Source organism: Schistocerca americana, chromosome X (assembly GCF_021461395.2).
Source record: "Schistocerca americana isolate TAMUIC-IGC-003095 chromosome X, iqSchAmer2.1, whole genome shotgun sequence".
NCBI lineage: Eukaryota > Metazoa > Arthropoda > Insecta > Orthoptera > Acrididae > Schistocerca > Schistocerca americana.
In genome coordinates, this window is record NC_060130.1 from 316,564,647 (window position 1) to 316,708,825 (window position 144,179).

At 41.0% G+C, this 144,179-nt stretch overlaps 1 long non-coding RNA gene and 1 other non-coding gene across 2 annotated transcripts; both read left to right on the top strand.

Moving 5' to 3' along the window:
* The first annotated feature begins 17,936 nt into the window (after window positions 1-17,936).
* Window positions 17,937-102,037, top strand: LOC124555458. The gene is made up of 5 exons (XR_006968556.1): window positions 17,937-18,003; window positions 21,438-21,535; window positions 23,194-23,281; window positions 85,056-85,129; window positions 101,733-102,037. It is a non-coding gene; the product is annotated as an uncharacterized LOC124555458 (long non-coding RNA).
* Window positions 78,495-78,569, top strand: Trnat-ugu. The gene has a single exon. It is a non-coding gene; the product is annotated as a tRNA-Thr (tRNA).
* Window positions 102,038-144,179: the final 42,142 nt, after the last annotated feature.

The following is a 144,179-nucleotide window of genomic DNA, read 5'->3' on the forward strand; positions in this document are numbered from 1 at the left end:
CCGGCACAACTTGACTAGAAGAAGGGATCGGTTGGTAGGACATGTTCTGAGACATCGAGGGATCACCAGTTTAGAATTGGAGGGCAGCGTGGAGGGTAAAAATCGTAGAGGGAGACCAAGAGATGAATACTCTAAGCAGATTCAGATGGATGTAGGCTGCAGTAGGTACTGGGAGATGAAGAAGCTTGCACAGGATAGAGTGGCACGGAGAGCTGCATCAAACCAGTCCCAGGACTGAAGACCACAACAACAACAACACATTAGGTATGTTTGCCGGGAGGTGTCATCCGTTGTGTGGAGGAGGCCCTGCCGGCGGCTATCGAGCGCACTGGGCACAACCGGCTGCATGTAGTGGCACATGTCGGCACTAGTGACGACTGCCGCTTGGGTTCTGAGGCCATCCTCGGCTCCTTTCGGCCGCTGGCTGATTTGGTGAAGGCAACTAGCAACGCACGCGGGGTGCAGGCTAAGCTGTCTATTTGCAGTGTCGCACTCAGGGTTGATCGCGGTCCTCTGGTTTGGAGCAGAGCTGAAAGTCTAAACCAGAGGCTCAGACGACTTTGCGACTGAATCGGATGCGAATTTCTCGGCCTCCGCCATAGGGTGCAGAACTGCAGGGTTCCCCTTAGTAGGTCAGGCGTGCACGACACGCAGGAAGCGGCTACTAGGGTTGCAGAGTACGTGTGGCGTGCACGTGGGGCTTTTTTAGGTTACAGAACCCCTCCCTTGGGATCAAAGACGATTTGCCTCTTAAATCAGCCGCAATGACCTCAGAGAATCTTGGTCCTCGCAGATCAGAGATAGAAAAGATTAATATGATTTTAGTAAACTGCAGGAGCATCCAAGGAAAGGTCCCAGAACTAGTATCACTTACTGAAGGTTATAATGCACATATAGTATTGGGAATAGAGAGCTGGTTGAAACCAGACGTCACTGACAACGAAATCCTAAGGTCAGAGTGGAATGTTTATCGTAAGAATAGGTTAGTCGCCAATGGTGGCGGCGTGTTTATTGCAGTAAAAAATTCGATAAAATCTAGCGAGGTTATCACGGATTCCGAGTTTGAATTAATCTGTGTGAAGCTGAGTATCAAAGAACGCTCACAAGTGGTGATCGGATGCTTTTATAGACCACCTGGGTCAGGATCTGTAGTTGTAGAGCGCTTCAAACAGAACTTGGAGAATATGATTCGTAATTTTCTTGATATGCCGTTGTAGTAGTGGATGACTTAAATTTACCAGGTATAGATTGGGAGTGTTACACCATCAAAACTGGTGCCAGAGACAGGTATTCGTGTGACATTGTTCTGGATGTCTTGTCCGAAAATTACTTTGCGCAAATAGTTAGAGAACCAACTCGTGAGGGTAACGTCCTAGACCTCCTGGCAACAAACAGACCTGAACTTATCGAATCAGTTAAGGTAGAGGAATCTATCAGTGATCATAAGGTTGTGACAGCATCTATGATGACGGGCCCTACAAGGAATGTTAAGAAAGGTAGGGAGATATATTTGCTCAGCGAGGGAGACAGGATACAAATTTCAGAATATTTCAGCAATCAGCATCAAAAATTCGGTGATGAGGACGAAAATGTGGAGAAAAAGTAGCAAAAATTCAAAGGCATCGTTCAATATTCCCTAGACAAGTATGTTCCGAGTAATGTCTTAAGGTATGGGAAATATCCACCATGGTTTAATAGCCGTGTTAGAAAATCGCTAAGAAAAGAAAGAGCACTTCATCTCAGATTCAAGAGAAGCAAAAACTAGCTGACGAACAAAAGCTGAACGAAGGGAAAATGAGCGTAAGGAGAGCAATGAGAGAAGCGTTCAATGATTTTGAAAGTAAGACGCTGTCAGCCGACTTGAGAAGAAACCGTAAGTGATTTTGGTCGTATGTAAAATCAGTAAGCAGGTCAAAATCATCTATTCATTTTCTCAGCGACCACGCCGGCACTGAAACGGAAGATAACAGAGAGAAGGCCGAAATACTGAATTCTGTCTTCCGAAGTTGTTTCGATGCGGAAGATCGTAATACTGTCCCTCCTTTCAATCGTCGTACGAACGTCGAAATGGCAGATATTGAGATAACCGATCGCGGAATTCAGAAGCAGCTACTATCATTAGTAGTGGAAAGGCGTCAGGAACAGACGAGATACTTATAATAGTTTATAAAGATTATGCGAAAGAGCTTGCTCCCCTTCTAGCAGTAATTTATCGTAGATCACTTGAGCAACTAAAGGTACTTAATGACTGGAAAAAAGCGCAGGTCATTCCTGTTTTTAAGAAAGATCGTAAGACAGATACACACAATGATAGATCTACATTGTTGACGTCAATCTGTTATAGAATTGTGGAACATGTTTTATGCTCAAGAATTATGACGTTTTTGGAAAGTCAACATCTCCTCTATAAAAATCAACATGAATTCCGTAAACAGAGATTCTGCGAAACTCAGCTCACTCTGTTCCTCCATGAGATCCACAGCGCAGTGGACAACGGTGCTCAGGCTGATGCCATGTTCCTTGATTTCAGTAAGGCATTTGACACCGTCCCGCAACGCCGTTTAATGAAAAAACATACGAGCTTACGGAGTATCGGAGCAGACTTGCGATTGGATTCAAGACTTTATAGCAGACAGAACTCAACACGTCGCTCTTAAAGGAACAAAATCGACAGATGTAAAGGTAATATCCGGAGTACAACAGGGAAGTGTGATAGGACCGTTGCTGTTTACAGTATATACAGGTTGTTACAAAAAGGTACGGCCAAACTTTCAGGAAACATTCCTCACACACAAATAAAGAAAAGATGTTATGTGGACATGTGTCCGGAAACGCTTAATTTCCATGTTAGAGCTCATTTTAGTTTCGTCAGTATGTACTGTACTTCCTCGATTCACCGCCAGTTGGCCCAGTTGAAGGAAGGTAATGTTTACTTCGGTGCTTGTGTTGACATGCGACTCATTGCTCTACAGTACTAGCAACAAGCACATCAGTACGTAGCATCAACAGGTTAGTGTTCATCACGAACGTGGTTTTGCAGTCAGTGCAATGTTTACAAATGCGGAGTTGGCAGATGCCCATTTGATGTATGGATTAGCACGGCGCAATAGCCGTGGCGCGGTAAGTTTGTATTGAGACAGATTTCCAGAACGAAGGTGTCCCGACAGGAAGACGTTCGAAGCAATTGATCGGCGTCTTAGGGAGCACGGAACATTCCAGCCTATGACTCGCGACTGGGGAATACCTAGAACGACGAGGACACCTGCAATGGACGAGGCAATTCTTCGTGCAGTTGACGATAACCCTATTGTCAGCGTCAGAGAAGTTGCTGCTGTACAAGGTAACGTTGACCACGTCACTGTATGGAGAGTGCTACGGGAGAACCAGTTGTTTCCGTACCACGTACAGCGTGTGCAGGCACTATCAGCAGCTGATTGGCCTCCACGGGTACACTTCTGCGAATGGTTCATCCAACAATATGTCAATCCTCATTTCAGTGAAAATGTTCTCTTTACGGATGAGGCTTCATTCCAATGTGATCAAATTGTAAATTTTTACAATCAACATGTGTGGGCTGACGAGAATCTGTACGCAATCGTGCAATCACGTCATCAACACAGATTTTCTGTTAACGTTTGGGCAGGCATTGTTGATGATGTCTTGATTGGGCCCCATGTTCTTCCACCTACGCTCAATGGAGCACGTTATTATGATTTCATACGGGATACTCTACCTGTGCTGCTAGAACATGTGCCTTTACAAGTACGACACAACATGTGGTTCATGCAGGATGGAGCTCCTGCACATTTCAGTCGAAGTGTTCGTACGCTTCTCAACAACAGATTCGGTGACTCATGGATTGGTAGAGGCGGACCAATTCCATGGCCTCCACGCTCTCCTCACCTCAACGCTCTTGACTTTCATTTATGGGGGCATTTGAAAGCTCTTGTCTACGCAACCCCGGTACCAAATGTAGAGACTCTTCGTGCTCGTATTGTGGACGGCTGTGATACAATACGCCATTCTCCAGGGCTGCATCAGCACATCAGGGATTCCATGCGACGGAGGGTGGATGCATGTATCCTCGCTAACGGAGGACATTTTGAACATTTCCTGTAACAAAGTGTTTGAAGTCACGCTGGTACGTTCTGTTGCTGTGTGTTTCCATTCCATGATTAATGTGATTTGAAGAGAAGTAATAAAATGAGCTCTAACATGGAAAGTAAGCGTTTCCGGACACATGTCCACATAACATATTTTCTTTCTTTGTGTGTGAGGAATGTTTCCTGAAAGTTTGGCCGTACCTTTTTGTAACACCCTGTATAAATGATCTAGTAGAAAGCGTCGGATGCTCTTTAAGGCTATTCGCACTTGATGCTGTTGTCTATACCAAAGTAGCAACCTCAGAAGATAGTAAGAATTTGCAGAACGACCTGCAGAGAATTGATGACTGGTGCAGGCTTTGGCAGTTGACCCTTACAAGTAAATAAATGTAACATACTGCACATACATAGGAAAAGAAATCCACTACTATACAGCTAAAATACTGATGAAAAACAACTGGAGACAGCGTATGCCCTAAAATATCTAGGCGTAAATATCCAGAGCGACCTTAAGTGGATCAACCACATAAAACAGATAGAGGGAAAAGCAGACACCAGACTCAGAGTCATCGGAAGAATCTTAACAAAATGTAACTCATCCACGAAAGAAATGGCTTATAAGGCACTTTTTCGCCGGATTCTTGAGTATTGTTCATTTATGTGGGAACCCTATCAGGCAGGACTGATAGAGGAGATAGAGAAGATCCAACGAAGAGCGGCGTGTTTCGTCACGGGATCGTTTAGCTGGCGAGAGAGCGTTACGGAGACGTTAAACAAACTTCACTTGCAGACGTTACAAGAGAGGCGTTGTGCATCACAGAGAGACTTACTACTGAAATTTCGGGACAGCACTTTTCAGGAGGAGTCGGACAACATATTACTTCCCCCCAAATACATCTCGCGTATTGACCACGAGGAGAAAATTCGAGAAATTAGAGCCAGTACAGAGGCTTGTTGACAATCATTCTTCCCTCGCACTATTCGCGAGTGGATCAGGGCTGGAGGGACCAGATAGTGGTACCGAAAGTAGCCTCCGCCATACACCATTAGTTGGTTTGAGAAGTATGATGTAGATGTAGATGTAAACTGAGATCGCACGGTTTGGGACATCGGCAGTTTAAACGCTGACTGGCAGAGCAAGGATGTGATTATGTCGATGTGCCGTATTTTTACGAAGCACGCTGGTTGTGTCGAGGTACTGTTTTAGAACTTTTTTTTTCAACTTCCGTGAAGACATAGTACCATTCATGCACATGAAAAGAATGCCAGTAAAAGAGTGTAATTGCCAGCAGTATATATTACATCTTGCATTTCTAACTGACCTTACAAAACACAAAAATGTTGTGAGTACAGCTTTGCAAAGTAGACGCAAACTAATTACCGAAGTACATGACACCGGTTTGGGTTTAGAAGGAAATTGCTGTTGTTTATAAAACAACTTTCAGAAAGGTCGTTTGTGCAGTTTTCGAATGTTGCGTCAGTTATAAATGAAATAATTAATGAAAAAGGCACTGAGTGGACATTTAGATGAATTTGTCATAGTCCTACAGGCTTTGTTAAAAAAATTAGTAGTAGATTTAGTGATTAAAATCGATTTGACACTTTTAGTGTTGTTGTAATTCCTTCAACAATGGACGTTGAAAGTGCACCTCCTGAAATTCGGTTGGAGCTCACTGACTTTCAGTCCAGTCGTGTGCTTACGTAGAGGTTTCGAATTGCAGAAAATATTGAAATGTTTTACAAGAACTTCCGGCAAGAACAGTTTCTGCAGTTGTTTCGAACGCTGCTCGAATCTGCAGTTTCTTCAAATCATATGTTTGTGTGGAAGTGTTTTTTCAACAATGAAATTAACAAAATCGAATCTCAGGAGTACTTACTAACTTTCATGTGACTGGAGCAACGCGTCTGATAACCAGTCATCTTTCGTCAAACATTTAGATGCTAGTGAAAAACATTTAAGGACAATAGTAAAGTGATGGAAATAAATGATTCTTTGTTTTTCATAAGTAACAGATCAGCTCAGAACTCCACACTTCTCAGTAAGGTTACATGTTGCGTTCTTCAGTCATTATTTTAGGTCTGTGTTATATTTCTGACGAAGAACTTAAGTCAGAGTGATTGTTTACTCTCTTTTTGTTGATCCCTGTATGCCCTCCTCTTTTCCTGTCCTAAACTGACACGTCAGGATTTGCAACGTTTTGTACCGCTTGTCAGTGCTGTCAGCATATGCAGTTTATTGCTTTGCCACATTTAAGTTCTCAATATGGCATTAAGCAGTGAAAAGTTTATTCTTTCTTTATTTCTTTGTCACTTTGTTGTGCCTCTATCAAGCAGCAGACGTTGAACCACTTTTCTGTCGTCTGAACTTATGAGTCGGCCGGAGTGGCCGAGCGGTTCTAGCCGCTACAGTCTGGAACCGCGCTACCGCTGCGGTCGCAGGTTCGAATCCTGCCTCGGGCATGGATGTGTGTGATGTCCTTAGGTTAGTTAGGTTTAAGTAGTTCTAAGTTCTAGGGGACTGATGACCTCAGAAGTTAAGTCCCATAGTGCTCAGCGCCATTTTTTTGAACTTATGAACGTGCTCTTAGTTTTTCGAACGTAGCTAGAGCGATACATTCACTTACGGAAAAAAAGTGGCACATTAAGTATGAGGTGGTCACAGAGGGGAAAGACCAGAAATAACATGTCATTCTCTGACAAACGAGAGAAAATAACACGGCTGTTTGACAACCTTATAACTGACATGCATAGTCTTATGTGACGAGATGGTAGGTAGAATCATGCACACCAGGGTAAACTCATTTGCTTTTCTTCGCAACAGAATTGTTATAAGATAACTACTATTACTTATTCATTCGATGGCACTTTTGTGTAAGGTTGGCCTTCAAGGCCGCAGATACTATGCACATATTACGTTGTGTCATAATTATTCTTTGCATTGTCGTACCGTAATAATTACGACAATTCAAAGAAAACTATTGTGACTACAACTTGAGCGTCACCTGTCGATCATCCTTTAACAGTAGTCTTCGGCCCTATTAGCGAATAAGAGAATGCGAGCTGCATGCGCATCATGCCTGCACAGCGATACATATGCCCATGGTGCCCGCAGGCAGCTACGGAGGCAGCTCACGCATCCAGTCTTGTTCTAAACGAATCAGCAATGCATTACACATCAGTCTGTAGACAGCGTACAAAAAATGAAAAATGTGCAAAGGTTTTCGTTTCAATTTGGCATTGATCCATTGATTTAAGACAAACCCAACTGATGATGGGTTGAAAGTAGTGAGCAGATCCTAATAAATTTTCATCCAGTGAAAATATTAACGTATTAGAGATACTTTAGAATTATTTTCAAGGACGTCTGAAGCTAGATAACAAACTGGTAAAGTTCGTATTATACGCAATGCAGAAAGCTGGCTATATCCAGTAACCAACATACTTGTTCTGAAGCTTGCATTACTAAGTGATCACCAAGAAGAGAAGCTACTACACTAGAGGAGCGGCAAGGTATCAGGAATTATTCCATTATAGTTGGATGAGAATTTACACACACCAAAACAGTTTGAGAAAACAAATTCGTAAGTAGTGAATACAATATAATTGCTCTTCAAACCGTTCAAAACTCTTCCTCTGAAAATTGTATGGAATAGATAGTCATGTAGTGCCACCATGATGGAATTATATTAGACTTATCGGTCACTTACAGATCCAATCTCTTGGGAAACATTTGAATAGAGATGGTAATTGAAACCAGAAGAGTAACATGCGACTCTTCAATAACTACAGTAGTAGAATGTAGTCATAGCCATATCCTCAGTGCAATAAAAATTTCCTATGGTCTTTTGAGGGATTCTAACACTGCCCAAAAAGTACTTTCCATGTGCTTCTTAATAAGATAAACAGCAAAATGAATGCTGAAATGTTACATCTTATACTCTAATAGTTCAAATGGCTCTGAGCACTACGAAACTCAACATCTGAGATCATCAGTCCCCTAGACTTAGAACTACTTAAACCTAACTAACCTAAGGACATCACACACATCTATGCCAGAGGCAGGATTCGAACCTGAAGCGCCTATAACCGCTCGGCCACAATGGCCGGCTATACTCTGACGTTCATTCACAAAAGGAAATAACGGAACATTGTAATCATTTATCATTCACAGTGAGTCTTAAAAATTCAGTGAATTGTCTCAGAAAATAACTGAAACAAAGGTTACAAACAAAATTTCACTAGCCTTAAAAATAATTACAGTTAGCTGCAACACACTTCTGACAGTGGTTATAAAACCTTAGGAAACTGTCGGCAAATGCTTCTTGTGGGAGCTCACTAGCCTTTCAGGGCTAATTACAGCTGGGACACAAAAAGAAATCTGCTGGAGCCATATCTGGAAAATGAGTGTTGAAGAACAGTCACCTTGCACTCAGAGAGAAAGCTGAGCATGCAGACACTGCGTGTATCCATCAATGGGTGACCACAGTGCTTCCATCTATTCTACAAGAAGCATTTGCCAACAGTTTCCAACACTTCTACAATTGATGTCAAAAGTTTGTTGTAGCTAATGATGATTCTTCCCAGACACACCTTGTAATTAACATTGGAAATGTGAACATCAGTACTTACTAATGGTGTTGAAAAGCAAGTAGAATCTCCACAACTAAACAGGATGCCAATGCCTGACACCGTCTTTTGAAAACAATGTATAGAATTTACAAATGTATTTGTTCCATTCTTTACCATAATTTATTATAGAACTCTTGAGCAATGAATTACTCCCAGCAGTTGGAAAATTTACAGGTCACTTACATCAACAAAAGGTAACAACTGAGTCACAGAAATATCGACTTCACATTTACCCATAACATAATTCTAAAGCACAAAGTACAACCTGGAACATAATAACTTTTTCCAAGAGAGCCAATATGGATCCCAAAAACATAATGTCAAGCTTATTTGCTACGTACATGCCATCCTAGCAATCATGAATGGAGGCAGTTACAGACATTTGATGTTTCAGGAATTACGAAAAGCTTTGGATTCAAAGCCACAGTGACACACAGAAAGGAAAACATGGTTTTTAGAGGTATCTAGTTATGTTTGAAACTGAGCAAAAATCTTCGTGAGAGGCAGAATAAAACACGTTATTCTAGCTAATCATCGACATTAAGATTTTTTTTAAAGTCCGTTTAGATGTTGACAACATATTAAGCTTGTGACAATATTGATAATTACTGTACCAGTTAATGTAGAAATTGTAAAGTTTTGCTTCTTGTGAAATGTAAGAATGTACTGTATTTCGGCTATACGATGAATTAGTTACTGTTATACACACTGTGCTAAATCCCAAACCCAGACATTGGGCACTGTTGACAACGATCTGACCTTCAGATGTTGTTGAACACCCTGGCTGTAAACCATGCAGTTTCACTCTTTCGTTTGCTGTCAATTACTGCGATAAGCCATAGCATAATAATTTATAAAATTCGCGATAGAGATTCCCTGTCCATGTGAAACAACAGCTGTATTACGAAAATTAAAGATTCCAATGAAGTCTGCAGTGTTTTTAATAAATACTTTATATCAGCAGCTGGCAGTCCAATTTATCCCACAAACGTAAGTGATAAGGTAAAGCTCTGCTTCACTGAAAAGCCACCTTTTGAATTTAAAGGAGTGAGTGAACAGGAAATAGGTACGATAATAGCGGAAAAGTACTCATCAGGTTGGGATGGTTTCTGTAGTGTTGTGGTTAAATAAATGTAATTAAAAAATAGTTAAAGTAATAACTGTTAATTACCCAGTTAACTGTAGTACCAGAGAACACAACTTTCCAAACGTATTGAAATGGAAAACAGTTAAACCACTGCATAAAAAACAGTGCAAGGAAGAGGATTCAAACTTTAGGCTGATATTATTAATGCACATCTTCAGCAGAGTGTTTGAAGCTGTATTGCTGACACAATTTCTCGAAAGGTAAATTGCTGACTGACACAGCATAACCTCAAAAACGATGACAGCACTGCCACAGCAACTACAGAACTTCTTTATAAAGTGTCTGATGTCTTTGATCAAGATATGGAAACAGTATGCATATTTCTAGACCTCACTAGAGCCCCGGACTCGGTAAACCAAGAGTTACTCTTCAGTAATCTTGAGGTTCACGACATAAATGCCACGTCTATGCAAATGCTGACAGTGTATCTAGTTAACTCCAAGCAGTGTACAAACCTAACTTACAAAATCAATGAACAGGTCATAAATTTCCAGTGCAGATATGAAACAGTCAACATCGACATCTACATCTGCATTACTATTCTGAAGTTTACACTCGAGTGCCTGGCAGAGGGTTCATCGAACCACCTTAAGACCATTTTTCTACCATTCCATTCTCTAACAGCACATGAAGGAAAACGAACACTTAAATCTTTTTGTATAAGCACTGTTTTGTCTTGTTTTATTGCGATGATCATTTCTCCCTATGTATATTGGCGGCAAAGAAAGTTGGTGGTTAAAATTTCGTGATAAAATCTCGCCACAATGAGAAATGTATAATGATCGCCATCCCAACTCGCTTATCATATCCATGAAACTCTCTTCCCTATTTTGCGGTAATACTAAACGAGCTGCACTTCTTTGAACTTTTTCAGTGTCCTCCATCAATCCTATCTGGCAAGGATCCCATACAGCACAGCAATACTCTAGCAGAGGTCGAAAAAGTGTAGTGCAGGCAGTCTCTTTAGTAGACGTGTTCTGTCATCTAATTGTTTTGCCAATAGATTAGATTAGATTAGATTCAGTTTTCGTTCCATAGACCCAAAAAATGAGATGATTCTCGTGAGTGTGGAACATGTCAGAAAGTATGGCATAAAACATAAAACATATGAATATAATACTTACTACCCTGATCATTTATCAGGAGATAGTCGAAAACAAGTTAATACAATGCAGTAAACTGGGACAGCTAATGTGTACAGAATTAACAACTTTCAGAATGAAACACTGTTATGCACTATTAATAAATTTATCATATGCAAAATACCTAAACTTGACTGTTGTGACCAAGTGTTGCCAAAACTGAAATCTAACAGATATTTTTATTTAAGCTGACTTAATAGTCTCTGTTAAGATATTGATTCACACGAGTCTTTGTTTTCCTTCTCCACAACATTATCTACGTGATAATTCCGATTTAAGTTGTTCGTAATTGTAATCTGTAAGTACTCATCTGAATTCACAGCCTTTAGATTTGTGTTCTTTGTTGTACAACCGAAATTTAGGGGATTCCTTTTAGTATTCATGTGGATTTATGAACATTTTTCGTTATTTAGAGTCAATTGCCGCTTTTCGCGCCATACAGATATCTTGTCTATCACTCTGCAGTTGATTTTGATCATCTGATTACTTTACAAGATGATAAATAATAGCATCATCTGCAAATAATCCTAGAGGACTACTCGGATTGCCTCCTAAATCATTTATCCAGATTAGAAACACCAGAGGGCCTTTAGGACTTCCTTTGGGAACGGTAGAAATCATTCCTGTTTTACTCAATGATATTCTGTATACTCTGACCTCTCTGAGAGGAAATTAGAGGTCTCTTGTGAGGAATGAAGACAAAAGCCTTCGGGAAATCTAGAAATGTGGGATCAGTTTGAAATCCCCTGTCGATAGCACTCATTACTTCATGTGAATAAAGAGCTACTTGTTTTCGAGAAGAAAAATATTTTCTGAATCTGTGCTGACCGTGTGTGAACAGATCGGTTTCCTTGAGGTAATTCATAATGTTCCAGCACAGTACATGCTCCAAAATCGTAGTGCAAAACGACGTTAGTGATAAGGGTGTGTGATTCATCGAATTATTGTTATTTCCTTCCTTGAGATGTGGTGTGATATATGCAACTTTCCAATCCTTTGCCGCCGCTGTATACGATTGCTAAGTATGGGGCTATTGTATCAGCATACTCTGAAAGTAACCTATGTTGTATGCTATGTGGATCAGAAGACTTGGCTTTGTTAAGTGCATCAAGCTGCTTTGCTACAACGAGAATATCAAGTTATAAGTTACTTGTGTTGGCAGTTGTTCATTACTCGAATTCTGGAATATTTACTTCATCTCCTTTGATGAAGGAATTCGAGAAAACTGTGTTTGATAACTCACACAAGGTGTACCCCAGGGCTCAGTTTTGGGCCCTTCCCTCTTTTGTGTCTACACAAATGATATAAAGCAACCTCTCATCTCTCAGTTAGTAACCTATGAAAATAGCTCACTGTCATTTTTTGCATACAAAACGATGAGTTAACACTGGTTGACACAGAGGGAATAGATGAAATAACTACTTTTTTCCAGGATCATCAGCTGGAGGTTAATATCAACAAATCACAGTTATTGCCATTTAAACTTGCAAATCCACACCAAACCTTTGTCAGTAATAAAGATGGAATTGAAACAGTAAATGCAGAAGACTGTAGATTTCGAGGTATTTACCTAAAAATGGCTCTGAGCACTATGGGACTTAACTGCTACGGTCATCAGTCCCCTTATTTACCTAAACGAAAGTCTAAGATGGTTAATCATTCCAATTTTATATGTAATAAAATCAGGAATTTCCCTACCGCTAACCAGTCAGCTATCAAAAGTAGTTTCTAATCAGCCATTATCTACAATCTGTTATGGGACAATTTTTGCACAGATTATTACAATTATGGGCTAGGTAAGGGGCTGTGCTCCTGAAACGTATCTGAACAGAAAATTAGCCTGTAGAAAAGACAATCAGTATTACCCCTGGAATAGGGTGCAGAGACTCTTTCTGAGAAATCTTTGTACTTCATAAATACCTCAGTCTACTTAGTGTATCTTTACAAAAAATAATTTTTGTGGCACATCAAAACAAAGCAACCTAGTTCTCTGATATGTGTGTGTATAATACAAGAAAGAAAGGCTTCTGCCATAGACAAAGAACCAAACTAAAATCAACAGACCATATATCATGCCTTAATAGCCTGACACAGTATACTGGACCACAAGCTCTGAAGGGCCACAAAGGGAATTTATTCAAAGTGAAACTGAAGTCAGTCTTGATTACTAACCGGTTATCCTCTTAGAGCACGGCTTAACAACTGGTCGGTTTTGGGCGCGAGTACTCGCGTCTGCTCAGGCACGTGCTCGCGAGCAGGTGAAAGGTCGCGGAGTAGGGAAGGAGGGGAGGGAGGGGAGGGAGGGGAAATGTGCGCGCACATTTGAATAGGGCCGCAGCATGCCTATTGAATTCGCACCGACTGTGTAACGTTTAAAGTACTACGATCAGCTCTAACAGTCACTTCGCTGGTTAAGAATCATGTCAACTCGCCGTTGTGTAACCCCAACCATGCTGTCGCAGTTCAACCCCCATTGGGAGGAATTGTATCTGTTTACAGAAAAAGATGGAGTTGCAAAATGTTTAGTATGTCACAAAACGCTGAATTCTTTTAGGAAATTTAATTTGCAGCGACATTATATGTCGTACCACGCGAAAGACTATGGAAGTGGAAAATGTGATGGACCAGATCGTGCACAGGAAGTTATTAAACTTAAAAGGAAGCTATCCAAAGAAGATCTGGACGACGAAGAAAAATCAACTGAGGCAGCTCTCAGAGTGAGTTACAAAATTGCTTTGCTTTTAGCAAAATCCCTGCGCCCCTTCACTGATGGTGATTTAATGAAAGAATGTTTGGTAGCTGCAGCGGAACATTTGTGTCCATCTCAAGTTGAACAGTTTCTGATTGTGCCATTATCTAACATGACCATTATGCGTCGCATACAGGACATGGCAGACGACGTCCAGAGCCAGCTTGCAAATATCTGTAAAGATTTTATGGCGTATTCTCTAGCTCTGGACGAAAGTGTTGATATCACTGGAACAGACAGCTTGCCATATTTATTAGAGGTGTTAATAGAGATCTTCAGGTGAGGGAGGAGCTCCTCGATGTAGTAGTCATGAAGAACACTGCAACTGGAGGTGATATTTTAAGTAGTGTTGAAGAAAGTGTTGAAAATATAGGATTGTCGTGGAATTCTTTAGTTTCAGTGTCTACAGACGGTGCACCAGCGATGACAGGGAAAACATCAGGTTTCGTTGCGCTGTTGAAGGAGAAAATGCAAAAACTGACCGTGCCGAATGAAATAAGCGGCGTTCACTGTGTGATCCACCAGGAAAACTTATGTGCAAAGAGTATTACTCTAAATAATGTGATGAGTGTTGTTCGTACAACCAATTATATAAGGAAGCATGGGCTACAACCCAGACAATTTAAAAGCTTTCTTGAGGATGTAGAAAACCAGTATGGTAGCCTGCCTTATTACAGCGAGGTCCGCTGGCTTAGTCGTGGCGAATTATTAAATCGATTTTTTTGCCTATTAGATGAGATAAATATGTTCATGGAAATAAATAACATGTGTGTTACTGAATTGAAAGAGCCTTCATGGAAATGTGATCTCGCGTTCTTAACAGATTTAACTAACCATCTGTATGCTTTGAACATTTCACTGCAAGGTAAAGATCTGCTAATTACTCAATTCATAGATCGAATACGAGCTTTTAAAATGAAATTGACACTTTGGGTGAGTCAGCTGGAAACAAGAAATCTAGCTCATTTTCCTAAATTACCATCCATGCAAGATGTTCACAAAAACTGTGAACGTTATTCACATAGTTTAGTTGCCTTTAAGGAAGAATTTAATCAACGCTTTCAAGATCTGACAGCACTAGACAGTGATTTTGATCTGTTCTCCTCTCCATATTCAGCGAATATTGAAGAGATTCGTCCTGAGCTGCAACTAGACATTATTGACCTGCAGTGTGACAGAGAATACGGAGACAAATTTCAGAACAAGAAAAACATTTTTTTTCTACAGACACTTCCCTCAGCATAGATTTCCTCGTTTGCACAAACTGGCAGCTACAATAATATCAATGTTCGGTTCCACGTATGTTTGTGAACAACTGTTCTCTGCAATGAAATGTAACAAGACGCACCTGAGAAACGCATTTTCTGATCGAAATTTAAACTGCACGCTGCGCCTACAATGCACAAGAACAATTACTCCGAACATAAACGCAATTGTAAAGGGCAAAAAGTACAAGACAACCGAGAATCCCACACTTCAGTGACACCTTTTATTGTGTAACAGTTCACAAATTAATACGAGTGTAGAGGCATACACTAAGCTAATAAAATTATCTGGCACGTGTACATTCTACTTTATTTGTTTCACTTGTCGCAGTATAATTCGTCAGTGATATCCCTGCAGGTGGCCGCAGATTTACATTGACTGGCGGCAGCTGTTGTGTGCCTCACATGACTCTCACCACTCTCCGCCCTGGTCCGGTAGTGGAGGTAGCGTGCTCACGCTGCTCCGTGCTCACTCCTTGCTGCTCACAGCGTGCTCCACGAGCACGTATGTTGTGAAGCCCTGTCTTAGAGTGAACATTAATATAAATCTAAATTGAAATCTCTGTATATTTTAGTGTATAAAATCTCAATATTTGTAATAATTATGACAAGACACGCAGTTCTGTTGTCTTACTAAGGACATGCAGACCAGTAAATAAAATGCATCTAGGGAAGAGTGGATACAGCATAATTTTGATGAAATAATCTTTGAAATATGTGTCTGTTCATGCTGTTAGTTCCTCAGGGTGTAGTAAACAGTTATACAAAATTTGGTACCAGTCCACCTATTTTTGCAAGCAAGAGAAATTAAAATACGATTTCAGTCCTTCCGTTATCAATTTTTGTGGTAAACAAATTCCAAGATTAGTCCAAAAGGCTAGTGCTGAAAATAATATAAGTTCTGGTTTATGAATGTACAAACTGTGGCCTATCTTTTCTTTGTGTAACTTCTCATCTAGATAAAATACACTCACTAAAATTTGGTTTCATATTCAAAATGACCCTCTGAGGCAAGTGTTGACAGTGTCCAGTGTTATCCCAGTCTCGATTTAGAACAGAGGCCAACTTTAATAATTTTACATTTCTAAATTATTTTAAGTAAAATATCTATATTGTTTAAGGTAAAGACAAATGTCCTCAAACCTGACAGGGCTAATAGTGACAGAGAAAAAGTTCAGAGGAGAAAAAGAAGTTTTGTTCAGAAAGAGGCGTAGGGCCCAGCTAAGCAGATGTGTTGTTCAAAAGATAATCGCCTACCAAGCTCATACTTCTGGACGCCCATGAAACTCACATTACCAATTATGTTACCAATATTGTCAGGGATACTAGAATCACTCTTCTGACATTCTCACAGCATTACTTTCACAGAATGCAGTCACTAAATGTTATAACGTTTCGGTTGTATACCTAAGAATAGTAATGTTCAACTGGGTGACACTGCAGTCAAGTCACCCAGTCACTATTTCAGAGATTAGTATGTTTTGTGGGGTAGCATTTATATATTCCTTTCACCAAAAAATATCACATCAGGCTTCAAGATGCCTGGATTGAGGCCATTTAATAGGCTGGCATACACTGAAGAAAGTCGTAGGCCATTAGAAGTAAATGAGCAGCCAGCAGCATCTATGTCAAGCTGTGCTACGCCGTTTCCTGTGGAATCTGCAGTTTTGCATGGTGCTTCACCTCCCACTGCAGGTGCAAACTTGACAGAAATGTCAACTCCTGCAGACTGTAGTCAAAATCTATGACACGATATGCAAGATCAAAGCAATACAAATCTGCAGTTTACACTAGCAATCTAGTCAAAGACGAATTGTAAGCAGCAATGGTGGGTAAAATGGGACCAACAATCTTGACCCAGAGCATGAAGGAATTGAAGATTTCTGCAAAAAACAAAATCGGTGATGATACCAACAGTGAATCAGAAACCCTTTCGCCAACTGCAGTGGAACCTGAGGATGATGGATGCTCTGAAAATGATAATGATGATGATAAACCTTCCAAACGTTGACAGTTGATGAAGTGAGACCTGACGATTTTTTGTGGTTTATTTTGCCGCCAAGAAGACTTCAAAATATTATGTTGGCCAAGTCAGGTTTGCAGTTGCGAAAGGGGAAGTATACGTTACATATCTGCAGAAAAATGGCTTAGGATTTGTGTTCCCAATTTCCCCAGATGAGTCAGTAGTGAAGATGTCGGTCTGATATTATTTGCCTCCTTGCCACTGCAAAAACGCAAAATTCCAAAAGTCTGCCTCAGATAGTTTGAATGTAAAGGAGGAAAGTAGCAGTGACCGCACTACCTCCCCCCCCCCCCTCCCCCCCACCACCGTCTACCTAAACCAACTCTGTACGAAACTTGTAAAAAATTACTATGATGTTTGTAAAAGTCGTCTGTTGAGGTGGTACCATAAAAAAATGCCACGAATAAAGTGCAGCCCATCTCTAACCTATGAGGAGGGTAATTTGTGATTCTCGAGTGTGCAAACTGAAAACCAGCTCAAAACTGTTTCCATTGACAGAAAAAATTGCATGACGAAGAAAAGTAGATGTTTAGGATGACGTACTGATTGTTAGAAATTAGAAGGGAATGAGTCAACGAATATAAGCGGATGGACTTACGAGGGAGGAGAAAAGTCATTTCTTTTGAGGAACGACCTAAGCAACGACGTAAGACGAATACAAAGATAACGGAAGTGGAAGACGGCAGAGCATACGTGCATACATAAAGCTGACAATATTAGTGACTTTTATTTATTAATTACGGAGAGGACTGATAATTACTGCCTATCTCATAAACGGGTAATTCTACGAAACTAACGGTAACTGCATTTCAGTCCGTTGGCTACACTGCCTCCTGTTCTAAATGTAATCTCTGCCATATTTGTTTACCTTTCCGTTTAAACAAAAAAAAAAAAAAGTTCTGAATGATTTAACGACGCTGAAGGTTGCCAAAAATATGAACCTTTGTAAGTACAGTCCTCTAGTCTTCGTATTTTTATTGATTAGTGTGCCGTGAATTGACGGGGTGTACGTGTGGACAAGTTTTACTATTAGAAAGGAGCAGTGTTTCAGAAATATTTCTGTGAAGAAGGAAATATTCAAACGGATATAATTTCATTTGTGTTGTGAGGAAACATTGTTTTTAGAATTTGCCTTTGCAAGTACATTGGCGAAGAAATGTTAGATAACGTATACAGGCCTTCGGTAATAAACAGGAAGTAGATGATCATCAGGTTTTCTAATTGTTTGAAAAGGAGAACATAAGGAGCCCTCGTTACGTTCCTGTTAATTTCGAAATTCATCCATTCTTTGCTCAGTATGCTGAAAGGTTCGCGGTCGAAGAGCACGTTTTCATACAAATGTAACTGCGTAATTCGTTTTTCCCATAAGAACTAAATTAGTTGTAGGAATTTAAAAGATCTTATGAGGTCCAAACTTTGTTCTTCAAAGCGATTTTATACGTTCCCCTAATTATGAGCATATATCCAGGTAGTATTGTATGTGAAGTTTATCTTGCATGAGCTCGCATTAGCCGTGTCTAATTACATAGTCAAATTTAAAAGTGGTTATTGGAACCAGGAAACGAAGTCGAGTTTTCAGAATAAGAATTTCGTGGCGGGATGAAGACGTTACCATAAATATGGTTGTCACCATGGCACTAAAGTCAGAACATATTGCGTTTGTGCAGCCTATAATAATAATAATGGGAACAATGCTAGAGTGAAATGGAGGTTTCTCGTGTAACCTACAAAGTACCGTTTATTATGGCTGATAGGAAGTGCATTCATGTTGTTCAAGCACAAGAAAAAATATTTAGAGTAGTATTCTTTTAGTGACTTTGAGAGTATTTTCAGTTTTCATAACAAAACAATTTTCCAGTCTTTCAGAAATTGCTATGTACAAGGTGTAACATTCCATGCAAATAGAAGCACTGTAAATTGGTAGCTTTCTTAAAATTACTGTTTGTGATTTGTGCATTGCTGAGGTATGTACAATACAGGATGTATATAAATATTGATTGATGGATATTTTTGAAATTTGCTCTGCGTGTTCAGTAGAGGGAAACAGTAATGTTTACAAGAAATAAATTTGTTTTTAATTTTATAGATGTGGGGCAAATATCTGCCAATGTCTATCCCATTCATATGTTGTCTGGTTCCTTTGAAGCAGTTGTAATGTTGGCTACATTTAATTTCCTTGTAATGCATTTCACATATGGGATTTCAGCCACAAGGCAGTGGTGTGTATAAATCAGCTTGCCAACATGACAGATTCATCTAAGAAAGAAGCAGTGTGTGTTACACTATGCTGGTGATGTGGTCTGCATTTCCAGAACAACACTGTGTTGATTTAAGGATGTTGTTTCAATGTAAACTTTCTTGAGGTGGTTACCAAGAGTATCCTGGAGTTGCAGTGGGAGTCAGTGATACCAATTACCTGATATGGTGACACGATACAAATGCTGGAGCTTACTGCTACACATTGGACATCAAAAAATTTAAGAAAATTGGCAGCAAGTCTGTTTTTGTATGAAATTAAGGTTAACTTATAAAGGGCACCAACTGCAGTACACGTATTCTATAGTACTTTGTTGAAGTTCTTGCTTCAGTCTGTGTGCTGAAGTGGTGCATTTTGTGAAATGTAGGCACTGAAAAGCAAGGGTAACATTTTTATCAGCAGCTGCTAGATATTCTTGTCTTAAGTAGTACTGGTGACTGACTGGGAAACCCTGTGAAATGGAAAGTGATGTTACTCCTTCATCTCACTGTGGACTCTTTCCTTCCAGCAATACACCATTCAGTCAACAGTATAACAGCTGTTCCTTAGCCAACATACGGCACCTCTTGCATAGCCTCCCTACTCACCAAATAGGCCAATAACAGAGCATGGTTATGAAATGGTGTCTCACAAAATGCTCACGATATTGTGGCTGTGTTTTATTTGATTCCACAATATACTTTTCTGTTTAAATTAGATCTGTGGAAATATGTTCAGTTTTAATTCGGTTATCACTTACATAACATTAAATAATGCTTAACAGCTCAGTTTCCAGTTGGCACCTACTTTTTAGCCAGAGGTAAATTTGATAGCTGAACTATCTCATGCATTCCATATCATCTCTGCAGCAATGTTGCAATCTACATCAATCTGGACCTGCTGACAGCAGTCAAATCTCACTCCCCCTCAACAATTTTTATACCTTGCACTTTCATTCATTACCAGATTGACAATTCCTTTATGTGCAAGGATGTTTCTACTCGGAGCCTCTCTTTAACTCAAGTTGTACCGTAAATTACTTTTCTCCCAAATTCAATTTACTACTGTCTCATTAATTGTTCAGTCTGCCCACCTAATCAGCAGCATTCTTCTGTAGAACTACATTTCATATACTTCTCTCTGAAAAAAATGATACACTGTCATGGAGATCAACTGACTTGGATTGACAATCGACATAATCAGTGTCGATCAGCCAGTGGTCATCTTAAGACTAAAGGCACACTCTGTAATCAGTTTTTGTTGCATTGAATGCAGCGTTTCTTAGAAAAGGCGTTTCATACACCTTTATATTTCATTGACATGGGGAATTTAATAAAAACGTTTGAATTTTGTGTATAACATGCTACAGAAAGAAGCTGATGGTGACAACCTTGGTGCAGGTATACTGGAATGATGTGACACGTAATAAATTTGGTTGGACAACTCTATGGAGAACTGTTGAGTAAAGGCTACTGGCAGTAAAACAAATGGGTGTTGTGTGATGTCCTTAGGTTAGTTAGGTTTAAGTAGTTCTAAGTTCTAGGGGACTGATGACCATAGATGTTGAGTCCCATAGTGCTCAGAGCCATTTGAACCAGTAAAACAAATGATTGGGTTGAGAGACAAGGAGAGAGGAAAGAAGATGGAATAATAGAAACTAAGTGGTACGGTTGAATGATTACAAGACTAAGAAATCAGAAAGGGAATATTTAAAAAAAAAAAAAAAAACCCTTGCCCAGTTGATCTACCTATACACTTAAGTTGCTCTGTGTTGTTTTTCACTTTTCTTCCTTTTTATTTTCTGTGTCCACTTTTAATCTGTGGATTCAAATCAGTTTATTAAAAAAAGTGTGTAATCACTATTGTTATAGGCCTAACTGTTATCAGGTACTGTATTTGTTTCTGTATGCTGTAATTTCCTTTTTCTATCTTTGCCCATCCTTTACTTTTCATTGCTGTCTCTCTTCACTTTAGTATTAAACTCTCTACAGTTTCACTGGTATCGTATTTCACTTTTATTAGTTAGACCATAATTTTTGCAGTGTTTATTGAGTGTGGCTATGTCATCTGTCATACAGTTGATATTAATCACCTTTGTCTTTCTGTGATGAAATCAATTGAATGAGGAGAAACTCGTTTCCAGGTCCACACAAGACAGCAGTGATGCTCAAGGTGCTGGAGAAAGCAGAAACCTTTGTTTCTGTAGTTCCAAGAATGTACTATGAAGAGGCAGATTCAACAGTAAGTGCAATAATTTTTTTTTACTCTTTTTGACACAATTATCAGCCATTTCTAGCCAAGCTATTATAAAAGAAGGTAAAGATCAAAATACTTATCCTTGTTATCTCATAATGATAGGCTACAATCTAGGTTCATTAAATTGCGCACAGTTGGTAGAAGTTTCAAAATATATAGGAGGGTTGTACAATAAGCAAGGACCCACATTTTTTCTCTCAGATCATATTTATTGTTAAATCCGAATTTGGTGACAATATACATCATGTCTTGTCCATGTCTTATGTTTCTACGTAGTTTCCATCACGTTTTATGGCCGTTCACCAATGTTGTGGAAGAGCACGTATTCCCTTCTGGTAAAAATCTTGTCATGTAGGTGTAGCCATGTTTTCACTGAATGACTGTCATTTTCAAAGTGTTTTCCCCATAGAGAAACTTAAAGTGGCTCAAAGAAATTGAAGTCCAAGGGTGCCATGTCTGGACTGTGGGGTGGATGAGACAATGATGTCCAATCCAATTTGGCGATGTGCTCCCAGGTTCTCAGACTTGAGTGTGGGTGTGCATTATCATGTTGGAGCAAGATTAATGCTGGATTCTTGTGCGATGGAACACATTGGAAATGGTTCTTGAGTGCATTCAGAGTCTTCATGTATGCCTCTGAATTGATGGTTGACCCTCTTGGCATCACATCCATGAGAATGATGTCATCACAATCCCAGAAGACTGTCACCATGACTTTTCTGGCAGAGGGGGTTGTCTTGAATCTCTTCTTTTGTAGTGAATGAGGATGTCACTCCACGCACTGCCATTTTGTTTCCAGCACAAAGTGGTGCACTTAGCTTCCTTCCCCGATAATGATCGGTGACAGAAAGGCCTCTCCTTCAGTCACAAAACACTCCAACAATTCAGATGAGATGGCCTTTCTTTGAATCTGCGGTCTGCTGTGAGCATTTGTGGAACCCATCGTGAGCACCTCTTTGATTATCAGAGTCTCGATCATTGCAGATGCGCTTCCAATGTTGACTGACAACTGTAGAGCCAGTTGTTGAGTTGTGATGCACCAGTTGGCATGAATAATGGCATCTGCATGATTCAGCATGTCTGCAGCAGTGACTGTGACAGAATGTCCCGAGCATGGCTGATGATGGAGCTCTGTTTCTGCGTTTCCAGAGGCTGTAATTTTATTCACCCATCGCTCAACTGTACTACTACTATCAACTGCAGCATCGCCATACACTGCACAAAAACATTTATGGATGTTCGCCACAGTTTCTTTTTCGGCACAAAAGAATTCAATAACAGCACGCTGCTTGTAATGTGAGTCTTATGTAGACGCCATTTTGATGCTGTACCACGGCTCTGCGATCTGCCAGAACGGTTTGAAACTTCACTGGCATGTGGAAAAAACATGAAATCTGAAGCATCAACAAGGATGTTTGTCTATGTGTATTAATGACATTTTAAAAAAAATGTGGGGCTTTAGTTACTGAATGACCCTCGTACATTATGTACAGTACTTCATTTGTGAACTTTTTCTTAACCACCTAAGGAGGCGTTCACTATTTATCACAAGGGTCTATCAGTGCATTGTGGGAACACACAGCTTATGTCTTTAATAAGTTTCCTTTTCTATACAACTTTTAATGTAATTTTTTGGTTTACAGGAGGCCAAAGGAATGACTAGAAAACTGAACTGTTCGTTGTGTCTTCAGGCAGCAAGTGAACTAGCGAATATGATCCAGTGAACTCAAAGTAAGTGTAACTCTGAAGAACATTTATTGTGTCATTGCTTCAGAAAAGGAAAAAGTTAATAATGAACATGAAAAATGATAGAAAAATAAAAAATGTTAATAGAGACTTAATTTGTGCTCCCCCATTTAAATTACAAAGGAAGACTTATCATTTAAAAAAAAGTCGTCAGTCTCCTGACTGGTTGACTGCAGCATACCACAAATTCATCTCGTGTGCCAACTCTTCATCTCACAGTAACACGTGAAACCTTCATCCTCAATTATTTGTTGAATGTATTACAATCTCTGTCTTCCTCTCCAGTTTTTACCCTCTACAGCTACCTCTAGTACCAGGCAAGTTATTCCTTGATACCTTCAAACATGCCCTATCGTCCTGTCCCTTCATCGTGTCAGTGTTTATCATATGTTACTTTCTTCGCTGATTCTGTGGAGAACGTTGTCATTACCTTACCTATCACTTGGCATTTGAAATGTAATGTATTGTGAAATATGTGTTTTCCCACCAAAAAATCCACAGCCTTAATAATGTATAATATATATAAAGCGCAGTAAAATTTGTACAGCAGTAGTTGTTTCTATGGGCAAGACTAACATAACAAAGGATCAGACTGTCAGTATGACACAAGCAGTATTTAGTACTTGAGCCTCATGAAGGCTTTAATGTCAGTACATATGACATGTGGAGTATAATAAAGACATTTGGTATTCCACTGCAACATACTGTGTCAAGAAAACGTGATAGTCATACTTGTTTGTTAGAATATGGTGGAATTTCAGTGTCATTATCGATCAGGAACACAGTGTTACAGAATCTGCGTTAGTGAAGATATAAATTGGAATAGTACACCTTCGCTGGTGTTCTCATTATTGAAAACACATTGAGCAGTCAATAAATGAAATTATATTATAATCCTGCAACATCAACTCAAGGAAAAGTTCTATATTGTGGTATGAGGAATGAATATTTAGCATTTTGTGCATTACTAAGGAAGTAAATATGTATTTTCTACTTTCATCCTTAATGACCTGGCTCTTAATAGGAAATTTAACTGTCATAAAAGCATTTTTTTAATTTTGTGTAGATGAATAGGTTTCTAAATATACTTTTCCAAGGAACTATGAATGTGGGAGAAAGAGCACAATGAGTATGGAGTTCTTTTTCTCATAAAACTTTTCCCCATTGTGACTGATTTTGTAGTCTTCAGTGTGTGGATGACCTAGAACATTTCATTTTGAAATGCATCTTTCAGTTTTCATCATTAATTGCGTGAAACTAGTAACTTTAAGGAGAAAGTTATAATTTGAAATTTTATTTGATACTGTTGCACATTTTTGTTGTTGAATATGATAAAAGTATGTGTATACTGTAGAGCTTAAAATGTTAGAAGAATAGGACAATTGTCATGGACCTGTTCTTCTTTGCAAGCTTTTTGGATCTAAGGTGATTGTGAGCTATTAACTGTCTCTTGGGAACTCACAGCTTTCAATTTTTTCGACACTACATTTCGTTTTGTGATAACTTACAGATTTGTAACAAACATACTACTTCCTTCATCCTTGGGTCTTTGATCCTCTAACGTAGGACAACACTTGGCTGCATTCCCGTAAGTCGTTTTAACATAAGATACACTGGGTAAAACTGTTTCACATGTGATAAATATTGATTTTTGTCTGTTGCATTCCCTTGTTTTCTCTTTGATTTGTACCATGTGTTTGCCTTTTCGTACTTTTCACTCAAAATTTTCTATGCATTCATTTAATCAGTAGATATCTCTTTAAAAAGTAATATCTACATCTGATGAAATCGTGTTTGTTTTTTTGTACAAAGCTTGAGCTTAAAATTATTTCTCTTATTTCTGATTTTTTACGCTCTGATAAGGAAAGGGTTATTCAGAAAGTAAGGTCTGTTCTATTATAAAACATTAAGCATCACAGATTTTTTTCAAAAAAACTTTTTTAATTGATCATGTTTTTGTATTTTCTGACAGTATGCATGTGAAATCAAACATTTGTCATAATATTCTAGAAGCTTTTGTATCCCTAAGTCAGACATCAGAAGCATGTGAGGATAACCAGTCTTTAACTGCTTCCTTCACCTCATTATCTGTTGTGAAGCACTTGCCACTGCGAAACTCATTTAGATAGTGGAACAAATGAAAATCGCTCAGCCCAGTTGTGGACTGTACGGTTGGTGGACAGTCTGTTTCAATCCAAAAGATCTGACTAGATCTTGGATGTGAATGGCAGAATGGAGTCTGGCATTGCCTTGCAGCAACAAAACTAGATAAGTCAGAAGACCAAGTCACTTATACTGTATTGCGTGTTGAAGTTTAGTCTGTAAGCAGCAGCATTTATTGTTGTCCCTTGCTGCATAAACTCGGCCAACAAGGCTCAATGTGTATCTCAAAACACGATTGCCATAACCTTGCATGTTGAGGTTATCTGCTTGACATTGACGATATTGACTTTCCCGTTTACACTCTCAGATCGTATGAGAAACCCATGTCTTCTCCTATGTGACAGTGTTCCCTAAAACTTGATTATCTTCCTTTTGATATTGCTCCAAAACCTCAAGAGCACAGTTCACTCTTCGCATTTCATGTTTCACAGTAAGCAGCCTGGGAACCCAACATGCGCACAATTTGCTAAATTGAAAGTTATCAGCGACAGTTTGGTGCTAAGAAGTTGTTCTACCCGCATAAGGAAATTCCAGTGCTAATGTTGAAATTGTGAATCACCAGTCTTCATGCGTCTCTTCATCCACGGCTTTGATCAAGTTTTGTATAATCACTGATGGTCGATCACACTGGGGCTATGCATCTCACTTACCTGTTGATGAATTTTCACCGCTGCAACGTTACTTCTGTCAAAAAACTGAATCGCTGACTGTGTTTCAGTTCGTGGGCTGATCATTTGTCTTAAACATTCTGAAGTGACAATACAAACAGCACACCATGATGATACTAATTCAAATAATGTTGTTTAATAAACAAAGGTGTCAGGAATCAGTGTGCATGTGTGTTTCTATGTTGGCTCAGCATTGAATTAGTTATGATGGTTCAGTCCTTACTTTCCGAATGACCCTAGATTTGAGAAATTTTAATATTGATGGAAAAATTTTTAATGGGACTAAATTAAATTATTCCTTTGTTGCGGTTTATGTTAATTTGTTTTGGAATTCAGAGATACACCTTTTGTTGTAAGATTTAGTACGTCAAGGTACTATCCTCAGGAGATGGTCGCAAAAACCATCTTGCCATCCAGATTCATTTTTCCCTGACTTAAAAGTGTCATGTAAGGGAAATGCCAAAATACTTATTTTAGAAAGGAAGCTGTTAATATCCTTACTTAGTCTGAGTTTGTGCTGTGCACCTGATGACCTCATTATGAAACACACATTTAATTCAGATCTTCATAGCTGTATAACGTAGTAACAATAGTTATTTCATAATGTTTTTCCATTAATGTGTAATAAAGAATTAGACATTCATCTCTTTCAAATTTACATGAAAAATCTTCTATTAAGGTCTATGTGATGGATTTTCAAAATCCCCGTATACACCTAGTTTCAAACCAGTAGGCTTCTCCCTTACCCAACTGGATCACAGCAAGTCCCATCTATCTGCTTTAACCATACTCTATTTCCCCACACTCCTTCTTTATTACTGTGAATTAATAGTACATCTCCACAGAGCATAATACAAAATAGTCATCACCTTTTCAGAGAGTAATAAAGTGAAATAAAAGCTTCCTTCTACCTGAGGGTTGATTTGGACACTACACTGCTTTTCTAGGCATGGTATTATGGGAAGTTCTATGCCATTGCCGTAACTGTAACTGGGAACTGGCTCACCCATCTAATTACAGTGGCGTCTAAGGTTCAACAGAAAAGTTGAAGCGTACTGACTCACGAGAATATGGGTAAGACAGTGTTCTTAAATGAGAAAGTGTTAATGTTCAACAAACTTGTGCTCCCGTTCACTATATTTTTCATGACACATTAAAATCTTTGGTACTACATCTTAGTAGTCAACTCATTGTCGAACAAGCACTGGAAGCAGGAAGCTAACCGATAATATATATTCGTTGAGATGTTAGTCGGAGCAGTTTTGCTGTGCTTACAGAGAAGAATGTGTGCCTCAAACATAAATGAGTTTCATGTGGGAGATAGGTGCTGCTGTAGCTCAGTTCTAGTCTTATTTAGGGACTGTTTAACAAATGTGATGATGGTTTAATGCATACTACGAAAATTTTAATGAATATTAGGGTCAGTGGTAAAATGTAGTCTCACAGTAAAAGCAGATTTCACTTTTTCCATCACAACTGGAGACAACTTGCTTACCACATTTCTTCTAAAGATGTCCCATAGCCGTTGTCCTGCTTGATTTCTTCTCCGTTGGTCATGAGCTCTAATACTTGTGCCATAAACAGTGCATAATAATGTGACAATTGGGCAGGTTTAAATGCTAAGTACAATAAGAATTGTAAAATAATTTTAGGGTGCCAACAAAGTTTGCTTTTATTTCTTTAACCATAAAATTAGTAAAATGATTTGTAGAGCCAGTCTCTCGTTAATGTTCATAACAAGATTCCTGCTCATTAATCACTAGTTCCTGAGTACCGCAAGTCACAAAAATGCTTCGCATGATCTTAGAATCAACATGAGATCACACAAATATGTTTTCCAAGGCAACTTTAACCATTAATTCAGTCTTTATGCAGAGTTGCACTTCACGCACTAGTTCGTGTGTTGCCACTTCAAAAACTGATTGTAGACTGCCTTGGATTAACACAACATTGCTCAAGTAGATCATCCAAGGAAATTTTTCTAAAAACTGTTCCAGCTGTTCATTAGATCAGATTTTATACCCGATTGATGTATTACCTCGTTAGAAATCGATCGTAGACTGGTAGTGAGTTGTCTTAGCAGTTTGGCACCTGCCATCTCAGGATGCACCTGAGATTGGTCCATCCTTTCCATCAATAAGCACAGACAGTAAGTGAAATTTGTAATTAGCATTTCCTGAAGAAATTAGTGATACTGGAATTATTATTACTAAGTTCACATTTCACGCAGCATTATCACCGTGGAACAGTAAATATAAATGATAAATTATTTGATTCTTGCTTCCCAGTGTGGTAGGTGAATACCTACAGTCCCTGTGCTTCAGTATGATACGGTTCTTGTTCGTTCGGTCATTCTCGTGCTAAGTCACCATCAGACATGTCGCTGGATGAGTCTACTTTGTGATCCTACCTACTCGCTAGCCTACTGTAGCAAAATCTTCCTGTACTGTGGATTAAAACATAGTAACAAAATGTAATAAATGTAAGCAGGAATGTGGCATAAATGCCACAACTGTTCGGTTCTTTCTCATCCCAAGCTCTGTCTAGTGTGGAGGGTGATGCAAACCCGAGGTTAAAGTGGAAACTGCACGAGAAAAGAACTCAAAACCAGACTTGTTTATTGTTGGTTAGCTTCTGAAGAGCAGTAAAGAAGTGTTAAAAACAGATACAGTTTTAAGAATAAGAAAGAACAATCTCTCTCTCTCTCTCTCTCTCTCTCTCTCTCTCTCTCTCTCTCTCTCTGCAGTGCTAAAATATAGGGTTTTCAATTACTCAGCTGTTAATACATGAAAAATATTCATTAAATATAATTGAAAAATGGAGTATGACAATGGAAATTTCAGCAGTGTGTGTGGGTGTGAACCGTGATATTCTTGTCACTCGATGAATCTTGGTTCGTTTCAAATCTTAACTAAGTACAGGTTAGTGATGGGGCTTTGGAGGCAATGTAATAGTGCCTGTATGTAAACATGGAATTATTGTTGCATGCAGATAGACTGATTTTATGCCAGATTGCCTGTAAATTTATTGTTATAGAAGACATTGGTCTCACGACTGTGTCAAAATGGTCATTCAATGCATGCACATTGGCTTCCTTAGCCATGGTTTTGCAGTGACATATAATTTTCTGTAATTGTAAATCCAGCACACAAGCTCTAATGTGATTTGTACAATGACTGTCCAAAAATGCCAGTTGGGAGATAAGCAAACGGCCATATTTTTTTTATTAAAAATTCGTTGTAAAATGCATCATATTTTGTACACTGAAAACTAAACTGATGCACCAATGACCACCATTAGGTTCCTTTCAGAGTATGCCGATGCAATAGGTCCATACTTAACTATCATATACAACCACTTGCTTGACGAAGGTGTACCCAAAGCCTGGAAAGTTGCACAGGTTACACCAGTATTCAAGAAAGGTAGTTAGAGTATCCACTAAATTACAGGCCTATATCATTGTCTTTATGTAGCAGTATTTTGGAACATATATTGCGTTCGAACATTATGAATTACCTAGAAGAGAATGGTCTATTGACACACAGTCAACACTATTTTAGAAAACATTATTCTCATGGAACACAAATAGCTCTTTACACTCACAGTGTTGAGTGCTATTGACAAGGATTTCAAATTGATTCTGTAATTCTAGATTTCCAGAAGACTTTTGATACTGTATCACACAACTGACTTGGAGTAAAATTGAATGTGTATGGAATATCAGATCGGTCATGTGACTGGATTTCTGTTTTTCTGTCAGAGGTCACAGTTTGTAGTAATTGACAGAAAGTCATAGAGTAAAGCAAAAGTCATTTCTGGTAGTGTTATAGGCCGTCTGCTGTTCCTTATATATGCAAACGATTTAGGAGGCAATCAGGGCAGCTGTCTTAGGTTGTTTGCAGGTGATGCTGTCGTTTGTCTAGTAAAGTCATCAGAAGATCAAAACAATTTACAGAAGATATCTGTAAGTGCATAAATTGGCAATTGACCCTAAATAATGAAAAGTGTGAGGTCATCCACATGAGTGCTAAAAAGAATCCGTTAAACTTCAGTTACACGATAAATCAGTCAAATCTAAAGGCCATAAATTCAACTGAATACCTGGGAATTACAATTGTGAACACTGTAAATTGGAAAGAACACGCAAAAAATGTTGTGGGGAAGGCATACCAAAGATGTATTATTGACAGGACTCTTAGAAAATGTAACAGATCTACTAAAGAGACTGCCTACACTACGCTTCTCCAACCTGTGTTGGAGTACTGCTGCACTGTCTGAAATCCATAGCAGGTACGATTAATGGAGTAAGTTCAAAGGAGGACAGCACATTTTGTATTACCACAAAATAGGGGAGAGAGGGTCAGTGACATGATAGAGGATTTGGAGTGGATACCATTAAAACAAAGGCGTTTTTCCCTGTGGCAGAATCTTCTCATGAAATTTAAGTCACCAACTTTCTCTTCCGAATGCGAAAATATTTTGTTGATGCTGACATACATAGGGAGAAACGGTCATCGCAGTGAAATTAGGGAAACCAGAGCTCGCGCGAAAAGATGTAGGTGTTCATTTCTTATTTTTCTGCGCGCTTTGAGAGTGGAATAATAGAGAATTATTGTGAAGGTGGTTCAATGAACTCTGTGCCAGGGACTAAGTGTGATTTGCAGAGTATCAATGTAAATTTAGATGTTAAAAAGAGCCAGAGATAATGATGGAAAAATTTCCTGCAGTCTGTCAATTGCTCTGCTCATTTTGCTAGTATACTGGAACTCATCCATAGGCCTGAGAGGTGAGAGTGCATTCTCCACAAGTGATATTTGGAATTGGTGTCATAGTAATCTATGACATAAACCGCCTGACATTGACTATGTTAGAGATTCACTTTTTGGCAATTTAGGGCTCTGCCTGAGGGAGGTAGATTGGATTTCAGTTACAAAAATACTGTCCTTTCCCTATGTGGTGATGGACCATATCCAGGCAGAAGGTGGAGAGACAGCACCAGTCTGATAACATCCACTGTTGTGTGTAGTAACAACTACATCTGAAGGGGAAATAGGTCTGCAGACTGCTCATCCTCTACACTTACTCATAAACTACAAATGACAGTACCAGTTATATGGAAGAAAGTACTCATTGTCCTTTTCTGAATCATGAAAATGGATATATACAACTCTGTGTCTCCCATGATATTGAGCCACACAAGAGGCATTCTTGCACAAGCAACATCAGATAGCAGTATTATGGCATTTTAGAGGATGACAACTCATTGTGTTCTGATCCATTTTTGAAGACTGCTTTTTTACAGTAAAGAATAAGAATCTTTCTGGCAATTTTCTACAGTAAAATTGTGTCCTAGAAGGGAATGCTTTTAGTGTCACTTCCTTTGCAACTGCTATTAACAGTAAGACATCCAATGTGAGAACCCCCAATAGAATGAATCTTGCTTTGGACAATTTATTTGCAGACTGCTCATTTTTGACACTCACTCATCAACTACAAATGAGAGTTAAATGGATGGATTAAGTGAAGTGGGAAACAGACCTTTAATTTTTTCAAGATAAGTCAGTTTTAATTATTCAACATTGTATTTTGTCTTCAACAAAAAATAAGATGAAATGCTTCATTTTTTTAAACACATCTAGGAGCTGAGCACAGTCAACACCACCTTTTGTCTATGCCTGTTAAATACTCAGGGAAATTAATTTTATTGACAGATTCTTAGAAATGAATGTGTTTCCTGTTCTCTTTTGTAATGTAATTGTGCATCCGCATCTACGTGACTAACCTGTAATTCACAGTTAAGTGCCAGGCAGTATATTCATCAGACCACCTACACGCTTAATCTCTACCATTCCACTCTCGAACAGCACCCAGTAAAAACAAATGCAAACTCTGACTTATGATGATGATGATTTGGGTGTCAACAAAATATTTTCTACGTTTGGAGTAGAAAGTTGGTGATAGAAATTTCACAAGGAGATCCTACCACAATGAAAAATGTGCCTCCCTTTTTTTTCCACCCAAATTTCATAATACAATATGAGCTGCCCTTCTTTAAACTTTTTCAATCCCCTAGTTTAGTCCTATATGATGAGTCCTACATGGCGGAGCAGTAATCCAGAAGAGGATGGACAAGCATAGTATTGGCAATCTTTTTAGTAGACCTGTTGCATCTAAATGTTCTACCAATAATAATAATGTATGGAAAGTTCTGGTTGAAAATTACAAATTATTTAGGAATGAAGGAGACAACTCACCATACGGCAGAAGCGCTGCGTCGTTGATAGGTACAAGAACGAAAGGTACAAATCTTGCCTAGCTTTCGGAATGCACTTAGTTTTCTAACTGCAGGACACACACACACACACACACACACACACACACACACACACACACACACACACACACGGCTCCCAACATTGTGGTGTCAACTGCCAGCTCTTTACTGCCCACAGTGAGAGAGTGAGGGAGGGGGGGAGGGGGGGGTTGAGGTGATGTTTTGCATGGAGGCTGGAGGCAGGGAGGGCATCGAGGAAGTGGCTCGTGGGAGAGTGGGGAGCAATGTGTGGGCTAGCTAGGGGTGCATTTAGTGGGGGCAGCCACCTGCACCCCCTAGCTAGCACACAGACTGATCCACATTCTCCCATGAGCCACTAGACGCTTTGTGTGTGTGTGTGTGTGTGTGTGTGTGTGTGTGTGTGTCTCTCTCTCTCTCTCTCTCTCTCTCTCTCTCTCTCTCTCTGAGTCAACTTGTTTGTTGTGCCAGTAAATAACCGTTTGGTTCGCTTTCGCCACAATGTTATCTGTGTGATCTTTCCAATTTAAGTTGCTCGTAATTGTAATCCCTGAGTACTTAGTTGAATTCACAGACTTTAGATTTGTGTTATTCATTCTGTAACTGAAATTCAGCTGATTCCCTTTAGTACTCATTTGGATGACTTCAAACTTCTCATTGCCTGTTTTAAGAGTCAACTGCCACTTTTCGCACCACACGGGTGCCTTTTCTACACCATTTTGCATTTGGTTTCGATCATCCAATGCCTTTACAAGATGATAAATGACAGCATCATCTGCAAGCAGTCTAAAGTGGCCGCTCAGATTTGCCTACTAAGTCATTTGCATTTCGTTCATTAATAGCAGGAGGTTATAAATAACACTTCCTTGGGAGCATCAGATATTACTTAAGTGTTACTGAATGACTTTCTGCCAGTTACTACTAACTGAGACCTTTCTGAGGAAGTGGTGAATCCAGTTGCACAAATGATTTGATCTGCTGTTGGCATGCAATTTGATTAGGAGTAGCTTGTGAGGAACAGTGTCAAAAGCTTTCTGGAACTCAAAAAAATTTGTATCAATTTTATGTCCCCAGTCGTTAGCACTCATTACTTTGTAAGAATAAAGAGCTAGCTGTGTTTGACAAAAATGACATTTTCTGAATTTATGTTGGCCATTTGTCAATAAATACTTTTCCTCATGGTGATTCATAATGTTCAAACACAGTAGCTGTTCCAGAATCCTATTGCAAATAGACATTAGTGATATGGGTCTGTAATTAGCCAGTTACTCCTATTTCCTTTCTTGAGTATTGGTGTGAACTGTACAACTTTGCAGTCTTTATGTACGGATCTTTCAACTAACAAGTGGTTCTGTATGATTGCTAAGTTTGGTGCTAATGTATCAACATACTCTGAAAGGAATGTAATTGGTATACATTCTGGACCGGAGACCTTGCCTTTATTATGCAGTTCAAGCTGCTTCACTACATTGAGGATATCTACGTGCAAGTTGCTCATACTGGCAGTTGCTCTTAACCTGAATTCTAGAGTATTTACTTCATCTTCTTTGGTGAAGAAATTTTGGAAGGCAGTGTTTAGTAATTCTGCTTTAGTGGCACTGTTATCCATAAAATTACCATTGCTATTGCATAGAGAAGGTATTGAGTGCGGCTTTCCGCTAGTATACTTCACATATGACCAGAAACTCTTTGGGTTTTCTGCCAGATTTTGAGACAGTTTTAGTGGAAACTGTTAAAAGCATCTCAAATTGAAGATCATGCTAAATTTTGAGCTTCTGTAAAATCTCGCAAATCTTGGGGATTTTGCATTCTTTTAAATTTGGCATGCTTCTTTCATTGCTTCTGCAACGGTGTTCTGACCTGTTCTCTGTACCATGGGAGATCAGTATCATTTCTTATTAATTTATTTGGTGTTGATACTGTATTTGACTACGTACTACATCTGTTCTGCACTTGCATAGGCAAATTGGAAGGCACTGAGACTGTCTCTTAGGAAGGTGCCAAGCTCATGTTTGCTTTTTTAACTTTATAGATTTTGTATTTATTTCAAAATGCTTTTGTAGAAAGCATTCGGTATGATACCGGATGACTTTTTATGCGTACCACATATATTTTGGCCATCATATCAAGGGTAGATTGAAGTCGCCAGCAACTCTTATTGTATGAGTGGGGTACCTATTTGAAATGATACTCAAGTTTATTTTGAACAGTTGAACAAGTGTATTATCTCAGTTGGGTTTGGGGGGGGGGGGGGGGGGTCGGTGAGGAGTCAGTAAAATGAACCAAACATGTACTTCATGATAAATTTGTAATACGCCAGATGATGACTGAAACTTTATTTCAGTTAAACAGCTGTTGCTTAAAGCTGTAATGTTTGTTATTTATATTTTAAATGTTCGTAATTTTTTGGTACTTAAATCTCACTTAACAATGCTAGGAATGAAATTCGTCTCTTAAAATTAATTAAATGAAATGTGACTCTTAAACAGTACTTCAACTGTGTGAAAGGTTCACATACATTGCATCAGATGGTATTGTCAAAACACCAATAATTCCAGAACATAGCAGCTCACCATTTTTTATGTCCAACCTGAAGGTGATGAGCGGGTGCCTCTTGGAAATATGCAATGTAGAGAATGCCAAGTGATGTATTGCCATGAACCTTTCAAGCAGTTACTATGTTGGAAAAGCTTCAAGCAATGTAGTAATTACTTATATTCTGTCCAAACAATGTTAATTTGTTGCACCATTGTGCAATATTCCAAGATAAATGATTAAATCCATATTGTTCTTTCGTTTCCACTTCTGATGCTTTTTGTTAGATTTTTAAATCTTGGCTGTGATTCTGTAGGTTTGTGCTTGCTTTGCACATAGTGTGATATTGAATGAAATAAGTGACACGATTGATCGTTATTTCTCCCTGATCAAAATGTTTCCCAAGCCTCTGCAATTGAATAATTACATCAGTAGTCCATGAATTTACTCCTTAGTGTCTAACTTCTTGTATGAATGACACTGAAGATCATCACAGCTAATTGGTGTTGACTGGATTAATTGTACAGTACAACTCCAACTATCTGTGTCACAAATTATCGTGATCATCTTGAGGGAAAAGAAATTTGTACTGTATGACTAAAGTTACTGGTTTTTGCAATAGTTATTCCAGTGTACAGTATAATGTACACTTAATTATCATTCTAAAAGCAATGTGCAGCAAGTGTTAAAAGTAGAAAAGGTAGAAAATACTTCTCATGCTGCTAAGACACAATAAAAGTTAACATTCATCTTTAGAGTAGCAGCTCTTCTATTTTTTCCTTATTTACAGTTACAATTATTGGATACAGGCCTTCTATGCAAAAACACTTTCTTCTCTTGTTACCCAAACATGCTTCGGCACTCCTGTGCCATCATCAGTGGCTTTTGTTTATTGAAAACTTTAGAAAGTGAACATATTTCAGGTTGTAACTAATCTAACAAAGTGAGGCCTAAAGACAGTTTTGTTAGTTTTTATTCTTATTTTGAGTTTCACATTATATGGTTTTGCAGGATCATCTGTATGCTGTCCTGCACTGATAGCTTGTTATCTGCAAACCAAATGATGTGAGTGTGAACTTTATCAGCGAGTTAACGCATCCTTTGTTTTTTAAAAAACTTGATTTTGGTGTACCAAAATGTTTTGCATATATATATGTTGTTAATCACATTTTGCCCGTCGACGTTCATTTGCTCCCGAGAGAGTTTGTCACCCGAATCAATCCTTTTCTGTTTACAAATTTGTTGGTTTAATTTATCTATCATGTGTGGCTGGTAACCATTTTTCTCTGCTATATGTTTTACTATGTATAGCTCCTGTGTGTAATTCTGTTTGCGTATGGATGCTCTGTTCAGCCTATGGAGCATGAATCTGAAACTTGCTTGCTTATGTGCCACCGGTGGTTTACCAGATTATAAAACCAAAAAACTACAAAGTTCCAGAATGAGATTTTCACTCTGCAGTGGAGTAAGTGCTGATATGTAACTTCCTGGCAGATTAAAACTGTGTGCCTGACTGAGACTCGAACTCGGGACATTTGCCTTTCACAGGCAAGTGCTCTACAAACTGAGCTACCCAAGTATGACTCGTGCCCTGTCCTCACAGCTTTACTTCTGTCAGTGCCTCGTCTCCTACTTTCCAAACTTTACAGAAGCTCTCCTGCAAACCTTGCGGAACTAGCACTCCTGAAAGAAAGGATATTGCGGAGACATGGCTTAGCCACAGCGTACGCTCTGCTGCAAAGTGAAAATCTCATTCTGGAAACATCCCCTAGGCTGTGGCTAAGCCATGTCTCCGCAATATCCTTTCTTTCAGGAGTGCTAGTTCTGCAAGGTTCGCAGGAGAGCTGCTGTAAAGTTTGGAAGGTAAGAGACGAGGTACTGGCAGAAGTAAAGCTGTGAGGACGGGACGTGAGTTGTGCTTGGGTCGCTCAGTTGGCAGAGCACTTGCCCGCAAAAGGCGAAGGTCCTGAGTTCAAGTCTCGGTCCGGCACACAGTTTTCATCTGCCAGGAAGTGTCAACTACAAAGTTATATACTGGTGTCGTTACATCAATGACATAATATGCCTGATTGGTGAACCATACTCAAATGTAGAACAACTATACAGTGAAATAAATAACTTATACCACGAAATTCCCTTCACATTAGAAACAGACAGCACACTAAATTTTGTGGATCTCACCATACGAAAAACGAACACCACCCATTACATCACAATATTCAGGAAACTGACAACCTTGAGCATCACCATTCACAATCTGTCAAACCACCTGGTGGCACACAAGCAAGCAAACAGACAGAGAAGTAAACAAAATTTAAATTCGGCGCCAAACATTCTCAGGAGCAAATTAATGCTGACAGGGTTAGGACACACAACATACTGCTCACCACGTTTTGTGAAGTGAAAAGGCATTTGTGAACCAAAATTACACTAAGTACATTAATTAAAATATATATATATATATATGTGTGTGTGTGTGTTTTTTTTAAAAATTCAAAAGCTGTGTTAACTCACTAATAAAATTCACATTTCCATCATTTGGTTTGAAGGTGCCAAGCTACCAGTGTAGAACACGATACAGATGGTCCTGCAAAGCTGTATAATGTAAAATCATGGTAAGAACAAAAACTGTCTTTAGGCCTTACTTTGTTAGTTCAGTTACAACCTACAATATGTTTGCTTTTTCAGTTTTTAATAAACAAAACCTACTGATGATGGCACAGAGGTGCCAAAACATGTTTGAGTAACAAGAGAAAAGTGGTTTTGCCTAAAAGGGAGAACCTATATCCAATAATTGTAAAATTTCATTCACACACTTGTAGCCAGAAGACCTGAAAGGATTAATATGGTAATAGACTCTAACTTTAACTCCCTTCTCTGCAACTACTTCCCTTTCATGTCCTTAAGCTCTCATAACCACTGTTTGTTTTTTATGTAAGTTGTGAATAACCTTTCAGTATTTGTATTTCATCCCTGCTACCTTTAGAATTTGTGAGAGTAACCCAGTGAGCAGCTTTCTTCAAATCTACAAATGCTATAAACATAGGTTGGCCTTTCTTCAGACTATCTTAGTCTCTAGATGGTTATGACCTCTTGTGTTTCTGTATTTCTGCAGAAGCCAAAGTAATCTTCCCTGAGGTAGGCTTCTGCTAGTTTTTCCATCTTTCTGTATAAAATTCATCAGTATTTTGCAACTATGACTAATTAAACTGGTGGTTTGGTAATATTCACATCTGTCTTCTTTGGAATAGGAATTATTGCATTAATTTTGAAGTAAGAGGTGTTTTGTGTGTGTGATAAATTATGTGTACAAGGTGGAATTTATTTATTTTTATTATTATTTTTTATTTTTTTTTATTTTTTTCTCTCCTCAGGATCTCAGTAATTGAGGGAGTATTGACTACTCCAGAGGACTTGTTTCGCCTTATGTCTTTCAAAGCTCTGTCAAATTCTTCTTGCATTATCATATCCTCCATATCATTTTCATTTACGTCCTCTTCTGTTTCTATAGTATTAATTTCCGTAGTATAGATCTTGTTCATATTCTTTCCACCTTCCAGCATTCCCCTCTTTGCTTTGTACTTTGCCATCTGCACTCTTGATATTCAAACAGCTGCTTTTCATTTCTCCAAAGGTCTCTTTAATTTTACTAAAGAATGAATGTATTTTTCTGCTAGTCATCAATGCCTCTACAGCCCTGCATTTGTCCTCATAGCCATAGGCAGTTGATGCCATCATCCTGGTTGAGATCATATTCATTGACTTCTGGAATGCATGAGAGACAGTTCCACACTGACACCTAAAACTGAAAAAAAACGAGCATACGTAATATCTGATCAGATTTGTGGCTGGATTGAAGAGTTCCTAACAAATTACATACAGAATATCATCCATAATGAAGAGAAGTCTTAAGACATAAAAGTAGGTTTTGGTGTACTTCAAGTGTTTGTTTGTGGACTATCATATAATTGGGTGTCTGTTTAACTTAGTACACATTCACGCCATTGGCTGGTATTTAAATGATTGTGATTGGAGTTCTCTGCAGCAGGTAGAATGGCCACCAGAGTGCAGTAGTGTCTGCTTTTAGTGCTGTTACCAGGGCTGGCAGGGTATATGAGTCATGAACAACACTGGATATTGAATGATCACTGTGAAGGACATGGAGATGCCCCACTCTCGCATGAGACAGTGTCATCAGCATGTTAGAGTGTTTGAAGGGGCCTCATTGTGGGAGGTCATTTGGCCGGTTGATAGAAGTGTGCAATACCAAGATTGGTGGAGCATTGAGATATGACAGTGGCCCAGTGCTGTAGTGCACGAGAACGTGAGGACAGTCATACTTGTCATCAAGGTTCTGTTCAACTAAATCTCTAAGCACATCGTAACACCTTCACATCTGGTTTGGGGAGACATGGGTACAATTTCAGGTCATGGTTGATAGTGAATGAGGTAGTTCTGATGGTACTTAAGATATGTAACAGACATCCTGTGTCCCAAGTGTTCTCTTGTGGGAGAGTATTGGGTTGCCATATTTCAACAGGACAATGAGGTTGCCATATTTCAACAGGACAATCCTCAGCCACACACGGCACTTGCCTCTATGAACTGTCTGTTGACGTAGTCCTGTGACTAGTACAAGTCCTAGATATGTCCATGTGGAACTTAATCTCCATCCTAGTGTCAGTATCCAGTATACAAAGGATCAGTTAGAACAGTTTTGAGCCAGCTTGCCACAATAGAGGATGTAATGTTTTTATGACACCCATCAATTGAATCAGTGCAAGCATTCGGGGTGTGGGGTGCAACATCATATTGTTAAATAGGCTCATACTACCAAGTGCTCTGGAACTCTGTAAAAGAACATCACATATCCTCTCAACCACTGACATCTCCTTTCATTTGCCCCTCTTCTTCTGGTTGCTTCTCTCTCTCTCTCTCTCTCTCTCTCTCTCTCTCTCTCTCTCTCTCTCTCTCTCTCTCTCTCCATCCCCTCCCCTCCCTCCCCCCCCCCCCCCCTTTTGAGAAAAGGTACACTCTGTAGGAAGGAAATCAGCAGATGTGATGTACCTGTACAGACAAACAAATGACAGCAATTTCATAAAAATTCGATGACTTATTCAAGAGAGAGCTTGACAAATTGGGCAAGTAAATAATGTGTTGGTCTACCTCTGGCCCTTGTGCAAGCCGTTATTTGGCTTGACATTGATTGACAGAGTTGTTGGATGACCTCCTGAAGGGTATCGTGCCAAATTTGGACCGATTTGTGCATTAGATTGTCAAAATTATGTCCAGACATTCTGTTGGAGGAGATTCAGTGACCTTGGTGGCCAAGGTAGGGTTTGGCAAACTGGAAGACAGTCGGTAGAAACTCCCGTTGTGTGCAGGTGGACATTATCTTGCTGAAATGTAAGCTCAGGATGGCTTGCCGTGGAGGGCAACAAAATAGGGTGTATAATATCAATGTACTGCTGTGCTGTAAGGGTGATGCAGATGACAACCAAAGAGGTCTTGCTATGAAAAGAAATGGCACCCCAGGCCATCACCCCTAATTTTTGGGTTGTATGGCAGGTGACAGTTGGGTTTGTCTCCCACTGCTGTAAAGGGGCATCTCAAGACATGTCTTTGCTTTGGAATCAGATTGACTGCCTCAAGACATGTCTTTGCTTTGGAATCAGATTGACTGCAGTAAAATTGTCTTCAGTGATGAGCCCTGTTTCAAACTGAGCCCTGATGAGCAATGAATACATGTCTGGAGACACGCCTGATAGTGCTGAGATACTAGTGTGACTATCGCCCATTGTACAGTCTGACAACCAGGAGTGATAGCCTGTGATGCGCCCCCCCCCCCCCCCCCATCCCACACACACACACACACACACACACACACACACGAGTTTCGACTGCCTGTCATCGTGCTTGCCAATTCGTGCCAGTCCTGCATTCGCCAGATCTCTCGCCAGTTGAGAACATCTGGAGTATCATGGGCAGCAGGGCCCCTTCAACCAGCTCGGGATTTTGAGGATCTAACATACCACTTAGACAGAATTTGACATGATATAACTGAGGAGTACATCAACATCTCTATCAATCAGGCCAAACCAAATAGCTGATTGCATAAGGGCCAAAGGCAGACAACATGTTATTGACTAGCTCAATTTGTGAAGCTCTTCCTCTTGAATAAATTGTCCAATATTTCTAAAATTGTACTCATTTGTTTGTCTGTACATGTACGTCACATCAAAGTATTTCCATCCCATTTGGATAGTTCCCTCCTTTTTTCCCCTTGGAGTTTATATGACAGTAAATCAAATATAAAGAACTGGTGGCATTTCTAATATGCTTCAGAATGGCATGTAGGAATGGGGTGAGCTGGCCTTTCTACACTTCTAACCAGTTTGTAAATAGCTCCGGTAATTTTGAAGCAACAAATGTACCCCCTCCATTGCACAACATATAATTGCAAAATTTCTTGCTCATGAAACAGTTCAAGCAACAGAAATTTTTTGGAGATGACTGCAAACTTTGGGAACCAAACTTTGTCAAATAGCTTCGTCTTTGCCTCACATAGAGAGTTCAGTGAAGGACAAGAATGAGTGGAAAATCCGGAACATTGTTGTCATTCTTGGACCACCATTACAGAGGAAAAATTTTGCGCAGATCAGTCGACGGGTGTGTGTGTCCAAAATTGCAGAACAGGTTGGAATAAGTTACTGGAGCTGTCACAAATGATCTGAAGATCTGTAAAGTGTGTGTTAGATGAGTCCCTCGCCTTCTGACTGCATGTCTGAAGTGGAGATGTTTGTAGGTCTGTCAGAGGCTTACAACAATGTTTGTGAAAGAAGGTGATGACTGTTTTGAGTGAAGAGACATCACCTGAAATGAAATGAGGATCCACCACTACCCTTTGGAGTTGAAACAAGCCAGTATAGAACGGTGGACGGAAGGGGAGACAGCCCCAGGTAAAGCCAAGGCTCGACTGTCGGCTGGTAAGGTGGTCTCAACCACTTTCTTCGACCAATGTAAATGATGTACAAGTATGCTGGTTACTACTGTGAGCTATTGAACAAGATGTGGGCTGCATTTTGCTTCAAAAGATGAGACAAAGCAATTTGAACAGCCATCCTCCTCCACAATACATTGGGCCCTTATTGATCATCCTACCTACAGCCTGGCCCTATCATTCTGTGGTTTTCATTTGTTTGGGCTATTTAAAGAAACTCTAGGAGGGGAATTATTAATTGAGCTGACAAGGATGTGGAGATTCTTGTGTGCACTTGGTGCCTGATGCAAGCAGCTTCATTCTGTAATGTTGGGATAAAAATCATTTCTTCTTGCTGGGTAAGGTAGATTTTTAAAGCGGGAAACTATGTAGAAAACAAATTAAGTTTACCTTTTATTTTTCATTTTTTTAGAGAATGGTAAAATACCATTTGTATTTGATTTACCCTCATATAAGACGTAGTTAATGACATTGGAGTCCCCATGTGATTGTTCGATGATTATTATTATTATTATTATTATTATTATTATTTCTTTCTTTTCTCAGACATTATGTCTGGTCAAAAATGGAAAGTGACGCGGACCTTGATCAAGCGTGACTTCCTTTTAACTACACGGTATATGTTATATTGCATTTAGGAACGTTCGGGTAATTGAACATGTATCAATAATTATGGATTTCTGTAGTTGTATATATAAGTTTGGATGTAGCTGTATTGCGTTGATGTGCTGGTGGATATTGTGTGGTATGACTCCTGTAGTTGATAGTATAATTGGTATAATGTCAACTTTATCCTGATGCCACATGTCCTTGACTTCATCAGCCAGTTGGATGTATTTTTCAATTTTGTCTCCTGTTTTCTTTTGTATATTTGTTGTATTGGGTATGGATATTTCGATTAGTTGTGTTAATTTCTTCTTTTTATTGGCGAGTATGATGTCAGGTTTGTTATGTGGTGTTGTTTTATCTGTTATAATGGTTCTGTTCCAGTATAATTTGTATTCATCATTCTCCAGTACATTTTGTGGTGCATACTTGTATGTGGGAACATGTTTTTTTATAAGTTTATGTTGTAAGGCAAGCTGTTGATGTATTATTTTTGCTACATTGTCATGTCTTCTGGGGTATTCTGTATTTGCTAGTATTGTACATGCGCTTGTGATGTGATCTACTGTTTCTATTTGTTGTTTGCAAAGTCTGCATTTATCTGTTGTGGTATTGGGATCTTTAATAATATGCTTGCTGTAATATCTGGTGTTTATTGTTTGATCCTGTATTGCAATCATGAAGCCTTTCGTCTCACTGTATATATTGGCTTTTCTTAGCCATGTGTTGGATGCGTCTTGATCGATGTGTGGCTGTGTTAGATGATATGGGTGCTTGCCATGTAGTGTTTTCTTTTTCCAATTTACTTTCTTTGTGTATGTTGATGTTATGTGATCTAAAGGGTTGTAGAAGTGGTTATGAAATTGCACTGGTGTAGCCGATGTATTTATATGAGTGATTGCTTTGTGTATTTTGCTAGTTTCTGCTCGTTCTAGAAAGAATTTTCTTAAATTGTCTACCTGTCCATAATGTAGGTTTTTTATGTCGATAAATCCCCTTCCTCCTTCCTTTCTGCTTAATGTGTATCTTTCTGTTGCTGAATGTATGTGATGTATTCTATATTTGTGACATTGTGATCGTGTAAGTGTATTGAGTGCTTCTAGGCCTGTGTTACTCCATTTCACTACTCCAAATGAGTAGGTCAATATTGGTATAGCATAAGTATTTATAGCTTTTGTCTTGTTTCTTGCTGTCAATTCTGTTTTCAGTATTTTTGTTAGTCTTTGTCTATATTTTTCTTTTAGTTCTTCTTTAAAATTTGTATTATCTATTCCTATTTTTTGTCTGTATCCTAGATATTTACAGGCATCCGGTTTTTCCATCGCTTCTATGCAGTCGCTGTGGTTATCCAATATGTAATCTTCTTGTTTAGTGTGTTTTCCCTTGACTATGCTATTTTTCTTAAATTTGTCTGTTCCAAAAGCCATATTTATATCATTCCTGAATACTTCTGTTATCTTTAGTAATTGGTTGAGTTGTTGATTGGTTGCTGCCAGTAGTTTTAGATCATCCATGTATAGCAAATGTGTGATTTTGTGTGGGTATGTTCCAGTGATATTGTATCCATAATTTGTATTATTTAGCATGTTGGATAGTGGGTTCAGAGCAAGGCAGAACCAGAAAGGACTTAATGAGTCTCCTTGGTATATTCCACGCTTCATCTGTATTGGCTGTGATGTGATATTATTTGAATTTGTTTGGATATTAAGTGTGGTTTTCCAATTTTTCATTACTATGTTTAGGAACTGTATCAATTTAGGATCTACTTTGTATATTTCCAATATTTGTAGTAACCATGAGTGGGGTACACTATCAAAAGCTTTTTGGTAATCAATGTATGCATAGTGTAGCGACCTTTGTTTAGTTTTAGCTTGATATGTCACCTCTGCATCTATTATCAGTTGCTCTTTACATCCTCGTGCTCCTTTGCAACAGCCTTTTTGTTCTTCATTTATAATTTTGTTCTGTGTTGTATGTGTCATTAATTTCTGTGTAATGGCTGAAGTTAATATTTTGTATATTGTTGGTAGGCATGTTGTTGTTGTTGTTGTTGTCTTCAGTCCTGAGACTGGTTTGATGCAGCTCTCCATGCTACTCTATTCTGTGCAAGCTTCTTCATCTCTCAGTACCTACTGCAGCCTACATCCTTCTGAATCTGCTTAGTGTATTCATCTCTTGGTCTCCCTCTACGATTTTTACCCTCCACAGTGCCCTCCAATGCTAAATTTGTGATCCCTTGATGCCTCAAAACATGTCCTACCAACCGATCCCTTCTTCTAGTAAAGTTGTGCCGGAAACTTCTCTTCTCCCCAATCCTATTCAGTACCTCCTCATTAGTTATGTGATCTACCCACCTTATCTTCTGCATTCTTCTGTAGCAGATTTCGAAAGCTTCTATTCTCTTCTTGTCCAAACTAGTTATCGTCCATGTTTCACTTCCATACATGGCTACACTCCATACAAATACTTTCAGAAAAGACTTCCTGACACTTAAATCTATACTCGATGTTAACAAATTTCTCTTCTTGAGAAACGCTTTCCTTGCCATTGCCAGTCTACATTTTATATCCTCTCTACTTCGACCATCATCAGTTATTTTACTCCCTAAATAGCAAAACTCCTTTACTGCTTTAAGTGTCTCGTTTCCTAATCTAATCCCCTCAGCATCACCCGATTTAATTTGACTACATTCCATTATACTCGTTTTGCTTTTGTTGATGTTCATCTTATATCCTCCTTTCAAGACACTGTCCATTCCGTTCAACTGCTCTTCCAAGTCCTTTGCTGTCTCTGACAGAATACAATGTCATCGGCGAACCTCAAAGTTTTTACTTCTTCTCCATGAATTTTAATACCTACTCCGAATTTTTCTTTTGTTTCCTCTACTGCTTGCTCAATATACAGATTGAATAACATCGGGGAGAGGCTAAAACCCTGTCTCACTCCTTTCCCAACCACTGCTTCCCTTTCATGGCCCTCGACTCTTATAATTGCCATCTGGTTTCTGTACAAATTGTAAATAGCCTTTCGCTCTGTGTATTTTACCCCTGCCACCTTCAGAATTTGAAACAGAGTATTCCAGTTAACATTGTCAAAAGCTTTCTCTAAGTCAACAAATGCTAGAAACGTAGGTTTGCCCTTTCTTAATCTTTCTTCTAAGATAAGTCGTAAGGTCAGTATTGCCTCACGTGTTCCAACATTTCTACGGAATCCAAACTGATCTTCCCCGAGGTCGGCTTCTACCAGTTTTTCCATTTGTCTGTAAACAATTCGCATTAGTATTTTGCAGCTGTGACTTATTAAACTGATAGTTCGGTAATTTTCACATCTGTCAACACCTGCTTTCTTTGGGATTGGAATTATTATATTCTTCTTGAAGTCTGAGGGTATTTCGCCTGTCTCATACATCGTGCTCACCAGATGGTAGAGTTTTGTCATGACTGGCTCTCCTGAGGCCATCAGTAGTTCTAATGGAATGTTGTCTACTCCCGGGGCCTTGTTTCGACTCAGGTCTTTCAGTGCTCTGTCAAACTCTTCACGCAGTATCTTATCTCCCATTTCGTCTTCATCTACATCCTCTTCCATTTCCATAATATTGTCCTCAAGTACATCGCCCTTGTATAGACCCTCTATATACTCCTTCCACCTTTCTGCCTTCCCTTCTTTGCTTAGAACTGTGTTGCCATCTGAGCTCTTGATATTCATACAAGTGGTTCTCTTCTCTCCAAAGGTCTCTTTAATTTTCCTGTAGGCAGTATCTATCTTACCCCTGGTGAGACAAGCCTCTACATCCTTACATTTGTCCTCTAGCCATCCCTGCTTAGCCATTTTGCACTTCCTGTCGATCTCATTTTTGAGACGTTTGTATTCCTTTTTGCCTGCTTCATTTACTGCATTTTTATATTTTCTCCTTTCGTCAATTAAATTCAATATTTCTTCTGTTACCCAAGGATTTCTATTAGCCCTTGTCTTTTTACCTACTTGATCGTCTGCTGCCTTCACTACTTCATCCCTCAGAGCTACCCATTCTTCTTCTACTGTATTTCTTTCCCCCATTCCTGCCAATTGTTCCCTTATGCTCTCCCTGAAACTCTCTACAACCTCTGGTTCTTTCAGTTTATCCAGGTCCCATCTCCTTAAATTCCCACCTTTTTGCAGTTTCTTCAGTTTCGATCTGCGGTTCATAACCAATAGATTGTGGTCAGAATCCACATCTGCCCCAGGAAATGTCTTGCAATTTAGAACCTGGTTCCTAAATCTCTGTCTTACCATTATATAATCTATCTGATACCTTTAAGTATCTCCAGGATTCTTCCAGGTATACAACCTTCTTTTATGATTCTTGAACCAAGTGTTAGCTATGATTAAGTTACGCTCTGTGCAAAATTCTACAAGGCGGCTTCCTCTTTCATTCCTTCCCCCCAATCCATATTCACCTACTATGTTTCCTTCTCTCCCTTTTCCTACCGACGAATTCCAGTCACCCATGACTATTAAATTTTCGTCTCCCTTCACTACCTGAATAATTTCTTTTATCTCGTCATACATTTCATCTATTTCTTCATCATCTGCAGAGCTAGTTGGCATATAAACTTGTACTACTGTAGTAGGCATGGGCTTTGTGTCTATCTTGGCCACAATAATGCGTTCACTATGCTGTTTGTAGTAGCTAACCTGCACTCCTATTTTTTTATTCATTATTAAACCTACTCCTGCATTACCCCTATTTGATTTTGTATTTATAACCCTGTAATCACCTGACCAAAAGTCTTGTTCCTCCTGCCACCGAACTTCACTAATTCCCACTATATCTAACTCTAACCTATCCGTTTCCCTTTTTAAATTTTTTAACCTACCTGCCCGATTAAGGGATCTGAGATTCCACGCTCCGATCTGTAGAATGCCAGTTTTCTTTCTCCTGATAACGACGGAGATCCGAATGGGGGACTATTTTACCTCCGGAATATTTTACCCAAGAGGACACCATCATCATTTAATCATACAGTAAAGCTGCATGTCCTCGGGAAAAATTACGGCTGTAGTTTCCCCTTGCTTTCAGCCGTTCGCAGTACCAGCACAGCAAGGCCGTTTTGGTTAATGTTACAAGGCCAGATCAGTCAATCATCCAGACTGTTGCCCCTGCAACTACTGAAAAGGCTGCTGCCCCTCTTCAGGAGCCACATGTTTGTCTGGCCTCTCAACAGATACCCCTCCGTTCTGGTTGCACCTACGGTACGGCCATCTGTATCGCTGAGGCACGCAAGCCTCCCCACCATGGTTTGTGGGGGGGGGGGGGGGGGTAGGCATGTTATGGGGCGATATTTAGCTGGGTTTGCTGTGTCTGCTCGATCTTTAGGTTTCAGATAAGTTATTCCATGTGTAAGTGTATCAGGGAATGTGTATGGGTCTGCAATGTAACTGTTAAATAATTTAGTTAGATGTGAATGTGTTGAGGTGAATTTCTTTAGCCAGAAATTTGCTATTTTATCTTTTCCATGGGCTTTCCAATTCTGAGTAGAATTAATTGCTTGGGTGACTTCATGTTGCAAAATTATCACTTAAGGTATTTGTGGTATCATCTTGGATGTGTCTGTTTCTGCTTGTATCCACTGTGCATGCCTGTTATGTTGTACCGGGTGTGACCATATGTTGCTCCAGAAGTGTTCCATGTCTGTTATGTTTGGTGGATTGTCTATTTTAATGTGTGTGTTATCTATTGTCTGGTAAAATCTCTTTTGATTTGTGTTGAATGTTTGGTTTTGTTTCCTTCTATTTTCACTTTTTTTGTATCTTCTAAGTCGTTTGGCCAGTGCTTGTAATTTCTGCTTCTTTTCATCTAATTGCTCTATCACTTCTTGTTATGAGATTTTACCTAACCTTTTTCGTTTTTTTTCTGACATTTCATTTCTTATAAATTGTGTTAGCTGCCTGATGTCTTTTCTCAGTTTTTCTATTCTGATCTGTAGCCTGTGTTGCCTTGCTGGTTTTGTGGGTTTCTTCTGTGTGTTGGTTGGTTCTGATCTCTGCCTAATGTGTATATTTAGTGTAGTGAGTGCTCCTATATAAACCAGTAGTTGTAACTCCTCCATAGTTGTGTTTTCATTTATTTTGTTTTGTATGATTGCGTTGATAGTTTTTATTGTTGTTTCGACTTGTGGGTTATTTGGTGGTCTATGCAAGAATTGTCTAATGTCTGTATTTGTGTCTTTGTATTCTATATATGTCAGCTGAAATTTTTCTTCTATATCTAACATGTGTCTCACATCGTGTTTTATTTGTGCTTGTTCTGGTGGCTGTCTTAAGATTTCGTTTTCTTCTGATTGTTTAATTGATGCGTGTTGTTCTTTGTTTGTTTGCTCTGGGATGTTTGAGTCCATTACTGTATTTTCTTCTTCTTCTTCTTCTTCTTCTTCTTCTTCTTCTTCTGATTGCACATTATTTTGTTCCAGTATTTGTTGTACTTGTTGTTTGATGTTTTCTAATTGTGACTGGGGTATCCTGCTATTTTTGATTACTACACGGATCTGATCAGCTAGTCATTCTGTTAAAAATTTTAATTCTGGGTATCTGGTAATAAATGTTGTGTATACTTGTGATCTGTATCCAGTTGTGTTGGTTCCTAGGTTTGTTGCTTGGTAATAACAGAACATGAGATGTCGATTAACTTCATCTGACCATCTCATCCTCTGTCTTTGTTTTCCTTCTAGGGTGGTTGCAGGAAGCATATCCTGCAAAACACCTCTATTTGGATTTAAATCATTTTCCAGTTGGCTAGCAGTGTCGTTACCATTGTGGGCGGGTATAGGGTTCAAGCGTCGTCCCCGACCATGACGGCGCTTGTCCGAGGCTTCTTCAGTTCTGTCCTGAACCAAGTAATCACACTAAAAGGGGGTTAGCCCTATTAGTGGTTTGTTCTTTACGTCGCCTTTTACGACTGGCAGAACATACCGGAGGCCTATTCTTTTCCCGGGCCTCCACGGATCATTATTATTATTATTTGCTGGAAAATCATTTTGAGTCACGTTCATTAAGTATCTGGGAGTAAGCATAAGCATAAGGAAAGATTTAAAACGGAATGACCACAATGAAACTAATCTCGCAGAAGGCAGCTCACAGAATAAGATTCATTTGGAGAATCATCAGGATTTGTAGCCAAAGTATGAAGTTTATAGCTTGAAACCCTCATTCAACTGATCCCTGACTACTTCTCGTCATTCTGGGACGCGTACTAGATCGGATTGAAAGAGGAAATAGGAAAGACCCAAAGGGAGCAATACGTTCTATCTCAGGTTTGTGTAGTAAGCATGAAAGAATCGTGGAGATGTTCTTCTAACTCCAGTGACAAATGTTACAAGAGAAGTATTTTACTTCAAAGTGTGGTTTTGTATCAGGATTCTGAGAGTGCTTTCTCCCAGAAAAATTAAACAATATATTGTTTGTCATCTGGGGCTTTCATGGTGTAAATGCAGCTTCGATGGTTCTTGGATGTACTGCCAGATGCAATCTCTGAAAGTCCATGATATTTCCAGGAACTGTTCTGCAGTCATCAGGTGATGCTACTCAATAATGTTCACCATCGGTAGTATCAGGTCAGCAAACATATGTGGCAAATACACTTAACAGCAGCAATATTAGCACGTGTTACCTGTCATGGCAGATAATGTGCATTTTGATTCCTGCTTAGTGATGTTAAACGAGTGCTAGTGGGATACCTTTTAATTTCCGAAAAGAAGAAAGGACGTAGTAAAATCTTTGCACTCACTGTATCAATCTACAAGATGACAGAGAAATGAAAATACTAAAACGTTACCATTCCTAATATGAATTGGAAAACCAGTTGGCATTCGAAACATGTTCTATTTCTCTCAAAATGAATAAATAAAGGGCCTATTTGGTTCTCAGAGTATCTGATACTATTCTTCACCATGGGAACAAACATAGTACCAAGGGATGGACGTGATCACCGATAATCGTCACACAGTCCTTGGCAGTAATGTGACATTACAGAGCAACAATGGGGCCCATGGAATACCTGGACTACATTATGGTTGCACAAGTCATCAATGAACCCCCATCATGTTTCACTCTTAGGACATAAACTTGGTCAGAAATTGGAAACAGCATGAAAAGAGACGCATCCTTCCAGATACTTCTTCTGCTTATCCATAGTCCATACTTTCCTATTACAAGGGTTTGCATCACTGTTGAGTGGCTTTGGAATTCCACCTTGCCTGACAATTCCCTGCTTATGTAGCTCCATTTTTTGTGTTGTTTTGGTGCTGACAGGTTACACAAGTGTGACATTCAGTGACTTTAGCTGCTACTGTAATCTTATTCTTCGTCACAATCCTCTTCAATGATAGTCTGTCACAATCACTCAACACACAATTTCATTGTGACTTGGCGGATGATTATTATATTTTTTTTTTTCTGCTTTCCCTGTATGTGGTATAAATCTTTCATATGATTCCTTTTGAAATACCAGACTCTTTGGTTACCATGGAGCACCCACCATATGAGCACCAACAATTTGAATTTGAACATGGGCACTTAGCTCTGACATAATGTACACAGAACACTTTCCTGGCCAAATAAAACATCATAACCTGCAGATGGGGCTAGTGTCTGTATTATTGTTCAAGCATGCATTTTCTGTAGTGTTTCCATATTTTTGGCAAACACCTATGCGTTGGCTTTCACAACCAGGAGCTACAACTTCTCATTCAAGTACCTCCACATAAGGCTGAGGTCACTTTCCTCGAAGTTCTCCCACTAAGGAAAAATTCATTCCAATATAGGAAATCAAATGTGAAACTTCACTTAAAACTTCCGGGCTGATAGGCCGTGGTCGAAGTATAAAACTCTCTCCTGATGTTTCGTCTCCGACTGCGGAAGACATCCTCGGAGGTAAAGCGGCAAACTACCTCAGAGGATGTCTCCCGCAGTCGGAGATGAAACGTCAGGAGAGAGTTTTATACTTCGACCACGGCCTATCAGCCCGGAAGTTTTCAGTGAAGACAATACTGGCCGTGAAAGCTTACATTGTATGATCAAATGTGAAACTTGTTTGCAGATTTGATGTCTGTCAGGCATACTGATTTCTTAGCTGCAGTGGTGGACTGTGAAAATGAAACCAAACTTAACTCCATGCTCATGATAGTGAACCTTGGTTGTTTCATGGTATTTAGCCTTTGATGTAGACACAATATAAGAAAAATTGATTTCATTTATTTTTCTGTGCACATAGGGCAGAGCTGTATCTACTACAGTGGAATGTGCAAACACAAATACAAAAGTTGCCACCTTCCTGTATGATCTATGGACTTTGCTAGCAATGGTGAAACAATCAGTGATGCCCAGATATGTTTGTGTATTGGTATACTACTCCTGAAAAACATCTGCCATTGACCATGACACACACAAACTCTTATGACCTTTAAAGATTCAGTTACTTTAACACCATTGGAGATCTGTTGTGCAAACAATCAGGTACATTTCTAGAATGGTACTGAGTTTAGTAATGTTCAGTGCCTTAAATGAAATTGTTAGCGAGTCATAATTCAGCTTGTACAACTGGATCAGCACACGTACACAGCAGTAAGTAGGTAGCCCACAAGGTACTTGCTTGCAGCTCCACTCATTGGTGGCACTCAGTATACTAGTAGAAAATCAGAGTGTGGGCTTTGATTTGCACTAGCCCAGTCCCAGTACATGATCATATTGAACTCTCATATGCCCCCTCTATCAACCACATCCAGACCAAAGTGGATAGTTTGTGAATGGGCAGATCGAAAGGAATGGTTCACTGAAATGAACAGAAGGAATGAGGAGCAATTTCTAAGAAACTGTCATTCAACATGCTCTTAGGTGGTCCGTTTTTGTTCCCAGAACTGTCACAGTCAGTCCTAGTTACCGCTTCGTCTTATTCTTTTCCTAATAGTTGCTCATTCCATGCTCCATTTCAACCTTTTTTTAATAATTATGTAATGTGTATAAAAACTATGTATGTGATACATACATTTTTCACGCATCGACGAATGATCTGTGTACCTCTTCACCATCTTGATAAACTATAGAACACACATTCATCACAAGGGAAGTTTTTTATGTTTCATCTGCTTGGTTTAACAACTAGTCTTTAAGGTAACTTCATTTTTTTAATTGTACTGTAAGAAAGTTTACATAAAACTTGCAATTTTTTCATTTCTTCCAAAAATACAACATGACAAGGAGGGAGCCTTTTATTTTTAAAGTTTGTTTCCAGATGCTGCCACCTAGTTCAGTTTCTTTGCACAAAAAAAAATTCGTCGTGTTTTTGATTATGCAGGAAAAGGGGAAGGTGTGCCTCTCCATTTGAAAAATTGTAGAATAACATGAAATGGTATTTACTTTTTTTCTCAGAAAATGTAGCTGAAAAGTACCTTTTTAATGAAAAACTTCATTACTTACAACTTAATTACCAATAATGCATTGCTGCATTGACTGTAATAATGCAGTCTATAAACCTACTATTTACTAAGTGTGTAAGGCAAATGTGACAAGAAAATCACATTGCTCTTTTTAATAGTTTTGAAACTGTGTTCTTCAGACGGTACTGTACCTATTAACAAATATTAAGACATTGTGTGTGTAACAGAGATGGTATCGTTACAATAAGCAAAATTATAGGAAATGTTTACAAATAATTTTAGTGAATCATACTTATGTACGATCACGTTATGTATATCCAGTGTGGAAGTTGTTAAATTTGTCTAGTACATGTGTGTATCATCCAATTAATTAAAATTTAAAATACTTGATTTAAAGTAGTAGCTCTCTTCTGTAGGGCCATGTCTCAAAACTTTTTAAAATACCACGCATTTGACAATGGATTTAACAATGTGTAGTGTGCCACTTGAAAGATTTGTATATATGTGACAATTAAATATAAAATGGGACACTGGATCCTGCAGAGCAAAAGTACGCCATATACAGAGCTAGTAACAAGTGCCAACTGGCTGGAGAATAGAAGCACTACAAACAATGTTGGAATATTTGTTAATAGGTACAATGCCCTTCTGAATAAGACATTATTACTTCAATCCTTAAGTATATTTGTCTGTGGGTTCTGTTTCATGACTCCGTGTAGTGATTGTTTTTAATTTTTGATTCAGAAGTGTGTGGCGACAGAATGAGGGACAGGAACCATAAGCGATACTACAGTTTTGCTAAAGCCACATGCAGGATATTGCGATCGGCAACCTGATATATGCATATGAGTTTTGAAAGAATTCTGAAATCCAAATATGAAGTTCTGAATGCTTAAGTGACACAGGATCATGATTTGACATATATAGTGATAAGGAAAATACAAAGAGAAGCAACTTGTAGTCTGTTCTTTTGATCGCTATTCAGCTTCATTGAGGAACTTGTTTTTTGCCATCCACCTTGGACAATTGCACCCTTTGGAGCATGGAAAGATACTCCATGAAATGGGTCTTCGAGAAGAGATATTTGCAGTTAATTCAAAAAGTATCAGTATAATTATTTCATGTGTCTTACACCTGCAAGGTAAAAACGAGATCTTTTTTCAAAATGTTTTCAATCAAAACACACACACAACTCTGAAAGGGGTCATATTTGTCACTGATCTGACAGACTAATAATTTAACAGAAAAGGCATGCAGTGCGAGTTTCACAGACAACTTTTTCATGCTCTTTTCGGTAGTAATTTAATGAATGAAATACATGTAAAATTAGCAGCATTGAAATAGTAGTGGATCTCTCTTTTTTGTTGCTTTCAATTACATTTGTGTATAAAATTTGTCTTTCAAGTGCATTAACAAATAATTTACTGATTTGTTGATTTTCGTGTTTGTTTCAATGTCACTGTTCATGACTGCTTGTGCTCACTCAGAAGTTATCTTTCTCAAATGACTGATGACTGATTCAATGCATGTAGCTTTGAGCACTTTTCAGCTACTGAATGATCAAAAACTATCTATCTTTTTCAATTGTAAAGCTCTTTAAAGCAATAATGTGTGCTAATTTGTCGAGGGTTTGACGGGAAAACAAAGGTCTTGTTTCTTTTTTCACTTGTTAAGTTTTGAAAATTTTCCAGCATATTTATGTAGTTGTTACCATTGATGATACAAACCTTCTAACTTTAGTATGCAGTTTCTTCGCTCCTGTGTCAGAAGTCATTAATTATCCAATAAATCGTCACTTCCTACACAGTATGACACTTTGATGCATAGTTAATTTACACCTGCAGATTGTAAAAGAAAACTATTAATTTTGGTTTGACAGATAATAGTTAACTTTACAACTATTTCATACTAGTAGTGTCCACACAAATATACAGAAATTTCCTGTAAACGAACTGAAAACCAGGACATTGTACTTTCTATGACTACAAGCTTCTCTTGAAAATGGATGGCAGTTGGGGTTGTATATGCTGGGTCATAAACAGGTTCCATAATTCATACTTCTGTCAAATCACTTGAGTAATGTGATGCATTCTGCTAACACATTCAGCTAAGTAATTCAGAGTTAATAACTTGAATACATTAGGTAATCAGTGAATTTATCATGCAGAAGTAATACTTGTGTGTACTTGAACTTATCTAAAATCCATATACCACACAATTAGATAAGAAAGGAACAGGGAACAAGTAAAAATAAGCAGTTTCCAAAAGGAAACAATCACCAATGAACTGATTCCCAAAGATGTAAGAGTTTACCCATCTCTAATCCAGTGTTCTCAAAGTAAGTCAACCTGCTGAGTGGTTGTAAGTGAACAAACACAAAATAATATAGTTGAGAAATTGATAATCTCCTTTTTGGAAGGCAGTTAACAAACCTTCCTTCTCCCTCAAAATACTGCACTTGTTCAAAAATTGCGCATAATCGAGGAATAAGAGCATGCAGGCAACAAACCAATGTGTAGAAAATGTGATTAGAAAACTTCCAAAACAATATAAACATCAATCTGAAAGATCTCTTATCACAACAACAAAACAGTTAATAGTATCTATGGTTCCCCACAATGCCACAAGCTTGATATCAATGTGGCTTACTGTTCGTGAGATGGTTCAGCAGGACCAGTTGTACCTCTGAAAATTCACATGTGTATTTGCAACACTTTGTAGCTGTGCCTGTCATTGTAACGAATACGTCTCCCCCCCCACATTGAAGATGTAAAAACCAATATGATCCCGAACCTGATGCACTTTCACACCCGGCCCCCACGGCCTGTCAACATATACCTTGCTGTGATGGTCATGGTATTTTACAGGCTACCACTTACCTTCCACATGAATGTTTGGTGATAATCATTCTAATTGAGCTCTTCTCTTCTGTTCATTCATGGTCCAATATTGATGTTGCTGATTATGCACAATAAACAGAAATTTGTCTGCGTTACTTATCAGTGGGACACATGTTGTCGATGTGTAGCATACAGACGTAGTGACCTGACTGTCTGACATGCAGTTTACTGAGAAATTGAAATTCCTGAAGCAGCTGTAATCCCTGAAATAATCTTTATATTTCATCATGAAATTCAAGCTTCCATCTTGAAGCATACTGTGCAAGTTGCTGCACTGTGATTAGTTATTGTTCTATTCCATTCACATAAGTGGCCAGGGGGGGGACAATACCACCTTTTTTCCAAAGTTTCACAAAAATCTCTCTTAAACTTCCATGTGTACTGCCCTGTCTGGATCCTTGCACCACATCTATGAATTTGTTGAATGTTTGTGTATTTAGCAGAGACTGCAAACTCTGGAGCATTCTATTAGAAGTGGCTAGTGGTGTTTTCTACATGGCTTCCTCTGTAGGTGCATTAAACTTCACCAGAAACTTTCCAACAAATCTACGCCTTCCACTTGCCTTCACTACAACTTATTTTAAATGTTCATCCCATTTTGTATCATTTCATGGTATTATATCATTTTTTCCTCATTAAAAGAGAGCTACCATTCTGTCCAGCAACAGAAAATATTGGCTATGTTATTCTGAATTTTTGAGCTACTAGAGACTGTTGCTGACCCAGTCTTAACATATTTTCAACTCAGTCTAATATTTGTGAAGGTATTTCAGTATCTTGCTTATCCACCGACAAGAGTCGTGATGGTGGCCACTGACAAGATGTACAGGATTGGATGCCTTTCGCACAGTTAGGGAGACAATCTGCTACTTACCTGCATATGCTTTTTGCAAGGTTCTGTGAATGAAAAAAGGTGTTTATGTGTCACAGAAGTAGTTTTACATGGACTTGTGCTGATTATTTGAGAGAAGCTCCTTTCCTCCCAGGAGCATCATAATTTTAAAGCTTAGAATATTCTCTGTGGCCATGCAACAGAGGAAAATCAGTAGTGTTAGTCTGTAGTTGTGTACAGGTATGTTTTTCATTGCTTCTGCAATCTTTTGTTTATTTGGCACATTCCACATCATTATGGATATGATTTACAGAACAGAGAACAAACTAGCTGAACTAACTAAATGTGAAGTAGTAAAGGGCTTCTTCTGCAATTTATTCTATGTAAAATCCAATAGAACTTCTGTCAGTGCTTGAAGTGTTGTTTACTTTAAGTAATCTTAATTGTTTTTCATTGATGAAATTGCTTATTTCATAACAATTATTTGTGGAGATGTGTAGCAGTGAAACTTCAGTATAACAAGAGTCACTGTTTTTAGGAATTCATTTTTAAATGTGGAATCTAATACTTCAGGTTGCAGTATATTAACTCCACTTTCAACACCATGCTGTTCCATGAGAACTGAATGGGAGGTTTGGATCTAGTCATTGACTTTTCATTGAGAACAGAATTTCTCAAGATTTTTCTGACATAGTTTTCAAAGACCTGATCCCAAAAATTGCATCTCATGTTGCCCTTCATATAGACGCAAAAGTTGTCCTATCTTTTATTGCCTCTTTCCCGACATTGACTTTTGTAGTGAGAGTGTAACAAGCTTTGTTTTTACATTATATAAATGGTGGTATTCAACTGTAATTCTTTGCTGTTTTTAGTTGCCTTACTTTGAGTGTGTTTATGAACATGGTTCATAGTAGGTTCAAGCTTCAACAACTACTTTTCTACTTTTTTCGTGGATTTAACATGAATGTTGCCAGTTAATATGTAGAGGGTTAGTGACTATCAGTGCTACCAAAAACAAAATCTCTTGTGATTTAATTGTGTAACTATAAGTAACAGTAGTCGTTGCAGTAACATCATGGTAACTAATCCTGGTCTCTTTTATGACTCTCAGGTTGATCTGGTCTATAACCATGTAGTCCAAAATATTTGTCTTTGTTGTGGGACCTGCAGCATATATATCATGCCACAGTTGGATGTTACCCAGAGAATTGGAATTCAGTATGCGTATAGATGTATTATTTTAGTATCTAAGCTTATTTTGGCTTTATTGCCTTTGTCAGTACACCTGCATACAATCGTATTTATTTATAATTTATATAATATGTGATTTATGAAGTTTTTTTTTGCACTTGCCATCATACTCGTGTCCTGATGTTCTAGATGGACCTACATCAACTTTGAGTGAATCATTATTGCCGTCTGTAGTTGTTGGTTGTAATATTACGAGGGCGGTTCAGAAAGTAACCTCCGATTGGTCACAGTGCGGGTTGTGGGGGGAGTAGCGACGCCATCTGTGCGTTCACGCACTCAACAGGTCAGTCGGCATCAAGCCGTGGTCGAGTGAACGTCGTACCTGCGCTAGTTTAGTTTTTGTGGCAGTTTGAAATGTGTGCTGCAATAGAAAACCCCGCCAAATGTGAAGTGCGTGCTGTCATAAGGTTTTTTACAGCCAAAGGATATTCTGCAGCAGCTATTCATCGTGAGCTTTGTGCCGTGTACGGACCAAGAGTTATGAGTGAAGGAGTTGTCCGTGAATGGGTACGTTTATTTAAAAGTGGACGAGAAAACGTTCATGATGAAGAGAGGAGTGGTAGACCATCATTGGTGACTGACGAACTCGTTCAGACAGTTGATGCAAAAGTTCGTGAAAATCGACGTTTCTCAATGTCGGAGTTGTCTACTGGTTTTCCACAGATTTCTAAGACTCTCTTGTACGAGATAGTGACAGCAAGATTGGGTTACCGTAAGTTCTGTGCACGATGGGTGCCCAAAATTCTTACCGACCACCACAAAACTCAAAGAATGGCCTCTGCATTAGACTTTCTGTCACGTTATGAGGACGAAGGAGAACCATTGTTAAACAGAATCGTGACCGGTGACGAAACCTGGATTAAGTACGTGAACCCTGAGACAAAAGAACAATCAAAGATGTGGGCACATTCAAATTCGCCTACCAAACCAAGAAAAGCCTCGCAAGATTTTTCTGCCAGAAAACTGATGGCAACGGTGTTTTGGGATGCCAAAGGGGTGTTGTTGGTTGAATTCATGGAACGTGGTACGACCATTAATCAAGACGTGTACTGTGAAACAATAAAAGAGTTACGACGGGCTATACAGAACAAACGCCGTGGTATGCTGACTTCCGGTATCGTTTTTTTGCACGATAACGCCCGTCCTCACTCTGCTCGCAGAACAACGGCCCTTCTTGAGTCCTTCAAGTGGGACATTATCAACCATCCACCTTACAGCCCAGACCTGGCGCCAAGTGATTATCACCTCTTCATGCATTTGAAGAAATGGCTCGGGTCACAGCGGTTTGATGACGACGAAGAGCTCAAAGATGCGGTCACAGGCTGGCTCCAGGCACAAGCGGGTGATTTTTATGCAGAAGGAATTTCGAAGCTTGTGAAGAGATACGATAAGTGCCTCAATCGCTATGGAGACTATGTAGAAAAATAGTGCAAAGATGTAGTTGTAAGATGTATATATTAAAATATTTTTATTTAACTTGGTGTATTTTTTTTAAATCAACCGGAGGTTACTTTCTGAACGGCCGTCGTATTTTCAGCAACCTTTTAAAGTTTGATAATTTTCCGTTGCATGTATATTATAATACTTCTTCACTATCTGAAAGCTGTAGAAATTAAAGTTTGACAGCTAGTTGTTTACTCAAAGATATTCATGTTGTGGGTAATGTATCTATGGAACTGTTATTCATATGTCTATAATCTCTGGTGTTGGTTATCAGTTATGCCTATACAAAATTCTAATAATTTCTTTAAAAACTGTGTGTGCGTGGAACATTTCACACAGCAACATATATATCTTTGAGCAAACAACTAACTGTCAAACCTGAATTTCTACAACTGTCAGATAAAAAAAAATTGTGTAATAATATATGCGCAACAGCAAATTATTGAACAACTTCAAAACATTGCTGAAAATGATCTTACAACAACTACTACAGACAGTAATACTGGTTTACCCTAAGTTTACATATGCCCATCTACAATGTCAGGACAAGAGTACAATCAAATGTAAAATACCTCTATAATTATATATTATGTAAATTATAAATAAATGATTGTTTACAGATGTGCTGACAAAGGCAATAAAGCCGAAATAAGCTTATATACTAAAATAAATGTATCAAGCAGTGCAATGTTTCTGACTTTTCTGCATAATCCAAAATATTTCTTTCATATTCAAGAATGGTCTTCCAAGAAACTGGTGAAGACCTTATCAGCAAGTGGCTCAACCAGATAATTAAACAGTAAACAGTAGTGTATCAACTAGTGTGATGATAAGGTCACACTGGTTACTTAAGGCAATTACCGAGTGCTTTGAAAGATTGTTCATCTTTAAAAAAAAAAAGCGCGCGCGCACACACACACACACACACACACACACACACACACACACACACACACACACACAGAGAGAGAGAGAGAGAGAGAGAGAGAGAGAGAGAGAGAGAGAGAGCAGTTTTCCACTACTGCCTGTGTTACATTTTAAAAAAATGTAGTTCTGTTTCTTATTATGCCTCTCCAATTTAAACAAATACATAACAGAACTGTCTTATACTAGATAAAACTTATAATTCAGCTTTGAATCTCAGATTTTGGAAATTTATGAGTAATGCACCCTGTGACAGACATAGTTATTCTTTTAATATTTCCCATTGCAATTTGCTGAGCATTTTTATGAGTCTTTCGCACGGACTTTTGCTGCTCTTCTTTCAATCGTTTGCGTCGTCTTTTAATTCAACTTAGTAAGTGTCTGATACCAATTAACAAGACTAAAATTGGTCACGGAGGAAAACACTGGATTCTCATATGGGAGGACAGCAGTCGAATCCCCATTCCAGGCATTCAGATTTAGATTTTCTGTGGTTTCTGTTAATCGTCAAGTGCCTTGACAGTTAACAGGATGTTAAACTCTAACTCCCTTTCTTCGAGAATTGGTCTGACAAGAATGATAAAAGTGGCATCTTTCGTGTGTTGTGGACACTTGGAATTCTCTTACTAAATCTGAGTCTGACATCTGCCTTCACCGTGGATAGATTTAAGTAGTCTTTCCACCATAAATCACTGTGGATAACAACTCTTAGGTACTTGAAAGTTGTGACTGATTCAGGCGATTCATAGTTTAGTCAAACTATATCAGACCCTTTTTCCTGCTTATATGCATTACATTACATGTATGCTGAGGGCTAGTTGCAACTGGCACTGATGGTTTGCAAATGTCCGTGCATTTTGTACTTCATTGAGCCACTTGCTGATAATGCTTTTAGCAGTTCTTTGATAAGTGTCACTTTCTTGCACACAACTCTGTCATCAATGAATGGCATCACGTGACCACAGATGGCATCCACCAAGTCATTTATATACAGGGTGTTACAGAAAGGTATGGCCAAACTTTCAGGAAACATTCCTCACACACAAATAAAGAAAAGATGTTATGTGGACATGTGTCCGGAAATGCTCATTTTAGTTTCGTCAGTATGTACTGTCCTTCCTCGATTCACCGCCAGTTGGCCCAATTGAAGGAAGGTAATGTTGGCTTCGGTGCTTGTGTTGACATGCGACTCATTGCTCTACAGTACTAGCATCAAGCACATCAGTACATAGCATCAACAGGTTAGTGTTCATCACGAACGTGGTTTTGCAGTCAGTGCAATGTTTACAAATGTGGAGTTGGCAGATGCCCATTTCATGTATGGATTAGCACAGGGCAATAGCCGTGGTGCGGTACGTTTGTATCGAGACAGATTTCCAGAACGAAGGTGTCCCGACAGGAAGACGTTCAAAGCAATTGATCGGCGTCTTAGGGAGTACGGAACATTCCAGCCTATGACTTGCGACTGGGGAATACCTAGAACGACGAGGACACCTGCAATGGACAAGGTAATTCTTCGTGCAGTTGATGATAACCCTAATGTCAGCGCCAGAGAAGTTGCTGCTGTACAAGGTAATGTTGACCACATCAATGTATGGAGAGTGCTATGGGAGAACCAATTGTTTCTGTACCATGTATAGCGTGTGCAGGCACTATCAGCAGCTGATTGGCCTCCACGGGTACACTTCTGTGAATGGTTCATCCAACAATGTGTCAATCCTCATTTCAGTGCAAATGTTCTGTTGCTGTGTGTTTCAATTCCATGATTAATGTGATTTGAAGAGAAGTAATAAAATGAGCTCTAACATGGAAAGTAAGCGTTTCCGGACACATGTCCACATAACGTATTTTCTTTCTTTGTGTGTGAGGAATGTTTCCTGAAAGTTTGGCCGTACCTTTTTGTAACACCCTGTATATCATGAACATCACCAGCCCTATCACACTACCTTGTTGCGAATTCAAATACTATTATGACAAGCATGCAAATCACCAATGAGATCGCTCCGATGAGTGGATGCCAAAATCTTGTAAATTCGAATCGAAGAATAAAATATTAAGAGTTCAAGGGATTGATATGCAAAAGAAACAAATTACAAGCTTAAACATTGAATATTTGCGTTTATTAAAATTCCTTTTGTACCAATACAAATTTCAGGGCTGATTTGCCTAGGTTTGGATATAAGTAAATTATTAAAGGGGGTAGGATGGAGAAATGAATAATCTCACCATTCTTTGTAGTCATTTGTGTGGTGATATGGGTGGTAGATGCTGGGATGGTACAGCGTACTCTTTCCTGCGTGGTGGGGAGTTGACAGTAGTCATCCATTTTTCCGTGGTTTTGTGGCATTCCTACACTATCATCAAAGCAGTCCCAGAACAGATGTAGTTGTTTGTAGTGTCTGTCTGTCTACATGAGACCCATACATTCTAATGTCTGCACTTCAACCAAGAATCTGCTGATGCTCATGATTTATAAGCAGCTTTCTTACTGTCTGCTAATTTCTTTTTAGGTGGGCCAGTTGTTCTCCTACAGTTCCAAAGTTTCACGTGCCTTCCTTGTTGATGTTCTTGGCACTTTAGTGTCTACGCTTTGTCTCTGTGCCCACAAATTATCAGCGTGTCTCTTATCTGCCATACTTTCTTAAAGCAGTTCATGTCTACTCTGGTGTGTAGGGCTGTTTGGGAGGGGAGGGGGGGGGGGGGGAATACTGATATATAAAGGGGATGCTTTTCCACCGATATATCAATATAAAAGGAAATGTCAAGTACTAATATTCTTATTTAATTTTTTTATTTCTTCCACAACTTTGATAAATATTAGAAGTTGTAGAATATAATTTTCCTTTCACTGTGTGGAGAACTCTTACTACTTCTTGAGCTTTCATCAAATTCAGTCTTTCTCTTTTGATTGTATGAAGCAAGTATATATGATACAAAACAAGAAGTCTGCTTGCACTGCAGGGGGGACGGGGGGTCAGAATGGAGTAACAAGATTTCCAATGTGACCATGTAATGCTAGGGACTGATGACCTCAGCAGTTTGGTCACTTATGAATTCACACACATTTTTGCATGTAAGTGGCACAATAAAAGGTGTCTAATGGGTGCGTTGTTAGGTTTCATCACATTACAGATTTGTCTGGAACACTTCATGTCAGCTTCCCTGTCTCTTCATTTCTGTCAATGCCAGTGACCTAGCAGTTGTTCTGCAGCATTTTCATTAAAAACAATTTTTAACGCAACTGGTGTCGAAGTAAAGAAATAGCACACTAGTTGAATTAAAAATGTTTTTTTAAATGCAACTAGTCTGCCAAATTCTTTACCTCAGCATTCTTTAAAAAGAGTTTCTGAAAATGATGAACAAAAATGTAAATGACTAGACTGGTCTTCATGGTGGGTGGAGACGTGTGAGGGGAAATACCGACGTAATCGGCACTACTAACAAACTGTAATGTGTAGCTTAAGTATGAAGTTTTGACACATCTGCTGGGTTACTGGCATGGGTAGAAAGGAAAAAACAGGTCCAGGGTGTATACGACCTGGGACAACTGGGAGATCCGGGAAAAACCCGGTAATTTTTTCATCTGGGAGTAAACCGGGAAAAACCCGGAAATTTTTTTTAGAATTCCGGGAATTTTTCATTATTTTTGTTTTCAGTTAAATTTTTGTAATTTTGACTTGTAAGAACCAATATTTTAACAAAGGATATTACTATATCCCCATAGTGCTGCAATAAAGCACGAACGAGAGAAAAAACGAAAATAAAACTTAAATTGCAAAGGAAATGCGCCATATACAGCAACAAAACACAGTGCACATACAAGTGTCTGCCAACTGCAATATGTGTCAAAGACTTTAGGAAGACTATGCAATGCTTCGTAACAACAAATTGCCTCCTATGAGCATGACAACTGTTTACTTTTATTTGTTTTAGCAGTTACGAGTGGGATCATGCGCAGGCGCAGTTGAGTAGTACCTTCTCCCTCTTCTGGCTACAGAAATGTGACTGTTGGCTGTGTAAGCAGTCGCAGCATGCAGCTAGAATCTACCGGGAAAAAATTTGCTGGCACGCCAGAGCTGCCAGATTCATGCATGTGCAGCAGGCCCGGATGTATGAAAGGGGGGGGGGGAATTCATTTTCTTGAGGGGGGGGGGGGGGGGGGAGACCTTGTTTCGCAAAGTGCATAGCATCCATCACACGTATCTCGTATTGCCTAAGTTCAGAAATATCGCAGATCCAGGCCTAAAATGCAGAGAGCAGCCTGATTTATAGTGGGGTAAGTGGGTAATTTCCACGTGATCCGTGTTTACATTTAGTGATTTTGCTGATCCCTCTTCATTTACTGCTCTCACGTCAAATGAAAACAAAACGGATTTCTGTGGCCGAGAGCTATCAAGTGAATTAAAATACATTCGCATAATCACGGAAGAACTAAGATATATTATTAGTTTCAGATTTTGTTTTATTTCTATCTTTCTGACAGTCAAGCATTAATTGCCTTGCAGAACAATGAAGTTATTTTTGTCGGTTTCCTAAAGAAATTTTCTTTCATTAATCTTTTCCACTGAGGCAGTCAATATATTTGAAATGAAGTGTTTATTTCCATACTATTGGCTAGTTTAAACTGTTCGCTGCATTTCAAGTGCACGTTTTCATCTTCCAGCATGTATGGCATTAGGCCATAATAAAGAATCAAACATGAGATAACACAGTACTGGTACTCCAAGAAAATTTACATCCCAAAAACCACATTGAAAAAGCTTAATACCAGGTTGAGGCCTACTTCACTAGGAATCTCTGGACTTAGGTATGTGCCTTTTAAAGGTGCACATTTTAGTATGGGTCAAGAAATTCAGATGCTCTTGGAGTATCCTCTGATATCTTGTTTCTTTTATGACATAATGCAAGATCTTTTAATGTTTTACACGTACGTACATATGGACCTGCTATGTCATCGTAGCTGAGAAAGTACGATGTCGCCTGTTATCTGGTGCTCTCTGGCAACTGCTGAAAGGAACCTATTTCTAACAGGTCACTGGAAAATATTGTGAATAATGGTTTGAAAAGTGTTACTTCAGAGTAAATTTCCTCTTACGCAAGTTGAACTATATGCGAGAATGTACCATGAATTTCTTATATCACAGAGCGTTTGACTCTCATTTAAAGATCTACTCATTGATGACGAGCCATTTAGGTGAATTTCGAGCCCAGAAGATCAGACATTTATGTCATTATTAAAAATTTTATTGGCACATTTGTGTGATATATCTTAAAGTGTAACATGCGCGTAAAAGACCAACATTATATGTGAAACCTTAGGTTCTCTTGCAGCACATTAACCTTAGAGACCAATATTATATGTGAAAGCTTTGCTTTGTTTGTAGCAACTCTATATATATTAATTTAAACCATTAACTTTTCCTGTTTGTGTGTTTGCGCTACTTAACAGTGATGTTACCATTGGCTAACTACATCACGTGTCCTAAGCTCTGAATATCCGCTGTCATCAGCTGGCGAGATCACGTGACATGAGTAATGACTGCGTACAAAAGTGCAAGTAATATGTGGTGTTTGGTGGAATTCGAATTTATATTTTCGTCCGTTCATGTTGCTGTAAATTAAAGATTTTTCCAAAACATGTTTTTTCCCTGAGTTTCGTTTTCTAAAGTGCCAGGAAATTAAACGCCCATGTATAAAACCATAACCATTCAAAGGATTGATAAGTTACACAGATCCGAGAGAAAATGTCAGTTAACAGGGTAAAAGTATGTTTTCACCTGGGAGAAAGTGTATTTTTAATCGAGAAATCCGGGAACTTTTTTTCCTTGTCCGTGTATACACCCTGCAGGGAAGTGAACATGAAGTGTACCTGATAAATCAGATACGTGATTAAACCTAATGACGGACCCATTGGAAACCTTTTATTGTGCCACTTACATGCAGTTACCATTGTTAGCAAAGTGGTTATTGTGAAGTATGAACGTGCATTGTTTTCCTTTCAAGTCTTGCTCTAATGAGGATAGGCAGGCTGATAGGTTGTTGATGTACACAATATCTAATAACAAATCAGTACTTAAATATGCAGCTATGAAACTGGCAGCACATTTACAATGTGCAGCCCATATTTTTATAGGCAGGTACATCGATATATTGACACTTTTTTTTTTTTTTTTCCAATATATCAAGAGGTGGTAATGACATTTTTTAAATATGGATATATCACATTCCGGATATTTTTAAAAATCTCAACAGTCATACTGATGTACGCAGTGCTTCACACACTGCTCCTGTGTGTGTGTTCTGGATGCTATTGTCTAAACACCTTGTCTAGGTACTTGCAGGGTTCCACAACAGGGGCATTCTTCTCATTGTCTGTCAGGATCTATGCAAGGTGTTAAAGCAATCCCAGGGTGTCCACAAGCCTCCCCATGCATCGGGGTGCAAAATGCGGCCCATTCTCCAGCAGTCACTCCTGGCAGTCGGAGACACTCTCCTTGTCCTTCGGTCCCTACGTTGGCCTGCAGCACAAAAGTACCAGCGGCAAAAGTATTTCAACCTGGAGGTACACTACATACTACCTTTACTGCTGATGATGCCTCCATGAACTATGACACATTCAGCTCTTGTCCTAAAGAAGTTTTCAGTTTAACTACCTGTCTGTCTGATTATTCTGTTTGCATATATTTTTCTTACTGGCAGTAGTGTGAAACTGCATTGAACGCTTTCTGAAAGTCAAGAAATGTGGCAACTACATGAACTCCACTATCTACTGCCTTTGAATTTCATGAATGAAGCGAGCAAACCCCACTTAACTCGATCAGTACTTCCTGAAACTGTGTTGATACCTACATACAAGTTGTTAGGTCTCCTGAAATGGAGTAACATGTGAGCATGTTATGTTTCGTAATTCTGCAAGAAAATTGACCTCGGTATGATGGGTCTATAGTTCTGCGTATCGGCCCTACTGTCCTTTTTGGAATGGCTTATACCTTTTCCCAGTCACATGGTATGCTTCATTGTCCCCTTGACCTAGGGGAAACTAAGTGATAGAAGAGGGGCCAGTTCCTCATCATATTCAGTATAGAATCTAATGGGTACCCCATCAGGTCGTTTGATCTTTTCTGTATTGAGCCACATCACCAATTTTTCAATTTGCACCTCCTCTGTTTAGTTTCTGCATCTGCATGGTTGTTAATTTTTGGTGTAGCTGTTTCAAAAGACTAAATTTAGTGTTTTCTCTTTCATTATATCATCCTCCATTTTGGTGTCTTCATGGTCAACAAACATTGACTGATTTTAGATACGAGCATAGGTTTCAAATAGTTTTTGACGACTTTGCAGATTAGATCTTGTTTCTGAAGTCATTGAAAGTTTCTCTCATGGATGTCCTCATGGTTGTTCTGATGTAATTCAGCTTTTATTTGTCAGCAAATGTCTGGCTTAATCTTAATTTGCTATAGTTTAAAGTCAAACTTGAAGGTAGCTTTTATGTGTAGTGTGGTGTAATCTTGTGAAGACATATGCAATAATATTTCTGTGTAAACTGTGTAACTATGTAGGAATTGCCTAAAACACAAATGTTGTGAAAATGTGGCCTATATTGTAATTAAGTATAGTTTTGGATAAATAGAAACATGTGCAGTGGGCACAGACACTCTCTCCTCGATGTAACTTCGTACATGTTTACATCGTCAGGTATGTCAGTGATTACAGTTGCAGTTCTCTATAACAGCTAGTGTGTTAGTGTTTTTTTCATGTTTAGTTTTGTTACTGGACCTGGTAGTGCGTATGAGTGTGAAAAGCACCAGATGTTGTCTGATCACCATGAAGGACAGAGATTCTACGTACTTGAGAAATCATTATCAGTACCTAACTGAGTTTGTAAGGGTGTTCATTGTGGGACTCTAGTTGACCAGCTGATGAAATCATGCAATATCCAGTTTTTTGGGGCACATAACAGTGTATTGAGCTTGGACTGCATGCAAATGTGAGGGCAGATATGCTCATCAAGGTTCTGGTGGAATACATCTGACCACTACATGGGAGGATTGCCATATTGTGCACAAGGCTCATTGTAACCCTTTCACATCCGCACCTGCCATGCAAGAACAGGTAATGGACTCCCTGTAGAATTGTGTGTGAGCCTCCACCATTCGTTGGAGACTAACAGCAGACCATCGCATGCATAAGCCGCCATTAACACAACACCACAAACAATAGCATTTGGTACTGGTGCCGTGATGAGGACGTGTAGATTTGTGATGAATGGCATTGCATTATGGTCAGCAATGATCCGTGGTTCTGCACAAACCCGGATGACGATTGGAGATGATAACAGCTACTCACGGAGAGATCCCATTCTTCCAGCGTTTTGGAGAGGCACAGCAGAGTTACTCCATTTCTCATTGTGTGGGGAGTCAGAGCATGGCTTCAGGTCACAGCTGGTAGTGATTGAGGCAACTCTGATGGCACAACAGTATATAATGGATATATTGCTTCCTCACGTGTTACTTCTCATGTGGCAATATATTGGTTCAATTTTTTGATAGAACAGTGCTTGTCCACACATGGCAAGTCTGCGTGTGAAATGTGTTTGTGGTGCTGATGTGCTACTGTGGCCAGCAAGATACCCAGTCTGACTATTATAGAACATACGTGGGGCCATCTCAAATGGCAACTCCACTCTAGTGCGCCAGTCCAGGATATCAAGGATAAGTGATAATTTGTGGGCCACTTTGCCTCAAGGGACAATACAATGTCTCTGACACACTTCCTGACTGAAGTTTTGTATACATTCAGGCCAGAGGGGGTACATCATACTGTTAAATGGGCTCATAATGATCTGTTCTTTTTAAATATCACTGGCCCTTGTAATCATTGAAATAACATCAATAATCTCTCAACCCATCAAGTGCCATTTCCTTTCCTCCCCTTCTGGATGCTTCATGAACTTTGCAACAAATCTACGAGAAAAGTAACTTAATGACAAATATGTAATTCATTTCTAAAATCCTTGATCACTTTCTTTGATAACTCTTTCACATTAAAAGTTGTAGGTAGATACACAACATAAATCAGCAGCCAGTTAAGATAACTAATAGCATTATAATATTATGTAGAAAGAAACATGAGCTGTGTACTAACATGTAGAACAGTCACAGCCCACTTACAGAAAGTCACTACAGACAAAACTACAAAGTGCTGAAGAATGTCATCAAATAAGGTAAAACAATGCATTACACCAAGAGAACAGAAAGTGGTTAGAACAAAATTAAAATTACATGGCCAGTTGTGAAGGAGGCATAAGGGCTGAATCTCAGTGCTAAACAATTTACACATCTCTTATGTGAGAATGGAAAGATGAGTACCCTCCAGAGGTATGTACAACGTTTAATAATCACTTCTTGTCAGTAACTGGCAAGTTGTTCAGAAATTTATTGCTGCAGGTAAATATGCAGTACTCCTAAAATCCGGCAGTCTTCCTTATGTATAATGAAGCAACCTGAGTTCCGGGGATTGCCCCAGTATATATTTCTTCTCATCTTTTATTAGTCCATGTCCTCGTCCTCCTCCCCCTTTCCCCCTCCCACATATCTTCCTGTGCATCTCCTCCTCATGTCCTCCAGCCTCACCCTCAGTGCGCTTCCATTTGCCCCCTGCTTCCTGTTTCCTTACTCTGCTCCTTTCTTCCTCCTACCCCCACCCCCTCTCTGTCCATTTCTCCCTTCCCTATGTGTCCATCTTCTCCTCCCCTTCTGTCTCCACTTCATCTCCCACTTGCCACTAGGACATTGCTGGTTCTTACCCTCACAGTATTTCTTTCCAGATAGTAAGTAAATATGTGTACCAGGTTTTGTTGAAATCCATCCAGGGATATAGGAGGTGGTTTTTTACCCTTGGCTTTGCCTTTGTACACACTTGTCAGGTATAATTAAGATATTCCACTCATATGTGTAAATGTATTTCACCTTTATCTCCCCTGCAGTTTTGTTGTCATGCAGCTCAATTTGTATTGTGTCTCCTTAGCAAACCGGAGACAAAGCCCAAGCATACATTGGACCACAGCTTTGTGTTGAAAAGACCACGCCTAAATATAGGTCAGGTTACTATTTCCTCTATGCACAAGCCACCTTTTGCTTGAAAACTGAATTATTTTGCATGAAATCAATCTACAGGCATCTTGGTACCTATCCCTTGACTGGTGGTACCTTCTGTTGTCAGTTTCTAGAAATATTTTGAAACAAACATTAGTGAATGTAACAGCTGTTACCACAAATGAGTGAGCCAGTATGATTGCATTAGCATAATTTCATGCTTGTACTCATCAGGTTTCACAGTGTGCTGTAATTCTGCTACAAATATGTCAAGTTTGTTGAGAGAGAGAGAAATTTTGGAAGCTCAAGAGGAAGAGATTGCTCAGCAACTCACCCCACACTTTTTTCTTTGGAGGATAATTATATTTTCTGTCATCATTATTTTAAAGTTTTTAATCTGTCAAATAAATAAAGTAAATAGGAAAGATAGATCTTGAAGCTTGGTCCTTTTTTAGTGTGTATTAATCTTGAAGATACACCAGTTACATATGTGCAGGTAATGCTTTAAATAACGGCATAAACAGCCGGTTTCTTAGGCCCAATTTTTTTCTAAGTGGCCAGTCTCCAAAGCAATAAAATTATGCTGATAGAGTCAGTGGGATATGTGGATACTGTCTGTGAAATTTATTATGAATAGTGTTCGTAGTATACAAGTAATAAAGGAAAGTCATGTCTGATGCGACAGTTTTACTACTACATGAACAGCAAAAATGTAGTAAGTGTAACATTTTCCTTCTTCATTTTGTGCATGTCTCTACATGATCTCCTTCTCTAATACTGGATGAATATAGTCTGCCTATTTGCACCTTGTGAGGTACAATAATTTTTTACCCTCACCCATTTCAGTGGAATGTGGTTCTTACGCAGCAATGGTTCTTTCCGTACAGTAAATAAAAATTGTACAAAGTTTGTTTGAAATCAATCCAGTGGTTCATTGGTTTATGAGGAGATGTGGAATGTATTCTCTCTCTCTCTCTCTCTCTCTCTCTCTCTCTCTCTCTCTCATAATATATGTGGATATCAGGTATGATTATGAAGATTAAGTGTGCCCTTTGTTAGTTCTGTAGTGAGTCACATGTGCAGCGTGCCTTTCAGGTGTTGGTAGTTCCCTGCCAGATTGAAATAATTAGTGAAACCTCTTTATAAAAAGAGATAAAGATAGTGTAGGGAATTACTTACCAGTTACAGAAGTATTTGAGAAAGCAACTGTAAGAAACTAGTTGCACATTTGAGTTCACACATTTTTTTTGCAAGATTTAATAATTTGACTTCAGGAAAGGAGTAGCCACAGAAAATGCTATTTCTTCTTTCATGTGTGAGGCAGTAGCAGAACTGAACAATAAGTTGAGGACAGTAGATATTTTCTTCTATTTAACACAAGCTTTTGATTGTGTGGACCACGTAGTACTTTCGCGTAAGTTCAAACATTGTGGGATTATATTAGAAGCCCAGGATGTATGTATTTTATCTTCCAGATGACACGAGGGGAACAGCTCCTTGACACTTGTACTGCGGGACTGAGACAAGCTGGCAGTGGCTTTGTTGTGCTCTGGGGAACATTCGTTCAGTGGAGCTTGTACAAGGCACTACGATGGCCAAGGAGTGTTGCACATTGGTTAGAGACCATGTACAACCTTTAGAGATAATCATGTTTCCTGAGGGAAGTGGCATTTTTGAAAAGATAATGCACCATGTCACAAGGCCAAGAGCATGATGGATTGGTTCGAGGAATGCATTGGCGAGTTCCAGTTGATGTGCTGGTCTCCTGATTCAACAGATCTGAATGCGGTCGAACACATCTGGGATGTGATTGAAAGTAGTGTCAGAGTTTATTGCCCCCCCCCCCCCTGGAAATTACAGGAATTACGTTATGTGTGTGCGGATATGGTGCCAACTCCCTCCAACAACCTGCCTGGGCCTCATTGCTTCCATGTGCCATGATGTGTCACCACTGCTATCCGTGTCAGAACTGGACATGTTGGCTATTCTGCAGGTGGTTGTAATGTTCTGGCTGATCAGTTTATTTTGGGGCAACTCTGTGCACTTACCACAAATGTTGTTAGCCCAGCAAAGGGTAGTTATGCAGACCTGTGGAGTCAGTTTGCAAAAATTGTGTGGACTTTTGAATTCTAACTCTGCAATCCCAGTATAAATAATCGTGGGATTTTTTTATCATCAGTACTGACTCATTCAGAAGAAATTGCAACCTTCATTCAGTGGACACTAGATGAAAAAATAGTTTGCATTTCCTTATAAGCATTGTAGAGTGAGGTGTAGACTATTAAGCAGGTTTAATTTTCAGTACGCTTCCAGTAGCTGTGTAAAACAACTTCATGAACCTAAAGTCTTCAGATAGAAGTTGAAAGGTTTCCTTTGTGACACACTTGTCCTGTTCTGTAATTTTTTATTTGTCTACTCACTCACATTTTTGTGTTTTATTCTTTTGTTGATAGATCTTTCTAATCAGTATTCTGTAAATTGCTGACAGACTCATTCCATACAAGGTATCTTTGGCTTACATGGTCCCAAAAAACATGATAGATAGATAAATAGATAGATTGATTGATAGATAGATAGAAAAATGCATCTTCAGCTGTCAAGTGTACCCTGAACAAACACTAGAAATGTACTGCCATTTTAAGCTATAATTTCTCTTACAGTGTTGTATAAGGATGATTTTGTCTGCCTGTTGTCATGCTAGTCAGTGCCACATGCACTTGATGCTAAGCAGAATGTGCTCTTACCGCAGAGCAAGACATATTCATCTCTCAAATTGTATCTCTTGAGTCATCAGAAATGTGCTGCATGAAGTTGAGGTGCGAGCAGAAGTGAGACAAACTGTAACCACACCTGTAGCTCAGTTTCCAAAAAAATGGTTCCTTGAGGTACTAGCCTATACTCCAGATCCAGAATTAATCCTAAATAGGACTGTAGCCTTAGTGGGATTGACAGTGGCTGCCTAGGTGATAAGTTATTTGAGATGTGAATAGTATGCACTGTCATATGGAGCAAGGATGACAAGCATACGTACCTTTCTTGGACTACCAACACAAACTTTTGTACAGTGTTGACACTTTGTTCTACATATTAGACAGTTTTTAAAGGACCTCTCAGCCTACTACAGACCCATAGTTGCATATGTTGATGTTGTGCTGATAGGTATCTGATGTCTACTAATCACATACAATGTTTAAATCAGTCCACTCATTTGACAAGTCTCACATGCTTGGTACATAGTTCATACTCTGTCAGCAGTATGATCCATTACTTACACTGCTCTGTATTATTGCCCCCATGTAAATATGTTGTTCAGAATGAACAAATATGTTGTTGTTATATCATTTGTGTAGAACTGTTCATTTTCCATGTCTGCAAAAATTTCAGATTTGTGTGTTTGTTTACTGATGAAAAAGAATATTGGTTGCTCATTTATTCTCTAAATTCTACATTCAGAATATTTCAAATGACAGTTGCATTTCTTCTGATCTTCTTCTTTTATAATTCAAAGAAAACAAGTCATTGCCGTTATGGACATATTTGATTTACAAATTGCTTTAGGATAAATATGCTGCAGTTTCTAAATTTGGTTTATGTAGAATTTCTGACACCACCCTCTTTTGTATAAATATTGGGGAAGATGCTCTGTTTCTGAAGATTTAGGGAGTGACGTTACAGAAGCTGTAACTGAGGTGGGTGCCTGGGAGCGTGGAGTAGCAGGAGTAAACAGTGAATTCACTATTCTAATTGTGGAAGACAATTGTGTTATTTTACCATTCGTACAAGGTGAGTCATGTTGGTTTGTTTCCAGATAGTTTCTTTTTCTGATTAAGTATAGCTTCATCAGGATGACTCAGCCCACACTAGTTCCAGCCAGTAGATGCAATAAGTAGAAGGATATTGCTAGTAACGCTGTCCCATAATATATTACACATGGTCAATGGGGGATCCATCTGATGATCATGCTGTCTAATAGAGTCGAAGAACATCTTGTAAAACACACTGGTTACTGTGAGTAGCATGCACGCAGCTGTTTCCCTGAAATCGTAGGAATGACAACGTATTGGGATGGCTAATGATTTGCTTCCATCCATCCATCCATCCAGGATAAAGAATAAAAAGCTGAGTTAGAAAGTCAGTTGTTCCTTCCAGTTACTTTATCTGCAACAGTTTTACAAAACTGCATTTTTGTAACTACTTGATCATTAAATTTCCCATATTTTGTAACTCATGATCAAATTATATATACAATGATTGCTTGTTAAAAATTGTGCAGGTTGTGTAATTAGGGATAAGAGAAATATGGCTGAGAAAGCAATGTGCAATGCATCACATTTACTTTGCTTCAAGGTGGCTGATGGGCTTATTTTTGTGAGGTTATTCGATATTCAATATGAAAACTTCGGGAAAAAGGTTGCTGCAGCTAGCAACCTAGAGATAAGGTAAGAGTGGTGTGCCTATCTTGTTCTGTTAACCGAACAAACATGAGGAGAGTGAGGAGTGCTGGAGAAAACTGTGTTGCATAATTTTCTGTTTTACACATTGATGTAACTGCTCTTCAAATAGGCAGGTCAGTAAGTGCAGGCAGGTGTGTTGGAGTTTGCCCATTATTCTTTTCAAAATAAACCAGGAGAACTGGCAGAAACACCAGCTCCAAGGGCAGCCACAACGTAAGCATTTCCTGAATGTCTTGAATATATCATTCCAAACACTACTGGGAAAGTACGTTAGAAAATGTCGTCACTGAATTGTTTAAGACACTGTGTCAATGCCTGAAACTTAAAAGGGAATACGATGAGAATGGAAGTTTCTGAAATAAAGTAATTTGCATTGTCGTCATAAAATTTGAGTGTGAAACTCGTATGTCATTACATGGGTAAGATAAAGATTTTTAGTATTTCAGAAAATGCTGATCACTCACAAAAGTACTTTTGAGAATTACCAAAGTCAGATAAATCAAATATTCTGCTCTGTTGAAGTAATCGGAGGATTTGATTGTTTCAAAATTGAAAGAAAATTGCTTTTCATTATTATGTACTATCACTACTATGGTGAAAAGTAACTTAGTTTCAAAATTCTGTTTCATTGAAGGATGGGTATTCTTGCTTTGGATTTGTGATGTTGACACTGAACTGTGTGGTAAGAATGTGTTGGCAAATTCTATATCTAGTGGATTGTTAGCACAGTACTATTTTAGAAAGGCTGGGTTCAAAACCTAGTCAAACTACCCTAATTAAGGTTTTCAGTGAATTGCGTAAATTACCAAAGGTAAATGATAGAATGGTCCCAGGACATAGACTTCACTTTCTGAAGCTATGACAGAACTGAGGTAGAGCATGTCTTCAATGACATCACTACCAAGGGGCAACACCAACAAAAATATCATATTGTGAGCTGCTTCCCTCTTACATGAAAACAGTGAGTGGAATAATCCATATTCTGACAGTCTTCGATGAACATATTTTATAAAACAGTGTGGAATACTTTAAGCCCTCAAATTCTTGCACTTGCTTTAAAAACAAAGTGAGAGAATTATACACTTCTTGCCTCTTCCAGTTATTCAGCACAACAGTTTTGCTCCCATGTGTAATGGTGTTTGGTAATCTGATGAACTGATTGATGATGATGATGATGATGATTGTCCATTGAACTACAGTAATATGGGGTGAACAGAAACTGTTTCCTACTTCAAATGGAAAAAAAAAAATTATAATTTCAAAATGAAATTTGAAAATAAAAATTGTATGGGATTGCACATAGGTCTAAAAATTATTAGACTCAACATTGTTTCTTCTTAAAATGAACATATTTTACAGTTTTGATGCATTATTCAACAAATGAGAATACATTAGTACTTTGTGTGCATTCCTTTATTATTAATGAGCAATTGAACACTTCTTGGCATTGTTTTTGAGTCTTGAGCATGAATTTTTGGCATCTCCATTTGTAGCTTCATGACCCCATTTAAGTCTCTTTGCACTCATAGGAGGGGTGAGTTGTGCTTTTTTTGTGTAGACGATGAGCTAGAAGCCTTGCATTAATAAGCTTTCTGGAGACTGTGGAGTTACAAAGATAGACTCGAGAGTGCTCCAGAGCCTTCTTCCAAGTGGCGGAGCAGTTCTAGGTGCTTCAGTTTGGAATCGCGCGACCGCTACGGTCGCAGGTTCGAATCCTGCCTTGGGCATGGATGTGTGTGATGTCCTTAGGATAGTTAGGTTTAAGTAGTTCTAAGTTCTAGGGGACTGATGACCTCAGATGTTAAGTCCCATAGTGCTTGAGAGCCATTTGAACCTTCTTCCAATCTTGACTGGTAGCTCTTCTGTTGTTTTTTGTCCTCTGCACAAGTTTGCATTGAGTTCTATGGGACAGTTTGCACTTGTATCTACAGTTCCCTCAATGTGCAAGACATCTTTAACTGCCTATCAAATACGGCTTACATATTTTTTGTGAAATTTTTAACCTGTTGGCTATTTCTCACTTTGAATACTGTTCTTCAAATAACATTTTTAGAAGCAACCTTACTTGGCACAGATCACTTTTCTGACCTGTAACCAATAAATATCTGACACACAAAAGAACTACTGATAATAATTAAAATATTTATATTTTATGGCTGAAATGCAAGTAGAAATACTCACAATTTTTTAAATTATATTTTAAGCATAAAACGCTTCTTGGGTATGTCCTAGCAGAATTAAACTGCCTCCAAAACAGCTGCCTCCATGCAATCTCTGCCTCAACAATAATTGATTGCTTAGGGAGTGCTGTCAACATTGTTATTGGCATAGTACTGCCAATAACAAAGGTAAATGTTGCCATATAGATGTAATAGAGTGAAAGTTTCAATATCACATGGCTGAACAATTCCAGAATGAGAGAAACTAGAAAATATCAAACTTTTCCTTTTGAGTCTAATAACTTGCACGCCTCTGTAGGTCTTGTGCTTAACTTCAAGTGTATGAATAGATTTGGGGCCTAGCTCATGCTTAATATAACATAACAACTTCATTGTTCCATTCACCACATAGAGAGGGGTGAATAGCAACTGCAGTGTTGCTCTTACTTTCTCTCTAAGTACTGGTCTTAAGTGTGAACAGGAACATGTCAAAATCTGTTTCCGATCTAAAATAGCAAGAAACAAAATTTATCTGGTTCAAAAAAAGTTTTATTTGCTACAAAAATGAAACTTATTGCATGAATTGTTGTTGTTTGTTCTGTTTTCCAAATAGAATAAAGATTGTTAGATACCTAACTTCTCCATTGTAACATTAAATTGGTGAACTTGGTTTGTTTGTTAATACACTAACTCACTTACATGTTTTAAAATGATGATTCTGAATCTAAAAGTCATACCCCAGAAATTAAAATGAACGTTTTTAATCGGCCTTTTTTTCTGAAGAAAAAAAATCATAACCTTCACCTTCTAAATAACAAATTTTTCTTCCATACAATCTAAATGACTGCTTACTTTTTTGAAGCATTTAAACTACAGCGTAATTGTCTGGTATATACGAAGACAGTAACTTGTTCTCGAAAGAACAGTTACTGTTGATGACTGTGCAGCTTTTCCCTGGAATAAATGATGACTAACTGAAAACCTCAGCTGCCGACAGGTGTTGTTGATATACCTTGATGTGGACAACTGAAAATGTGTGTCCCGACCAGGACTCAAACCCGGGATCCCCTGCTTACATGGCAGATGCTCTATCCATCTGAGCCACCGAGGACACAGGTGAATGGCGCGACTGCAGGGACTTATCCCTTGCACACTTCCCGTGAGACTCACATTCCCAACCGTCCACAATTCTACATACGTATTGTACCTTTAAGACATTTGCCCACGCACTCATTACTCGCGCATGCTTTGGCGATTCCCGTAAGAGTTTGGGCAACCTGTACACATTCGCACAGACGAAGGTCAATGGCTGGGTAGCCTTTAACTATATATACGAAGACAGTAACTTGTTCTTGAAAGAAATGTCTATAAGGTACAATACATATGTAGAATTGTGGACGGTTGGGAATGTGAGTCTCACGGGAAGCGTGCAAGGGATAAGTCCCTGCAGTCGGCGCTATTCATCTGTGTCCTCGGTGGCTCAGATGGATAGAGCATCTGCCATGTAAGCAGGAGATCCCGGGTTCGAGTCCCGGTCAGGGCACACATTTTCAGTTGTCTACATTGAGGTATATCAACAACACCTGACGGCAGCTGAGGTTTTCAGTTAGTCATCATTTATAATTGTCTGGGTTGAGAACAGTGCCAGGGGTTTATTCATTTCTGTCAATTTATTGGTCTTCTTCTGGGGAAATATGGAAAAGAACTGTTTCTGTTCACCCCACAAATTCCAAAAATGCAATACTAAATTTTTCAAGTAGCCAAAACGCAGGTCAGATTAAAGTATGCTTTAAAACTGAAGTTTTGCTTAATGGAATTGGATTGCAAATTTGCTTATTATGTATTTCAATTTAAACAACACAATTTAAATTGGTAATGAGGAATGAGGTTCTAAGTAAACAAATTCAACACAGTGTCCAATGTTTATCATAGAGTGAACAAAAATAAACTTAGTATTGCCAACTTTGAAGTTCACAATTTCCCTCTTATACTGATTCACTACCAACCTAGGCAAATGAAATCTTTTAATGATATTCCCATTTATCTGCTGACGTGATATCATAGAACTCCTTTTAGTAGTTCTGTTTGTATTTACCCTATCCGTATTAATAAGGTGTTATTCCAGAACCCAACACCAGTTTCAGGTTGCCTGTGTAACAGCTTGCAGGGGCGACTAGGTTTGTTTTTCAACATTTTACATAATTATTGACAGAATTTCAAAATTTAAAATGCTGTCATAATCTACTCGTTAAGAGATGTATTGTTAAGTTAAAAGTGTAACACGATCTGACTAGCATCACAGTAAGGAACTTTCTGTTTGGAGGGTAACTGACGGTGTGCAAATACTTGGATTTCATTTATCCAATATTTGAGACTGGGTGCACATAATGACCTCCAACAAACTTTGCACGTAATGTCAAACCTTTACAAAACTTTTTCTACTTGACACCTCCTACAAAATGATAAAAGGAATAAAAGCTGATCACTTACTAAGCTTTAGCTGTTCATGCAGTAACACACATCAGAAATGGCATTTTAACATAAGAGAAAATGATGGAAAGTAATGCCTCCAAATTTACATGAAAACCCTTACACTTTTTGAAATACAATGAATGTTATTAACGTTCTATGTCTGTATTCTTGATGTGTACATATTTGCAGCCATCTGCCACTAGAGGGCTCTGAATTGTAGCATGTAACATGGTGGTGTGTAACTTAATTATTTCGGTGCCTGAGAAAGAGCGAGCTTAATCAGATTTTGGATTGAAAGAGTTGATCCACAAATCTAGCACCTTCTCTTTAAGCATGACGGTGCCAGACAGTGGTATGACATCTGCAACAATCCAGTGCCTTGAGTTCAGTCATTGATCATCCTCCATACATTTCTGACTTGGCCCTATCTGATTTTCATCTGTTTCAAAACTTAAAGAACACCGTCAAGGACTTCACTTTGAAAGAGGTGAGGTTGTGGCTCTGTCAGCAGTGAGACATTCAACAATGATGATATCAACAAAATTCGTCTCTCATTGGGAGAAATGTGTTCTTCACCAGGGTGACTACATTTAGAAATAAAGATATAGAATGTTAAAGTTTGTTTTATTAAAGAAGCTTGAAGTTTCCATATAAAAAAAATTTGGAGGAATTACTTTTCAGCATGCCATCGTATTTCTTTACTGCCAACTAATTTGCAACACAGTTTGCAGATAGTATCCACTTATACCACTGAATGTACCTCCAAAATTATATCATTGTATGACACAGAGTTTGGGAGATATTTCGTAGACATTTAGATGTATGAAAAACTAGCTTTTGCTTAAAATAGAGTGCAAGTTTGTAGACTATATTCATCCAGTGTTTCGTTATGAGAGCACGTGGTGACTTCAAACAAACTTTAAGCTTGATCTCAAGTGGTTTCTGAACTTTTTCTTGATTACATGCTTAACATTAGATATTTAATATATTAACTCTTTTGTAAAGTAATGAGAAGTTTGAAGATGTTTCATACATGGGAGTTATATTCATTAAAGATGTGGTGATTACTGGTTGTTTGTATTCACCCAATTTTATGGTACTCTTGTTTGCTACACAAAGTTCTTGCGCAAGAAGTTACTAGCAAATGTCGGAGCTAGAAGAGACAATGTGGGAAGTTCCGTGAGGCTTGTCACAAATGATGCTCTTGTACACAGAGAAGTCACGATGGTAGCCACTTGTAGTGAAATGCAGGAAGACCTACAGAGGACTGACATTGGTACAGGGAGTGGCAATTTGTGCTCAAAATAAACAAATGTAATGTATTGTGTAAAAACCACAGAATGGCCCATATTATTGTATGATTACATGATTGCAAAACAATCACTGGAAGCAGTCACATTCACAAAATTTATGGGAGTACGGATATGGAGCAATCACATAAAACTAATCGCAGGCAAGACAGATGCCACACAGATTCATTGGAAGAATACCTTGGGAAAAGTTGGTCCATCAACAAAGGAGGGAGCTTACAAAACCCTCGTTTAACAATATTGTAATATTGCTAACCATTATTTGATCCGTACCAGACAGGCTTGATAAGGGAAATAGCGAGTTTACAAAGAAAAGAAATGTGCTTCATCTCAGATTAATTTAGTAAACATGGCAGCATCACAGAGATATTCAACCAATCTGCATTGGATATGGTGTGCTCAGTTTGGTAGAAACTCTTCAATCAAATCGCATAGTTGGTCTGCAATGCACAACAATATCAAATGCCTTGCAGGAATGGAGGAACATGTCGTCTACCTGGGCACCAGTACGTACTGCCACCTGGGTCGTAGATGGACAGAGCAAGCTTTGTTTCACATAATGTTTCTGGAACCCATGGTGATTCTTACAGAGAAGATTTTTAATTCCACCTAATTTTAAATTTGATATTATTAATGTACGTGCAGCCTGTAATATCTACATTTGTATTCCGCAAGCCATATTGTAGTTTGTGGTTGGGGGTACTTTGTGTATCAGTGTCATTTCCTGTTGCACCCGTGAATACTTCATGGGAAGAAAGATTACTGGTAATCCTCTGTGTGGGCTCGATATCTTCAGGATCTTTTCTCAAAATATATATATGAGGAAGGAAAATTTTACGTTGACGCTTCTAGGAACGTATGCTCTCGGAACTTCAACAGTGAATTATAATGTAATGTATAATGCCTCTCGTGCATCATCTGCCACTGGAGTTGTTTAATTCCACTAGTTCAACATAAACTGAAATATATATGAATACTATCCATATTGGAAGAAGACAAAATAAAATTTATCACGTGAATGCACATGGAAAATATTCACACAAATATAGCTTGGACAAAACGCTATAAGTGTTACTCCAAAAGTTTTCACACAATAGACAGTTATTTCATTTTAGTTGATCCTGTGAAATTATCATTTTGTTGCAGATGAGGCAATCCAGTTACAATGAAGAGTGTTGTAACTAAAACAAATGCCACTCATTGTAGTACTGAGGTAAAAACTAATGTAGTCATTGTGATAATGATAACAGCACCTTAGGGATAATTTAAAAGTGAAATTTAACTGTTATCTTTGTTCACATATAAATACTGAGACTGCAAATAAGAGCCCATCAGTGACAACACAGAAACTTAGAAACTATTTGCGTGAACACTTGATTTCCAAACATTGTACAGCAGTCACAGTTTTTGAAGAACATCTTTGTGCCAGGCAGAAATATAGACATAGATGCCATCTCATGCCTAATGTTATATGCAGGTCCAATACAGCCTCTACCACCTGTCTCATAATTGTCTTCAGATGATGCATAATTCATTATTACTGAATATCGTGTTTCTCCTATGGTTGAAACCACAGTCATGATTTGATTTAACTTAATGTGAGGGTGAGGTGAAATGCTGGTGACCTGATAATGAAAGACTGTCTCATTTAGGTCAAAATGATTCTGTTCTTTTCATGTAACTCCCTTTTGAGTCAATATACTTTGTTCAGTTTTTAGTAAATATTTTCCATCCTAATGTGTTGTCTTGCAGGATTTATAAGATTGCCGTAATCTCATTGGACTGAAAATGGTTTCCAGCTGCAAATAGGCAGAAGTGTGTGTCTCATGTCCAGTAAATTGAGTGGATGATTCAACAGTGTGTACTCAAGTCAAGAGTGTTTACTCTTTCTTTTTTTCTTGTTGCTAACATGATTTTGTGAGCAGGTGGATTGTCCTGATCATATTTTATTTATTTTCAGTCCAGGGTTCTTTCCATGTATTGATTTTAATCCAGTAATACCATAAATTTTAGTTATTGCAAATTCTTGCTTTATCCTCTGAACAGCAAGTAATAAAGAAATCTGTTCTTCGTCTCAGAAAACATAGTCCATATAGCCTTTCCAACAGATGAAATAAGCTTTGCCGTTTTTGGTGCATTTCTGGGTAGAAGTGGAGGACAAGCATCTCATGTACCATAACAAACTGGTGCAAAAAAAAAAAAAAAAAATAAATAAATAAAATGAATAAATCAATTAAAAACATGTTAAATTCTTTTTAAAAGGTTATAAACACTGCAGATAAGTTAATTTTCGCATTTGCTGCTGTTCAGCATCCATTTAATGAGGCACCCATCTTGCATACAGCTTTCTCATTCGTACCATATTCTTTGATACAACTATTGTGTCAGTTACTTATATACATTTAAATATTGATTGTCCAGTAACATTGTGTACTTTATCCTTGTTTTTACCAGTGATGGCAAGTTTCATCTGGATAATTCTCATGTGACGTATTGACAAATTTGAAATCAGCAGACCTCTTATTTTACTAACAGTTTAAGATTCAAAAGCAACCTCCTTAGAATACTTCACCAAATTTGAATAAACTTTTGCTGGCAGACTGTTTGAGACAAATTTTGTGATAGTGAGGTATTACAGTTTATCAATTTAAATTTTATATATATAACCTTGTCACTGAGGTAAGTGTGATTGTGATAGTTTTGTGCCAATCATATTTTTCTTCCACAAATCTTTAAATCTGAAATTATTCTTTACAATTTTCTGTATCTTGTGTATCTACGAAACTCATATCAAAATAATCAGTTTTGTATTAGTATTTCTGGTAAATGGATGGAGTAACAGTACATATCCACTGATCAACAGAACATTGTTTACAGGACAGGCATCATATAAACAGTTAACCAAAGAACAAGTTTGGTTGCACCTTCTATTCACAATTATCATGTTGCTCTGTTTTAGTAAGTCCTGGTCACCACAGCCAGCTGTCGGTGACAATTTCAGCTGCCAACGCAACTGTTTTGATATGTGTTAGTGGGTGGGGCAGCACGTGCACTTAGTTTATCTGTGCTGTTTCCTTTTTGTTTTTTATTTTACATACCAGAATGTCTGAAGTTAGTAGCTGAAGTGAGCTGAAAAATGACAAAACCTACTTAGTACAGAGCAACCTCCCTTCCATACGTTAAAGGAAATGTATGAACATTTTTAGTTCTGAATCTTACAGATGTTTGTCACATGCATACTGTGCACACAGGTATTGTGTATCCAACAGCATGGCTTCCTTCTGTGGCTTTGTCAAGTAACTTTGTTGATTTGATCCAGGTGTAAGTGCAGTAGGAACTATGAGAATGAAATTCCTCAGAATTACATTCTTGTATAAAACATTCTATCTTTTCTTGGTGCACCATATCTGCGTAAAACCTTAAGCTTTGGATGATCGCACCTATCTTCTTCATCAGGAGCAACAACTACAGTTCCTAGATAAGACAGTTGAGGTGATTATCGAAAGCTTGAGATTTTTCGCAGATTTTATGTGGCAAGAAAATAGAATATTGTCTCAGATATCCATTGTAGCTGGTTGTGGAAGCTGAAGTGGGATTTCCGTATTAGTGTGTTGAAATGAAAGTTTGTTTCTAAAATTATTTGTGCTTCATGCTCAATAAATGCTCCACCATGACTGTTTAAAGAGGCTCTGTTGTTACTGTCTTGTACTCAGTGCCAGGCAGCTTTTCTGTTATGTGAAAAATCACTATTTTAATCGTAACTGGATTTATTTTGTTGCATGTTTATTAGGCTTCAATGAAATTTTGTGCCAATGAAATCTCAATAAGTGTTTGAAAATGAGATTGAACACTAGTGATTGACCTAATTTATATTGGTGCATTTCATAGACAAGCACTAAGACTATTAGAGCTTTTTGAGTAATCCTGAAATGTAGTGTCACAAAGTCACTGGAAAAATAAAATGGTGCTGTGTCATAGCTTTGAGTTAAATTCAAATTAAGTCTCTTGCTTGAATGTGTTTTGAGACTGTTTACATCATGAAACTCTGCCAATTAGTGCATATCTGATTAATACCAACATGGAGAAAACCTGGTGCTATGACTGGAAGACTGAAATAACTGTAACTAAAATAAAACGTGAGACTATTAAAAATGTTGTTGTAACAAACAAAAGTCACAAGTTCTGAATAGGATTTAAGAGCAAACTTTTTGCAATATGTATGTATTTAAAGGCATCTATGTTTACAGGGCCTGTACACAAAAATTGGAGGATGGAACTGTTGCCTGTTGACAAGCTTTTGAAGAAGGATGTCATGCAGCAGGTAATGACATTCATCTTAAATAAAGACTGCATCCTGTGGTACACGTAGATTTCATAAAGAAATTAGTACAAGGCCATCATAAGTGTTTATGGCTCCATTTCATGCCTGCTTATAAATCACTTACATAAGTGATTAGAGCACCTATCTTCACCATTGATCTATATGTGAAAGGCATAGTAGAAACAGAATTCTTTCATATCCAGTCACAAATACTGTCTCTTCAAACTTTGCTCGCAATGTTCCTTGACAATACCATGCTGATTTATGCAATATCCATCGGGTATCTGTGCATATCTGCATATGTCTGAACAGAATATTACATTCATTCATTCTACCTCTCCGCTCCCCACCTCGCCCATCCCCCATATCCCAGTATGGCTTTGTAGTTATTTCGTATAAAGTACTGGTATTTATTAGTTGGTGCAAATAGTCGTAGACCTTATCAATCGGTACGCTTAAATTTCTCTTAATTTTTGTAAATTATGTTCGGTGTATCACTCTTACTGAAGTGACCAGTAAAAATTAAACATTATTGATGACTCATAACTTATTGTCTCTTTTTTTATGGATTACACTAACTTGAATAACTTTTGAGTAACATACCTTATTAATTTTCAGAATCGCTTGGAAACTATGGATTCCTTCCACAATTGTAAATACTCTTCATAACCCTTAGTATGAATTGACTGAAGATGATCTAGGTCAAAGCTACTATTGAATCCTTGGTACTCTAAATTTCGATTTGCAGTGTGTGCAGATAAATTATGAATAGTTGGTAGCAGGTTTTTACTGGGTACACAATACGGATTCTCCTGCAGATTTCACCGAGTGAGGTGGCGCAGTGGTTAGCACACTGGACCCGCATTCGGGAGGACGACGGTTCAATCCCGCATCCAGCCATCCTGATTTAGGTTTTCCGTCATATCCCTAAATCACACCAGGCAAATGCCGGGATGGTTCCTTCGAAAAGGCACGGCCTACTTCCTTCCCCGTCCTTCCCTAATCCGCTGAGACTGATAACCTTGCTGTTTGGTGTCTTCCCCAAAACAATCCAATCCAATCCAATCCTGCAGATTTCGTTTATGCCCAATATTGTCGCTTAGACATTATACCAAGAATAAAGTGTACATGAAGATCTGCATTATATGAGTAGAGGTATATTGTATCTGTGGGGTAGACTATTTAGTACATGACACTTTACCTCCTTACAAAAATCTGCTCCAAAAGTAGCATGGCAGCAGAGCTACATGCAGTTGACTTTTTGTGACCATTGTTTTTGGTGCAGTAGATCATGTGATTTGTAGTTGCTTGCTTTTTGACTTTTAAACCTAGCTAAAGTATTTCCCTTTCAACAATAGATATGGCTCAGGATTGTAGAAACTTGATTGATGAGATGCAATCAGTGAACAGGTGGTAACTCAGTTGGTGACTGTCAGCAAGCTTTGAATGACTTCTGTGCATTGTATTAGTGAAAAAGTCACAGGGCCATCGCCTGTTGTGAATGCATCGGAGGCCTTGTGTTGTTCCTTCTGTTGCCAGTTTGGTCAATAGAGAACCATGATCTGGCACTCAAGACACCTCAGGGTTTCTTGAGTCTTTGCATAGATCTGTAGTTGCCTCTCAGGAAAAGCTCTGTGAGAACTGGTCAAAACGGTAGCTCTGTACTCCAAATGGATACGTTTGAGACATTGTCTCCCACTGATGATAAAGAGAGAACTAGCAGGATAATACCTCTCATAGAGCAGTTGTCGCCTTTGAAGTCCAGATGAAGGGGAAGAAGGTACTGTTTGTTGATAGATGATAGTTTAGTTGACTGGTGATACCTATTAAGAAATTGGTGTTAAGAGAGCATTCTGAGTGGATTGTCCACTAGTTGGATATGTCATAATGAGAGCAATCAAGAACATGGCTTGTTGTCAGATATAGATCATTACAAATGTTGGTGCAAATAATGTCTATTGCTTGTGATCTGAGGCTATTTTTTTACTCTTTCGTAGGTCACAGGATGTAGGGGGAAACTCGGCATAGTTGTTGATTTCAGCATCTTATGGAGGACTGACATTTGTTTATCTGGTAGGTTAGGTGCACAACATACAGTGATAAGTAATTTTGGTGGCAGAGTCCATCTGAAATTCATGTGGTTCTGTTTTTGACATTACTCAAAACTTGGATATCCTCAGATGAAATGACACTGATTCACAAACTACATGTTATAAAAAAATATCAGGCTGATAGCCAGAAAAAAATTTTAACAGCACCTATGTTTGCAGAAAAGACCCAGAACACCCCATTACTCAAGAAAGTAACAGCCCTCACGTAATACTTCAGCACTGAGAGTTCGAGACCATAAGTAAAATATACAGAAATGTTAAACATGTGGAACATTAATTGGGAAGGTACACAGGGAATGGTGTATTTGTAGCAACAAGCAACTATAAAAGGTCCAGCAGGATAAAATGGACCACTCTCTGAAATTACTTGGGGAAGAGGAACTGGCAGCCAACATTTTACAATGTGTTGCTAAATAATACTTACTGCATTAGTAGACAACTGCCTTGAGCAACTGGTCTCGTGACACACATGCAAGGCACATGCATGACTTTCAACAGCATGAAGTAATGCTCGCTGCACCCTGATATGAGTGCAAATTATATATTCCAATGACTTTTGTATATATTTGGTAACACCTTTCAGAATATCCCTTGCTCCCTGCGACACACTTAAGTGACAGAAGTGATGGGTTACTTCATAATATCGTGTCAGACCTCCTTTTGTTCGGCATGGTGCAACAACTCTGTCGTGAACTCAACATGTCATTGGAAGTCCCCTGCAGAAATATTGCCTCTATAGTCATCCATAATTGCGTAAGTGTTGCTGGTGCAGGACTTTGTGCATGAACTGATCTCTCAATTGTCCCATAAACATCTGATCAGATTAATGTTGGGTGATATGGGTGGCCAAACAGTTCACTAGAACTATCTAAAATGTTCTTCAAACCAATCATAAACAGTTGTGGCCTGAAGAAATGGTGCATTGCCATCCATAAAAATTCCATCATTAAGGAACATGAATGACTGTAATTGGTCTCAAAGTAGCCGTACTTCTGGAGGACCCAGTCCCTTCCACGTAAACACAGTCCACACCATTATGGAGCCACCACCAGCTTGCATAGTGCCTTTGTTAATGACTTGGATCCAAGGTTTCATGGTGTTTGTGCCATGTTGGAACCCTACCATCGGCTCTGACCAACTGAAATCAAAAGCGATCTGACCAGGCACCGGTATTCCAGTCATCTAGTGTCCAGCTGATATGGTCTCAAGTCCAGGAGAGGCACTTCAGTCAGTGTCGTGCTGTTAGCAAAGGTACTCACATCAGTGGTCGGCTGCCATAGCCCATTAACATCATATTTCGCTGCGCTGTTCTAACAGATTCATTCGTCATACATCCCACATTGATTTATGTCGTTATTTGATGCAACGTTGCTTGTCTGTTAGCACTGACACCTCTATACAAGTGCCACTGCTCTCAGTCGTTAAGTGAAGGCTGTCAGCCACTGTGTTGTCTGTGTGATCAGAGGTAACGCCGCACACTCTTGACACTGTTGATCTCGGAATATTGAATTCTCTAACAATTTCTGAAACATAAATATGAACGTAGGCTTTCACGGCCATTGTCACATTCAGTAACATTGTCAATATATATAAAACTACCGATGTTTCGGTCCCTGTTGCAAGTGACCTCCTTCAGGGTGTTTCTGCTTACTACTGAATGAGAAAACTTTGTTTCTTACGTACCTGCAGACATGGCTGTTATCAAATTCTGATAGGCTGTTTAGGATGAAGGGAAGGGATGTTAGAAGTCTTTATTGGCGTTTCTATTATTTGTTTTCATTGGTGGAAACCAGATGTTTTGATTGGTGTTTGCATTACCACTTGTGATTGGTGGAAATCGGCGAATGGAAAACCAGGCGGCAGTTTTTATGTGTTGTTGTTTTCCTGCTTGCTAGCGCCGGCCGAGGCACGCCAGTACTCTGTGCACCTGCAGCCACTGCGGTCTCCCGCATGCCTGTATGTGTTGCTCCACTTGAGCGATCATCCCGTAGTTCTGTTATTGCTGGCAGCCAAGATGTCGGAAGTTGGTAGCCGTCTTCTCTGTTCATGTTGGCCAGTCACTTAGCTATTGCCACTCTAATCTTCCTTCTAATAGTAAGAGACTGTTTCACCAGTACGCAAGTTTCACCAAAATCAATCAGTTTGCCGCACTCATCCTGGTGTTCTGCCACCACTGACTTGGTGTGCTGTCTGTTGGATATGTCTTTTATGTTAAAATATCCGTGTGCCGATTGGTTGCTCCATCTCACCTATGTACACTAACCCACATTTTACACCTGATTTTGTAAGCTCCAGCAGCATGTAGTTTGTTAACTGTATCTGTTGTGCAAAAAATTCTATTGCTGCTTCGGAAAATTGATTTGATGCGTGCTCAGCAAAGAATTTTGCCCACCTGTTCAGGGACGCCGTGAACATATGGTAACAGAGCAATGTTTTGTGCTTCCTTTTGCTCTCCTCTATTGCCTTCATTCTTTGTTGCCGTAGTTTTATCTATTACTTTTATTCCATAAACATTGGCACAAAAAAAAGGACTTGAGACTTTGTAGTTAACCCTTTAGATGTTCCTCATCGCTGATCCTGTAAGCCTTCTTGGTTAAAGTGCCCAAGATGCATTTATTCTGCGTAGTGTGATGATGGGAGGAGGCATGCAGGTAACTGTCAGTACTCGTTGGCTTCCTATATACTCTATGGCCCAGTTTACCATCAGGCTTTATGTAAACTCCCACTTTGAGGAAAGGTAGCACCCCATTCTTTTCCATCTCCATAGTGAATTGGATTCTGCTGTGCTGCTGGTTGAGTGTTGGTGGAAGTTTCGTAGCTCTTCCTCTCCATGTGGCCAGACAATGAAAGTATGAACAACATATCGGAGCCAACATTCTGGGTGTAATGGTGCAAGACTGGAGAACTGTTTCTTCAAAAGCTTCCATGAAGATGGCTGCTGCAATAGGTGAGAGAGGGGAGCCCATAGATACACCATTCAACAGTAAGCGAAAACACCCGAAAGAAGGTCGCTTGCAACAGGGACCGAGACATCGGTAGTTTATATATATTGACAATGTGGCCGCAAACCCAGAAAAAGATTTCTGAAGTGGTCTGTCCCATACGTCTAACTCAAACTACCATTCCATGTTCAAATTCTAATTCCCATCTTTTGGCCATAATCACATTGAAAACCTTTTCACATGAATCACCTGTGTACAGATGACAGCTCCACCAGTTCAGTGCCCTTTCATGCATTGTGGACACAATACTACTGCCATCTGTGTGTGTGCATATTGCTATCACATAAACTTCTGTCACCTCGCTGTACGATGTTCCATTGTCACACTGCAGGGTGGTTGTTGGAGCAGCCCCAAAGCTTTAAGGTTACAAGACTGGTGATGCTCAGAAACTCCATGTTTGCGAAATCCATACCCACTAGAAAGGGCCTAGGCATGCGGGAATTTGGGGTGATGATTCATGGGTGCAGCAGCCAAGGATGTCTACATAGTATCTACTAAAGCACAGTGAAAGTTGCTCTGCTTGACGTGAACTTGTTGTCACACATCTGTCTCTCTGTGCAATGGAAAGGGCGTGTGCTTCCAAATGCTATATTGAGGTATTTCTTCCCATTCTTGAAACACATGCTGTGTTAGTTCATGAAGACTGCTTGCTGGAGGCTGGTAGGACGGTAAGTCATTCAAGACATGCACTGTGGGCGATAAATTGGGGAAACAGTCAATCAGCAAGGATACGTACATGTGTTGTTGGTGTGAACTGGAATGTAGGGTCTTGCATTATGCTGTTGGAGTATGCTTATCGGTACCTTGGTCATGAAGGGTACGACAACAAATTCACCATTCATGCCACATACTGGGGAACACTTGCTTCCCTTCATTGATTACTAAGTTTGTAATAAAGTTGTATAATAGTTGCCATAGCTAGTAGCTTCTCACACCATGATTCCTGAAGTTGTAGAGTAATGCATCTCCAGAATTGCTGCTTCCTGTGGCGTTCCAGTGGATCTACAGACACATTTACATTGATTTGACCACCACAGACAGAAGGGAGACACACAGCTGAACACCACAGAATGCCACTCAATGTCCAAGTTGACTTTGGCCCACTCCATGCAAGTTATCTGCTGTCTGTGGACTGTGCAGTAAACGACATATGACAACTCAATATCTCAACCCAGCTGCCAGTAATCTGTTTCCCCACAGTTTGTAATGACACTCTTCCTGTAACCGCTGCCTGTATTTCAGCTGTTGGCATCTATCAGTTCATCAGAGCCAGTCATACAATCCTATCATTTTCTCATGGTGTGGTCCATCTGGAAGGAACTGTGCCTACTCTTGCCACACACATCCTGAGACCATCTCAGCATGACTCATTATGAAATCATCACACTACAACTAATTGTATCTGTGATGTATCATGATGGAGCTCCCATGTCACTCATGTCAATGATTCTACTTTCCCAAAGTCTGAAAGATAGCAACCTGCTGAATTTGCACATCCTTTGGGCGAGACATATTGAGATTTCCACATGAGAAAGCTTCATAAATGTTACACACACCCAATAGCCATCAGATATTAATACCATTATTCATATGTAGGAATGAATTTTTTTCTGCATTGAAAGAATGCTTGTATAAGGATGAAATGATAATCAATGTATCCCGCAGACAAGTAAATATTGGAGGATCAGTTTGGTAATGTTCAGTCAAGATGTTCATGAGGTAACACTTTCAATCTTGGTTAGTATGTTGTAGTGATTATTATAACATAAGAAAAAGTTTAGCAAAATAGCTGGGAGACATTTTGTGTTTAATAGAGCAATTAAACATTCTACTTATGTGGTGAATTTGGAACCTTTTCTTGAAGTCTGACAATTGTAAAAGAACTAGGTCAAAATTAAAAATCCAGGTTGGGATAATGACAGTGTTATGAAAAGGAAAGATTCCTACTCACCATATAGTGGAAATGTTGAGTTGTTGCGTTACAGACAGGCACAACAAAAAGATTTCTAAACATGTAAGCTATCGATCAATAAGCATTCTTTTGAATTGGAAAACACACACACACACACACACACACACACACACACACACACACACACACACACACACACACACACAGCCAAAAGCTCACTTGTTTAGCAGTCTATTTGTTATGCCTGTTGCCCGTCTGCGACTCAGCATTTCCTTTTCATAATACTGCAATTGTAAAAGAACTGATAGACAACTGAAAAAAATAAAGACTAATCTAGCTTTTGGTACTTCATGGTTAGTTCGTGAGGTAGGAAAAAGTCTTGGGTTGCTGAAGGTTGATAAGGAGGAGGCCACTTGGAGCCAAACTTGAGAGGGGTCCACCTGTTCTGAGCACGAGATGAATTCTTTTCATCCTCCCTCATGTAGGAACTAACAACTTCAAAAGCTAGGTGTAGTTTTTGCTACTTCTAAATATGTATATTGCCAGAACTTGGAATTCTGCCTCTTGACGATAAATTCTGTCTTCGGGTAATTTTAGTTCCGTCAAGTGTACTTCCCATTGGATACAGTTAAATAAAAGAGTTGTGGTTAATTCTAAACACTTAGTCAGTTACATATTTGTATAATGTTTTAAATTGATGTAAACTGGTTTAATGTTTTCATTTTGAAAATGGAAATTAGTGCTGTCGTTCTTGGAAACAGAATACATCTTAATGGCAGTTCATGCACCTATAAAATGTGTGAAACATGAGGGCTACAATTACTTTTATTATAATGTCTTGGTAAAGGATGAATCATAAAATCTTTGAGCATTCTGTCTTAGGTGAAGCCAGTCAATGTAATGAAACTTCCTGTTTAGTCTCGTACATGAATCTGTTGCTGAAATTGATGACTTCAGAATTAAAGTTTTAAATTCACCAATTAAATGTACATTCCTACATCAGAAGATTGTTAAATCTACATCAGTATTTCACAAGCCACTGTATGGTGCGTGGCTGAGAGAACCCTGTATCACTACCAGTCATTTCCTTTTTCATTCCACTTGCAGGTAAAGCAAGGGCAAAATGACTACTTATATGCCTCTGCATGAACCCTAATCTCTCTAATCTTACCTTCCATGTGTGAAATGTATATTAGTAGCAGTGGAATCATCCTGCAATTAGTCTCAAATGCTGGTTTTCTAAATTTTCTCAATAGTGCTCATCAACAAGAACATCAGCTTCTCTCCAGTGATTCCCATTTGAGCTCCCAAAGTATCTCTGTAATACTTAAGTGTTATTTGAACGTACTGGTAATGAATCTTGCTGCCCGCCCTCCCTCTTAATTGCTTGGATGTCTTCTTTTAATCTGACGTGGTGTGGATCCAAAACACTCTAATACTACTCAGCAAGTTGCATTAGTATCCTGTATCCAATCTCTTTTACAGATAAACTACACTTAAACGTAAAATTCTACCAATAAACCGAAGTAGACCATTTGCCTTCCCTACTACAATCCTTACATGCTTGTTCCATTTTATATCAATTTTCAGTGTTACACACAGATTTTTAAATGATGATAATGTTTCAGGCAGGGCGGTCGCAGAGGGTGGGCTTACTGGTAGTTGGGAGCTCCAACGTCAGGCGCGTAATGGGGCCCCTTAGGGATATGGCAGTGATGCCAATGGGCATCACTGTGGGGTTCCGGATGAGGGTTTGTCGGGGACGGCCAGCTCGTCCCACGCATCCCCCGATCGGATTACGACTGGTTGCCCGGGATACTGCCCACATTGAGGCTGATCCCTCACCTGTGGTAGAGTGGGAGGTCGTATCAAGGTGTGGCAGAGGGCGAAAGACATTCCGGAGGGCTGAACGGAAGGCCTCTCCAGTTTGTCTGACGAACCGGTTTCAGGCTCTCTCAGGCTGATACTGATCTTCGGCCTGACATGGCTGCTTGTCCTGTTCCAGAGGTTGCCCCTCAGTCTGCAAGATCCGGGCGGTCGCAGAGGGTGGGCTTACTGGTAGTTGGGAGCTCCAACGTCAGGCGCGTAATGGGGCCCCTTAGGGAAATGGCAGCAAGAGAGGGGAAGAAAACCAATGTGCACTCCGTGTGCATACCGGGGGGAGTCATTCCAGATGTGGAAAGGGTCCTTCCGGATGCCATGAAGGGTACAGGGTGCACCCATCTGCAGGTGGTCGCTCATGTTGGCACCAATGATGTGTGTCGCTATGGATCCGAGGAAATCCTCTCTGGCTTCCGGCGGCTATCTGATTTGGTGAAGACTGCCAGTCTCGCTAGCGGGATGAAAGCAGAGCTCACCATCTGCAGCATTGTCGACAGGACTGACTGCGGACCTTTGGTACAGAGCCGAGTGGAGGGTCTGAATCAGAGGCTGAGACAGTTCTGCGACCGTGTGGGCTGCAGATTCCTCGACTTGCGCCATAGGGTGGTGGGGTTTCGGGTTCTGCTGGATAGGTCAGGAGTCCACTACACGCAACAAGCGGCTACACGGGTAGCAGGGGTTGTGTGGCGTGGGCTGGGCGTTTTTTTTAGGTTGGATGGCCTTGGGCAAGTACTGAAAGGGCAACAGCCTCAATGGGTGCAGGGCAAAGTCAGGACATGCGGGGACCAAGCAGCAATCGGTATTGTAATTGTAAACTGTCGAAGCTGCGTTGGTAAAGTACCGGAACTTCAAGAGCTGATAGAAAGCACCGAAGCCGAAATCGTTATAGGTACAGAAAGCTGGTTGAAGCCAGAGATAAATTCTGCCGAAATTTTTACAAAGGTACAGACGGTGTTTAGAAAGGATAGATTGCATGCAACCGGTGGTGGAGTGTTCGTCGCTGTTAGTAGTAGTTTATCCTGTAGTGAAATAGAAGTGGATAGTTCCTGTGAATTATTATGGGTGGAGGTTACACTCAACAACCGAGCTAGGTTAATAATTGGGCTCCTTTTACCGACCTCCCGACTCAGCAGCATTAGTGGCAGAACAACTGAGAGAAAATTTGGAATACATTTCACATAAATTTTCCCAGCATGTTATAGTCTTAGGTGGAGATTTCAATTTACCAGATATAGACTGGGACACTCAGATGTTTAGGACGGGTGGTAGGGACAGAGCATCGAGTGACATTATACTGAGTGCACTATCCTAAAATTCTCGAGCAATTAAACAGAGAACCGACTCGTGGAGATAACATCTTGGACCTACTGATAACAAACAGACCCGAACTTTTCGACTCTGTATGTACAGAACAGGGAATCAGTGATCATAAGGCCGTTGCAGCATCCCTGAATATGGAAGTTAGTAGGAATATAAAAAAAGGGAGTAAGGTTTATCTGTTTAGCAAGAGTAATAGAAGGCAGATTTCAGACTACCTAACAGGTCAAAACGAAAATTTCTGTTCTGACACTGACAATGTTGAGTGTTTATGGAAAAAGTCCAAGGCAATCGTAAAATGCGTTTTAGACAGGTACGTGCCGAGTAAAACTGTGAGGGACGGGAAAAACCCACCGTGGTACAACAACAAAGTTAGGAAACTACTGCGAAAGCAAAGAGAGCTTCACTCTATGTTTAAACACAGCCAAAACCTCTCAGACAAACAGAAGCTAAACGATGTCAAAGTTAGCGTAAGGAGGGCTATGCGTGAAGCGTTCAGTGAATTCGAAAGTAAAATTCTATGTACCGACTTGACAGAAAATCCTAGGAAGTTCTGGTCTTAAATCAGTAAGTGGCTCGAAACAGCATATCCAGACACTCCGGGATGATGATGGCATTGAAACAGAGGATGACACGCGTAAAGCTGAAATACTAAACACCTTTTTCCAAAGCTCTTTCACAGAGGAAGACTGCACTGCAGTTCCTTCTCTAAATCCTCGCACAAACGAAAAAATGGGTGACATCGAAATAAGTGTCCAAGGAATAGAAAAGTCCACTGGACCTGACGGGATACCAATTCGATTCTACACAGAGTACGTGAAAGAACTTGCCCCCCCTTCTAACAGCCGTGTACCCCAAGTCTCTAGAGGAACGGAAGGTTCCAAATGATTGGAAAAGAGCACAGGTAGTCCCAGTCTTCAAGAAGGGTCGCCGAGCAGATGCGCAAAACTATAGACCTATATCTCTGACGTCGATCTGTTGTAGAATTTTAGAACATGTTTTTTGGTCGAGTATCGTGTCGTTTTTGGAAACCCAGAATCTAATATGTAGGAATCAACATGGATTCCGGAAACTGCGATCGTGTGAGACCCAACTCGCTTTATTTGTTCATGAGATCCAGAAAATATTAGATACAGGCTCCCAGGTAGATGCTATTTTTCTTGACTTCCGGAAGGCGTTCGATACAGTTCCGCACTGTCGCCTGATAAACAAAGTAAGAGCCTACGGAATATCAGACCAGCTGTGTGGCTGGATTGAAGAGTTCTTAGCAAACAGAACACAGCATGTTGTTATCAATGGAGAGACGTCTACAGACGTTAAAGTAACCTCTGGCGTGCCACGGGGGAGTGTTATGGGACCATTGCTTTTCACAATATATATAAATGACCTAGTAGATAGTGTCGGAAGTCCCATGCGGCTTTTCGCGGATGATGCTGTAGTATACAGAAAAGTTGCAGCATTAGAAAATTGTAGCGAAATGCAGGGAGTGGCAACTGACCCTTAACATAGACAAATGTAATGTATTGCGAATACATAGAAAGAAGGATCTTTTATTGTATGATTACATGATAGCGGAACAAACACTGGTAGCAGTTACTTCTGTAAAATATCTGGGAGTATGCGTGCAAAGCGATTTGAAGTGGAATGATCATATAAAATTAATTGTTGGTAAGGCGGGTACCAGGTTGAGATTCATTGGGAGAGTCCTTAGAAAATGTAGTCCATCAACAAAGGAGGTGGCTTACAAAACACTCGTTCGACCTATACTTGAGTATTGCTCATCAGTGTGGGATCCGTACCAGATCGGGTTGACGGAGGAGATAGAGAAGATCCAAAGAAGAGCGGCGCGTTTCGTCACAGGGTTATTTGGTAACCGTGAGAGCGTTACGGAGATGTTTAACAAACTCAAGTGGCAGACTCTGCAAGAGAGGCGCTCTGCATCGCCGTGTAGCTTGCTCGCCAGGTTTCGAGAGGGTACGTTTCTGGATGAGGTATCGAATATATTGCTTCCCCCTACTTATACCTCCCGAGGAGATCACGAATGTAAAATTAGAGAGATTAGAGCGCGCACGGAGGCTTTCAGACAGTCGTTCTTCCCGCGAACCATACGCGACTGGAACAGGAAAGGGAGGTAATGACAGTGGCACGTAAAGTGCCCTCCGCCACACACCGTTGGGTGGCTTGCGGAGTATAAATGTAGATGCAGATGTACTAGTGCTGTCTCTTAACATTACTGGTTTGTTTTTCCTACTCATGTGCATTAACTTACATTTTTCTACATTTAGAGCAAGCTGCCATTCATCACACCAACTATAGATTTTGCCCAAGTTATCTTAAATCCTCCTACAGTCACTCACTGACTACACCTTCCCATGTGCCACAGCATTGTCAGCAAACAGCTGCAGTCTGCTGTTTACTCTGTCCACCAGATCACATATGTACACTCCTGGAAATGGAAAAAGGAACACATTGACACCGGTGTGTCAGACCCACCATACTTGCTCCGGACACTGCGAGAGGGCTGTACAAGCAATGATCACACGCACGGCACAGCGGACACACCAGGAACCGCGGTGTTGGCCGTCGAATGGCGCTAGCTGTGCAGCATTTGTGCACCGCCGCCGTCAGTGTCAGCCAGTTTGCCGTGGCATACGGAGCTCCATCGCAGTCTTTAACACTGGTAGCATGCCGCGACAGCGTGGACGTGAACCGTATGTGCAGTTGACGGACTTTGAGCGAGGGCGTATAGTGGGCATGCGGGAGGCCGGGTGGACGTACCGCCGAATTACTCAACACGTGGGGTGTGAGGTCTCCACAGTACATCAATGTTGTCGCCAGTGGTCGGCGGAAGGTGCACGTGCCCGTCGACCTGGGACCGGACCGCAGCAACGCACGGATACACGCCAAGACCGTAGTATCCTACGCAGTGCCGTAGGGGACCGCACCGCCACTTCCCAGCAAATTAGGGACACTGTTGCTCCTGGGGTATCGGCGAGGACCATTCGCAACCGTCTCCATGAAGGTGGGCTACGGTCCCGCACACCGTTAGGCCGTCTTCCGCTCACGCCCCAACATCGTGCAGCCCGCCTCCAATGGTGTCGCGACAGGCGTGAATGGAGGGACGAATGGAGACGTGTCGTCTTCAGCGATGAGAGTCGCTTCTGCCTTGGTGCCAATGATGGTCGTATGCGTGTTTGGCGCCGTGCAGGTGAGCGCCACAATCAGGACTGCATACGACCGAGGCACACAGGGCCAACACCTGGCATCATGGTGTGGGGAGCGATCTCCTACACTGGCCGTACACCACTGGTGATCGTCGAGGGGACACTGAATAGTGCACGGTACATCCAAACCGTCATCGAACCCATCGTTCTACCATTCCTAGACCGGCAAGGGAACTTGCTGTTCCAACAGGACAATGCACGTCCGCAGTATCCCGTGCCACCCAACGTGCTCTAGAAGGTGTAAGTCAACTACCCTGGCCAGCAAGATCTCCGGATCTGTCCCCCATTGAGCATGTTTGGGACTGGATGAAGCGTCGTCTCACGCGGTCTGCACGTCCAGCACGAACGCTGGTCCAACTGAGGCGCCAGGTGGAAATGGCATGGCAAGCCGTTCCGCAGGACTACATCCAGCATCTCTACGATCGTCTCCATGGGAGAATAGCAGCCTGCATTGCTGCGAAAGGTGGATATACACTGTACTAGTGCCGACATTGTGCATGCTCTGTTGCCTGTGTCTATGTGCCTGTGGTTCTGTCAGTGTGATCATGTGATGTATCTGACCGCAGGAATGTGTCAATAAAGTTTCCCCTTCCTGGGACAATGAATTCACGGTGTTCTTATTTCAATTTCCAGGAGTGTATATAGAAAATAAGAGCGTTCCTGTCACAGTTCCTTGGGGCACTCGTGACGATACCCTTGCGTCTGATGAACACTTGCGTTTGAGGACAATGTTCTGGGTTCTTTTACTTAAGAAGTCTTTGAGCCACTTGCATTTCTGGGAACCCATTCTGTAAGCTTGTACCTTTGTTAACAGTTGGGAGTGTGACACCATGTCAAATGCTTTACAAAAATCTAGGAATATGGACTCTTACCTGTTGCCCTTCATCCATAGTTTGCAGGATATCATGAGAGAAGGGCAAGCTGAGTTTTGCATGTGCAATGCTTTATAAGATTTGAGATTGCTTTGTAGATTGTTGTTTAAGCCTGAAGGATAGGAAGTATCTCTCAAAAAAAATTAAGCACTGGCTCAAGAAAAACTTAGTGTGGAACACAGCTCACTTTTCTCACACGCAGTATCCTTCAGAAAAGTATTCCAGGTGGACAGGTGTATACCATCTTCTTCATTTCTCAATAATCATTTTACGTTACTGGACTGTCAATTGTTAATTGAAATACTCATAGTTAATATGTTCTCAGATATGCTATCAGTTCATACAGTTTTTGGCCAATGGAATCTAGGAAACTAGTACAGTGTACTGAACAGCAGACATTCAGCTGAAGCAAAAGTCAAATCAGTTGTGGCCCAAGATAATGTAATAGAACTGCTAATCATCTAAATACACACAAAATATCATATTGTTTGATGGGAGCGTTATTTACAGGAAAGTGTCATCATTGGATGATTTAAGGAAATGAAGAATCACATGTTTCTTTTACTCGGTATGCTGATTTACAGCTCTCTTTAAAAGCAGTATTGTTCCTGCAAAATGCTGTTGGTTAAACTTACATGGTGGAAGTGTCAGCTGTTGGGTAAATTCAAAGAATCAATGTTTAAGGAATGCTATGCAACAATTTTGCCACTTCAGTCTTGTATGTTTCATAGGAATTGTGAAAGTAAGCTAAGAAATATTGATGTTTATATATAGAAGCACAACAACAGTAAATTTTTCCTCAGTACTTTCACAAATTGGTTACAAAGAGTGATGAAAGCTGAGAAAAGGTGCTGTCCATCATGTATTCTACAGTATCTTTGCAAAATAAATTATATAACAAAAATTTTAAATTCCTCTGATTATTGAGGGGTTAGTGTTTTAGAATTCCGGGTGGCACACATAAGGATCATATCACACATTGTGATACGTAAGTTAATAATAGAATAACTTGTTAGGTTTTTTGGGTTCCATATCTCATTCAGTAAAAACAGAATCCTTGTAGGAACACTTCCTCTGTCTGTCAAGACCCCATTTTCTGAGGAACAGTTTGAGATATCATGTTGAAATTTATATCAGCTGCTAAGTCTACGGTCCCTTAGCACTGTAAGTAACTGAAGCTTTTAAGTCAATGCAGGCATAAGATATGGCCATAAATGTCACATATTGTGACAGTTGCAAGCTCTATTCTATACTGCTCTATAGAGTAGTTATTTATAGACATATTGAGCATTGTGGTGTAGCAGTAAAGTGTCTGCCTAGAAAACAAGAGGTCGTGGAATCGAATCTCGGTTGAACTATGGATTTTTCTGTCTCCATTCTAACATTGCCTTCACCTCTCAATCAAAACAACCTGTGGTTCGGATTCCACATTAAACTAAAGGTCCTCTTTCACCAGTGGAATAACTGGGATAGACTGGGGACGTAAATGTTGCCAAAGTGGTCCACAATAGAACTACTTGCATCAGGCCATTGGTCACACACAGCTGTCGTTGTCGTCCATATACATAATTACGTTTGCACGGAATCATCATTGTGTGAGTCCTATTCACACTTGTCCATTTTTTCCCCACTAAGGGTACCAGTCAGATTATCTCTGTATATGTATGGTTTTGGCTTGGAGAAAGGATTGGCTTTTATGTAGTAATTGTGTGTGTAGCATGTCCTCTTCAAATACTATAGTTTCAGCGCATCTAGAAAAAGTACTCGTGTAGTTATAGAATTTTATGAGAGCATGAGGTAAACTAGATGTAACTCTTTGTTTTCATAATTATTAGTTTCTATTGGATAATAAGTAGTATTCTGAAGTTCCAGATTTTTAGATTTTTTAAATTTTTTTTGAAGGGTTTCCCAGCTTTGATGAATAATAATTTCATATTAATTGTATAGAGCATGCTGTACCACTACCTTCATTATGTAGAATTGCTGTTTTTAATTCTTGCTGACAACCTTGGACCCAGTTATCTTTCTTAACATTACTTCATCATACAGGAACAGTGTTGTTGGATTATTTCATTTCTCCATATCATGTGTAAAACAGAAATATCTCTAACAAAATTATTGTTTACTTTTAATTTAACTTAGCCTTCACCAAAAGTGTTAACAATTTACTGAGAGATGGATGGAATTCAAAGCATTTTCTTAAAGAATAAATTTTTTCCTACTCTGTTCTTTTGTATACTATGGGCAGTTGTACAATTGTATAGAAAGATTTGTCTTTTTACAGTGAAGCATCTGGAGTGAACTTCAGTGAACACTGACATGAAAAAAATCTTGTTAATGGCAAGGAATGAATATTCAGTAAACTACGTCAGCTACAAAACTGCCACTTTGCTTCATGCTTCGCTTCAGGTCATCTGAGGTTACTGTAGCAATTGAAAGTGCTGTTGAGAGGCAGTATGGTATTGTGAATATTTTGCTGTAACGTACTCAAGATGTAATGTTCCTTCAAGAAACTGAAATACTATTTTGTAACAAATGTAAAAAATTAGGTTGAAATACATAGTGATTCTAATTACAGAAGCTATTAAAGTTTGTTTTATTTGAATAGTAGTTTCTGTGTTACGCTGCAGCAAAGCAATAATATTTTAAGTTTTTGTATCTGGCAAATATTTACACTTAGATATAAAAATATGAAGAGAGTCATGTGCAGTAGTATGTGACATTTGGTTTGCTGTTTATTATGTAATAAGAATGGAAGGCAGGCAGAGGCTTGGCTACATTTAGTTCTGTATAGTGTGTAGATTCATTATGTTGTTTAAATCGTAATGTTCCAGTCAGTTTTTGACTCATTAACAGACAGAAAATTCATGCATAAAATTAAATCTTTCATAGTGAGTTGAACCCTACCACTAAAAATACATTACAATTGAAAATGTAAGTTTTTATGTTGTAAATTGTACATCATTCACTCTTCACAAGACCTTACATGTATGTAGTGAGCGAGCTGGCCCAGTGGTAAGACACAGGACTTTAGAGAGGCTGGCAGTAAAAATCACTTTCATTAAGAGAAATACCGAATTGGTTCTTTTGAAAATGATACAGTAGATTTCCTTCCGCAGCCCAAGCTTGTGTTCCATCCCTAGTGAGCACAATCTCGATGAGATATTAAAAGCTGGTCTGTCTTCCTTCCTTCCTTCCTTCCTTCTTATTTGCAGGCCAAATCGACTTGTGTGAGCATAGTGCAGAACCAAACATGTGTACTTCTGGATGTTCAAAACTTTTGTTTCTTGCTTCAACCAAGTATGCATTGTGTGGGTTTCACTTTACTGAATCTGTCAAATTAGGAGAACTTTAAGAATTCTGCTGATAAGATTCCTAGGAGAGTAGTAATGTAAATTAGAAGTATTTTGAATGCTGGTGTTTCCTCTGCAATTAAAGAGGTTGACCTCAGTCAGTTCATGAAAGCAAATAAAACTAAAATGATTACAGAGAGGGTGTGTGTGTGTGTGTGTGTGTGTGTGTGTGTGTGTGTGTCCTTTCCATAACATTGTCATTATTCCATCCTGGACTGCCCATTGTTCGATTTCACTGAAAGGAATGTGAAATTTGTGGAAGTGGCAAGAATATGCTGGTGAGTAGAACACCACGAGCACTGAATGTAAGGAAATAACTGATTTATAAAATACTTTATATGGTCATTGCAGAATCGTTACCAGTCCTCGCATGCAAAGGAAATAACCTATATTTGCATCACATTCTGTTGGATATGACCATATGTCGATTGTCCACAATATCATTTAAAAATCTGATGTTCAATGACAAGATTAATATGTGAACAGTTTAATTTGTAGTTATTCTTGAAGATAGACAGGAACTGATTTATAAATATTTCATGCTGCAAAATTATTGTGCAATGAATAGTTCCTTAATTAAAAGTTCACTGTGGTGTTTTAAATAACTTTAATTTGAAGAACCTTATGCATTCTTCAATAGTCAGTGCTTCAAACATAATACTGTGACCCAACATCATCAGTTATTTGTTGGATATATTTCCCTATTAGACACACAACTGCATACATAATAATAATAATAATAATAATAATAATAGACCAAAGGAGATGCCTCTATCCTAATCACATTGATCCACTCTGTAAGCTGCCTGAAATGATTTATGGAAACCTTAAAAAAAATCTTGGTAATTGGAGGAGACTTCAATGAATTTTCATAGAAATGAGCTCACGCTTTGGCTCTGTGTGAACGGAGTAAATTGGCCTGGTAATTAAGGCACTGGAATTACATTCAAGAGAAACAAGGTATAAGTTGTCACCTGCCCATTTAGGTTCTCACTGTTTCCCTAAATCACTAAAGGCTAATGTCACAATGGGTCATTTGGAGAAAGCCAAAATCTCATTCCTACCTTAACTGATGTTATCTTGTGTTCGCTTCCTAATGATGAGCTGTTTCTTCCTTAGCACTTGAAACTGCATTTGGAATGGGTGCTATAAGATTGTGGGCATACAGGAAAGGCAGGGAGTAGATAAACAATGAAGAGTAAAAATAAAAAAAACCCTCACTCCCCTGTGCAATTGCTAATAGAAATGAAATATGTACATTATTAATTTGAGTGAAACTGTAGATTTAAATGAAAAAAAGCTCAAACATAGTTGTAATATACGAAGTAAAAAAAAAAAATTTGTGGTCTAAAATTGGCACAATAATAATATTGCCACCCAGTTCTCTCTGACCTTAGAACTGCTGGAGAAGGATGTATAAGACAAAGAACCAAGTGTTAGCAGCTCTACAGTGATCTATACTTGTCAACATCTGCACACAAACATTATCCTATGCACAACCAGCCCAAGAATTTGTCTGCAGTGACAGTAGTTCATTTCAGTATGCCCTTGGTATAAAAATTCTGAATTTGTTTTTCTTTTGTGAAGGAGAACAACTTGCACTATAAAGGTTATGCTTAGGATTCTACTTTTGATTTTCCATAAATAAATGAATAAACCTATCTTTGTTCCCCTAAAGAACAACACCGCATAATGCTAACCTCTTTTCCAGATTCTCACTTTGCGTAGTCAGGTTGTATTGTATTCATGTACCTGTGTATGAGTAGAGTATGAAACCAAGAAAATGAATATGCAAGCCACCACCAGTCTAGGAGGTACTAGGATTATTTTATTGTTAATTCAATTTTTTTTCTTTACACTCAAATTTACAGCCAGTATTCCGGTACTACCTCTCATAGCCCATGTGCAAGATCCAACCATCTAAAACTAAGTGATTTATTCTAGTTAGAGATGCTGACATACAAAACTTTCCCATGCAGCATCACAGCAGTCATTGAAATAAGTGGGGGCCTAACCACATGCTTGCCACGGGGATGTGCCTAGAGCATTAGTTAAGAGGCATTGACCTGCTCTGGTCTCAGCTCCCAGCATAGCAAGATATTCTTATTCCACCCCCAACCCCCCCCCCCCCTCCCATTTTCTCTCTCTCTCTGTACTCGTCCCTACACCCCCCCCCCCCCCCCTCCATTTCTGGACGCTGTTCTATTATTGATCAGCCACCATGACCCTTCTGATTGGCTGGTTGCTTGTTCACCAAACGCTAGACGCATCCAGCTGAATTGGAGAGCATAGGGAACTTTTTAACATGTTGACTGCCGCATGCTGCGTGATACATATTTCGCCACCAGGTCAGGCATATGGTATCGGACACTCAGTTCATCTGTCGCTGCTGGCAGTCACATATCAGTCAATGTGTTAAACTGTCTGTTTTTCCTGTTGCTTTCCCTTGGATACCCAGGTATTATAAAAATACCACTGACACCGGTACATAAATGAACATCAAGAGTGTTTCCATCATGTAAAAGTAGATGACAACAAAGTTAAGAGTTAGCATAGTTTCAGTAGAACCACAAACAAATATCATGGGAACAAAACAGTATATATGGAAAAAGCGAAAAAGGAAGGTCCGAGTTTAATGTTCCAGCAACGTACACAACAAACTCTTCCAAATTGGTTATTTCAAGGACAGTTCCCAGCCAGAAGCCCTGCAGTGTTCATTCCACTGACCCTAAGCCATCACCATTTGCGACTTCAGTGGTGTCAAGTGTAAAATCATTGGAAAACAAGGTGGAGGTATGCTGCGTTTTCTGATGAAAGCTGGTTCTGCCTCAGTGGAACTCTGTCCCACAAACTCATATCTGGCACCTGTTCAACACAAATTCATGTAGATTTGCATGCTTGCATTCAACATTCTAGCTGTTACGCCAGTTATTAATGTACCAGCATATCACATCTGCAATGACTTATCTCGGGCTTACATTAACCTGTGATCTTGCAATGTTAATCGCTTAAACGCGTTACCTTGACAAATGTATTTCTGAAATTTCAGTACATTGCATTAATTATTTTTTGGTGTTGTGGATTTTTTTTTTCCGGCAGTGTATTTACAGCAAACATTTCTAACTCATAATGGAAAGATGCTTACTTAAATAAAATTAATATTGACAGAATCAGAGGAAACAGCCAACACAAAGCCATTAATGCAACATTGAGCACTAAGTGATGTAATATTATTTCATACACCATGATAGATAGAACAAAGAATTCAAAGTAGAAAAAAAAGATGCAGATGATTAAAATACAACTGTTAGACACATTGATGTTCAGCCCTGAAAAGGTCATTCATGAAGTATGTTAAGATATGTTGAAAGACTGGCCTTTACACTGGAGAAAAATGAGTCATAGGAATATGAGCAACAGCGTAATATAAATAAATAGCAATTTTCACAGTGATGTGATTGTATACCAGTTCCCACAAAATATACGCACATCAAAAAAAGTTTTGCATCACCTCGGTTCCGAGAGTTTCTCGTGTCCGTCGGTCGTCGTAATTTAATATGTTATTTATTGGTAATGTTGATTGTTGCCGACTTACGTGGTAGGCTTTAATGAAACTGGTATTTCATTTAATTTTGACTTACAATTAAATGCTTTTGTGAAGTTCTTTTTTTAACAATATTAATTTCCAGTATAAATTATTTGTTACGTTAATGAACGTTAGACTCGCTGAATCTTAAAACATGAGCATATAAGTTTAACACTGGAATAAGCGTTTCATATTAATTTCCTCGGGTAGTCAGCTCACTTTAAAGCAAAAAATCTTTAGTTATTAATTACAATTGCGGCCCACACACGAGCAAGAGTATTTTTTCTTACCTCCGTTAACCATTGCATTGTAGTCGGATTACTGGCTCTGGCTCTCGGCTGTTGTACTGAAAATAAGAATCTTAAATCTACGTATTTTCTGCAACGTCGGGCGGCTGTGGAGAAAAACGTGTATTATGTTAATAGCGGGCGAGTTTTTCGCTTCCGCCAATTTTTTATAAGTTAATATCGCCACGCAATGGCGTCGTTGGCTGCATCGGCCGCTGCGATTGTTGAACTGTAAATTACTCGAACGCAGGTTAACTAAAGGAAGGCGGACATGAAATCGGGATCACCTCTTGCAAATTAAAAGTGAACAATGATATTAAATCAATATAGTATTTGCTTAATTAGTACAAATATGCTTACATTTGCCAGCACTCGCAAGATGTCCGTCTACACGCAACCAAGACAAGAGAAGTGAAGACGACTAAAAAAATTAACAAAAGAGCGCATCTTGTCGTCTCTTTAGATCATTTTGTTATATTTCTCTGCCCTCTAAACTTACACAGAGAAATTACTGTAATACGGATACATGAGAAAAATGTATATTATTCAATTTTTAAATGTCTGTTCTTTATAAATACTGTTTTTAAGTTTTTTCCTGTTATTTCACTGGGGACGCTATATTGCCCCCCGAAATGTTTGTCATAAAAAATGTTCGTGTTTTTTGACACATATATTTCCTAGTTCATGTCCACAGTGTCCACACGCAGATTTTTCTTTCAGTCTACGTATGTCACATCGTATGTTTAGTCATTGTACTTAATAATGTTTGTTGTACACAAAGTAATACAGATGAAGTTATTAACATAACAATATAATATACAATTGGTTACGAATATAGTCAAGTACAAAAGGAAAGGACATAGAAAACAATTGGTTTGACAGTTATGATATGACATGTTACATTGGTACATTAATTTTGGCTGCTTCTTTTTGTGGTTGCAGCTTATGCAGTGTTCGATGGTATACAATTACAAGTTAGTCTGTAATTTTAGCAGTCGCAGGGGTGTCAACTGTTCGCTCCCCATTTGGCGTGGCCGTAGGGAAAACCTCGGCGGAGCGACAGACTAACCGCTTTGGTTACTTTTACTTGATTGTTTCTGGGAAGTCATTGGAGTACAGGATGTGCATACGTTACGAACAATTTTTCGTTGCACTATGCAGAAAAATGAGGTCATTATAACAATATATCGTCGTTATTGAATACGGTGTCGATGATCTACGCCGCGACGTTTAGCTTGCGACGGCGCCGGCTGGTGTGTTCAGTGCTCCGCGTTCGCGACGGCTGCGGAGAGGTCAATGTCCGCTCGACGCCAGCGTGTCTCTCGCCGTCGTGGAACGCCAGAATCAGCTGATCCCCCCCTTGTTAGCAGGAGTCAGCTCTGCTACGCATCTCCGACGTAGTACATGAAACGCAACCAACTTAATATTTCCCTCCCGCTGCAGATGGTTACGCTAGTGGGCAAGAAGCATTTGTTAGTGCGGCAGTTGTTAAGTTTTCGCCAGTTTCCGAGTGTCAAGCCAGCATTGTCTTGCAGAATACATGACATGGATCTTCTCCCATGAATGCAGTTTTGATGCAACACTGTTTCCATTACACGTCAGTTTTTGTCTTGATAAAATTATTTATGTTTTCGCCGCACTCTCAGGCACTGGTGAGTGTCCCAATACGAGCTTAGCACAAACATTCGCCATTTCTGCGGTCGCTGTTTTGCAACAGTCCACGCATCGCATTCAAATCTCTCATTATTGTACTCACTGAAATTGCAGTCTGTCCCAAAAATATTGACTGTGGGTTCACTTCACATTAACAGTTCACATTTATAACCAAATTCACAGTTTTTCGTGCGTAATATTGGCGTATGGCGTCTTCGCCGCTGTTGAACGTTCAATACTAGCACTTCACTGTCCGTATCACAGTTTCACCTTCACAGTTTTTCACACTGCTTAAAGTAACTGTTTCGATTAGTTCACAAACACTAATGTATTTCATTCAGTCTGAACTGGATTTTGGCTCGTGCTGGATTTTACGTCTCTCGCACTAATTACCTCGTTCCATTTTCTACTTTGCTCCGTACATATCTGCTTACAGTATAGCCTGCACAACACTTATGTCGGTTCGGTTACATTTCTGCGGTATGCCTACAAGTTCCTTTTCTATTTTTATTGCCTCATTGTATCTCAGCATACCAAGTTTATGGCCGTCATCTGTGAATGTGCCCTCACAACTCTATCCTGCAGCCAACAACGGAGAGCGTATTGTGGCTGTTTTTAGTTTAACAGATGAGCGTTAGTGGGTTGACAGTTGTCTGTCACTTCTACTAATATCACATTGTGGTTCTGGTTGTTGTTGTTGCTACTGTTGGGTTGGCCGCCCTGCCTCCCCGATGGCGTATTTTGATACTGTGTATGGTTCTGGTTTTGCGGTGGTCGGTTGTAACTTCCTGACATGTTCTGTGATGGACCTGGGTTGGCGTTCCATTGTGGCGCTGTGTTTTGTTGCCACTGTGCTGTCGGTTCATTACAACCACGGTACTGGTTTCGGTTGTTCCGCCATTGCGGATTGCCGTTACCATTATATCCATTAGTCATGCGTCCATCATGGTGTGTCTTCCGATTTTAACGATTATAACCGTTGCCGTTATAACCATTGCCATTGTTTGTGCCTCGATTCTGTTGCCGGTGCTCTTGCCTATTCCCGTTACCATTTGATACTAAGTTACTACCGTTACTGTTGCTGCCATTGTAATCGGCCTTTTGTTGATTACAGCTTGCATGGTTCCACTTGTTTTCGGTTTTCATGTCTTCGATCAATAAGTCAACAGAATCCACTATTTCCATTAATTGTTCTGTATCATATTCCTGCACATTGATGAAATATCTTTTAGTTTCATTGGGCAACTTCATTTTTATTAATCTGATTATGTCACGATCGGACATGGGCTCGTCCCAGTACCTGGCTTCGTTTATATACTTTTCAAAATATTTGCGTAACGTTCCCACCTTAGGATTGTACGTTTCTGGACTGTACAACTCCTTGCGTAGTCTTTCTTGGACTATCGGACCAGAATTTTTGCAAGAATGCACCTTCAAACTGTTGCATCGTTAGACATTTTTCGGGCACGTTGGTGGCCCACAGCGCCGCGTCACCTTGAATAAAGGAGACCACGAACTGTATTCTTTGCCTTTCCGTCCATGTCCTGGGAAACACATTCCTGAAGCTCTTAATGAATACCATAGGGTGGACATTTCGTTTTTCGCTATTGAAGGGTTGGAATGTCTTGTGTTTTATCACATTGTCCTCCTTTTTGCACATCTGATTGCTACCTTCTGTGACATTCATTACTTCGTGATGTGCGCTGCACGGTATCGCATATTGTGCGTGCCCATAATTCGCATTAGGTTGCGGTATCCACATTCAATTCTATCTTCAGGAGTTTTTGATGTGCGTATTTATTTTCACTTCAGCAGAGTCATTTGTACATATAACTTGATAACATGTTCTTAGTCCATTGTTCCAGAATCTCTTTTCTGATCCTGAAGGGTCATAGTTCTTAATTTCCATTTATAAGCAGTTAACACAGTAGACATGTAAATAACTGTATTAGACATTGTCACATTGAACACGCTGAAAGCTTCCCAGTATTGGGGCCCAGAAAATTGTCTATAGTAAAGTGTGTATAAAGTGTTTATGACTTAGGTCAAACTGGGTGATGTGGCGCAGTGCTTAGCACACTGGACTTCATTCGGGAGGACGACGATTCAATTCCACGTCCGGCCACCCTGATTTAGGTTTTTTCATGACATCCCTAAATCGCTTCAGGCAAATGCCAGGATGGTTCCTTTGACAGGGCACGGCCGACTTCCTTCCCTAATCCAATGAGACCACTGACCTCGCAATTTGGTTTCCTCCCCCCAAATCAACCCAACTTAGGTCAAAATGAGACTTGGGATATGGCCAGACTATGTACTATGAAATAGAAAACCAAATGCTGGTAGTGACCAAGGTGGTGGTTGTTGGGATGTTTAAGGGGGACTAAACAGCGAAGGTCATCAGTCCCCCATTCCAAAATCAGGCGAGCCGAAAATCTACGGAGCAGGTAAAAACCAAAGGGGGAGGAGACGTCCCCCCAGGCGCTAAAAGAACACAAATGCAGCAACAAACACTACAGACAAGAACAGGACAGAGGAACACCAGACAGAAAGAAACAGACGAAAGGAGGATGGCCGGAGACTGGTTGACTGACCACGAGAACAAAAAAAGGGAAAGAGTCAACCATCTGACGGCACACCAGAACAGCAACAGACACAAGGACAAAAGACACAGAAAGGGAAAGGCGCAGGACTTCCCTAAATCGAACCATAAAAAGGACTACTACGGATAAAATGTAAAACATTGACAGCCATGGAGGCATCGTCAGATAAAACCAAAGCTAAAGTGCCCGGGAGATTAAAAGATTGCCGGAGTGTGTGCAGTCGAGGACACTCCAGCAAAATGTGGCCGACCGTCAGCCGGGACCCACACCGACACAAGGGGGGATCCTCCTGACGCAACAGATGGCCGTGCGTCAGGTATGTATGGCCGATGTGCAGCCGACACAGGACTACCGAATCCCTGCGAGAAGCCCGCAGGGAGGAACGCCACACATCGGTCGTCCCCTTGACAGCCCGCAGTTTATTCGGGGCTGTCATCCCACGCCACTCAGCAGCCCACATCCCAATCAGCTTACGGCGCAACACCAGCTGCTGGTCGCGAGCCGTAAGGCCGATCTCCAAAGCCGGGGCGTCGATCGCCCCTTTGGCCAGCCTGTCTACACGTTCGTTCCCTGGGATGCCAACATGACCGGGCGTCCAAACCAGGACCACCGAACGACCAGAACGGGCAATGGCGGAAACAGACTCCTGAATGGAGGACACCAGAGGAGAGGAGGGATAGCAGCGGTCGATGGCCTGAAGGCTGCTCAGGGAGTCACTGCAGATCACAACAGACCTACCTGAGCAGAAACGCATATGCTCAAGAGCGCGCAATATGGCCACCAGCTCTGCAGTAAAAATACCGCAGCCAGCCGGCAAGGAGTGCTGCTCAACATGGGCAGCGTGAGCAAAAGAGTAGGCAGTGCAACCATCAACCAGGGAACCATCAGTGTAGACAGTCTCACAGTCCGAAAATAAGGCGAGGAGAGCAAGAAAACGGCGACGGAGGGCCACAGGCGGAACCGAGTCCTTGGGTCCCTGTGCCAACTCCAGATGGACAGACGGCCGGGACAAACACCAGGGAGGCGTAGGTGCACGGACCCGGAAGGGAGGCGGAAGAGGGAATGAACCCAAGTCCGACAGCAGGGACTGAACGCGGACAGCGACGGAAAGCCCAGACCTAGGTCGCCGTTCGGGCAGATGGAGGACCATGGCAGGGAAAAGCAGGCGACGATTGGGATGGCCTGGCGAGCAATGCACGTGGACAGCATAGTCGGCGAGCAGTCGATGGCGGCGAATCCGCAGCGGGGGAACCCCGGCCTCCACCAGTAGACTATCCACGGGGCTCGTACGAAAAGCGCCAGTTGCAAGCCGGACCCCACAGTGGTGTATGGGGTCTAACAACTTCAACACTGAGGGTGATGCAGACCCATAGGCCAGGCTCCCATAATCAAGCCGAGACTGCACAAGGGCTCTGTACAATCGCAGCAGCGTGCAGCGATCCACACCCCAAGACGTGTGGCTAAGGCAGCGGAGGGCGTTGAGGTGCCGCCAGCATCTTTGCTTCAGCTGAGTAATATGAGGAACCCATGTGAGCCGGGCATCAAACACGAGTCCCAAGAAGCGGCAAGTGTCCACCACTTCAAGCAGGTGGCCGTCGAGGTAAATTTCAGGATGAGGGTGGACCGTCCGACGCCTGCAGAAGTGCATAACTCGAGTCTTGGCTGCAGAGAACTGAAAACCGTGAGTCAGAGCCCATGATGCTGCCTTCCGAACGGCTACCTGCAGCCTGCGTTCGGCGACTCCCGTAGTCGTGGAGCTAAATGAGATGCAGAAGTCGTCGGCATACAAAGAAGGAGACACCGACGACCCCACGGCTGCAGCCAGACCATTAATGGCCACTAGAAATAAGGACACACTCAACACCGAGCCCTGTGGGACCCCATTTTCCTGTGTATAAGAAGAACTAGAGGCGGCACCGACTTGCACCCGGAAAGAGCGGTGCAATAGAAAGGTTTGAAGAAAAGCCGGGAGCTGACCACGAAGACCCCACCCATACAACGTGGCGAGGATGTGATGCCTCCATGTGGTGTCATACGCCTTCCGCAGATCGAAAAATACAGCAACGAGATGCTGACGTCGGGCAAAAGCCGTACGGACAGCAGATTCCAGCCGCACCAAATTGTCCACTGCAGACCGGCCCCGACGGAAGCCACCCTGGGATGGAGCGAGGAGACCGCGCGACTCAAGGACCCAACACAAACGCCGCCCCACCATAAGTTCGAGCAATTTGCACAAAACGTTGGTGAGGGTAATGGGACGATAGCTGTCCACCGCCAGTGGGTCCGCACCGGGCTTCAAGATGGGGACAATAACACCCTCTCGCCATTGCGACGGGAACACGCCTTCGCTCCAAATGCGATTAAATATCGCGAGAATGTGTCTCTGGCAGTCCCTGGAGAGATGCTTCAGCATCTGCGCGTGGATGCAGTCTGGGCCTGGTGCTGTATCAGGGCAATCGGCGAGGGCAGCGAGGAATTCCCTCTCGCTGAAAGGAGCATTGTATGTTTCAGAACGACGCGTGTGGAATGAGAACGGCGTCCGCTCAGCTCGCTCCTTTAGAGAGCGAAAGGCGGGGGGATAGGAGGCAGTCGCAGAGCTCTGAGCAAAGTGTGCGGCAAGCCGTTCAGCAATGGCGGCAGCGTCCGTGCAGAGAGCGCCACCCAAGGAAAGCCCAGGGACACCCATAGGGGTCTGATATCCATAAATCCGCCGGATCCGGGACCACATGAGTGAGGGGGAGACATGGGAGCCCAAGGATGAGACATACCTCTCCCAGCACTCCTGCTTACGCCGTGCAATTAGACGACGGGCCAAGGCACGGAGCCTCTTAAAGGCGATGAGGGTCTCGAGAGACGGGTGCCGCCTATGCCGCTGGAGAGCCCGCCGACGGTCGCGAATAGCCTCAGCAATCTCCGGCGACCACCAGGGTACAGCCTTTCTCCGAGGGAGGCCAGAAGATCGGGGGATGGCTGCCTCGGCCGCTGAAATGATGGATGTGGTTAAAACACGGACCACCTCGTCAATGTCACCCTGTGGGGGAGACTCAATGGCAGCAGCAGAAGTAAAAGCCGGCCAGTCTGCCCTGTGGAGAGCCCAGCGGGGCAGGCGCCCAGAAGAACGACTCTGGGGTAGTGACAAATAGATGGGAAAATGGTCACTACCGCACAGGTCAGGGTGCACCCTCCAGTGGAGGGATGGGACAAGTCCGGGGCTGCAAATAGAGAGATCGATGGCCGAGAACGAGCCATGGGCAACACTGAAATGCGTGGGAGCACCGGTATTCAAGAGGCTAAGGTCGAGCTGAGCCAACACATGCTCCACGGCACGACCGCGGTCATCGGAGACAGTCCCTCCCCATAGAGGGTTGTGGGCATTGAAATCGCCCAGAAGCAGCAATGGTGGCGGGAGTTGAGCCAGCAGCGCAGCCAAGACATGTCGGGGGAGCTCCCCATCCGGAGGAATGTAAACAGAGCAAACAGTAATAGCCGGCGAGAGCTCAACCCTGGCAGCAACTGCCTCTAAAGGCGTCTGAAGGGGTACTGGCGAACTACAGACAGAGTGGTGAACAAAGAGGCAAACCCCACCTGATGCTCGATGACAGGCAGCACGGTTCTTATAGTATCCCTGATAACCGCGAAGGGCGGGGGTCCGTAGTGCAGGAAACCAAGTTTCCTGCAGAGCAATGCAGAGAACAGGGGAATCACTCAGAAGCATCCAGAGCTCAGGCAGGTGGCGGAAATAACCGCCGCAGTTCCATTGGAGAATGGAAGCAGGAAGGGACTGGGAGGGCGTGAATGCGACTAAGAGGCAGACAGCGCTTCAGAGCCAACTGCCGCCACTGGGGGAGAGTCAGCTGAGTCCATAGGAGAGGCCCCCAAGGGTTCCGTGAGGGCGAGATCCGCGGCAGAGGCGAGGATCTCCACCTCATCCCCGGAGCCAGGACTATGGACAGCAGGCGGTGCTGAAACCGCCGGAACGTCCTTCTTCTTGGACACATTCCGTTCCTTCTTCTCGCGTCTGCCCTTAGGGTGAGAGGGCTGGGAGAGCTTCTCTGAAGGAGCGTCGGAGGCTGACGACGACGCAGAAGCCCTACGATCAGCAGGTGGCGGAACCTTCAGCCACTGGCTGACATCTGGCTGGGAAGGAGAAGAAACGGAGGAAGGGAGAGCCCCGAGGGACCCCTTCCGCGAGAGAGGAACCGGCGGAGGCAACGCCGCCGGAGAAGGAGGGGGAGGAATCGAGCCTCCCAGTTGTGGAGCAGATGTCACTCCCGAAGTAAGCTTGGGGGGAGCAACAGAAGAGGGTTTGCCCCCAACTGCTAAGGGGGCAATAGAGGAAGGCTTGCACCCAGGCACGAGGGGGGCAGACAGAGATACATGGCCCCGAGGGCCCACTGAAGGCGGCACAGATGAAGCGACAACCGTCGCTCGCGTGGGCGACGATAACGTGGATGCAGCATAAGATGTTCGAAGGGAAGCAGGATACAACCTTTCATATTTCTGTTTAGCCTCTCGATAAGTAAGCCGGTCCAGGGTCTTAAATTCCATTATCTTCCGCTCCTTATGAAGAACGGGGCAATCCGGGGAGCATGGAGAGTGGTGCTCCCCACAGTTGACACATACAGGCGGGGGCGCACATGGAGAATCGGGATGAGAGGGGCGTCCGCAATCTCGACATGTAGCGCTGGATGGGCAACGGGAGGACATATGCCCAAACTTCCAGCACTGGAAGCACCGCATCGGGGGAGGGACGTATGGCTTCACGTTGCAACGGTAAACCATTACCTTGACCTTCTTGGGCAAGACATCACCCTGTTTGTCTTGGGTCCTCGATGGACACGACGGACAAAATGCACACCACGTCGTTCCAAGTCGGCTCTCAGCTCGTCATCGGATTGTAACAAGAGGTCACGATGGTAAATAATCCCCTGGACCATATTTAAGCTACTGTGGGGAGTGACGGTAACAGGGACGTCACCCAGCTTATCACACAAGAGCAACGCTCGTGACTGGGCTGGGGAGGACGTCTTGAGGAGGATGTACCCATTCCTCATTTTTGACAACCCTGCCACTTCCCCAAACTTATCCTCCAGGTGTTCCACAAAAAACATAGGCTTCGTCGGAAGAAAGGAGTCACCATCAGTCCTGCTGCAGACAAGGTATTGCGGTACATAAGGCTCCCGCTTGGCACTAGATCGGCGTCCCTCCCATGGCGCAGCGAACGAGGGGAACGTCTGAGGGTCATATTGCGCAGCATCGAAGTCGACTCTACCTCGCTTAGAGACGCTGGTGGCCGTGCGACCACCAGCTTGGTGTGATTTATTGCGCTTCATTGCGCCACATCCGCCCAGATGCCACCTACTCCGAACGAGGGCTCTCCCCAAGGGCGCCACCCAGCCAAAGCAACGGGTACCTGGCCGATATCCCGTTGCCCGGAGTCCCCGTGCCCCAGACAAGATGGGCACATACTCCTTGGCATGCATGGGGAGGAAACAGCTCTGGCATCTGTTGTGCGATCCCTGCGTGGTCAGGGGGCTACCACCAAGAGGGTACATGACGACCCCACCACAACGGACTGGCTACCGTGCTGGATTTTAGGTGTTTAAAGGGTCCACAGTTGTCGTAGGGGCTAAGAAGAAGAGTGCGCACAAGGCGAGAAGGAGACAACCCAGAAGATGTTGGGCGTAGTCCCCCCACACGACAATAGGTAACATGCAAGATGGTGGAGCATGATGGACCAATACAAAAACACCACGTAAGGTGTCCTTCCCCAAATGGCACGCACTGACGACGGAAATTTGGAAGAAAAAAGGAGGTCAAACCCAAGAGGGGACCATCACAGAAGGCCGAAACGTTTGAGACTCCTTTTAGTCGCCTCTTACGACAGGCAGGAATACCGCGGGCCTATTCTTACCCCCCGAACCCGCAGGGGGATAGTGACCAAGAGTCAGGACTTTTTCTCCTGACACTTCCTTTCAATGGGCTACTATGCATGACGTTATTTCCCAAATGCTGCCCATATTGGTGAAAACTGTATTTTTCATTGTCATGCTAAAGTTCTACATCTCATGTGGATAAAATTCCTCCACACTTCCATGTTAAAGTTTTCCATGTACAGATTTTCTCTTTGATGAACTGGAAAGAGTAATGTGGTAGAGTGGCTGTTCTTGATCAACCCTTAAGTCCAAGAGCAGTTTTGCCAGTTGAAGGAAAAGTTTTCCTGCTCAATGTGAAACAAATATGGATACACCACAGTGACTGCTACAATCTTAGTCATCCTGCCCCCACTTTTTTATCTCTCTGTACCTCCAAAATACTTCGTTTGGATTGCCAACTGTCTCATGTTGAAGTAAGAGATTAAGAGGGACATTGTATTTTGTCATATATTTGTGTGCCATTGAAAGGTAGGTATTTGTTATGTTGCCAAGTGTATTTCCACTGCCATGGCAAATGGTATAGTTCAGCATGCCATGAGATGAGGGTGTTGCAGTTGGTTGCTGCTGGCAGGACACACATTATTTGATACGTGGTTTGAACATCGGTGCCCAACACATAGGGTACTCAACAATGAGGTAACTCAGGGGCTGAGCGTTTCACATGCCCCAATATCGAGGGTGTACCATGAGTATCTTGATGCAGGGAAAACTTACAGCTGTCACCTCAATCAACAAACCTGTTCAATTCATCTTTTACAGTTGCCAGTTAAAGGCTGGAGGAAAAGGCAAGGAACAAATGTTATTTTTCATCTCAGAAATGTATATATGTACTAACTGTTTACATCCAGTTTTTAACTTTCCTGAACTCAAGATGAGGACGACTGCTCATAATCTCAAAGAAATGGTGAGGTTTCAGCGTCTCATATTTGATCTTAAGGTAACCTGTTTGCCCCACCTTAGGTACCTGAATCCGTGGCCCCTAAGAGCACCGGGTATTTCAGAATACAGGGTGTCCATGATTAACGCTGTAAACTGCTCAGAATGACGTCAAATGTGAACGGCATATTGTTGACATTGGGGGGAAGCGTCACGGAACACAAAAAAAGCTAAAATTTAACCAGTAATGGTACTGTAAGTGCCTTAACGTAAATGGGGACGCCCACAAATGACAGGTGAATCGCAACACGATTGCTATGGTTTTAATTGCTCGTTACACCATCTGTACTGTTCAGTGTCCATGATTGCAGAATTTCGGCAGTCAACAGTTATGACACTTTTATTTAGGTAAGCCTATATACCACGGCGGGCAAGGCTGTACCACGCTGGATGGGAAATATCGCTGTTTAATTGTCCTGCGACCAAAAGCCGCATAAAAAGCAAAATACATCCGTTCTTAATTGTTCTGGTGCCAGAAATGGTATGAAAAGAAAAATGACGTCGGTTTCTAATAGTTGTGAGACTGGCGCAAGACATGTTCAATATGCTGGCCACCATTCTGTGCCACAAGCTGAAATCGAGAAACAGCATGGTCCACAACAGATGGGAGAGACTGGTGGCTCACGTTCAGAATGCGTTACGCAATTCGTGCCTTAAATTTAGCTACTTTCTTAATTGGAACACTGGACACAACATTTTTCAAATATCCCCACAGCTAGAAGTCACATGGGTTAAGATCAGGTGATCTGGACGATCAGGCTATGCGGAAATGATAGCTAATAATTCTAGCATTTTTCGAAATACCTCTGTAGCGGCAGAGTGCCATCTTGCATAAAAATTATCCTGCCCATGTATCTTCCACGCTGTTGACGGGTTGGAATGACGTTGGTGCGCAAAATACTGACACAGCTTGTACCAGTTGCGGTACACGTAAGAGGACCCACAGGACTCATTTCCTCGCAAAAATTCGACCCTAACGGTAAACGATTGCGTCGACTCTCACTAGTCACCTTTGCAGAATGAAGTGGTACCGGTTAATGTGCATGCGGATTTTCCGTTCCCATATTTGCAATTATGCGTATTGACATGTCCTTGGAGACGGAAATAGAGTTTGTTTGTCCAAAGAACTTTCCTTGGCCATTCGTTGTCCATTTCCGCGCAAGCAAGTAATTCCAGAGCGAACGTTTCCGTTGCTGGCAGGTCAACAAGAAGCAGCTCGTGAGCATAGATGATTTTGTATGGACAGCAATGTAGGATGTTTCGTATGACTATGTACCGTGCTCGTAGACATGTCAACGTTCGGGCAATTCCCCTTGCACTGCCTGCATGTTTGCACACAGCTACTCGACTCCTGTAATGCTGTGGCTACATTTTCGACAGACGTTGGATCAAGTGGTTTCCTCCCACTGCCACATTTCGCTTCAAAAGATCCTGCATTTTCGAATTTTGTAATCATTCTCTCCAGACCCTTATCAGACATCGTACCAATGCCTTTTTTCGTAGCCTTGAGTGCTTGAATGTCCAGAACTTCAGCGGAGCTACTGAAACACAGTCACCGTTCTTGTAAAAGAGCTTTACCAGCAGCGCGCGATCCTTCATGGAAACAGTAATGTTGGCCGTCTCGGACACAAACTGAGGAACAGTGGCGTGTCGCCCGTCTGTTCGTGTGCATTTTCTGACGCTTACAGAGTTATCTATTGGTAAAATTTTCGTTAATTTTTTCCGTGACGTTTCCTCCTGCTCAATAATATGCTGTTCAAATATGATGTCACTCTGAGCAGTGGTTCTCTTTCTATAGTGTTTTGAAATTGGAACTTTAAGTATAAACACCTTGTACAGTGGTGGCAGTTCGTTTGGAACAGACTAAACCTATCTGCTCCAGTTTTACAGTGTCTTCGTGAAATATTGGCTCATTTATGGGTGAACAGTGCATGGTTCAGGAAAACTGTCTTAATTAAAATCGTTGATGAGATACACCATGAGGGAAGTAGACTACCCACAAGGGCCTTTAGGACCATTCCTATTTCTAGCTTCCGTGCCGAGTCAGGTGAGCAGTTGCTTAACATCGGGTGTCATCTCCTCATGGTGTTGCAAGTCTGTGTAACAGTATCCATGTCACAGACACGTGCGTACCACACTGTTGCTCGCACACCAATGGAATGTCTTTTCCACAGTGTACTGCGAGTAGTGACGTTTTGTGGGATCCCCACAAAGGACTCCCTTTTAGAGATGGATGTTTCTGGTTTTAAAGTATCGTGCCAATATTGGAGTAGATCTTCACTTTTTCTCCAAAAGTGACCCAGAATTATATTACATTTGCTAAATTTTAGAAAGAAAAACACTCCAGATGTAACTTTTAGAAAGGCATCACAGTTTCACTATACACTACTTGATAAGAAGAGTGAAGCATCCTGAAGACATTGTAAGGATATCTGTGTAACTTTGTACAGGTGAACAACATTTGACAGGTGTGTAAATGATTAGTGTAACTGTTGTCTGTGACAGAATGGCCACCTTAATGCGTTGGCGGGGTTTGTGTTCAGTGTGGTTACTAAGCCTGGTATGGTGTATAAGGACGTGAACAGCGTTAGAAGTTGGGTGATCAGGGTGAAGAACGTGGAGATGTGGTGTACTCGTGTGAGACACTTTTAGGAGTACCTGACAGACTTTGAAAGGGGGCGTCATTGTGGGTGTCCATTTAACTGGCTGGTCGAATTGGGTGATATCCAGATTTGTGGAGCAATCAGACGTGACAGTGACCTGATGCTGGATTCCATGGGAGCCTGAGACCAGGCATATTCGTTGTTAAGGTTCTGTTCGACCATGTCTGATAACACCAAGGAAGGATCGCCATATTGGGCACAAAGCACATCGTAATCCCTTCACATCAGCACCTGTCATCCGAGAACCAGTAATGGTCTCCATGCACGATTCTGTGTCATACTATACCATAGGTCAGAGACGAGGAGCAGCCGGACTAAAGAATTAATTTCCCATGTGTAGCCAGGCTGCCGTTAACACCACAACACAAACGGTAGCACTAGAAGTGGTGCCGTGAGCTAGCATAGGCTGCTGATGAATGGCGTCTCGTGTGGAGCTTATTGAAGTTAGCTGAACAGTCTCTTGCAACCACACGGCGTTACTTTTAATCGAATGTGCCGCAGCAGCCCATGGTCAGTAGCGGATGTTCATTTGTGGGCTAGAGCTTTACTGTGGGCTGACAGTGAATGACAGGAACTTAAAGTTACAATGATCGGAGTAGTATGATAGTGTATCTGATGAAATGCCATTAGCACTATTGTTGCAATATTAGGAAAAAGTACAGTTTTGTGAAATTTTAACACCTAGTAAAGCCAGAAAATTAAACTGACATTAGGCGTGAATCCAGGGTTTGATGTGTGTGTTACAGTAGGTGGCTCACAGTTTCCCTCCCTCCTCTCCCCCCCCCCCCCCCCTCTCTCTCTCTCTCTCTCTCTCTCTCTCTCTCTCTCTCTCTCTCTCTCTCTCTCTCTCTCTCTCTCTCTCTCTCTCTCTCTCTCTCTCTCTCTCCCCCCCCCCCCCCCCTCTGATGTGTCGGTAGTGGAGGTGGACAATAAACAGACATCTAGAAAAGGCAACAAACTTTATTTACAGTATGTACACTTAATGACTGAGGTGTACGTAACTTCGTATAGCTGTAGGTTCTTCTGTTGTGCTGAATTATACGAAACGAGACTAAAGTTCTCGATATAAACAAAGAGCCTTGAATACTGATAAGACACTAATACACTGTAATTTTTAGCAGTTTCGTGCTACATCCATGTATTTTTCTTCGCTGATGTCTTCCACACTACTGTTGATATCAATCTGAAAGTTCACTGCATCTCTGCAGGTGAAGCTCCAAGTGTAGCTGCTTAAAGAGACGCGCGGATCATTAAGAGTCATGGGCAGTGAGGTCATGAAGACTTAGCGTCCTCTGGCGACGTATGTGTGGCGTCCCCATCTGAGACAGCGACCGATGGAAGAGCGAGCTCGCCCGTCGGTGCACTGGCTGGTTTAAGAGCGCCTGCTGGGTACGGTCGGCAAAGATGCCGTCGATAATGCATTCCCTCCTTGCCTCTCCCTCCTTAAAAAAAAATTGCACACTGCCAGCGCATAGTGTCGATGTGGGCGACAAGAAGAGGGAAGTCTGTGCTGTAGTGCAACAGCAAATGGCGCCAACCAACCCACATTTCGTCATTCGTCTCCGAAACACTGGGAAATATCTGCTGAGAAACCGGAGGTAGGACGTCCATTCAGTAGCACAGTTCGATTGAGGAGAGAACGGTGCCGTAGGGATGTGTTGAATTCCATTTTCCTTGCAAAGTTGTTGATATTCCGACGAAAAAAACTGCGGACCTTTGTCCGAACAATTGTTTGTGGCAAACGTAAGCAAAAGACAGAAGCGACTGCTTTGATAGTGCTAGCACTAACAGTCGGACGCATTGGAGCAACAAAATGATATTTGCTGTATGCATCGATGATAATGAGCCATCTTGCGTTTCGGAAGGGACTAGCAGAAACAATATGAATGCACTGCCGAAGATCGTCAGGTCAAGGCCAATTGAAAAATTCTTGGTGCGGCGCTGCCTAGTTATCCGCGCATCCACGGCAAGGGGAGGTCATATCTTCTATTTGTTTATCCAGCCCGAGCCATGTACACTGCTGGAGCACTAGCTGCTTAGCTCTAACAATTCCCCAATGTGATCTATATAATAGTTTCAATACATGTTGTTGCAAAGATGTGGGAATCAGGATTATCGTTTGTTCATTGGGAAAATGCAATAAAATTAGTCCATTGTGAAGAAAAAGGCTGTCCGTTGTGCAGCGAACTATTGCATCTGATTTGGATTATGAGGCCAACCTATCCGAATGTTGTACTGAGCAATCTTAGTCATTGATCTTGTTCAGTAGCTTTTGTGACTAGCCGACAATAAATGAGTTAAGTCTGCAGTGCTTGCGAATTAGAATAATCAATTTGAAGACAAGAAACTTCTGGTGCGTCGAAATCCGTATAATTTCCCATAGGTAAGTGAGAGAGTGTGTCTACGTTTGCGTACTGTGCCGTAAGGCGATAAAGAATTTCCTATTAATAATTAGAAAGAAGTGGTGACGAACTATGCAGTTTCTGTGCTAGACGATCAGGTACGCCCTTGGCCGGATGAAAAAAGAGCTATCAGCGGCTTATGATCTGTCACATGAAAAAATCTTCCATCACGCAGATATTAATGAAATTTTGTGACACTGTAAACTGTGGCTAAAGCTTTCTTTTCCAGCTGACTATAGTTGACTTGGGCATTGTTCAACGTAAACCAAGGCCGTGCAAGACACACAAATAGCGCAGCTACACTATCAAAACTTTCGCTGTCTTTAGCTCAGTCGTTCCGAAATAATCACAGAGGAAGAACTGCATTAGTGACTACGATTACACTATGTGCTCTTAAATTGAAGAAGAAAGCAAAGTATGCACGTTGTTCACGATGGTCCCGGAATTGGTTATTGAGTAAAGGGACATTGACTGCTTGAAAATTAAACCAAAGAAAGTAATGAAAATTTGTAGAAAATATTTTATAGATAGATGAGGGTCTGCGTAATTTTGGGTACCATTCCCAAAATTTGCAAAGTACTTCGTGGTAAGATCGAGGAATTATCTATATCTATTACATTGCTAATTGAAGGCGTAATGAGCTGAACTGGATAACTGGGTTGTGGATAACCCATTGTCCCGTTGAGGAGATTTGCCTGATAATTATAAGGATAGCTCTGTTGAATTAAACTCTGTCCTCCGGAAGAACCAGCAAAATTAACAACGGCAAGGTCATTTATTAATGCTACCAGATCAGCTTCAGAAATAAAATGATTAACAAGTTTACGCGCAAATGTATTTTAGTTCCGTTTAAGATCACGTTATTTATGCGGTATATATTTACCGTAAGCATCAAGTTCATCGTCGGAACTAACAGCTTTCAATTTATCTCCAGCTAGTCTAAGTACTTCTGTAGCTATTTCATTGTTTTTAAAATGGTTTCTCTTCCTTTTGGTTGACTACTGGTCACTGAATGGTGGTGTGTCAATGTTTTTATTGCTGTTTCAGCTCTTCCTTCTCGTGGTGTCAGAAAAGATGGGAATAAAACCACTATATGCGATTCCTCTCCGGTTTCCAATTATTGCTCATCTTTCTCCAAAATAAAATAAAACAAACCTGTTTATTTTTATCTGTGACACTAAACAAAAACTAAACGAAACATCTCCACTGAAGAGCCAAAGAAACTGGTACACTTGCCTGATATCGTGTAGCGTCCCTGCGAGTACACAGACGTGCCGCAACACGACGTGGTCCTATATACACTGAAGAACCAAAGAAACTGGTACACCTCCCTAACATCGTGTAGGGTCGCCGAGAGCACGCATAAGTGTCTCAACACGACGTGGCATGGACTTGACTAATGTCTGAAGTAGTGCTGGAGGAAACCGACACCATGAATGCTGCAGGTCTGTCCATAAATCCGTAACACTACGAAGGGGTGGAGATCTCTTGTGAACAGCACGTTACAAGGCATCCGAGATATGCTCAATAATATTCATGTCTGGCGAGTTTAGTGACCAGCGGAAGTGTCTGAACTTAGAAGAGTGTTCCTGGAGCCACTCTGGTGTGGGATGTCGCATTGTCCTGCTTAAATTGCCCAAGTCCGTCGGCATGCACAATGGACATGAATGGATGCAGGTGATGAGTCAGGATGCTTACGTACGTGTCACCTGTCAAAGTCGGATCTAGACGTAACAGGAATCCCATATCACTCCAACTGCACACGCCACACACCATTACAGAGCCTCCACCAGCTTGAACAGTCCCATGCTGACATGCAGGGTCCATGGATTTATGAGGTTGTTTCCATACCCGTACACGTCCATCCACTCGATACAGTTTGAAACGAGATTCGTCCAACAAGGCAAGATGTTTCCATTCATCAACAATCCAATGTTGGGGTTGGCGGGCCAGGGGAGGCGTAATACTTTGTGTCGTGCCGTTATCAAGGGTACACGAGCGGGCCTTCGGCACCGAAAGCCCATATCGGTGATGTTTCGTTGAATGTTTCGCACGCTGAGACTTTTAGATGGCCCAGCACTGAAATCTGCAGCAGTTTGCAGAAGGGTTGCACTTTGTCACGTTGAACGATTCTCTTCAGTCGTCGTTGGTCCCGTTCTTGTAGGATCTTTTTCCGACCGCAGAGATATCAGAGATTTGATGTTTTACCGGATTCCTGATATTCACGGTACACTCGTGGAATGGTCGTACGGGAGAATCCCCATTTCATCGCTACCGCGGAGATGCTATGTCCCATCAGTCTTGCGCCGACTGTAACACGACGTTCAAACTCACTTAAATCTTGATAACCTGCCATTATAGAAGCAGTAACCGATCTAACAACTGTGCTAGACACTTGTGTTATATTGGCGTTGCCGACCGCAGCACCGTATTCTGCCTGTTTACGTATCTCTGTATTTCAATACGCAAAAACACCCACAGAATTGAACTGCCAACGCTAATTGTAAATTTATCTACTGTGATGTTGGAACAAATGGCCGGATTTCGGATCGAGGAATCATTACAAAAACGAATTCTATGATAAATGAGCATAAGGTAGCCTCAAGGTTCCTACAGCAGAGAACGTTTCAAATAGTAATGAAGTTCTTACCTATGTGTTTGTCGGTGATGAAGCCTTTGAACTACGATCTCATTTTCTTAAATAATTTCCTAGAAGCAACTTAATCCTAGACATCCGAATTTTTGATTATCGTTTGTCAAAGCTCGACGCGACGTTGAAAACACATTTGGAATAATGGCATTTCGTTTCCGAGCTTTGCAAACTGCCACTAATTTGGATATTAAAAATGTTGAAATCGTAGTACTGGCCTTCTGTGTATTGCAAATGTTTTAAGAAGGCTATGTTTTAAGAAGGCTATGTTTTCGAAACTATTTATCGTCTGATAGAATCGATGTAGAAAATATAGAGAATGGTTCAGTGGTATTAAGAGCGAGATGTAACCCCAAAATTATGCATAATCTTCAACTTCGCAGACGTGGTCTAGTTCTAAAAAAAAAAAAAATGTTGAGGGAAGTTTTAAAATAGATTTCAACAATGAAGGATCGGTACCCTGGCAAGACAAAGCCATTGTGTGATTTAAAACGTACAAGAAACGTTGCAATTCAAACGGATATTTGCTTGTCGTATCGGAAAAGTAAACATATTGTGCTTAAAAAACTTGACACTAATTAGGAAAAAATCTCTGCATAAATTACTTTTGACTCCATTGTGGTGTCTCCTAACTACACTGCACACTGTTTTCTATTTCTTAAAAATAAAGTAGAACCTCACGGAGTGGTATAATAAATAATGCTTGTTGGCCACGAAAATTAAAATTCATTACTATTACTTACCTTCTTTTCAAAATCGTCTGTGTTTGCCCGAGATCGTCTTGGTGTTGGTATTCGACATTCAAGAAGGAAAGTAAATCAAAATACCACAAAGAAGGTTTATAGATTTTCTCCCTTCCAACTCCAGATCGCGTGGACGTTTTTATTTTCGCACTTTCTTTGCATTAAACTATTCGAAATGAGTTGATTTTTTGGTGACCAACTCCATTGTAGCTTCACGATGTGCTTCCATGTTCTCACTAACCAAATCGGCTAATGCCTGGTTTTTCTCGTCTCGATAATTGCAATTCTTAGATTTTACTTGCCAGAGGCAAGGAAAACGTTGATACAACTCTATGAACTCCGTGAAAAATTCATGAGTCCAGTGTCGTAAATCTGCCATTTTCTGTCGGCACTACACGCACTAAAACAATAGTTGGAGCCCCCAGCGCCAACGGGAGTAGACTGTTGAGGGTGCTAGGTTTGAACGATAAGATTGATGTGTTGTCGACAGTCTTGCAGGTACACAAAGCTCCAGTCCATCAGCCTTTAGCGACTTCGTCAAACTTTACTCAGTTCTTGCAAGACTGTCAAACTTCCTTAAACACGTAACGTTTTATTTGGCGAATCTGGCATGATCTTCCAAGACTGATGACAAATGTTGCTTGTAGACCAGGCTTCAGATGTGAATGCTACGGGGCGTTCTGAGCTGCTAACCTTGTGAAACGAAACTGTCTCTATTCCATGTGATGATACGTCAACTAGAAGCACTGCTTGTTCTGCGGTTCGAGATGCATAAGACCTAGGCAGTACATGTTTCAATTTCTGAAAAGTTTGTTCGCATTCTCCATTCCACTTAAAAAGTACAGTTTTATGCCAGAGGGGATGCAATGGGAGCGGCTATTTGCACTGTGTTCGGAATGAATTTGATATAGCATGTCTGTGTGAGACAGCTTTATCAAAACCTGACAAGTATTTGAAATGGGCCTCATTGTGGGTCTCCATTTAGCTGGCAACTCGAATCGTACATGCAGTGTCCAGATTTGTGGAGCATTCAGATGAGACACTGGCCTGAGGTTGGACTGCATGAGAATGTGAGGGCAGGCACACTCGTCGTCAAGGTTCCATTACACAAGGGAAGATCGCCGTATTGTGCACCTAGCACATCGTAACCCCTTCATATCAGTGTCTGCCATACGAGAACAAATAAAGGACTCCCTGCAACATTCTGTGTCATCTGGCACCATTGGTCGGAGCCTAGCAGCAGTCAGATTAGCGAATTTCCATCCTATGTGCAGGCTGCCGTTAAAACTACAACGGCTCCCTTTAGAGTGGTGCCTTGACTGGGAAGCATGGACTGCTGATTAATTGTGTTCGGTGACGAATTGCTATTCTGCACTACCCCGACTGACCATCTTTGGCGACTGTGGCGGTTACCTTTTTTTTGGAGACTCACAACAGTATTACTCCCTGCGTCATGATGTGGGAAACCATTGGGTATGACTTCAGGTCACGGTTGGTGGTGATTGAGGGAACTCTGACGGCATTATGGTGTGTCACAGACATCTTGTGTCCTCATGTGTTACCTCTCATGTGACAGCATCTTGGTGCCATGTTTTCAACAGTATAATGCTCGCCCACATGGCACATGTCTCTATGAACTCTCTGACTGGTATGGAGGTACTCCCGTGGTCAACAATATCTCCATATCTGTCATTGGTGGAATATATGTGGGACCAATCCGGACCTCAAATCTGTCCCAGCGCCAGTATCCAGAATATCGAAAACCATTTCCTACAGTTGTGGGCAAGCTTGCTAAAGAAGAGGTTACAATAGCTTTAAGACACCCCCTCCCAACCGAATCAGGCTAGAGAGGGTGCAACGTCATACTGTTAAGTGGGCTCATACTGCAAAGTTCTCTGCTAACTTGAGTGAGTTCTTTAATTACTGGCCGGCCGTTGTGGCCGAGCGGTTCTAGGCACTTCAGTCTGGAACCCCTCGACTGCTACGGCCGCAGGTTCGAATCCTGCCTCGGGCATAGATGTGTGTGATGTCCTTAGGTTAGTTAGGTTTAAGTAGTTCTAAGTTCTAGGGGACTGATGACCTCAGATGTTGAGTCCCATAGTGCTCAGAGCCATTTGAACCATTTTTTGTAATTACTGAAATAACATCAGATACACTCTCAACCGTTGAAATTTCATTACGTTTTCTCCTCCCGTTCTGGGCGCTTCACTTTTTTTGTCAGGCGATGTATAAACGCTTCTACTAATTTATTTGGAGGGAATGGTCGTGACTGTGCGACAGACTCTTTTGGATGCGTGACTGAGTTACATTAATGTAATTAAGCTGTAGTGTTATATACAGTTATTTATTTTGTTACCCAGTACCAAGTACAATTACAAAACAATTAACATCTTTCCCCTGCTGTGCCCACAATATTAACGAGAATTTTCAAAATCACTTTCCAAGGTTTGATTATTGTTATCTAGAGACAAACAGATCACTGGCAGGCACGCTATGGAGATGGCTGTTATTTTCACTGGCGGTCATTGTTTACACACACCAAAGTCCTACTCATCCTGCTAGCAAATGCTGAAGCCCGTATTTCAAGTATATGAATCAAATGTAGCTTCTCAAGACTAGAAGCGAAGTGTGTGGAAGATTTCTCCTATAGCATTGTGCTACGTATTCTATGGATTTGCTGTGAACAGCAGAAACATTCACATTATGTCTCTGCTGACACTGTGGCGTAGTTCGCACCATATTATTAGTTCTGTTCGATGATGGCGATGCTAACATTTTTATCTCTGTTGACAATGACACTCGGGCTTTATTATATTAGGATATATTTTAAACAGTTCTGAAGATGGTCACTGAAGGCCGAAATTGTTGGTCTGACGGTAATTTAGTGATCATAGACTGGAATTAAAGAAACAAATTTTAGAGTCTGCCCATGATTCTGATTGTCAACTCGTGAACCAAATTATTTAAGAGCAACTTTTGTAATTTTTGCGTAACACCCTCTTTCCATCACTAAAGGAAAGAAAGACACACAGACTCGTTAAGAGAATGCCCCTCTCTCCTATTCCCTCTATCCTGTCTATATTTAGTTGTGTTTAACCCTTGGTACCTGCAAGCCCTGTGTCCCACTGCTGTGTACAATTGTCTATTATAAGAAACTAATCTGCAAATGTCTGCGTCCCTGTAGCTAGATGATAAAAAAAAGTTATACAAGTAAATAATAACGTTTATAAAACATCCAACATTCCAAATAACGCCTTCAATTTATGTTTTTTCCTTCTTTTTTCCTTTCTAGAAATACTTACCCCCAAGCCATGCATAGCACAGTACTAACACCTCTTCCTCTTTCTGAGCTCAACATCTCACTCACAATGGAGGGACGCCGACTCAGTTTTTCAGGATAGCAAATAGGAAGTTGCGTGACAGATAATGGCCCAGAGATCACCAGTGTGTGTGTGTGTGTGTGTGTGTGTGTGTGTGTGTGTGTGTGTGTGTGTGTGTGTGTATGGTTAGAAAATACATAATTTCATATCAGACAATTTTTTGCATCAGTGGACATCATTCGTTTCGAGAAGTTCCTTCTCATTTACATTTTCATAATACTTTTACAACACATAGCTTACATTTTTAGTTTACATATTTTCTATATCTACAACATACAGGTTACAATTGCAGCACTATGTCTACTACAGTACATTATATTTATAACCAGTAGGTTACTGCTAAATCAACTGTTGCACACACAGCTGCCTTCTAGAAAATGACCCCACACAACAGTGCACACTTTATCGTCAAGTATGAAAGGATTATCTTTTGTTGACAGTGCCAATTGACTGTACAATATAGTCGAAACTGTAAGCAGCTTCGATTGACTTATATGTTGCATAGTCAATTTATCAACATTATTTAATACAGAGTCCTAGTAATAATCAATGCTTAATTCTTTTGCAGGTGGCATTTCACACCTTTAGCTCCACTCTTTATGTGTTGTGCTTCAGTACATTTTAGCTCTTGTCCTACGAATTCTGCAATAATTTCCCCTGATAATTCATCTTTTATTAAAACCCACTTTATTTCTAATGACACGTGAGAAGGTGTTAATGTTGTTATAGGGGCAAACCAAAGTATCAAACCACCCATGTACGTCACTTTTAATAACATCATAAATGTTTAAAGTAGCTATATGATATATTAAGCTATCTATGTCTATGTAGCACATTTTAACATTTTTGGCTCAAAGTTTTTCAACATTTTGCTGCAGTGTACTTGAAACAATCTTGGCAACACGTTGGCCGCTTGTTTCGACTACGCTGCAGAAGTTTGCTGGAAAGTCCTTACACATCCTCCACACAGTGTTGATCTCTCCTCATGCGATTTCCATAGTTTTGGAGTCATGAAGAAAGACATTCGTGGCTGTCGATTTGCTTCGGACGAAGAGGTGCACGCGTGGGTACAATAATGATTCCGTAGGCATCCGCAACGATTTTTCCATTAAGGCATCGACCGTCTTGTCTCACAGTGGATTAAATTTATTAACAGTTACGGCGATTACTTTTGGAATAATAATAAACAGTGTACTTACTTTTTTCCCATCTGTCTCGTTTTCATTTGATTGCCCCTTATATTTAAGAATTTCTGATGGCAAGTCTTTCAGAAACGCCAAATGGCTTGGAAGATCAGTTGAACGGAATGGCTTTTGAAAAGAGGTTATAGCAGTGGTTGTCAAACGTTTTTGCTCAAGAACCAAAACTGACATTATGGGGCTGCACTTCGTGCCACATATGTACCAACCTTATTACTAACTGATAACCTACGTAAACTAGTATGTTATGAGCCCCCAACAGACAAGCTATAGTAAGGGTTTGATAAGTTGGTCTCCGGTCCCGAATTACCAACAGAGGTCCCTACCTTTCTTTTAGTGATTATAGTTGGATGGCTCTGAGCACTATGGGACTCAACATCTTAGGTCATAAGTCCCCTAGAACTTAGAAAACTTAGAACTACTTAAATCTAACTAACCTAAGGACATCACACACACCGATGCCCGAGGCAGGATTCGAACCTGCGACCGTAGCAGTCCCGCGGTTCCGGACTGCAGCGCCAGAACCGCACGGCCACCGCGAATTTATACTTGGAGAGGGGGTCGACAAAATAGACTTCTGATTCTATCGTTTCTTTACACCGACTGTCGCTATTCATTAAACTACCTCTTTCTCCATGTAGCATGGAGTTGTTTGAATAATCGGATCCCTCGGCGTACAGGGAGATAAATTTATTCATCTTCTTTTGCCTTACCATCACTCACTGTGTGTGAAATGTCGAGCGAAGCATGGTGAAGTTACTTATTAAGCCATAGCAATGGAAATCGCAATGGCTTCGGGACGATTGCACACACCGAGCGAGGTGGCGCAGTGGTTAGCACACTGGACTCGCATTCGGGAGGACGACGGTTCAATCCCGCGTCAGGCCATCCTGATTTAGGTTTTCCGTGATTTCCCTAAATCGCTCCAGGCAAATGCCGGGATGGTTCCTCTGAAAGGGCACGGCCGACTTCTTCCCCCGTCCTTCCCTGATCCGATGAGACCGATGACCTCGCAGTTTGGTCTCTTCCCACAAACAACCCAACCCAACGATTGCACAGGAAGATCGCTTCCTTCGGGGTTTACAATGCACAGAAAAGGAAACAAGCGCTTTTCTGAGTTCTACATGGCAAGAAAACCTTTTAGGAGCTTGGTGGCTGTGATCACTAAGTTTCCAAAAACTATCAGGGAAGGTGGAGTGTAAAAGAGAATAAAACCAGCGATAGATCGTGTACTATCAAATGGAAATTTATTACAATGATGCTCTATTGCTACACAAAGCACAATGGTTACATCACAGGATAAATATTGATTCCACACACACCCGAGGAAACATTAGTGAAACTCCTTAGCATAATCACCAGCATAGGCACCTCATGAGAGAATTAGGACACAGCTTCCAGGAATTGTTGAGGAATGAATAACTCCGTTCCGTGCTACGAGTGCCGGCCGGGGAGGCCGAGCGGTTCTAGGCACTAGAGTCCGGAACCGCGCGTCCACTATGGTCGCAGGTTCGAATCCTGCCTCGGGCATGGATGTGTGTGATGTTCTTAGGTTAGTTAGGTTTAAGTAGTTCTAAGTTCTAGGGGACTGATGACCTCAGAAGTTAAGTTCCGTAGTGCTCAGAGCCATTTGAACCGTGCTACGAGTGATCACTTCCACAGCAGGAAACTATGGGAATTACTACACACTATATCAGTACCAGAAAACCCTTTGATCACCGTAATTTATAAAGGATGGAAACTGAAGTCCACAACACCTGACAAAATGGCATTAATTCTAATAAATCTCGATGTATGGAAATACTGTTGTACATGTAGGAGTTTGTTCTCTTAAGATTAATTAGCCCTATGCGAAAATCGAAGATAGCTGAAGTAGAAAGCAAGTTCGGAGCCAACCCGTGAAAATTCAATAATTTGTATAAGGCCCGATTCATGTCAGTGTACCATAGATACACGGATTGGATTTGTTTAGAAAATTTTGCTCAGTCTAGTCAGAATGTTACCTAAGAGCAAGCGCAGCCCAAATATTTGATAAAACGCCTCAACAATGGATATGCGTAATTTCCAGTGAGTACAAAAGGTAATACAAGTGATGTCTTTGGTAGTCGGGAGTGTGGTGGTGTATTAAGTTCTACTTCTTGCGTCAGACGTACATACACTAGAAGAATGAAATTTAAGCTTTCCTTCTGATATCACCAACATCACTTTTAAATTTCCCGTAAGGATCTGCAACTGCTGGTATTACGATTGAATGAAAATGTTCGTAACTAGAAAATATTGTACCAAAATTTTCTGGTTATTTTAGGCAAATCTGTTTTCTGTCAGCATCACCGACTGCATTTGGAAAGTCGTGTATGTTGTATAAATCATCATTTAGAATGTTTAGAAAATCATCTTCACAAGGCACTGTCATGTGGAGGTAATCGCGCAACACTTTGCGACGGCTCACCTGAAGATGACTGGCAGGTGCCCAGTTGAAATATCGTGTGAAGTATTGAACGACGACCGGCTGCAAGCCCGAAATTTGTTTGAACAGTCAATTCGCAGGGAAAATTTTAAAATTCACACTTTGGTAGTTGACTCCACAGTTCTTACATTGGTTTTGACTCCTATTGTGAATGTCAGAGCCATGTCTCGGAAACAACTTCTAGTTTCTTGAAGCCTGTAAAATTTTTCTCTTCACCAGCTGTCGATGAAAGAAATCCATAGTCACTTGTATTTTATCGCGCTAGATACGGAAGTTACGCACAGTAACAATATGACAATCTACTCTCCTCTTGCGTGCTGTCATTGGCCAAAACCTTGTTTCGATATCTCAAACAGTTTATGAGATACAAGGGTGGCATATTTCATTCTCGCTTTGTCGTCTGGCTGCGCGAGCGAAACGGAGTGTGCGATCAATCGCTAAAGCAACGGCTTTCGTGGCGTACAGCCGGCCGGCGAGGCCAGCTGCTGTTAATGGAAACACACTCAGTTGCAAGATACATAGAATCAAAACATTAAATGAAATACGCAGATAGAAGAAAATTGCTGTCCACTTTTCGCTGCTTTGCTCGAAAAGTGGTAAGTGGTTGATACTACAAAAAATCACCAGCATTCTCCTACTGATTCTAATTTTTTGATACTCTGCTCAAAAATCATATAACGAACAGTTTATGCTAAAGAGCGAAAGCTGAGACTGAAGAACTGTTTTTCGTGTTAATTTGTCCGTGGAAGCACATAAAGGCCTATTATGTAGACACAAACAACAGATCAGCTACTTTCTGCTTTTATTATATACTATGAATGAATGGTTGTTAACTTTTTAATTTATTATTGTTTCCATAATTTCCTTCTTTTATTATTTCATAGAAGTGGCAGGCAAATCTTTAATCTTTTAAACAAATGAAGCATTGTACCACATTGCTACGTCACTTCTTAAAAATATTTCCAGACTAGGGTTGGTGTCATTCTGCAACAGAACGGATGTCCGGCGACAGCGAGAAACTACCATATAGACCAGGCGTGGGCAGTCTTGCACACTGCTCGTACATGTGTACCTTAAGCCACGACACATGGCAAAGGCACAGCAATGATATATCAATTCTTATGCCATGTGGTCTTTTCTGTTGGCCGTGTTATTAAAATAGCGCTCATCGCTATTTCCATTTTCTATAATAAAGCAATATTTCACACCAATGTAAATTTTATGAATAAAAGTACTCCTTTTTTTAAAACAAGTTTATTTAAAAACGGAAAATTTTAGCGCTGCTGCTATAGGCAATTGATATTTCGGTTTTACACGGTTATTAGTAAAACATAAAGAACACCTGTTACAATAACCGAAAAATACCGGTTATTCAGAACTAAAATACTGGTATCGGTTTTAATCGGTCGGTTTTCCCCATCTCTAGCTGCTGTGGCCGCTGCACGGATGACAGGAGGTCCGCAGTAAATATACACTGATGTCCAAATTTAAAGCAACAGCATAAACAGGTGATAGTGAAGTACAAATACCGTAAAGAAGACAGAACGTAATCAACTGCAACATGCAATACGGTAGACGAAAATGTTCTTAATTTTTATCCAACTTAACGGATTTGCAGATACATTCGGGCAACTGGTTAATGTGCTCAGTATGGGGTGTGACCACCACTGGCACCAATACAGGCCTGACAACGACAGGACATTCTGTGAATCATGACAACGTCATGACATGCTGTAAATGACGTCATCAATCTCATGTTGAGGCAATAAGTCCATTCTTCCAGCAGAGCTGTTCGCAAGTCCTGGAGAGTGGTTGATGGACGCTGGCGTGATGCAACCAGTCTCCCTAGTGCATCCCAGACATGCTGTATGGGATTCAAATTGGGAGAGCGATCAGGCCACGCCATGCGTGCAATATCTTCCGTTTCCAAAAAACATAAACTATCCGTGCTCTATGAGGTCGAGCATGATCGTCCATCAATACGAAGTCTGGGCCCACAGCACCTCGCAACAACCTCGCCTGAGATCCCAAGATCCCCTCACGGTACCCGATAGCAGTTAAGTCTTGCTGACTCGCCCGTATAATTTCATGGAGAGATGTTCGAGTGGTGAACCTAATCCCTGCCCACGCCATTACGGATCATCCTCTATATCGATCTCTTTCCACGACGTTTGAGTTCCGAAATCGTTTTCCACGTGCCCATTCAGATACGAATCCGTCGAGAATCACACTCCAGAACAAATAGGGACTCATCTGTGAAAAGAACATTTGCCCACCGCTCGACCGTCCAGGTGGTATGTTGACGCCTCCACTCTAGACGTTCCCTTCTGTGAAGACAGGCGAGAGGTAAACAGACAACAGCTCTCCAACAATAAAGGCCACTCTGCTGAAGCCCTCTGTACACCGTTTGCCTCGATACAACACGTCCAGGGGATACTGCGAAATCAGATGCTAGTTGCAGTACAGTACTAAGGCTGTACCGTCGTGCCCTTGCAGCCAAATAACAGTCCACTCTTCCTGATGTCACAAGTGGTCGGCCCTGTCCTGATCTCCGGGACACAGTTTCGGTCTCTATAAAATGTTGCCTCATCCGAGGAACAACAGAACGATTTACATTAAGACATCGGTCCACATCAGTTTGCGAATCCCCTGCTTCCATTCTTCCTATGGCCCCCCACTGCAGAGAGTCTGATAGGCGTCTTCTCTGTTCCATACTGTACCGTCTATGACTCTGCACACAGCAATTGTGGATGTGGGTCTACATGGCAAACACAATCCCCATTGATAAGTGCCATGACGTCATCGATGGCGTGATTGTCCGTTGATCGGAAGCCATCTTCCATGTAGAACACGATCGTAACGATATCTGTTGACAGTTTGTTTGATTATATCGTGAATTAGACACAGGACGGAGAAATACCAGTTTGTTGCTTTAATTTTGAACACCAGTGTAGTACGGTTTGTCGCGTCAGTTATTTCTAACATACTTAACATTGATACTAAAAAAAAAAGCAAATTACTCACGTATATTAAGCAAGGAGATGCTGGAACTGTCTCCCTTAATTGTTCAAGCATTTCTGACATCTGCTTAATAATTTGCTCATTAAACTCTGTAGTTCCCTCTGAGAAATGGCAACAAATTCTTGACGACTGTTATATAGTTTTACGTTCATCTAACGTGTGTGGATTTCGTTTGTACACTTTCTCTTTTAATGCCCCCCCCCCCCCCCCCCCCCACAGATAAAAATCGCAGGGAGTTAAAACGGGGGAACGAGGAGGTCATATGCTGTTAGTGGCAACCATCCTGAAACACGTCACAAATTTTCTGTAATGAGAGCCGCGCGGTATTAGCCGAGCGGTCTAATGCGCCGCAGTCATGGACTGGGCGGCTGGTCCCGGCGGAGGTTCGAGTCCTCCGTAGGGCATGTGTGTGTGTGTGTGTGTGTGTGTGTGTGTGTGTGTGTGTGTGTGTTTGTTCTTAGGATAATTTAGATTAAGTAGTGTGTCAGCTTAGGGACTGATGACCTTAGCAGTTAAGTTCCATAAGATTTCACACACATTTGAACATTTTTTTCTGTAATGAGAAGTTGATTGTATACGCCGTCGCAGGGTCCTGCTGAAAGGTTGAGAAAGCACTTTCTGCCTCCGTTAGTTAGCCAAAAAAAGGCCGCAAAATGTTTTCCACATATCTCTAATTGTTAATTGTTTCCTGGAAAAAAATAGAGCCCGTTATTCTCTCACTTATTTTTTGATCATGCAGGGGTACCTCATGTATTACGTTATGCTTTACAGAACTCCAGTAACAGTTATTTTGTGAATTAACGCATCCACTTATGTGGAACCACAATTCGTGCGAAAAGAAATTCAGATTAAGGTCAATTTCCCCGTCACCCACCCTATTCAAAATCTATTAACAAAACTGCAACCTTTTTGCAGGGTCAGCCTGTTTAAGTCCTAGGCGTTAGAACAGAGCCAAAGGAAATTCCTATTTGCTGAGAAAGACGTTGACCTGATTTTCTAGGAGACCTTCTCAGAGCATGGTAAATGTTATCCAGAGTTTCTTTTTTGAATGCTGTACGTGGTTGCCTATGTTTCCTGTCAAGAACACCACTCGTTGCGCGAAATTTATTTATCAGCCAATGAATCGTACTCTGTTTAGGAACTTGAATATCGGGAAATTCCTCTCGAACTAATCTCGTTACTGCATGTACACAAGTACGAATCATACACGAATACTCTTTGACGCATAGAACACTTGTTTTTTCGCCATTTCACTTGAAACACTTTCACTCACTACACTGTATTGTGTCGCCCAATAAATACATGCTACCGACGCATACAGTGGCCTCGCAGCGGAGGGGGAATATTCTCCCCGCTTGCGCTGCTGCCGGATGGCCGCCGGTCGGGCAACAAGCCCCCCCCCAGGCACTTTCGTTAAGGATTGATCACCCTGTACAACCAGATTTCTCGAGAATGGAGTGCGTTACACATCCCATTTAATGAATAGTTCATTTAAAGAATAGTTCACTCTGTTAGCTATATTTGGTACGCAGCAACATATGACCTAACTTACACCAAACACAGATTCTTAGCGATCTCTACTCTTCATTGCAAACTATTCGACTCCTTGCACTAGTTATAATTAATTCTGAAATATCGCAATAACTATGCGATTAACGAAATGACAAGTAGTTCATCATAACGCCTACGAATAAAGCTGAGAGATGCGCGAGAATCATTTTTTTTAGCGAGTAATTTCTTTAAAATCGTTTGAGAAAGATGGCAGCTCGGCCGGTTTGCGCGTTTGCCGTCCATGTAGCGAAGCGAGCCTGCGGGCTGCCGCGACGCTCCCCGGCCCCGTTGTGCTGGGCGCGAAGCAACGCTGCGGCAGCTGCCCGACTCGCAGCCCCGCTCTGCCCCAGTGTAATTCGGCACTTAAGCTCGCAGCGGCTGCGCTGCGCATCCCTCTGCCCCTGACATAGGCGGCAAACGTTACTTAGCTGACGCCCGAATTCATCAACGCTAGTTAAAATTAATCGCATTTTAAAATATCGCTGTCCCTAATCATCCTGTGGTGTTGCAGTTCTTATTTCTGTGCTTGCTACGAAATTTGGATGAAGAATTTCGCCTTATGCAAGACACCCTTGGAGTTTTGTTCCACCCAGTCATGTTTCAGCACTTTTTGTGCTACCTTCAGTGGGCTACTTTGTTACCTTTCTGTAAAATTGTTATTACGTACTAACATTTAGAGAAAACATGTGGTACCAAATATTTACATTTGTGAATTCAGTGATTGCTGTTAAGTAGCCGGCCGGAGTGACCGAGCGGTTCTAGGCGCTACAGTCTGGAACCGTGCGACCGCTACGGTCGCAGGTTCGAATCCTGCCTCGGGCATGGATGTGTGTGATGTCCTTAGGTTAGTTAGGTTTAAGTAGTTCTAAGTTCTAGGGGACTGATGACCACAGCAGTTAAGTCCCATAGTCCTCAGAGCCATTTGAACCATTTTTTTGCTGTTAAGTATTATGCATGGTTTGTTTACAGCCCACAGTTGAGATATGTATTACTGGGCTGATGCATTATATGTTGTTTATGAAAACATGTCTACAGTTCTGGTTTTATAGCTTATTTGGAAAAAGAGTGGACGTATGCATTAGTTTACATGCCGTACATGAAGCTATTGAATGTTTATGTTGGCGACTGTAAGTGTGAAATCTTATGGGACTTAACTGGTAAGGTCACCAGTCCCTAAGCTTACACACTACTTAACCTAAATTATCCTAACGACAAACACACACACCCATGCCCGAGGGAGGACTGGAACCTCCGCCGGGACCAGCCGCACAGTCCATGACTGCAGCGCCTTAAACCGCTCGGCTAATCCCGCGCGGCCAACTATAAGTCTGCTACACAATCTACAACTTGTCATCTGCAAACAGTGAAACGAAAGTGAGTGGCTGAAGTGGTTTGAAGTGGCTCTCAGCACTATGGGACGTAACTTCTGAGGTCATCAGTCCCGTAGAACTTAGAACTACTTAAAGCCACTAACCTAAGGACATCACACACATCCATGCCCGAGGCAGGATTGGAACCTGCGACCGTAGCGGTCGCGCGGTTCCAGACTGTAGCGCCTAGAACCGCTCGGCCACTCCGACCGGCCGAAAGTGAATAAGTATCGCGTTATTTTGACGTACGTAACGCGATACATACACATTTTCATTCGAAAACGCGTAATAGACAAAAATAAAAAATACGTTTCGCTGTTTGCAGATGACAAGCTGTAGACGGTGTGGCAGACGTACAGTTATCAACATAAACATTCAAATAGCTTCATGTAAGGTATGTAAATTAATGCGTACATCCACCGTTTTTCTAAGTAAGCTATAAAACCAGAACTTCAGACGTATTGTAATAAACAAGATAAAATGCATCAGCCCAGTGATACATATCTCAACTGTGAACTGTAAACAAACCATGTATAATATTTGACAACAATCACTTCATTCCCAAATGTAAATATTTTGTACCAAATGTTTTCTTTAAACGTTGATATGTAATAACAGTTTTATAGAAAGGAAATAAAGTAACATGCTGAACGTAGCACACTAGTGCTGAACCGAGTCTGGCTAAAACAAAACTCCAAAGGTGTCTTGCATAAGGCTGAATTCCACATACAATCGCTGTCTCTGTGTGTTTATTTGTTACTGAACAGGAAAACTACATTCTTTAGAAGCTCTTAACGCTAATATATTGCAGTGGCTGTGTTGTTCAGAAGTACGATCCAGTGTTCCTTCGGACGTGGATGCATATCCGAAACAATATTCCATCGCGCTTCTGAACAACACAGGCACTGCTGTCTTCCCTGTACGGGAATATACACTGACACGCCAAATAAACTGGTATATCCATGCGTATTTAAATACAGAGATATGTAAACAGGCAGAATACGGCGCTGCGGTTGGCAACGCCTGTATAAGATGACAAGTGTGTACCGCAGTTAACCCTCACTACCCGGATCGATAGCCACCCCTCGCCTACCACCACCCTGATGACGTTACCCGTGCCGCCTCCTTTCTCCAGCAGACCTTGTCTGAGGCCGTGGAGGCCCACATCCCTGCCTTCGCCATCCACCCGCACCGTCCCACTTTACCCTCACAGGCCGTGAATCCCTCCGTCTATACCGTGCATTCCTTCACACGCGTGACCGGGACACACTACGACGCCACCGGCAACTCCAACGACACGTCCGAAACTTGATCGCGGCCAAGAAACGCCGGGACTGGCGACAGACATGCACCCGTCTTAATGCTACCCTACCTGTCAACTCGTCTAAGTACTGGTAAGCCTTCCGCCTTTCCGGGTCTAACCCTCCTCCCCCCCCCCCCTCCCCAATGCCCCCCACTACTCTCTCCTTCATGATGACCACCCCTTTCCTGATAACCTCAGTAAGGCCAACCATATTGCTTCTTACCTCTCCGATATCTTTACCCTCCCTGACGATCCCCAGTTCGATTACTCCTTCTTCCCTGATGTCCGCGATCGAACTGACACCTCTGCCCCTCCACTCGCTCCTGGCTTCCAGTACTTATACAAAATTACACACACTGAACTCAATGTCCCGATCACTACTCAGGATATCATATCTACACTCCGCACAGAACGTAACACCGCTCCCAGTCAAGACCGTGTTACCTATTGTCACCTCCGTGAAGCTCCCGCCTCCTTCCTCTCCACCCTGGCCAGACTATATAACCTGGTCTTGTCCACCAGCTTCTACCCCTACCTGTGGAAAACCTCCCGGATCCTGATGTTCCTCAAACCCGACAAACCGCCGTCCGCTGTCTCCTCCTACCGTTCCATCAGCCTTACCTCGGTCTTTAGCAAGGTCCTGGAATCCATCCCCACACGATGCATCCACCAGCATCTCCGCCAGCACCACCTCCTTCCTGTTACCCAATGTGGCTTTCGACCGTCCTTCTCTACCGATGACCTTCTCCTTCATCTCACTCACCTCCTCTCCAAACAACTCGACTCCTGTCACTCCGCCATCTTCCACTCCCTTGACCTTGAACGTGCCTACGATCGTGTATGGCATTCCGGTCTCCTCTTGAAGCTCTAAACCTTCGCCCTTCCTATTAACAACGTCCGTCTGATCGCCTCCTTCCTTTCCCACCGTCCTTCCTATGTCACCATCCATAAAACGGATTACTACACCTTTTACCCCTCCGCCAGTGTGCCCCAAGGTTCCGTCTGCTCCCCCCTTCTCTACCTTCTTTACATGGCGGACATGCCGCTGCCTTCACCTCCCTTACACCTTCTCCAGTACGCCGACGACACCGCCTTCCTTGCCCGCATCTCGTGGTCGTGCGGTAGCGTTCTCGCTTCCCACGCCCGGGTTCCCGGGTTCGATTCCCGGCGGGGTCAGGGATTTTCTCTGCCTCGTGATGGCTGGGTGTTGTGTGCTGTCCTTAGGTTAGTTAGGTTTAAGTAGTTCTAAGTTCTAGGGGACTGATGACCATAGCTGTTAAGTCCCATAGTGCTCAGAGCCATTTGAACACCGCCTTCCTTGCCCTCGCCCCCACCCTGCAACGCTCCCAGCACCTTCTCCAATCCCATCTTGACTGGTTCACCACATGGTGTAACCAGTGGCTGCTCAAAGTCAATCCTTCCAAGACCCAGGCGATTATTGTAGGCAAAACCACCCTTTCCTTCCGTCTCCTCGATTTCTATCTCACTACCTACAGCCGTACTATCAACCTCAGCCCCACCCTCAAGTACCTTGGTGTCACCCTTGACCGTCACCTCTCCTGGGCCCCCCATCTCTGGACGATCCAAGCCAAGGCACGCTACCGACTCCGCCTCCTCAAGCTCCTTTCTGGCTGCACATGGGGTCTGGACCCTTCCACCGTCCTCCACACCTATAAATTCCTCATCCGTCCTATCCTCTGCTATGCCCATCCTGCCTGGATCTCCACCCCTCCTACCTTCTACAAATCCCTTCAAACCCTGGAACACCTTGCACTCTGCCTTGCCTATCGCATCTGCATCCACCTCCCCTCCCCCATGTGGATCCAGTATGACTTAATTCTTTTCCTACACCTCCTCCTTTTCCTCGAACAGATACAGATCCTTTACACCTCCTGCAAACATGATCTGCCTCACCCGCACGTCTCTCCCATCTTTTCCCACCCCTGTCCGGTGCCGTGGCTCTACTCCCACATCCCACCCACTCCCTATCTCTCCACACTCCATACCCTTGCCCAAGATGTCTTCCGCCAACTCCCCCTCCCAGATGATGCCCTCATACCCTCCCTCTACCCCTCCTACCCAAACTTTGATCCTCCCCCTCCTGCCCCTGCATTTTTCCTCCAGGCCACCCTCTCTCAATTCTCTCCCTCCTCTCTCAATTCTCTCCCCCCCCCCCCCGGGCATCCACAACTTCCCCCTACCTTCTCTCCTCCCACTCCCTTCTCCTCTCCCACTGGCATCAACACCCTCCCCCTCTCCCTCCTACCCACACCTCTTCCCTTTGGCAGGTCCCTGGCTTTGTGCGTGAACAGTGCATCTTCGTGTGCCGGAGATCGTCGCCAGTGCTTGTGTGTGTCTTCGTGTCAGTGCTTCAGTGTCTCTCCGTTTGTGCTCCTCCGTTCACGTGTGTAAATTCTGTCTTCTCCGTTTTTGAACGTTTTTTATCCAGACGGTGCGCCCGTGAACGGCTTCTGTATTTTACTATGTCTGTCTCCCGTTTTTGTCCACCATGTTTGTTTGTTTTCCTGTCTTTCTTTTTACTGTCTGTGTTATCTATGGCCGAAGAGCGGCATATATAGGCCGCTGCCGGCCTACCTTCGTTGTAAACGTGTCGAAATAACATCAATGAAAAAAAAAATGCCGCAGTTGTTAGATCGGTTACTGTTGCTACAATGGCAGGTTATCAAGATTTAAGTGAGTTTGAACGTCGTGTTACAGTCGGAGCACGAGTGATGGGACATAGCCTCTCCGAGGTAGCGATGAAGTGGGTATTTTCCCGTACGACCATTTCATGAGTGTACCGTGAATGTCAGGAATCCGGTAAAAAATCAAATCTCCGACATCCGCAAAAAAATGGCTCTGAGCACTATGGGACTTAACAGCTGAGGTCATCAGTCCCCTAGAACTTAGAACTACTTAAACCTAACTAACCTAAGGACATCACACACATCCATGCCCGAGGCAGGATTCGAACCTGCAACGTAGCGGTCGCGCAGTTCCAGTCTGAAGCGCCTAGAACCGCTCGGCCACACCCGGCCGGCGGCCGGAAAAAGATCCTGCAAGAACGGGATCAACGACGACTGAAGAAAATCGTCCAACGTGACAGAAGTGCAACCCTTCCGACAACTGCTGCAGATTTCAATTCTGGACCATCAACAAGTGTCAGCGTGCGATCCATTCAACGAAACATAATCGATATGGGTCTTCGGAGTCGAAGGCTCACTCGTGTACCCTTGATGACGGCACGACACAAAGCATTACGCCTCGACTGGGCCGCCAATACCGACACGACTGCTGATGACTGGAAACATTTTAGCTGGTCGGACGAGTTTCGTTTCAAATTGTATCGAGCGGATGGACGTGTACGGGTATGAAGACAACCTCATGAATCCATGGACCCTGCATGTCAGCAGGGGATCGTCCAATCTGGTGGAGGCTCTGTAATGGTGTGGGACACGGCAGTTGGAGTGATATGGGACCCATGATACATCTAGATACGACTCTGACAGGTGAAACGTACGTAAGCATTCTGTCTGATCACCTACATCCATTCATGTTCATTATTCATGCAGACGGACTTGGTAAATCCCAGTAGGACAATGCGACACCCCACACATCCAGAACTGCTGCA